General features: G+C 37.7%; 1 protein-coding gene across 1 annotated transcript; it reads right to left on the bottom strand.

Moving 5' to 3' along the window:
• Positions 1-1,847: 1,847 nt before the first annotated feature.
• Positions 1,848-114,696, bottom strand: FLT1 (fms related receptor tyrosine kinase 1). Its single transcript, XM_020997130.2, is given in 14 exon segments — positions 1,848-6,550; positions 15,372-15,480; positions 24,890-25,004; positions 49,247-49,406; positions 49,831-50,000; positions 53,856-53,973; positions 55,192-55,366; positions 59,340-59,476; positions 59,564-59,692; positions 59,695-59,728; positions 65,528-65,652; positions 86,603-86,829; positions 89,177-89,273; positions 114,190-114,696. Coding segments are annotated over 14 exon segments (2,064 nt in total). The 5' UTR covers positions 114,254-114,696; the 3' UTR covers positions 1,848-6,146.
• Between the last annotated feature and the right edge of the window lie 559 nt (positions 114,697-115,255).

Below are 115,255 nucleotides of genomic sequence, written 5' to 3'. Positions count from 1 at the left end.
TGACTTTCCAATTGTCAGGTTTGTTTTATAGTGGTTTGCTGATCATTGTTTGTAATCCAATAATCTAAAGTAGGGTACTATTTGAGTAGATTGTGGTAGAGTCATATTAAAGTTAAAACTGTAAGGTGCACCAGTAAATGTTTAACAACTAGCTTTCTGAATAAAAAAAAATTTGGATAGCACACTTTTAAGTTTACTCTGCTTTAACATTTTGTTTGTTTGTTTTTTTGGCTAGGCAATGGGCTTAAGTGACTTGCCCAGGGTCACACAGCTAGTAAGTATTATGTGTCTGAGGCCAGATTTGAACTGAGGTCCTCTGGAATCCTGGGCTGGTGCTCTATTCACTGTGCCACCCAGCTGCCCCTTGCATTAACTTTTTTTTCCTTATCACTTTTTTAAGTCCAAAATTCAGCAAAACCATCAATCAAGCCCTGATTTGTGGTGCTTGCTGATTTCCAATGTGTAAAAGCTCATACTGAAAAATTTAACAATCCAGTCTTGTGAGCCAGTATGAGCCGGCTCCAGCACACACCTGGTAACATGCTGTGTTGAGCTGAAGAACTGGTGTTGGCATTCCTTATTAACTGTTGAAATTACAACCTGAAGGAGAGCAAATAGCCTGGTGCGGGCAATTCAATTCCAAAAACTCTATCAGTTTGAGTTACTAATGCATCAGAATACAGGTTCTTAAACTTGATCTGTGAATAATTTCAGGGAGTCCACGAACTTGGATGGTAAAAAACATACATGTATGTTTCAGTATAACTGAATTTCAGTATAATCTTTGAACTCCTATCTATTTGACTTTATGCATTTAAAAACATGATTCTGAGAAGGGTGCCACATATGGACTTTATCAGACTGCCAGAGGGATCCTGATACAAAGAAGGTGAGGAGCCCTTGATCAAGGAGGAAGTAATGGAAAAATGACAGGGGAGAAAAGTCAATGGAAAATGGGAAAGAGGAAGGATGATTAAGGAGCCTCTTACCTGGCTCTTGCTGTATTTCATGGTTGTTTTTAAACCAGGTTATCTGTGGTTCTGGCACACCTTTTGCCTGACAGTCTAAAGTGGTGGAGTTGCTGATGGCCACTATCTGATCACTGAGGTTACGGAGGAGGTAGGGTGCTTCCTGATCTAGTAAATAAAGAAAGGGAGCTTTGGTTATTCATCAGTTTTCATCCGACTTGCATGTTCATGATCATCATTTTAACTATAAACTACAAACATCAAAGTGAATTGTGAAAGCATTCCACCCAAATTGATGTCCTCACACCATTATTTTGTTCTTCACAGTCAGTCTATGGTCAACAGATTCTTCCCTCTCCTGAGGCTACCACTAGAACACTAAATTAAAAACCAGGACACAGAGAGTATTAGCAAGGATTAATGGAAGGTTCCTATCAGATTTTATTTCAAAGATGTTGGCACACTACAATTACACTAATTCATTTTCCTCTCCTGAAGAGCACTAGTTCTAAAAACCAAGGATCCAGAACAATCGTTAAGAGACATGACTTAGCAACATGGTTTTATATAGGATTATGGTGGATTTGGGGACAGAAGATATAATTACACATGTATCTTTGTTGGAGTGTGTGTGTGTGTGTGTGTTGTGTGTAAGCCCCTCAAACATCAACTCCAGGAAGATCCAGTTTAAGGGTCCTATTTTCGAAAGGAGATGTCACAGACCTCAAAACCTGATAATATGCAAAAGGGCTAAATAAACAAAAACTTACTATTTATGTACATGGCAAGTATTGTGATTTTCTAGACGATAGTTTAAAATGGCTTCCCACTTAAGCTAACATCCCGGCATAACCTTCAAGGCAACAGACCAAACAGAGGTATTTTGTTAAGTGTGGCAGCTTTATTGATTATTTTCTCCCCACTTCTCCTCTCCTTCCCCAGTGCAGGAGAGTCCAAAGGACCAATTCAAGAGGCAGAGGCACAGGTCTGTAGTTTTTTGCACTATATAATAGTACAAATATTATATTTTATATTATCCATTTTATCTCTTAAAACTTACAAATATGATACAATACAATTTATTTTAATAAAATGCCAAACAATATAGTACAACAAAATGAATTCTAATACATAGGATGCAATACATTACAACATTAAAAATCCCACACAAGGACAGGAGTACCCCCAATGAATACAGTCTCTCTACAAAGGCAATATTAAGTCAGTCCTGCTGATATGTATACATTCTGTTTATGCTGGTGATAGATTGGCAGCCCAAGTTTCCAAAATGTAAGAAAACAATAGTGCCTAATGTCTTTCCCCCACCCACCCAAATCACCCTCTTCAGATCCTGAAACAGAAATGAAAACATCTTTGGCAAAACTTACACATGCTACATCAGTGGTTTCACTCATACAGTATCAGCTTTCTCTGACACTCGCTAACTGCTTTGTTTCCCTCTCTTAGTATAATGTAACAGTGAAGGCAGCTAAGGGGCTGCAAGGGGTGATACACTGAAATGATTTCATTAATTCTGAGGCCCCCTGCGGGATTCCAAAGACTCCCCAAATCCTTCTCTTTTTAATTCCTTCAGGCAAGTTCTGCATCACCACTAATTAATGCAATTTAGAAATTTTATGTGAAAAACACCGCCACATAACTTTTTAAAAATATTGCTGAAGCAGTATAACATGACAGGGTTACTATCTGTTAAGATAAACACTTTCCCATAAATTTAGATTTCCGTAGCTTATTAGTCCTTTGTCCTTTCGTAAAACACTAAGTCTGGAAGGCAAAGTACAGTATTGACTGGGGTAGAAGAAGGTGGTCTGATTTCCACAGCCTTCTTCAGACCAGGATGACTGCACTCATTCATCTGCCAGCCCAGGAGTTTTTGCCTCTAACTGGGCCCCATAGGCAGAAATATTATTATATTCCTTCTTTTGCATTCTGGGCAATGTCTGTCATGCAGCTTTTTTCATTTGAAAACACAGCTGCACATCAAAGGTTTCCATTTATGACACCATGCCCATGTTTTATCTTTACAAGCTTGACATGTTACCACAGCAAGACCCCAAACATGTCAAAGAGGCATGCCAAGATAATAAAGAATAGCCATATATTGCATCTACCACGTCTTGGACTGGTTAGAATTTTTTTTTATTTGAATTCATACATTGACCAGGGACTTTCATGGTGGGGACTAACTTCGAAGAATCCAGTTTAAGAATGAGGCCTAGTCCATCTATTTATGCCCCTTACCGCCTTGGACGTTTTCCCTTATCCTCATTCCAGGACATCACATCCCTCATGCTTTTTTTCTCTTTGATATTAAAGTGAAGTCTAAATTCTGTGTCCATATCATCACCATTATTTTCAAGGCTACAAACTATGAAAGCGTCGACATGAGATTTGAGCTTTCTTGCACCCAAGATAATCTCCTAATTAAAAAATAAATACCTTTAGGAGGAATTCCCCTCCCTGACTCCCTTCCCCTGGGGCCTAGCCCTCAGACAAGAAGAAACAGAATGGTTGCAAAATCAAATATGGGAATCTCAAATATGTTTCATGTTAGTGTAGGTGTGCTACAAACACACAGCAGAGTCGATTATTCCTCTGAACACGTTTCTAAAAAATGTTCTCCCAGGTGAAAAGCCTTTCTTTAGGCTAGTTTATGATGGGCAAACTTTGTTGCATGAGTCATCCAGGGAATTATGTTTTGTCAGTCCCCATTTTATAACACAACATATTATGATAGTTTCAACAACAAAGGCACGTGGAAACAGTAATTATTAGTTTAAGCTACTTGACTGAAGTAGATAAAAATTTCCAGAAGATGATAAGATGTGGCTGACGTTCAGTCCGAGATGAGGAGGTTCAGGAGTAACATGTTCTAGATGAATACCAGTCACTAGAGACAGTTCTTCTAAGTCATATGTTTCTAGGAATATTAATGAGTAGTTACTTTTGTTTACTTTTCATGGTGAGGGCCCCAAATTCTGCTCTGAGGATGCATTTTCACAACCATTTCGGAGGCCAGAGGACCAAAGAAACCATCCAGAACCATGTGGGCAGCATCGATTTTAGCAGTTTTCCACAAATACAAAGCGCTTGGCCTCCATATAGTCCAGGGACTAAGGAACCAGCCTCATATCCCTTGTCCATCTCTAGTGTTTCCTTTGCTCTTTCTTGTCACCTTCTTCCCCCCATCAAATTATATAATTTTTTTTTCTTTTATGAGGCTCCCTGGGCAAGAATCAATTACCCTGTGAACAAGAGTTACAATGGAATTCATAAAGTACAATGCCCACCTCTTATAATGCCCATCCCTTTATAATGCCCACCTCCCTGCTGGAAATCATTCTCTCCACAACCACCACCAAAGAGGGAGAGTGTTGCATGTCTCTTTTTTTTTTTCCAGGGGAGGAAAATGCTAAATACTGCTGGCCCAGTTTACCACATTTCAAAAGCAAGCCCCAATTCTTTCATTTACTTTTTTTTTTGCGTGAATTTAAGGCCCCCAAGTTCTGTGGTACAAAGGCATTGTTTTCTGAAGGCTAACACACTGACTTATAATGAACAAAAAAGCTAGGCCAGAGGGTTATAGGTAAAATTTCAAGATACAATTGATTATTCTTTCCTTTGGGCTGACAACTTCCAGGTTACTAATTGTTTTCCAAGCATATTAGGCTCCATAAAACTGGCATTCTGGGGAAATGCTATTGTTTACTCTTTCACACTTGACAAAAGCAATTCCCATGTGAAAGACAAGTTTAGCCGTGGGACAGAGCCGGTTACCTAAAGGAGGAAACCGTCTGCTGAGTTCCCAAGCACGAGAAGTTGTCATGTTGTCACCCCTTGTTTAGCTGCTCAGCTACTTTGTTTCCCTGCAGGGGCTATTTTGGTCACTATAGCTTGTTTTGCTATGGCTCATACCAGTACATATAATGATCAATCATAAATGAAATTAACATAATAAAGCATTACCAGACCTGTGGAAAACAGGCACTTTTTTCCCCTCAAGTGCAGATTTCTTTTTATTATTATAATAAGACACTAAAACCTCTCCTGCAAAAAAAAAAAAAAATCGACCACAACCGCCACCACCAACGCTAAAAACACTCGAGTGTTTGTGTATTTGAAAATGACCTTTAATGCTAATTCTTTAGTTTTGCCATTTCTTAATCCCCATAAAAAATCCTATTAACACTTGCATATGGGGAGAGCGGGACTTTTTTTCTTTTAAATTTAGAGTAACCAATAAACCTCCAGATATATAATAGCCTTTACCTCCTTGATAGACTGAGAGTAGTCAGTCTTTGAATGACATCATTTTAACATGACAAAATCCTTTAAAAGAACATACAGGAGACAAAAGCATAAGATTGGAGGCATAATCCACCTGTGGCCCAGGAACCCAGTCGAAGACTGGGAATCTGCACAAAATGGAACTGTCCATCAACTACCTGGATGTGCATCAGATGCAGACAATGGAGTCCATCCATCTGCACTTAATATTGGTTCATAGTTTTAATATCTCTGAGCTTTACCAACATTTTGCAGCTTTGGGGCCTCATTTAGAAGTTGCAGTACAGAAATAATGTGCTTAATGTAGAAAAGCATCTCAAATAAATAAGCATGGTAATGTGCTAATAAGCAGGTGATATTTACAAGACAAGATAGGATGAAAAAAAATGCAAAACCAAACTAGGCTGAGGTCCAGAGTCTCAAATTCAACCGTATACTCATTGTGAGCTGGAACATTAACTTATTCATGTCCATCTTTGGCAAAAACCATCGTTTGTTTAAATTATTCAGTTTATGCAGCTTTAACACTTTTTTTTTTTAAAAAAGAAGTTGGCATCAAAGTGGAAGCAAAAGGTCAGTCCCAAGTTGTTGCTTCTCAGTCAGGAGAAGACAGCAAAGAACAAAAACAACACAGAGAATGCAGGGCAGGGATCCTCCAAATCCAAACGTGCACCAAGTTGGTCCAAGAAAGCAGACCCATTAGAACTGAATTGGAAGCCCATGGGTTGTTATTTTGATGTCTCATTATTACTGGCATCGTCTCCAAACCCCTTTTGGGAGGAGCACCTCCTCAGAGCCTGAAAGGTAGCAACAGTGACAAGAAATCAAGCTGATATGAGACAACTGTTACTTTTTTAAAAAATGAGTCCTTTAATGTTTTACATTATTTTGTGTGGTACAATCATTCCTTGTGCTTTTAAATTTGGAGATCCGAGACAAAACAGCCTTTTTGTTGCAGTGCTCACCTCTAATTGTAACTTCTCTCTTCTGAAGAATTTCTTCCCCGGTATAAATGTTCCTGGCTCTGCAGGCATAGATGCCTGAATCTTCCAGGGAAACGTTCTTGATGGTGAGATTGAGGGCGATGGAATACTCCTTGGTGACCGCCATTTTTTGTTTACTGATGCTGTGGTGCATTGTTCGATTGTTCACCGTTCGCAGCAAGATCCAAGTAATGTCTCTGTATAGGAATTTGCTGACCATGCAAGACAGTTTCAAATCTTCTCCTTCGGCTGGCATTTTTTCCAAGTTAACATGAAATCCATTCGGCACATCTACAAATGAAAATAAAAGACGGTCAGTTTCCACGAGAATCAATGTCTTTATAAATGAGATGCTAGTAACTACTGTGTATTTCTCAGTTATTACAAGGATCTCCTGCTCTATTCTTGCCTGAAAATTTATAAGTATCCCAGAGAAGAGTGTTAAGTATCCTTTTTTTTTCCTATTCTTCAGCAATAAATAAAATGTGGCAGAGAGAAACTGAGCTGCCCAAGGTCTCACATAGTCAGTGATGAAGCAGGAAACAGAATCCAGAACAAAAAGCTCTCAAGTCTGCATTCATAAGCAAAATGATGACAATTTCCCCCTTAGGCCAAAGGGTATCTTCAAAGTTAATTTGTATTTTTAAACTTGGGTAGAGACCATTCTTGAAAACTTTCTCTAATACAATATTCACCACTGGCAACTGGGAAGCTGTCTATGTAGCTATTTACACAGAAAGCCAAATATATTTTCAATCAATCAATAAAAATGTATTTTAAGCTATAAATCACTGTGCTGGGCTCTGGGGATACAGAGAAAAAAACTAAATATTCAGAATGATCTAAAAGAGGTTATAAGTTTTAGAAGTCAATCAATCAACAAGTATTAATTGCCTACTACATGCCCAGGCACTGCACTAGGCACTTTGGATATAAGTACAAAGAATGCAACAAGGCAATGAGCTTACCTTCTAATGGAGGAGATAGGTACATATAATCTATATCTATATGTGTATATATATATATATATATATATATATATATATATATATATATAAAATAGCATAAGTATAAAGTTAATAAATACAAATATATAAAAAGTTGCTAAATACAAGATTGGGAGGGAGGGCACTAGATGTTGGAGGGACCAGAAAAGGCTTTATAAAGTATCTAGGTTAATCACTAGATGATTATATTCAAATCAGTTCCCATCTATCTGTGTTCATACTTCAGATAAAATCACACACATCTTTTATTTGATGGGCAGTCAGGATCCCAACACTGCCTCAAGCTGTTTCCACTTGCTTATGTTGCTATAGCTAACCAAAGAGAGGTAGAAGATCATTTTTATGAGAGCTATTCATTTAGCAGTTTTAGCCTGCTTGTCTCTCTCCATCACATAGAATTAGGAGAGACCTGAATGAGATTGAATCCCACCATGATGCTTCTTACTGTGTGACCTTGAGAAAATCACTTCACCCACTGAGCCTCAAGATCCTATCTGTAAAATTGAAGATACATTATCTGTGTTTAACTGTTAGTGTGTATTTGTTAATATTATGTATATATTATATATATGTGTGTTGTATGTATTTTTATGGGGCAGCTAGGTGGTGCAGTGGATAGAGCCCTGGGCTTGGCATCAGGAAGACTCATCTTCATGAGTTTGAATCCACACTCAGACATTTCCTAGCTATGTGACTCTGGGTAAGTCCCTTAACCCTGTTTGTCTCAATTTCCTCATCTATAAAATGAGCTGGAGAAGGAAATGGCAAACCACTTCATATCTTTTCCAAGAAAACTCCAAATAGATATGACTGAAACAACTCAACAATAACAAAATATATTTTATATGTATTTGGCTTCCCCATTAGAATGTAAGTTCCTTGTGCATAGGAATTGCTTCACTCTTTATACTTGTATCATCAGAGTGCTTGGCACACAATAGGCATATAATTAATACCTGTTGATTGTGGATTGATTGATTGGCAGTGCTTAACTCATAGGGTTGTTATATGGACCAAAGGATTCAGGGTGGGTAAAACACTTGGCAAATCTTTACAAGACTTTGCAAATACAAAAATCATTATATCTGACTTGTATATAATCCTTTAAGTACATAATCTCTTTTTATCCTTATAATAACACTGGAAAATAGATATTAAAGACATTGTTATTATCACTATTTTACAGATGAAGTAGCTGAGACTCAGAGAGGTTATTTGACCTGCCTATGGTCTGAGGCTGGATTTGAACCCAGGTCATTCCTAGACACCACATCCAGTGGGTCTTTCTGCTCCATTATTCTTCCATCTGATAATAGATATTATGCAGCACTGTTTTCTTACAGCAAAATACAATTATTGAATCTGAATCATTAGAGAGGAAACCACAAAGAATATCTTTCTCAAATCCCAAGGTTGTGAGATTCTATAAGAATGTTCTAGAACTTTTAAGTTCTTTCTAGATTTCTACTCTTTCAGAATTCTGAACTTCCATACTCCTTTCTCATCTGTTACACACAACAAATAGATGGGCAGCAGTGAGTGAATTGTGCAATGCTATATTTATTCTTTGATAAAGGAAACATTGGACAGTTTCTCTTTAGTCACTGAGAGTTAAAGGAATGGAAGACGGTGTGATTCTAGTGAAAAAGACAATATATTTGACATTAGAGATGTCAGGTCTGAATCGTAATTTATTACTTAAGTAATTTTATGCAAGTCATTAAACTTTCAGAATCTCAGTTTCCTAATCTGTAAAGTAAGGGGGGATGACTAGCTGTTCTGTGAAGTCTCTTCCTTCTCTAGACCTAGGATGCTATCTTGTAAAGAAAATGTTGGCTATCCACTCAGTTATGGAATGGAGGCCACAGAATGGGAAACAGTATTTTGGCCTGAAAATCAAAAGACATTTGTTGATCTAGGTCTTGATTTTGCTACTCTAATTTGCTGTGAAATCTTAGACTTGTTGCTTAATGTCTCTGAGTTTCTTCATCTTTAAAAATAGGGGTGTCTCCAAATTCCTCGACCAGTTTTTAGCATTCCGTGATTTTATGAAAATACCACAGATTTCTTCTGAAACAGTGACAACTAATCTGGAAAAATCTTTAGGGGAAAAAAGCTATTTTTAAAATCCAAATTTTCTAGTTAATAAATTAGCTTAATTGTGGTAACAATATCACCATTCCCTTGAGATATCTATGACCAGCTGTTAACTATCATAAATTCTTGCTTCTCCTGCTATATCTGGTGGTTTCACCTTCTTAATTCTGATTTTTCTATAGATTTCAACTTAAACCAATCATTGGACTTCTACAATAACAATCTATATTTACGGACCACTTTATGCTCAGAGTTTACATATATTATTTCATTTGGTCTTTACAACCAACAGGAGGTAAGGTAGGTAATGAAAATATAATTTATCCTCATGCTACTAATGACCCTGTTTGCCTCAGTTTCCTCATCTGTAAAATGAGTTGGAGAAGGAAATGGCAAACCACTCCAGCATCTTTACCAAGAAAACCCCAAATGGGTCACAGAGTTGAAAATGACTGAAACAATTAACAACAAACAACACTACTAACGAGGAAATGAATTTTCATAAGCATTGCCCAGGGTCCCACTGTCAGTAAGTGACAGAGGTCAGGGTTGTAATTCAGGCCTTTGCTTATAAGTCTGGTGCTCTGTCCATCCCACCACACTGTCAGTCCAGCATGCTGCATTAGGACATGCTAGAGAGTAATTAGTTAATGGTTCTGGCACCACCCACTGCTTGTTACCCGGCGGCTTGTCAGTATGTGAGGAGAAAATTTGGCCAGGCATTTTGCAAAGAGCTTTGAAGATGAAAAGCACTATGTAGTACTATTATTATTATTATTATCTTTTGCACACAAAGCTATAAAGAAACCTTTAAACCTTAAGGGGACAATAGTCCAAAATTAGATATTATATCAACTCTTTTCCTAAATCTCAGTTTGCTTGTTTTTCTGATTTTCTGGGTTTGGGCTTTATTATAAACTATCTGTCTGAAGAAATGCCAAAGTATTCATTTGAAACCTGGGAACATGTGGGTTGCTGGAGTTTATGAAGCTGTCAATGCTCACGGAGAGTGGAAACCAATGAAAGCTTTCATGCTTCTAAGAGAAGGATTGGAAAACAGACCAAAAGATGATAAAGAAGGAGACAGGCATTTTTTATCTTACAGACAATAAGATATTAGAATTTTATCTGCTGGAACACAGTGTCATTTTGTATTTGCTATATATCTCAGGCATGGTGGTATACAATTTCTACAAGGCATTAGGGCAGATGTGACATGGCCTTCCAATCAAGCTGTTGTTTGTTTTTTTTAATATCTCAAACCCTAAATGTTTTATGCCTCATCTCAGTGGTGAGAGCCCAAGTAAAGCTAAATAACACCACTGAGATCATGTAAAAGAGTTTCTATTTACTTTAGTGATTTGAAACTTCCTGTGGAAATAGCTCCCAGGTTTCCTGATGGAAGATTTTGTTTATCTTTGCCAAGCACCACCAGGAATCTCAAAATAAAATGCATTTAGTGACATTGGGAAACCAGGGAGATAAGGTAGTGCTGTTCCTGTTTCACCCTCAGTAATTGCAAACACACCCATAGTCATGCTGTGTGCCAGCAAAGACACACACACACACACACACACACACACACACACACACGGACAAATATGTTTTGTAGTTGGCTCATTTTGTAGTACTGTCACTACTGAAATTCAACTGTTTTAGGTTAGCCATCTGACTCTCAGAAGTAAACATCCTACAACTTTGCATAGTTCTCCAAATACATTTTGATGCATGGATAAGAAATAGGTTTAAAAAAAAAAGGTCCCAAAGTATCTGATGAACCTAGAGAGAATTTTTCCTTGATTCAAATTTTTACATAATAATAACAATGATGATGATGATGATAGCTAACACTTGCATATGGGGATTTTTTATAAGCTTCTCCCTCCCACATTAACAGGCCACCAGAGGATAAGGAGTTCCAGTGGTAGGCAAGTTATTCAGATAGAAAGAATAATATCTAATGATAATAGCTAATATTTATACAGAGCTTTAAGGCATCCAAAGCACTTATATATGTTCATTCATGTAATTCTCAAAACAATCCTATGAGGTAGAGGTTATTATTAGCCCTATTTTTCAGATGAGGAAAACTGAGATGTGGTGAGATTAAGTGGCTTGCCCAGTGTCACATAGCTAGTAAAGTATCTGAGGCTGGATTTGAACTTGTCTTCCTGACTCTATCTCCCATCTCTCAAAGAAAAAAACAAACTCCAAAAGATCAAAAGTGAATAACACAGCCATAACCTAACATTCATCCCACATCCATCCTGTCTGTGTAATATATGTATTATATGTCTATGTATTATATACTTCAAGGAGAGTTGCAGCAGGGAGAGAGGTAGGGATCCCTAATTCAAAGGAGTGAAGTTCCCACAGGAATCCCTGAGTTTAATTCACTAGTGGTAAGGACTTAGTTGTGTTGGACCAACCATTTAGCCTAAGTTCTGCTCAGTCTAGGAAGACATCAAGGGGAAGGATTAAGTTTTAGGGGGCAAAGAGATGCAGTTTGTCAGATAGAAGAAAGGAATTCCAGGCACTCAGGAACCTGGTAAAGGGCTCAAAGAAAGAAGACAAAGGTAAGGCTTTGTTAGCAGGTTGATACATACAAGCTGATCTACCAGAGTTAAGGGTATTTAAATAAGGTGGAAGGAGGTTGAACTGGTAGAGGATTCTGCTGGACTGTACAGGCAAAAGACCCTAAAACCTATGACAGAGAACATGGCAAAGAATACTAAACATAAGACCAGATGACCTATATTCAAGGACTGACTGGCATCAACTAGCTGTGTGATGATGGAAGTCACTTAACCTTCTTAATAAACCTCAGTCTCCTCAGCTGTAAAATAAAGGTCATATTACCAGAAACATCACTACCTTGTTGTGAGGAAGATGCTCTATACATATGAGCTATGATCAATCATTATGCTTTGATTTGGAAGGCAACTGTGAGTCAAACTGCGGTTTTAAGGAAGGGGGTAACAAAAACCAGATTTCACTGGTAAAAGAAAGTGAGACAAGAAAGGTGGCTGTACATTTCAAAAAGTCCTTTTACCCTAGTGTTCTTAAAATTCCTTTCAACAGGCAAGCCACTGGAGGTAGGAGATTTATCAATTCTTCCCATGGATCTTAACTAGGCAATACTATAAGGATTAGCATAGGAACTGGAGATATTTAACCTGGAAAAGGGAAGACTAAGAGACTGGTATGAGAGGTGTTTATGAGACAGGTATGAGAGGTGTCTACAAGACTTTATTTGAAAGACTATGATATGGAAGAAAGATTGGAATTATTTCATTTTCTCCCAGAGGATAGAAACAGGAAGAATGGATAAAAATTTCAGAGGCACAAATTGAGGTTTGATGGAAGGAAAAACTTCCTACCAGAAGTTGGGTTTTTTTGTTTTTGTTTTTGGTTGGGCAATAGGGGTTAAGTGACTTGCCCAGGATCACACAGCTAGTAAGTATTATGTATCTGAGGCTGGATTTGAACTCAGGTCCTCCTGACTTCAGGGCCGGTGCTCTATCCACTGCACTACTTAGCTGCTCCTCTACCAAAAGTTTAACAGAATAGAATGGGCTGTCTCAGGAATCTTCCCTCACTGGGGATCTTAGAGGTTAGATAAGTACATATCAGGTAAATTATAAGCAGGGTTCTTTTTCAGATTTGGGCTGGTCTAGATGAATGGCCCCTAATTTCTCTTCTAACTCTATGATTGATTCGGAGGTGAGACTGGAGGGAAGTGGGAAGAATTTTTCCTGAGCTTAAGTGAAGGTCAGTTTTTTTCTCAGCCTGGACTCTTCTTTGGGCAAAATAACAACTAAAAACTGGGTAGGACAGGCTTAATGCTAGTGTTTTCAGTATCTTGGAGACCTGACAACCCAGGCGCCTATTTGAAGAGTGAGGAAAAAGTAAAACATTCACACCCACAAAACTACAGCCTCTTGAAGGGCAGGGATATGCCACTCATTTGTCCTGTTGTCCCTGCTGTGTGGTGTCCAGCGCATAACAGGCTGGCCCTTATGGAAGTGATTTGTTTTGTTTTCAGGCAAAGGACCCGACAGAATCTTCAAGCTGCATCAGCCTAAGCCATATCAGGTTTATCCACAAAGGTATTTAGAAGGAACTTCATTCCTTCACTCACTTGGAATGAACACCATGCTCGTATTTTATTGACTAGAATGGCCAGAAAGTAGATGTATCTCAAACTTCTCTTCATTAACCAGAGAGGCTATAAACTGGGCTAGAATCCAGCTTTGTCTTTGACTCATGGCCGAGGCTTATCTTCGGGCCTCACTTTCCTAATCTGTAGAGTGAGGAGGGTGGACTTAAATCAGAGTTTCTTAATCTTTTTTGGGTTCTGGACCCGTTTGGCAATCTGGCAAAACCTATGGACCCTTTTTTAGAATCCCGTCTTTAAATGTATGCAATAAAATATGTTAAGATTACAAGGGGAACCAGCTACATTGAAATAGTTTCAAAATTTTAAAAGTCCACAAACTTCAGGTTAAGAACCCTTGGAGCAGTTGCTCTCTAAAGTACTTTTTAGGGTAGCTAGCTGGCATAGCAGATAGAGTGCCAAGCCTGGAGTCAGGAAGACTCATCTTCTTGAGTTCAAATACAGCACAAGACACTTACTAGCCATGTGACTCTGGTCAAGTCACTTAACCCTGTTTGCCTCAGTTCCTCATCTGTAAAATGAGCTGGAGAAGGAAATGGCACACTACTTCAGTATTTTTGCCAAGAAAACCTCAAATGGGGTCATGAAGAGTCAGACAGGACTGAAAAATGACTGAAAAAAAAAACAAAGTACCTTTTAAGCTCTAAAGTTCAATCCTCTTCTATTCTCTGATGTTTCCCATGAAGCAGCTTCTCTGATACTGAGTTAGCTTATGAGGTGGCCTCCCACACAACCTTACTACCTATGTATATCTGGAATAGGATCATTCTGGAGAAATTGAAGATACTCTGTTCATAACTTACTCTGCAGAGTAGGTACAGTGTGAGGTTTCCAGAAGGCTGGCACTCTGCCCAGACTTCCTCAGATTTTTCTTGGGAGGGATAGGGGGTGGAGTAGGGCAATTGTTTTTATACTCTGAGCTTCTTACATCCTTCCTGTGCCAGGAGGGTTGCACAGAGAGAGCGATTTATAGAACTTGGGCAATATAAAATTTGCAGAAACAATCACTTTTTTTTGATGAATACAAGATATCTCCTATAATTTGGAATACCCTAAAACACTTTTGATGTCTAAGATATAAAATCATATTTCATCCCTTTGAACCTGTGGATCAAATCTGATTTAGAAATACTAAATCCAGATGGATATTGATTCCACAAAATGTGGGGAAATAGTATCAGGAGCCAGAAGTCATTTATCTATAATAAATACCATTTGCATGTCACTTTAAGGTTTGTACTTTCCTTATAAGAGCCCTGTAAGGTAGGCAGTATTATTATCCCTATTTTATAGATGAGGACATTAAGGATTTGAGAGGTTAAGTGACTTTCTCACAATCACACATCTAAAAAATGTCTACAGTAGGACTTAAATCCAGGCCTCCTGTGTCCAAGTCCATTGCTCAAATCTAACACCTCTATTTACTGACGAAGGAACCATTAATTTCCTGATTAGAAGACCATGTCATTAAATGACTTATTACTGTTTTATATTGGGGAAGAGAATTCTAAGAAATAATTCTTCACTTGATTTCAGTCAAAGGACTCAGTGACATAATGATTCTTAGGGTAATCCAAAGCATAGGTAAAATCATATTCCAAAAATCACAATTTCCTAGACAGTTTAGGTTGAGCCCTTGGATGAAGCTACTCAGAATGTGACCATTCCTTTCCAAGTACGACAATTTATAAATGACATGACATGGCATTGGATCTCTTAAGTCCAATTTATATCCATGACTGAAGAAAGTACCTGCAGCAGAGTGAAGTGATCCTAAAAAAATGATGGAGGTTTGAAGGCCACTTTTGATGGTGGAGTAACTGCAGCTTACCTGTGACATAAAAGCTAATGTTTCTTTCCACATGTCCAACTTTATTGGAAGCCACACAGCTATAGATTCCAGAAGCTCTAGAGTCAGCCACGACCAGAGTGCTTGCAATCTGTAAAAGACACAGTCATTTTAGCTGGCGTTAGCACAAGAGGTTGTTGGAATACGCCCCAAGGGCTCCCTGACCACTAACACGATTCTGTTGTTCCATTCATTCAGTAAAAAGGTAGTGTGGTGGTGATTATCGGAAGGCCATCTCCTCGCAGAGCCCCAGAAATAATGGAAAAATAACAGGAAAACAGTTTCTCAGGAGACTCACAGCCTCTCCATCTGATCGAATGAGCAATTCATGCTTATTTGTCTCGTGCTGCTGGAGTCACAATTACACACCATTAAGCCTGAGGTGAGGGAATGCACGTCCCACTCTGGTAGAAGGATCAATGAGAGGAAGGGCAGCAGTGGATGTTTGTTTGGCTGACCCCGAGATCACATGATTGCTGAGAGCTTGCTCTGCTCATCAGGCTTGGTGTGGGTACACCAGGTGAGCCAAAGTTGGGGTGAACAATCTGCTAAACGGTTTTATTTATAATATGCTCAAAGGGGAGGATGACTTCGGGTGAACAATCTGCTAAACGGTTTTATTTATAATATGCTCAAAGGGGAGGATGACTTATCTCAAAGGGCTGTATCCCAGAATGAAAACAAAACAAAACAAAACTAGAGGGTGGGGAGTGCTAACGAAGTTAGAACTCACTACAAGATTGGAAGTTAGAACTCTGTGGTTTTTAGTAAAGGACAGCCTCTGACTCCTTGAGCTTCCTAATCTAGAAATGGAGATTCTAAGGTTTGGTTAAATTGACAGCAAAAATGAAATGGGCAATAACATTTCATGTGTTTTCACTCCAGCTGCTTGGGTTGGTGACAGGTTTGAAGAAATAAATATGAGAAGTCAGGAAACAGTTTACTTTTATGTATTTGGGAGCACTTTCTAAAACTGTATTTAAAAGAAAGGGAAGGGGTGTTAACAAAAGTCCTTAGTGTTTGAAGATTGGTATGAATACCTTCTTTCAGAAAAACCTTTATAACAGTGAAAGAATTATTTAGATAAACAAAGGTATTTATTGGTATTTCTAAAATACAATTCAGTACTGAGATTGAATGGGTGCTCAACACATACACACAAATACAAAAAGTCCAAAGCAAGATTATTTGGTTTTAGAATTACTGGAAGGAATGTTTATTGAAATTTTTCAACAAATTTTCAAGTTAAGACCAGTTTCTCCAAGTCATTGTAAGTTCAGTAAGCCTATAAGGCTACACTGATGGTCTCAGGGTATCAGGATACATACATATACATACGTATATGTATGTTTATGTGTGTATATGTGTTCGTTTACATATGTACGTACATGTATACATATGTGTATGTATATGTATGTATGTCTGTTTTAAATACAATTACAGAATTTTAGAGCCTACTGCCCTAATAGGCCAAATGTCTCAAAGTAGTTTCCCAAGCTGCTGAACCTATATAATCAGTAGGTGGTTCAAGCATTGAGAAAAAAAAGAATATGATGATCTACCCCCACTTTTCTGATTATTATTCATTAATGATAAAATATAAACAGTATTTTATAGTTTGTTCTACAAACTAAAGACAAAAGTGATCTATTCCTGGAATTTGCAGGGAGAAGAAAGGTTGGGAATGCATATATTTTTTGTTCTCAGTGCATCTTAATTTACCAAGAAACAGAATCAGGATAAAGCAACTGGGCAAAGGCCACAAGAAGGGGAGAATGTGAAGGAGGGCTCAAATGTTTCCCTTCTTCTGATTATTTATTTTTACCAGGTTATTTTCAAGAGGTGGGGAACAAAATAATAAAGAAAATCATTCCTAGTCTCCTCTCACAGTCTGCCATTATCTTGGGCTCCTTCTCAGTCAATGAGTAAGCCTAACAGAATGCTGAGTTTTAGAGACTTTCCCCTATATGGTGAGGTATACTTTAACTAAGTGACATCCCTTACCTCTTTCAAAGGAAAACCAAGAAAATGCAATTAATAAGGATATTCCCATCACCTCAAAAATAAGAATAATCCAACCAGATGCAGTTTACCCCTAAATTTAATAAAAGATATCCCCTATCACTATAATTTTAAAGTTCCATGATTCTTGTCATCAATATGGGAATATATTTGGCTATATTATGTGTATTTGCTGTGAGGGCATTTATTTTACTTTTAAGAATTGTTCAATGTAGGGGATAGTGGGAAAAAACTAATAAATGCTTGTAAGATTAATAATAAATAACTAATTATTAATAAATATATTTTTAAAAATAAGCCATAATTCTAATTAATGGACTGAAGTCAACCTGGGAGTAAAAATTATTGTTGTTCTCTCCTGTTCAACTCTTTGTGACTCCAGTTAGGGTTTTCTTGGCAAAGATACAGGAGTGGTTTGCCATGTCTTTCTCTAGCTCATTTTACAAAGAAACTGAGGCAAACAAGGTTAAGTGACTTGCCCCAGGTCACACTGCTGGTAAATGTCTGAAGCCAGATTTCAACTAAGGTCCTCCTGACTCCAGGGCCAGCACTCTATCCCACTGTGGCGTCTCACCATCTATCATGATACAAAATGAAGAGTTTGAAAGCATATAATCAAAAGTTGACCAAAGCTCCTGATAACCATTTTTAGGTGACTTTACCAAAGACAGGTTAGGATCCCAGTTTTTTAGCCAAGGAAAGTGAGATTCAGAAAAGTGAAATGAACCATGGTCAGATAAGGAGTCAACAAACTCTAAATTTAACTCAGTATGAACATCTAGCCTCTCTTACTTGTTCCTTTTTTAAAAAAATTTTTCCAGCAAAAGCCAAGGTTTATTAGAATGCCCACCATATTGGCCAGACTCTTAAGGAATCTGAACATTACTGAGCTATTGGCTAGATTATAAGAATCTGAGCACCTTAATAGAGACAAATGGACCTTATATACAGAAAGACTGCGGGAGGGATCCAGGAGTGGCCAAGTAGTGTGGGGTGACTGGAGGAGAGGCTTAAGGAGATTCTGGATGGGGATGGCCAGTAAGCTGGGGTGAGCAGAACACCAAGGACCTGGACTATGCGGCTGAGGGAGAATGGGGTCTAGATAGGATTAAGGGTGGGAAGTGGCTAGGGGCAACTGGGAGGTAACAGCACAGAATTGGGAGACTGGGAGTAGCCACAATGAAAGACCAGTTGATGGGATTGTGGCCTGAGGGGAACGCCAGAGACCTCCTTGATCAAGTGTGAGAATTCAAGGAGAATCTCTTAGACAAATGGGACCCAAATTCTTTTTGGGGTAAGGGACAAAGGTCTCCACTTGGACCTGTATCCCATCATTCCCCCCTCAAACAAATGGGACCAAATTCTTTTTGGGGTAAAAGGTGAAGGTGTCTGCTTCTGAAACTGCTTCCTACTGGCAAGGGGCCTAGAGTTGTCCCTGCCTTTCTGGGTCCTGTTCAAGGGATCAGACTTCAGGTCCAGTGAGCTAGAAAGCCTTGGACTCTGTCGGACGTTGGTAGCCTGTTGCTCCTTTTTTTTTGACCTGGGGTGTTCCTCCTACTCCTGAAGGTGCTACACTGCCTTCCCTACCTGTGCCATTGGCTGTCAGCCTCCACTTTGAAAGTATGAACCACTGGGATGCATCAAACAAATGAATTTATTACAGATTATTAGGAAGAGATTGGTAGGGGCTACAGCTTACAATTGATTTCACTGGTGGAGCATCCAGATAGAAAAAACGACTGAGTTATGAGATTCATCATAACAATCTCTATTGTTTATATCAATTCTTCCCTGATGAGTTAGTCCTTAATTAATGATGAAAAGCTACAAGGACTAAAGATTGTTGCACACAGAGACAATGGTTTCCTTCATTTTGTATTTATGCTACCACTTTCACTGGCAAAAAAAGTAAAAGCATTAATGAATATTTAATAAAAATTATAATAAAATTTAAGCACTTTGTTTAGTCAAAGTAATTCATTATTATATAACAATCTTTCTCCATGAATTTCTTATTTCTAGGAAACTACAATTTTTCACAAAAGTAAACATGTATAACTTTCCCCCTTAAAAGTATTTTCAATACATTCACAGCTAAAAACAAAAATTTACATAGTTAGACAAGAGAAACTCAAGTGTCAGTGTATAATTTTATCTTGTCTGAATTGGAAAGTGACTTGATAATAGTTACATAACTTTAGTTTCATTCTAGAATTGCATGTATGTCCTAAAGCAAGAGTCTTATGAATTAAATGGCCAATAGTCCTTTGATATTCAGACCTAAGACCTGCTGATATAAAAATTGAATAAAAATAATATCACAGTGGGAATATCAAAGGCAAAATTAATATTTTAAAGGAAAAATGTATAAAAGGGTTTATCCTACATAAATTTGAAATTATATTGCTCATTAATGTTTTTACAATGTGTCTGAAAAGAAAACACCAAGATTTCTTGTTTTATGTATTACTACTGCTAATTCTGTCATTATTTTTCTTCCATAACTGTGTAAAAAATCAGGTACCTATTGGAGAAAGGTAAACAGGAAGAGACAGAGGAGAATTACTCAAATAAAGCTAGAAGCCTAAATCTGTGGTGTTTCTAATCCAACCTACATTGCTATTCTTTGATTTCTACTAGATGCTTCCATTGCTTTGAGCATTATATAGAAAATGCCCTTACCCTCTAGTGCTAAAGCAGCATGACGTCCAGACAGCAGACATGCAAATAAATGAAAACAATATGAATCTATAGTGATTATTTTTTTTGCTAATTTGGTTGCTGAATATGTCACATACATGCTTTTGGCTGGAGTTTTTGGTATGATTCAATTTGAAGGCTCAGTAGATTTAGTTCTTAAAAAATCAGAATTCACATTTTGGCTTCCTAACCCATATTATGTTGTTACCTCAAGGGTACAGAAAAGTGACAAGCCCTTCAAGTTCATCTTTATGAGTTATTTTTTTAGGTTCAAGAAAAACTCATGAAAATTTCAGCCAGGTAGTGTGAAATGGGAATTAATTCACAGTCCTTCTTTCTTTTTTTCACTCCATGTTGATGAATTATACAATGTGGAATAGTCCTGATGGGACAGACTAGATGGGCCAATTCTCTAATTCAGCCTCACTTCCAGTAGTGGTTTAAAAATATCTATAAATAAAACAGTGATTTTAATCTTAGACTGCTACTAATATATTTTCCTTTTTAAGTGCTCAAGGGGAATAAAAGTAGACGTTCAAAGGTCAAGGAAGAATCTAAAATTAACATAGGGAGGCACATTTTTGTCAATTGATGGGAAAGTAGAACGTGAGAATTAAAGTTCTGTTGGGTGTGGGAACTGAGTCACCCAAGCAGTAACTTCGTGATTAAGTATTATTGCTTATGTCATGTATTTATTCCTTTGAAGTACTCAAATTTCTTGAAGGTGCCTTCGAAACAGTTTCAACGGAAATGTTGTTAAACATTGTAGTTGTCACAGTTTTGCCGTCTTGCAGAATTAATAACATAGAACACATTTCCTGTGTTCTTTTAACTCTCTGAACTCAGGATTCCTTCTCTTTCCTACTCTGTTCTACTTCTGCAAACCCAATAATCTGTCAGCGTCCAACCAATAGAGTCTGAAACTCCTGATGACTCACTTTTCACAAGTCTTGGCCAAATCCATTCAAGAATGAAATTGGATTTTATTACCCTGAAAACCCTTCCTTGCTTAGTTTTAAAAAAAAAAGAAAAAGAAAAGAAAGAAAGAAAGAAAAGAAAATCACTGAGACCTTTCAGGAATTCAGTGGGGTAGCTATGTCATTCAGCTGCTGTATAGCTGCTATGTGCTAATGGGCACGAATCTGCTTTTTCTTCCATACCATTATAGGTGATTGGACTGTGGGAGGACTGATTTGTAGTTATAGCATTCCTTATAGCCCGAGTTGGAATTCTTGAAGAATGGAAAACACACATACTAATTTTGAGAAGGACAAATTGGAACACATCAATCAGAAATGAATCTACCACTTCCAACTGTCATGAAAAACGTATACAGAGTAAACTAGATTTCACACGGATAAGAACTATATAAATAGAGTCCAACTGAATAAATCCAGGATGTGAACTAAGATTTTTCCTAAGTCATATCTATCAGAAGGCATAGATTATAAGGTAGGCCTGTTAAGGTATAGCTTTGTGCTTTGGCTAATTCACTGGGTTGCACAGTAGATAGAGCACTGTCCCTAGAGTCAGGTGGATCTGAGTTCAAATCTGGCCTTGGATACTTACTAGCTGTATGACTCTAGACAAATCACTTTACCTTGTTTGCCTCAGTTTTCTCACCTGTAAAATGAGCTGGAAAAGGAAATGGCAAACCACTCCTGTATCTTTGCCAAGAAAACACTAAATGTAGTCTCAAAGACTTGGATATACAATTATACAACTGAATGACTCACTAAACTCTCTGAATCTCTCCTTGGCAGCTACATGGCACCGTAGTGCACATAACAGTGGGCCTGGAGTCAGTAAGAACTGAGTTCAAATTCTACTTCAGACATTTATTAGCTGTGTGACCCTGGGCAAGTCACTCAACCACTGTCTGCCTCAGTTTCCTCAACTGTAAAATAGGGATCATAATAGCACCCTCCTCCCTGGGTTATTGTGAGGATCAAATGAGATGATATTTGTCAAGTGTCTAGTGTGGTGCTTAGAACTAGATGTTTAATAAATGCTCCTTTTTTTTTTCAAATCTATAAAATAGAGAGTTGCATGGTACAACCTGCTTTATAGGGCTTTTAGGAGGAAAGTGTGTTGTAAAGCTTAAAGTAATATAGAAATGTGAGTCCACATTATGTATCCACAGTATATGCTATGTAGATACTTGAGAGATGGCATGGCTTTGAAATCAAAACTCCTGGGTTCAAGTACACCTTACTAGCTAGGTAAATGTAGGCAAGTCACTGAATTTCTCTGATCCTCAGGAACTCTCCATGACTACTTGTGTCAACGGATCCTTACTTTAGGAGAGGGAATTCCTACCCTGATGAAAGCACTGACTCTTGACTTCGATATACACATACGTCTTCTTTAGAAATAACAGTCACTGAAGGAAAGCCACTGCTCTCAATTCATGTTTTAAAAATAGATGGCTGTCAACATATGCCACAATCAATTTTGGAAGATGACATCAGACTATCCTATCAATCAGTCAACATTTGTTTCCTTCCTTCCTTCCTTTCTCTTTCTTTCTTTCTCTCTTTCTTCCTTCCTTTCCCTCCCTCCCTCCTTCTCTTTCTTTCTTTCTTTCTTTCTTTCTTTCTTTCTTTCTTTCTTTCTTTCTTTCTTTCTTTCTTTCTTTCTTTCTTTCTTTCTTCCTTCCTTTCTTCCTTCCTTCCTTCCTTCCTTCCTTCCTTCCTTCCTTCCTTCCTTCCTTCCTTCCTTCCTTCCTTCCTTCCTTCCTTCCTTCCTTCCTTCCTTCCTTCCTTCCTTCCTTTCTGCCCGATGAGTGACTTGCACATAGCAGGGTGTTAGAGAGCAACATAACTGAAATTTGTTCATATGGTAAATGAATTACAAAACATAAGCCTGGAGCTCATTATTTGCTGCCACATCACCGGCTCCCTTAAATTTTGACAGCTATCTCATGAAATAGACTGTTAGGAACAAGAGTAAATGAGTGTGGTTGGGGATAGCAGGACATCACCATTTTAACCACTTTGAGAGTCAGCTAAGATGACTGTTAGAAAGTCTAGCACAAGAAGTATCAGTAGTTCCTTTGTCACTTTTAAATATAAAGGTTATAGATAAAGAGGCAATACAAATACTCTAATATTATAGGAACATGTATTTCTGTATAATTGTTGTTGCTGAGCCATTTCAGACTCTCTGTGATCCCATTTGGGGTTTTCTTGGCAAAGATACTGGAGTGGTTTGCCATTTCCTTCTCTGGTTCATTTTACAGATGAGGAAACTGAAGCAAACAGGGTTAAGTGACTTGCCCAGTGTCACACAGCTAGTAAGTGTCAAGTGTCCAAGGCCAGATTTGAATTCAGGTCCTCCTGACTCCAAGGCTGGCCCTCTTATCCACTGAACTTCTCAGCTACCCTTTCTATAGTTGCTACTCCAAATCAAAGTATAGTTTTATAAAGTGGATAGGGATAGGGTTTGGACCTGTGATTTCACTGGTATAGGAAACTACTAAGTGAGGAAAATCTCACCAATGCAAGTTGATACTCTCCCTATAATTTATAGCCTTGGAGATTTGGCTAGAACAGTGACAGGTTAAGTAATAACAGCTATAATAAGAATATCTAGGATTTTACACAACACTTGAAGGTTCATAAAATGCTTTCATGTGTTGTCTCACTGGACCTTAACAAAATCCCTGTGAGGCAGATGCTATTATTATTATCTCCATTTTGCAGATGAGTAAACTGAGGCAGGCAAAGGTTAAGTGACTTTCCCAGAGTCACACAGCTAGTGTGTGACTTATGTCTGAGGCCAGATTTGATCTCAGGTCTTCCTATGATCCAAGTTCAACTTCCAAGTCCAACAGTGAAGGTAGCTAGATGGTACAGAGTATTGGACTAGGACTCTGGAAAACACTTTGTAAACTTTATAAAGCATTATATAAATCCTAACTTCTATAATTATAACTACTGTTGTTATATCTCCTTTGCCATCTTGGCTGCCACACTGAAGGTTAAGTGACTCACTCAGAGTCACATACGTATCAGAGGCAATATTTGAACCCAGGACTTTTTTGGTTTTATCCACAATGGAACACTGTCTATCGAGTTTTTTTTTTAATAAATAAGAACTTTAAAAGGGATCATATATTTTTTCCCTTTTTAAAATTATCACCATTTCTATGCCGGTCAAAATTGGATATCTAACTAGTTCAGTCGTACATTCTGTCAGGAAAAGGCACTAGAGCTGAGATTCTGTGAGATTTTGCTTGGTTGAAGGGGCCTTAACCATTACCAGGCCATGATGGCAGTGATTTGCAGAGAGAGGTAGAATACAATTCTCTACTTAAATCAATCAGCCAGAGGCAGCTCATGGCTCTCAATCCAGTAAGTTCTTGACCATAGATGGAATGAAAATATTTTGGAGAAAAAGTCTTATTGAACCCAAATTTCGGTTTTATTCAAATAAATTCAGCAGAATCTCAATTACCTGGCCTACATTTCTTTGGAGGCTTTGTTTATATGTATCATTTTACTATGCGAGAGGACCTCTCCACTTTTCTTTATTTGAGTAATAAGCTTACTATTTTAGAATTATAAACATTTTTGAGAGTGTGTCAGCTACAGAGATTCCAGCAGGTCTCTTCACTGACTCAGACTTCACTAATGCTTTATCTAAAATATGTCCCTAGACTACATCAAGGTTTTTATATATTTGGAGTGTGCCTGACTCTCATAAATCAGAGACTCCAAGTTATTGTCTCACAAGCAATAAAACAGGATATAGTTCTTGCATTTTACAAACAATACCTTATTCTTTCCTTGTATTATGGCCATACGTTGAGTGATGGTCTGGATTCTATTTCCAATGTTGCTGTCAGTGTCCAAGTTGAAAGATCTGCCACTGCTAGAGCAAAAGTCATACCTGGAAGCACAAAAGGGCTGGTATTAAAATGCTGCTTTTTATAGTAGTATCAAGGCCATGGTAATGCTGGGGGAAGATTTCATGATTTCTTAAATATCAGTCCTGAGAGGGAATCAGTGAGTTTAAATAACTAAGATGCACATTTTATGTAGACCTTTTTTCTCTTCTGTGTATAGAAAACCAGCTACATTTGGACAGCTGTGTACATCTTTCACGTAAACTGAATATTCAACCAAAGATGCTTCAGCTGAATCTGTGATTTCATCACAGTAGGAAGTACTCCCAATGTGGAGTCCCATTTCCCACCAACACAAATCAGCAACTAATTTTCAATGGACAGTCTTGGAGATTAGCCTGTGTCACTGAAAGGTTTGATGAATCGCAATTAATATATACCAGAGGCAAAAATTTAATCCAAGTCTTATTGACCCCAAGATTGCTTTGCTATGTACCAACACCACACTTAGAATTACAACAAAGGATAAATTACATGGATAACTAGAAAGCTAAGACTCTTATATCTAATTAGACCCCAAGATGCTGATATGAAAATGTTTTTTAAAAAAGAACAAATAAACAAACAACTCAACAACTTTGAAGCTATGTTAATAAAGAAAAGATCACTTTGTATCTGAAAGGAATTGGCTTTATAACAGAAGACTGCATTCATTTTTTGTGGGTACATATCAAAAAAAGACTGTAGCACTTTCGTAAAATTCAGTTAAATTCTTCTGAACTTTTAGAGTATCTTAGCAAATCACTTCAGCTGACCCTTAGCCTCCTATCTATAAGATGAAGGGTTGGACCAGATGACCCTCAGAGATGCCATTCAGCCCCAATGTTCCATGGAATATTATTTGCTTTTTAAAAACTAGTATGTACAATTAATGAAACTATGGGGAAAGAGTAGGTAGGCTTTCATATATGATTTTCTACTACAGACCATATCTTCATAGACAACCAATTGATGAAGAAGCATAGGAAACAGAAGATCTCATTGCGTTCATTATTATTATTGATGACAAGAAAGCATTTGACTCAGTAAAACAAGACATAGCTTTGAATGTGCTCTTCCAACAAGGCATCTCTCATACATACATTAAGACTGTGCAAGATTCTTTGATAGATGTTGACAACTGAGATGCTCCATCGACCAATATTGTGGAAAACACCAAAAGAGCCATAAACTCATGAAAAGTTTTCTTTAGTACCATTTATAGGGGCCTGCACAAAGTCCCAAAAGAAATGATTCCCTAGAGATGACAGGCTTCCCTCAAAGCTACTGTTTGTGATGCTTGGAGGAATTATGTCCACAGCCTGAGAATTTGTTTTAGCAAGTAGTCATGTGGTCAAGAAAGAATCAGAAAAATAAGCCTGGGCTGAAAGAGGAGAAAAAATTCACAAATCTGGCATCATGCTAAAAATTATATAAGTAATGATAAAATGCTATTGAAATGTAGAAATGTAATGAAAAATATTCCAAGTCTAGCATGAAGGAAAAACAAATAATATAAATATTCTCAACCATTGATCAATTAATGGAACTATGAGTCAGCTAAACATAAAAATAATTATCTTCTATGTTAGTGAATGAGTAACACAGCTGAAGGACAAAGCCAAACTTTTAACAAAATGTTTTAATGAAAGAGTTTTATATCTATTATATGTCATTGTCCAAAAATAATTCTCAGACTCTGCACACAATTCCCAATTCTTCTTACATCACTAATACTTGCCAAAAACTATAATATTTCAGTAAGCTTTTAATTTACTTCCTCCTAAGCAGTAGGGCTATTTACTAAACGCTTTTCTTCCCCCCACCCCCCTGAAGCATTTAAAATAGTAATTAAAAAAAAGACACATAAAAATCACGTTGTTCTTTTTTTCTTAATATTAGTGTTCTCTCTCTTCTCGTAGCTGACTTCCTTAACTTGTACTTTTCTTTAACTTCAAAAATTTATTTTAAACATTTGAGGCTTACGTTTACAATGGCTGAAAAATTCTTGTGGTTGGAAGAAGAGACCTTTAATTTTTATTCTATTGCCCAGCACAATCTGAATGGTGTGGTTGTGGTCCAGGATGTTAATCTCAAACCCCCTGTCTTCAGGAAATGCAAATCTGCACACTAGGGTGAAATAAGACTGGGAGGTTCCCCAGCACAAAGGATGACAGGAGGCCTGCTGTCCAGATTCATATGGCTCAACTCAGGCCTGTTTGACCTCACATGCATTCCTTCCTTGCATTCCTTCAGTCAGTCATTCTGACACAGAAGCTCATTATTTCTATGGACTTTGGCAATGGAAGACTGTAGAAGGGTTTCACTTGAAAGCCCCAAATTCTATCAATAAGCCATAGAGTCCTGTAGTTGCTATTTTCTTTCCAGTTTTAATATATCTCTATTTGAGGAACTTTTTTTTTCTTTTTGGTAACTTGGAATCTCAACCTTAAAAATAGAATATCATCTTGGGCATTGGCTATATAACAGAACTTGAAAAGAGACTTAGGGGGGAAGGGAATTTGCCTGAACCTTAAGAATACATCAAGCTCTTAAGGAAGTATATTGTGCCATGTTTGAAGATGCAGAGATAATCACAGTGCTGGGAACCGTCTTGTAGAGAGGAGGAAGCTAAACAACAAGAGGAAAGCAGCATACGCTCCTGATTTCGCACAGGAAGCTCACTGCACCTCCTGCCAAAGTGAGATAAGGAAAATCCCATGGCCTATTCTGGACAAGGCCACTGTTATCAACTTTAGCTTTACACTGTCCTCTATATACTCCTCAGCTCTCTCCCTTTCCTAATGAGTTTTAGACCTCCTACCTACATTTGCATACAGCATGCCAAGTACAATAGCGTGGGGGTATTTATAACTATTGAAAGGAAAAAAATTTCCGGGGTAAGAGTGTACTACATGTTATCTCTGGAGAATGCCCTAGAGTTGAAACATGAATTAGTTTCAGGCTAAAGTCTGATATAAATAAATGAAAATAAGGAATAAAAGATGCATATAACCCATGAAGAGAACACCACATAAATAACATATCAGTCATGGAATTCCATTTTGGAGACCTCTAGTGGACTGTGTCATTCGGTTTGACTTAACACCAAAGTTTGTTTTCTGTACATAATGGGGAAAATGCTATCTTTCATAAACAGTACACTATTAACCTACCCTCAGGAGGAGAGGTACTTGGGATTGATTTGTTTTTCATTAGTGGTGGGAAATCTGATAATCCAAATAATTTTAAAAAACCAAATAAAAATAAAAAAACCAAACAAATAATCAATGCCTCTTTTGACTTATGATATGATGTGGTAGAAATAGTGCTAGACTTAGGGTCTGAATGCCTGATTTGGATTTCTTGCTTTGATGCTTACTAGATGTAAAAAGCCACTTAAATTCTCTAAGCATGAGTTCCACATCTATAAAAACAGGCAGAATATCACACTATCCATGTCACAGTTTGTTGGGAGGAAAAGTCTTGTAATTCTTCAAGCACTACAGAAATGGGAGCTATTATCTTTTTTTTTTAATTGAGAGGCAACTCGATGTAGTGGATAGAGCATCAACACATAGTACTCTGAGCAGAACCAGATTAAAATGTGATTGGGAAATATTTAACAAAATAAATAAAAGCACAATAAAACATAGATAACATTCCATTTTAAAATGAAGTCAGTACGCAGGCCACATCACTCCTTACGTACAGATTAGTGGCCTCCATTTCTACTTGAGTTTGATAGCGCTGCTCTAGGCAACTCTATGATTATCAGTTGTTGAGGAGGTGCCAACTTATGTTGGTAAAGAGTTTCTTTATCTGAGAATTCTTCATACCAATGAAAACACCTGTCTAGACCCTATTCCTTGTTATTATCATTATCATTAACAAGACATGCTGTTAAGGAGATAAGCCATCTGTGACCCATGGGGGACTCCACCACATCTGCTTATGGACATCCTCTTCCTTTAGGTTGATCTCAAGCAGCAATCTCATGATACCTTTCCTGATCCCTATCACTAGAAAGGAATCATTTCAACGTCCCAAGCCACTGTGCTTGACTTCTCCTATTCACTTAATTCCGTTCTAATTTTATCATAATAATTTCTGTAGTTGTCTCATCATGTAGGTTCCTTGAGCCAACCTAGTAATGAGCCCTTCCTAGTTTCCCTCAGCTCAGCTGCTTCCAGGTCAACAAATAAGACCTGGCAGAATTTGGCTGTCAAGAACCAAAGAACATTCATAACTTTTCTACTTAAGCATTTTTCCACTAAATTCTGACTACTGGTTTATTTGGGTTAGGGTAAAAGTGGGAATAATAAACTCTACTAAAGAAATCAGTCTACCTCATGTCCAAATGTGAACATGTGTTTACTGTAAGGGATGATAACTCACATCTATTTGGCACCTTAATATTTACAACATATTGTCTTTATAATAACCCTATGAGATATGTAGTGCAAGTATTATTGCTATGTTACAGATGAGAAAACTAAAAATCAAAACTGTTAAGAGACTTGTCCCTACTAACAACATAGCTAACAAATATCTGAGGTAAGATTCAAATCTAATTCTTCTAACTCCATGTCAAATAGTGCCTACTATGCTACTTTGCCTTCTACATAAATAAGACCAAATAATTCTATCTTATAACTAAATGCCAAATTTATCAGCATGTATATGCTTAAAAAAATCAACCTGCCTATTCTGGATTAGCATATTGATAGATAAAAGAATGAAATTAACATTCTTATATTTAAAACAAATGATTACTTTTCCAGTCTAGTAGACAAGGCCAATAGCTTTCCTATAATTTAACTACATGTTCAGGTAGGGAAAAGTATGGAAAGCTTTGTACTTGAGAATGATAAATAAGGTGTTAAAAGGGAGGCTGTCAATCATGGCCTCAGTGGCAACTATGAAAGGAAAGTAATTATATGAACAATTTTGTGGAGAGCAAGGAGAATCAGAAGCAGTGCATTCTTTTTTTTTTTTAAGTACTTAAGAAAGATAAAATGTTCGGCCTTTTTACTTAAGCCATACCATTTATGGGCTTATATTAAATGACTTAAAATAATATGTTGAATTTAAGTATCAAAGAACTAGTCACATTATTATCTCAGAATTTAAATAAATCTATTATTATATATACATATAATTATAAGTAACTTTATGTAGAATAGGCTATGCTAACATATGCCAACATATGAATAAAATCTTCAGAGCACAAGATTTAGGCTTGATTTAAGGAAACATTTCCTGACAATTAAAGTTGCCCAAGTACTGGCTATCTTAAGATGAAATTTGTTCTCCAGTGTAGAACTCCAACCAGAACCTAGATATACCAGGGATATTTTAGGGGCAATTCCTGTCTAGATACAGATTAGACTGGAAGGTCATTCCAACTCTAAAATATTGTGATTCTGTGATATCTATTTAAAATACTACGGCTGCAAATAATGAATAGGACAGAGCATGGTTATGATGAAAAGCCATTATCATGTCTATCTTGTGATGACCTTTGTTGGTACAACTCTGAATATGTTCTATATCTCCCATCAGAAAACCAACAACAAAATAAAGATGTGTCCTTTGGGTATTGGAGACCCCAGGACTTGAACAGAATATGATGGTAGCACCTTATATTTCATTCTAAATAATTATCTGTGGAAAGGTGCCAAGGACTGAATCTGGGGCCCATCGTGTTGGATCAACCATCTGGGGAGGATTTATGGGAGAACAGGAAGAAGAAGAATCACATTGAATGAAAAGGTACAGAAGGATTGCAACCTGTACTACTGTTTTGCAGGGGAGTACCCATACTGATGAGATTATAGATTTATCAAAGCAATTAAGGACCCTATTTCATTCTATCCCAAGCAGTGTTTTTCATTCCCAAAGGATCTAGATGTCATCCCTGAATATAAGTAAAAGTCACTTTCCTCACATGGCAAATGAGGAGGCTGGACCATGTGACTTCTCAGGTCCCTTTTGGCTCTAACTTTGTGAGCCTGTGTGACATGAGATGGACCCGTACAGCAAATATAGTTCCAGACATCTTTTGTATTCAATCTGGTCATAAGGTCTGACCTGAAAGACACTAGCACCCAACAAGGGACTGATGACCACTTGTTGGGCATGTCAAAGTGAGAATTCCTTTCAAGTATGGGTTGAATTAGATAACTGGAGCACGTCTCTTCCAGCTCTAAAGTTCTGTGATTCAGTGGGAAAAAATAGCCCTAAACAGTTCATTGCTATGCTTTAAGGAAAAGATACACTTTGGATAAAAGAGAACTCTTTAATAACCACAAACCTATAGATCCCAATGCCAAAGAATGTTCTTAATGAAAAAAACTACGCTAAAACTGTAGGAGTTTCTTACTACCTCCTGATGAACTTCATCATTTAGGGGAGGGGGAGCAACAGAACAGAAGGATCTTCCATTTGATTCCATCTTTTCTTTCTTTGGGGTCTTATGTTTCTTAAGTCTGCATTATTTCTAACATAGTTTGGGTAAAAATATCCTAGAATGAGGCTAACCTGTTTTATTCTCATCTTGAAGGCATTTCTACAAGAAACCTCTTTAAAGAAGGTCCAGAGAACATCCAGAAAGCCCCAAGATAGGGAACAATCTCTCTCTCTCTCTTTTTTTTTCTCCTTCGGATGCTGAAATCTGAGAGACTGTTTTGAGAACTCTGCTTATCTCCTGAATGGGATTTCACAGCACGCGCTAAAGTGATTAGAATCTGTTTGTAAGAATATTGAATCATTTCAAGTCAGGAAACAAAAGGTTACACCAGTAGTAAAGATCAAATCAAGGCTGTAAAATGTCCTTTTAAAAAAGGAGAAAGAACAAACTACCCACTGGAACCTTGCCAGGACAGACTGTGAGTGGCTCATAGGGCTAAAGCATGCTAGTCTATTGAAGACTCATGATATAAACAGTTCTTTGCTACTTTGAATACTGTGTCAGAAAGCCCAAGACAATGTATTGGAGCCACCAGATTAATAAAACTTACAAGAAAACTCTCTCTCCCCTCACATTCTTTAAAAACAAATAAAATAACGTATACTCTGTGTGCTGGGAGGTAATGGTGGAGAAGAGTTGAGGAAGCTGTGAAGGTGGAGAAAATTTAGGGAGGAGTGCTGGACTGGAATAGATCCTATTTCTTTTGCTCTAAGCTAAAGTTCTAGGACTTCAGGGTGATCAGTACAAGAACTGGGCTTGTACTGTAGAATTAGGAGTAGTGACTTCTGCCTGCAGTAAGGGAGGTCTTGTGATTCCTTGGGTCTCTTATAGAACTACAGTAAGTCTTCTCTGGACAAGGCAGGGGAGTTAAGGGTGTTTTGAAGGATCGACATTTTTGGTTCCGTTCTTTGGACAATGGTGGAGGTGACCGTGGGTCCTGACCCACCTCTGTTTAGATAAGAGCTTTCGTGTTCTTCTTGGCTACTTCTTGCACTACTTCCTGCTCCAGTCAACCTTCCCGCCCATTCAGACTCAGAATAAGATCCTGTCTTCCCCAACCCTTCCTTCCTTCCTCCTTTTTTTCCCCCTCTCTTCTGTTTGATTCTATCATAGTCTTCAACAGTCCTAAGGATTTACTTTTATACTCTCAAAATCTGAGTCATTGCCAGTGTGTCTTTCATCAAGTATGGGTGATGTTTAGACTGGAAGAGTGTAGGCCTGAATCTCAAAACACAAGGACCAATACATTCTTTCCCAGTGCTTTGGGGGAAAAAAAATTCCTGGATACAGGATCGGAAGACAAGTTCGGATTCTGAATCTGACACCTATTAGCTGTGAGATCAAGGACAAGTCACTTCACCCTATAAGTCTTAATTTCTTCATTTATAAAACAAAAATGATAATACTCACAATACCTACCTCACAGAGTTATTGTGAGGAACACATTTTGTGAGGCATAAAGCATTCTATAGATGTGATTTGTTATTGCTGTAACTTACAATGAGGTATTAGTGAATAAGGAAAAAACAGACTTCGATTCAGGAAAGATTAAGCTTTAGGGCAATTATAGGAGTGGCTGCAAGCACTCTCTATTACCACTTTAACACATTTGAGAAGGATTTTTAATATAAAACTTATTGTTATCACAGTGGATAGAGTACTGGACTTAGAATTAGGAAGACCTGAGTTTGAATCTTGCCAAATACTCTGCTCACCACTCAGCCTCAGTTTCCTCATCTGTAAAATGAGAATAGTAAGAACATTTACCTCTCTGAGTTGCTGGAGGATCTAGTAAAATAACCTATAGAAAGCCTATAAACTTTGGAGTACTACTTAAATGCTATTATGATTTTGATTAGGATGACTATATCCAAGTCCTAAACTATCTCTGAAGATAAAGAAAGTAGCTTATTGAACTATGGCATGGTAATAATGGAAAGCTAAATCATCTGAAAAGTAGAGCCCATGAACCCAGGATTAGACTATTTCCATGAAGCAGGCTGGACAAATTCCCATCACGGCATATTAGTATGGCATTGTTGTTTCTTCTCCTTATTCCATGAATAGTGCATAGCATAAAGGCTATTCTATAAGTCATTGGGAGAATGGCTGATTGTCCCTCCCCCTCCCCACCAAGGATGGTCCACAATTTTACCATTAGTATACAGATACTGCACAGAATTGTACAGAAAATGTCTTCACTAAACAAGATATAAGACCACCATTCTCCAGCTTAAGACTTCAGACTTAATTTGTCCACATGACTTCTAATGTTTTCTATTGAAATATAGTTACTGTTTTAGAGTAGAACTCATTACCACAAGAAGGGGAAAAAAATTAGCAAGTCAAGTACAAATGTTGCAGATGGTAGAATTTCCAAAAGTCCTAGGAAAGTGAGTGATGCAAGCTATGGTTTGATTCATGGTGAAAGGAGCAGTAGAACCCTTTGGTAACTCTCTCGAAACCTCAGAACCTCTCTCTTCCTAGTTCTTTTTACACAGAGCAAGTGTTCTAAATATTGCTTATGGCCAGCTTTGCCAGGTTACAATGAATCCTGAGCCTTCTTGCTGTGATGCAGAAATAAACAGGAGCTAATTGAATTCCAAGAAAGTAACCTCTGCATGGTGGAACATGAATGGCCTATAAGGGACAAAGAGAATGAATTATCCAGAAAGAAGGGAAGCAAGTTAGCTAGCTCCCTAGATATGGATATAACATTATCCTCCTGAAGGAAACCAGAATTCTTCATCATGGACAGTTTACGGGAAAAGGCAGTCACATATTCCTCCTGAGATACCTTCTGTCTTTAACTCTCTGGATGCCAGGTGTCAGCTTTGTAAGAAGATACAATCATTTATCTCAGACCTGCCAAAAGTTACGAATAAATGACCATTTGATAACCTCCCACCTATTCCACAAACAAAACGGTCATGACACTTCTATTAACATGACAGAAATTGATGAAAATAAAAGGACGTCTTATAGGTGTTTGGACAAACTTATCACAACAGTTTCTATTTGACAAAGTGATAAAATGGGGAATTTCAATACATGAACATATATATTTATATGTAGATATATACAGTGATGCTGGTATAGGGGAAATAGTTTTCTGTCTTGTTAGCAAGTTTTCTAATTGCCCAAGAAGAATGTCAAACATTAAACTCATGATCACCATAAGTGTTTCAATTCAATTCAACAAGTGTTCGCAGTCCACATATTACATAAGAATGAAAGTACAAGACATAATTCCTCCCTACAGCTTCATTGGAGAGATAAGTCATAGATTCACAGAAAAAATCAGAGTACAATACAAGAAAATAAATGTTTAGCTGTCTAATATAAACAATAAATGCAACAGGAAGTCACATTTTAAAAAAGAGAAATCATTGTGGGCCCAAGTAATTAGTTAATAAGGAAGGACTTGAAAGAAGTGGGATTTGAATATGCTCTCTTAGACATCAATCTGCTCCAGGGCCTGAAAAGTTCATTTTAATTACTCTGGCTGAAAATACAGCCTCTAGAAACCTCTCACTCGCTGTCAGAATACATATACGATACACGAGAGGGTTAACCTGCTAGGATAATTTTAGCGGACTAGTTTAGGTAGCTTGGAAAGGAGCCACAGGGCCTGAGGAGATAGGACATAGATCACGTTAGTTTCGACGGGGCTTTGAAGAGAGCATGGGATACTTCATTAGGAAGGCAAGCCTGAGAGAGCATTGAAGTAGCAACACCGGATATCTGGGAACAGAATGAAATTGAGGGCTGGGGGTGGGTGGGGATGGAGTGAGGTACATGAGAAAAGAGACTGTGGAATAGCAAAAATAAACTTCCCCTATGTCACAATTTTACCTATGGTCAGGTTGGATTTTTTGGATTATTGCAGCTATAGAAGAGGCTCTCTAAGATAAGAGTTGGTAATCCATTTTTTTTTTTGTCATGGACTCCTTTGGCAGTCAGGGGAAGCCTAGGGACCCCATCTCAGAAGAACGTCTTTAAATGCTTAAGGTAAAATACAAGGTTAGTGAAAATTAAAATGCAATCTTTTCCCCATTTATGTTCACAGACTTCCTGAACTCTATCCACCATGGATGTCTGTGGACTCCAGGTAAAGAATATCTACATAAGGACAGGTCTAACCGCTGAATGACTACTCCAGACACTCACTAGTTATATAAGACATGGATGATGGAGTGGCATTTAAAACCCCCAGGGAGCTTAGCATGAGACTCCTGGAGAATGAAAAGGCCTCAGGAATCTTCTCATCAATATCTCAGCAACCCTGGCCTAGCATGAACCCCCAGCTCCAAGTGGCAGGTTAACAAGGGAATGGATGACCCTCAAGCACGCCATCTATCAAGCATTACAACAGGACAAACTGATGCCAACATCAACAGGAAGGATTCAGCAAAATGATCACTTAGACATCAGTGAGTTAATTGCAGCAAAGGCCAATGATATGTTGTCAATAAACCTCTTGTTGTGGTCAAGGATCCAAAGAAAAGGTATGACCGTAGAAGCCTATGTTGCATTGTGCCTTGCACATAGTAAGCGTTTAACAAATGCCTGTTGAATTGAAATGTCAAACACATAGACCTGATGCTAGAATACAAAGAGATTATTATAGAACATTAAAGCAAAGACTTTTAAAGTAATATATAGGGCTGCAACTATGGGCAATTGGTGGTTATTGCTACATCTGAGGATTCCTGGACTCTATTTGGAAGTTCTTCCATTATTTATTTACAGATAATTTTTCTAGGTTTCATAACTATTTCTTCATCTTCATTATTACCAAATGCCTAAGTTTGGCCTTGGTACAAATCCAATACGTGCCATCACCACATCCCTGAAGAATGAAATTAATTCCATCCTCATTCTGGACAGGAAGGGAATTCCAAGATGAGAGCAAATGCTCATCTACTAGATGCCAAAAAGTTGACAACATGGCCTATGAACCATAGAGAATGAATGAATGAGCATTTACTTAAGAATTTACCATGTAACAGGCATGGTTTAGTTTTTAAGAAAGTCAAAAGAAGATGAAATATGAGAGAAGGCTGGAAAGACAGAGTGGTACTAGATTGGGAGTAGGGGTGGGTATTGAATGTTAAATTGAGGAGTCTGACCTGTATTTGGTAGATAACAGGAAGCCATAATTGGATTGTTTTGTATAAGGAAGGAGAATCCAGTAGTGGTGGGAAAGTAACAAGATGAAATTTAATAGGGGAAGTAATAGTGATAAAATCCAGGGAAACAATACTAGTCTGGGTCTGATATGACAGTGTAATGATTACTCACTCCATTCACACCATTACATTGTGTGTGTCTGGACTGGCACCAGCATGAGAACATCCCACATACCACAATCACTAAACAAAGGGAGGAGCTCCAGAGTCAAGTCTTTTCAATACTACATCTTGCTATATCTCCCTCTGCTTCCTTGCACTTACTCCATTTTTTCCCATGCCTCTGGCTAAATGTTCTCTCCACTCCATGGTCATGCCAAAAAAATGGATAGGCTTTACTTCTGGCAAATGTTATGCTTCTCTTCTCTGTAAATGCCCTCCTCAGATGATCCCAATGTACCTTCTAATTCAACTAAGAATAGGACCATCTCTGGGTCCCTCAAGGTACTCCATGCACCCAGTACCTCTGCTGATATTTTACAGAACTGAGGGTTTTCTGACCTCTGGTCCAGGACATTCATTCCTGGCAATAAATTGAGAGGATGAGGCTTTACTACAGGACATCAAACACACCCACACGCTGAAAAAATTACAAGGAGAAGACTGTACTGTTAGTTGAAAGTGTCAAAACAAGTCAGATTCAGTGTGTCCAACTACTTTTGACTTGGTGCATTCCGGAAACTTGTCTGGTTTCAGCCAAAATCCTTGGGTTTGGATTGGGTTTTATCCAGCCTGTATTTTCCCCACAGGTTCTATCTCAATAGTAATTTTGGGGGGCCACCCCAAACTTTCCTCAGCTCTGAAGATACTAAAGAGTCTGGGTCAATTTTAATGTCTTTTGCTTACTTCATTGCCCTGGGCATCCTGGACCAAAATGACCCAAATCACTGGAGAGGCCTCTAGAGTAGATGTCCTTTTCCTGAAGTTTTTCACTTCAGTTCAATCTGACAGACACTTATTATGCATCCTTTGAGGGATACAAAGGTGAAGAAAACAAAGTCCTCACCTTTAAGGAGCTTAAGTCTAGTTAGGGAGATGACAGGTGCAAAATAACCATAATGAAAATGAGAATAAAAGTGCATTAAGAGAGGTATAAATCAAGTGCTTTGAGATACCAGGGGATAGTACCATGGAGAAAATAACTCCTGCATTTGGATTTTCAAGATGGGTAGAATTTCAACACATTGGGATGAAGAGGGGAAACTTTTTTAATCTGAAAGGCCTTCCATGACAAAAATGAACTTGGTATGGACAAGGTCAGACCAGACCCCACTGAAATACAAAGCTATGCTACTCGTGACATTCAGCCCTCTGAACATGGAGACTGGCAAAGACCAACTCTGCCTGAAGTATCAAAAAAAGCCACCAATCAAAATAGCCACTTAATGAAATATTTAGCTGATTTATCACCTTCCATCCAATAAGGTGAAAGCAGGTTGTAGCTTTTGATCTGTTAATGCTCATGAATCTCCTGAAGTATGCTTATTTCAGTATTTTAAAGAGCTGTGATTTCATTGGTGTGGGCTCCTCCTCCACAACCCCAGTACACAGGAAATGACCTCTGAGAATTAACATTCAAATCCTTCCTTGGACATTTACTAATGCTATGACCCTAAGCAAGTCACTTAACTGCTGCCTGCCTCAGTTTCCTCATCTGTAAAATGGGGATAATAATAGAACCTACTTCCCAAGGTTGTTGTGAGCATCAAATAAGATGGTAAAGATCTTTGCAAACTTTAAACCACTATTCAAATGCTAGCTATTATTATTAGTTTGTATTACGTTTCCAAAATAATTCACCACTCTTTAACTAACCAAGTGATACGTCTCTGACCTTAACTAGGTTGGCCCTTGGGCAGCAGACATAACAGAACCTTACCTAGACATGCTTAAAGTCTTTCTGATTTCTCTGTTGGCATAGCCTTTGAGGTTACTTCCATGGAATACAGATAGTTTTCAATATTTAGATAGGAGATAGTATTCAATATTTTGGCCAAGATCAAGTTTAATTTATGGGGTGTCCCTGGGTTTTGCTTTTTGAATATGTGCTGCTTATTATATTGCACCTGACACTGTGCTTTTAAAACACTTATGGATACTTGGGCTCTTACACATTTCCTTATTAGTTTAGCACTTGATATGTTCTCTGTCTGAGATATAAATGGATGACACATTCTCCCCCCACTTAGTTTAGATGTAAACAATGGCACAACAAGGTCAGCTGTCATGATGGAGGCTGCCCGACAAGACGATAATTAGGCTTAACTATAACCCACAATTTCTTACTCCCTTTTCATCTTTCAAATGCATAAAACCCCCACTTCCTCCCCAAATAGGGTAGTGAAGTTATGTCAAAACTGAATCCTAAACACCATATTTCTGCCTTATTAGCTGCAGGGTTTTCTGTTTCATTTTATAAATCATGTCCCTCATGTGGTAAATACAGACATTGCCTAAATATCTTCTCCCAAGCAATTAGCTTACTGATTCAATACTAAGGCATTCACTCGACTCCTCCTCCTCTGAATAAAGTTTGATTTGGTGATATAGAGAATTCTAGTATCCTATCCCCCATCTCCAATGCATCTTCCCACATGTCGTTGTGTTTCAGTGTTCCCTGTCCTGAGAAGCTACATCATTCATGGCAGCAAGTTCACCATTCAACTCATACAAGATAGAATTTGCATGACTCAGACTTTTTTGTTGTTTTATTTAAAGGACACAATGAAATCTTTTATAGCAATTACAGGAGACAGTTAATTCATCAGGAATAATTGTTGACCAGACTCACTCTATCAATGTGAGGAGAGCTGAAAAGCAGGAAAGTGGCAAATCACACTTGGGCACAGAGAATTGGCAAAGAGGCATTGGCTAATGAGGTGGGGTTCTGTTCTCAGGGCTTTTATGAAATATTAATAAGGGTCCCTTTAGGGGACATTCACATTGCACTGCATGCACTTCCTCACCCAGTAATTATTTAATAGGCTGCAAGAAGTTCCTCATTAGTAAATGAACATCCACTTTTGGCTTGGGATGAAAGCCTACTGTATAAGATAGTCAGTTTTATTTGGTTGTATGCTCAACACAAAGTCCTGGTAAAGTGTTCTTTGGTGAAGTGGTCTTTAAAGTTCTCATTGACTTAAGGTTTTGTTTTGTTACAAATTAAAATTCTTTGCAGCATGCCTAGTCTGGGTCCACATTCTCATACTCAAACACATGCTATATATTATACATCAACAGCTCTGGGTGTGTTTGTATGCATGTGGGCCAAGGGATGCATTAAGAATGCTAAGACAGAGGCCATATTTGTCATCTTCCTAAAAAGTTTTCTTCAGTTATCTGTTTCCCTCTGGCATTTGACCTACTTTGACACCCAGGAAATTGTCACTTTTGGGGGGAAGCTTTTAAGCAGCTAGAACTCTCGCTTTGCAGATAGAAAATAGAACAGAAATTAAAACTGTCACGCAACAAAAATGGGACATCTCTGTTTAAAGAAAACCATATTTGGATTTTTCAGCACATTTCAAATTAGCTACAACGAACATTTAGTTTGTTTGTGTCTTGTTAATTTTCCTTACCCCCCTTGATGCTTACCATTATGTTAACCCCAAGCGATCCATTTCAACACATCACTAATGACTCTGGCTTTCCATTCTTTGTGAATTTGTTGGCATAGACAATGTAGAAAATGCAATTAGTCCAGCTTTGTACAAAGTCTCTGGATGTATTTGCCTTTCCTATATTTAGTCAGTGACAATGGCCAAAAAAAAAAAAAAGCAAACTGCAGTTTGTCAAAGAAAATGTTTTACTAGATTCTACATAAGCCCCTGTGTCACTTGGTTAGAGTGGACAAAGATTGCTCCAAAAAGGACTATTAGTATTTTCTACCATTCTCTATCTTCCTTTAAGCTCCTAAAGCATGCAGTTATTTCAAACTCCAAATCTGACCTTCTAGAAGAAAGCATCCTTGAGATTCCAACTACGTCAATTTTGTTTTCTTAGAAAATCTACCACTTTTGCTGAAAAAAAAAACTAATAAAAATGTTGTTAGCTAAGAATTCAACTGAATTCTTACTATCTGGATGCCCAGATTCATGAGCAAAAGATTAAAAGAGGCAGCCAGGAAAGGTTCTACAGATAGTCTGACAGGACCAAGGATGCTTTTATTCATGCAGATAAGACGGAAGATGTGATACAATGGCCAAAGGCCACTTGGGGTGATACATGAACCATAGAAAATTGGCAGTATTTTTCTCTCATCACTAAATTATTAAGGTTTTTTTTGTCTCTGAACTGTGTTAGTGTGTGTAGACACTGACAGTAAGAACATAGACATAAAGATATTCTACAATTTATTCTGGCACTGAACTACTTGGCCAAATTAAATTATTCATAGTCATAATTACAACACTTGACATTTGCATGGAGGTTTATTTTTATGAAGTGTTTTTATTTAGATAAACTTATTCACCCTCACAACAACCCCATGAGATAGGCAAGGCCATCTTCCATATGAAAATAACAGGCTAAACAGATTTAGCAACTAGACTAATGTGGTACAGTGGATAGATAGTTGGATTTGGAGGAAGGTACACCCAAGTTAAAATCTCACTCAGATCTTACTAGCCAGGTGACCCTGGACAAGTCCCTTAACCTCTCTCAGCCTTAGTGTCCTTATTTGTAAAATGAAAGTAATAATAGCACCTCACAGGGTTGTTGTGAGGACCAAATGTCTATAAATGCTATCACTAGTAGAGCTATTACTTGAACTATGTTCCTTTGGTTCTCATTCTAGTGCTATTTCCATTATATCAGATGCTTCCAGGTTTCAGTAAATATGGAAATTGTTAATGACAGTTGGTAGTTACATTAGCTTATATTTTTTTCACGCACTACATTGTTTTGTTAATGTTCATTTTATCTTTCTCCTCCTTCCAGCCTTTGTTGGTCTAGGGAAATTTCAGGAAATTAAAATTTTCTGATTTTTTAAAATTAGCTTATAATTTTAAAAAATAGGATAAATGTTAGTATTTGCCAAGTAGGAAAGCAGTCTTTAGACAAGTGATTATTTCAGGTTTTTCTAGAAGAAGAGTAGAATTCCATTGCAAGAGCTTTACACAAACTCACACACACACACACACACACACACGCACACACACACACACACACACACACACACACACACACACACACACACACACACACTTCATGAATAGTTGTATGGGTCATGGCCAAGAACCAGAATCAGAATGGCCATTTTACAGAAGGGAAATCTGAAGTATGGAGAGGTAAGTGACCTACTAGGAAGTAATCACTAGAAGTGACTAGGCCACATAGAAAAAATTGTTGGCTGTGCCCAAAATAGAATTTTGTCTTCTTAATTCTCTGCTCTCTATCCACCCAACCATATAATAATATTTAATAGCTATTAATTGTAGGGAAATAAACATGTTTGAGAAAGTAGTTTTCAATTTGACAGATTTTTAAATAATAATTTAGTATTAATTGATCACTAAAGATAATGAATTTAGAATAATAGAATGGTGGTGATGGTCACGGTGTTTATGGTGCAGTGGAAGAGTGCCAGGCCTGAAGTTAGGAAGATTCATCAGTTCAAATCTAGCCTCAGATATTTAACAGCTATGTGACCCTGGGCAAATCACTTAACCCTGTTTGCCTCTGTTCCCCATCTGTAAAAAGAGCTAGAGAAGGAAATTTTCGGCAAACTACTCAAGTATCTTTGCCAACAAAAAACTCCAAATGGGGTCATGAAAAGTTGGATATGACTGAAACTACTGAACAACAAAATAAGTAAACAGAGGGTAATAAACTCTCCTAACATTTTTAAAAAAAAATATCTAATGAAAAACCTACTAAAAATAACTTCTTAAAACTCAATTCTTTCTATCCCCATTAAAAGAATGTAATATATTATGTAATCGGTGCCAATATCTTAAAGGAATTATTTAACCAAAATATATCATGCTATCAAGAAGACATTTGCTTAGTACGTCTAACTGGTGATAGGATCTGGTAAAGTGGAAAAAAACACTGGAATTTTTAAACATGGGATTTCAGAGTTTAAAGGATCTCATCTGGTTCAACCCACACTCTGTCATGAATCCCATCTGTATCATTCTGGACATAGCATCACTATGATTATTAGGTTAAGATCTACTACAATATTTTGGTAGAAAAACAGGCTCGGGAGACAGAAGCAATAGAGAAAGACACTAGGATAGTAGCTGAGAATTAGCTTGTAGACCTTTTTGGACATATAATTTTCCAGTCATTGACTTGTGAGTCTATTTGGAGGACAAGGTAGTCTGAAAAAAAATGGACTTGCTTATTTAATCCATTTTTTCAACTCTTCAGATTCTTTCTCTGAAAATGTGGCTATTTTGAAAAATAAATTTATGTTGGGCACAGATTTCTTCTTCACTGATCTGTTCCCTACCTCTAAGCACCAGGTGAGCCAGCCCCCCAGAAATGTCCTCTCCATGAAGCAGTAGAGGAAGAGTTCCTTTATTCTTCCATTAGACTATCCTTGTCACAAGGGATGATGAGCTCCTTAAAAGCAAAGACCATGTCTAATCTGTAGCACCTTAACAAATGGCTCTTAGGCAAAGCCAGTGGGTGAGTAAGTGAGCAACTATTTACAAGGATGACTTAGGGGTCATTGTTCTTCTGCCTAACAGTAGAAAGATTAATGAGCTTCTCATAGGGAGCTGGGCAAAGTCAAAGGAATTGATGTGGGCTAAGACTTATTCCTACCAAGTGGGTAGGACTCACCCACAGGCCCACCTCCAGGCCACAACCTCCTGGCCATGGCCACTTCCTTCTCAGCACCCTTTACTGACAGTTTTTTTATGTGGGGAATAGAAATAAATAAATGGAAGTCAGAATAAATTGGAAAGTGACTCTAATCTCTGTCCCAACCAATTGTTTACCTCTTTTCTACTTGTTATTTCCGTAAATCTTCTAAAAATATCTACACATATATTTTAAAAATTGCATTTTCCTTCAATATACAATTTCCCCAACTCATTATATTCCTAATGTTGCTAGTATGCTGACATGATATGTATGGCAACTTGCCCTGCATCTCCCACAATTTATATTCTCAAAATTTTCTGTAAAACCTGCCCTCAAGAGAAGACAGTTTCTTTGATGAGATACTAAAAAGCTTAGCACCTTTAAAAAAGATGTTGACCTCTTCCTCTTCCCCCTTTCATCATCAAAACAATCTCATCATTGTATTAATTTACAAAGGTTCTGTACTCATAAATGGATTTCATTTTTCTCATTTGATATTGACAAGAAGACCATGGGGAAGTTGGTTCATATCTGATCTCTACTTTACATAGCAATTGCACTGATGTAGGGTCTTACGCAAGCCCCTAAAACCTTTAAGCAATCCACTTTCATTTATCCCCTTCAATTGTTACTTCCTTCCAAAGGTATCTTCCTTACCCATAGATCTGGTCATGTCACATCTTTGCTCCAAAATCTTCAATGCCTACTGAGTCAAGTTCAAAGTCACCTGCCTAGCATTTAAGGACTGCCACGTGATTTAGCATGACATGACATTTTCAGGGTTCTCTAACATTTATCTCTATACTCCAGTCTAATGAGGCTACTCTTTACCCTTCAAATACACACTGTGCTTTCCTTTGTTTGGAACACAGTTCAGGCTTATGCCCTCTTCCTTCCCCTGAATTCCTCACCCTTTAAAACCCAATTCGAAAGCCATATCCTATAGGAAACCTTCCCTGATTTCACCAGTCAGTCATGATTTGCCCTCAGCCCTTTCTTTGCACTTTGTTGCAGTATGTTGTAGAGGAAAGAACACTGCATTTGAAGGTAGTATAAGTCTGGATTATAATCCTGACTCTGACACTCACTAGCAGTGTGAACATGGGCGCCTTGCTTACCTGGAGGCTCAGTTTCCTCATCTGTAAAATGGAGATAATAATGGTCCCTATCTCATGGGGTTGTTCTATGTATCCAGTGAAATAATATGCGCAAAGTACTTTGCAAATCTTAAAAGTGTTATGTAAATGTCAGCTATTATTATTATAGCTGCATGTGTCGATGTCCTCTCCCTGCTAGACTATAAATTTCTTGAGGAAATAGGCTGGGTCTTATCTAAACCTTGTATATCACCTAGACTGAACATAGTGCCCTGCACACAGCAGACTATTAGCAAATGACTGTAATATATAATTATTCTCAAGCTAACAATGAGGAAGATGCTTAATTATGCTTTTAAAGAAGATTCTACTAATGGTTTAGGATGAGGAAAAGACTACCCTACTCAGTGATACATGAGGCACACATAATTATCCAATTAATTTCCACTGTCATAATTAACAATATTTGCCTTCTTTACTTTTAACCCAACAATCAGACCAATAGAAAATAAATTTTGTTGTATATTATCTCTCTTTGCTTATTTGCTCAGTGAGTTAAAATAAGGTTTTTCTCTTCCATTTTTAAAATATGCAGTTCTTCTAATGCCTTATAAAAACATAATATCTGGAGAAAGGAAAACCACAATAATATTAATTCAGCCAAAATAGAACTGAGTAAGATACTTTACTATACAAAAGAACGCAGAAATTTTTTTTTGCTGATTTGCTAATGCCACTTAATAGTCCACAAAGAAAAACTAGATGAGCAATATTAAGAAAATCTGAAATAAATTATTCCAATATTTACATGGCTTCATGAAACTATGCAAATAAGGTTAAACCTACGAATTTTTCTGATTATAATCTCAAAAACAGGTTGACCACATTCAATTAATCAAAATATTTACATTTCTGAAGAAGGCATTCAAGGTTCTGGTACAAATTGATATATTCAGAATGTTAAACTATTTGCCCATAAAAATGGAACCAAAATGTAAGAAACAACTAAGAACTACATTAAATGAGCAAAGAGAATATAAAAAATTGCATATCTACTATTTTTCTTCATGTTATTTTAATTAATATTTTAAAAATTAGTAGAAAAGCTCAGAAGGCATGGCAAGAAGGTGAAAATTTTATTTTCAGAAGTAATGCCTCATGCTGAAATGTCCAATTAAAATTTCTATATACAACTGAATTCAAGTGTAATTTTTTGCTATGAGCTTTCCATTGGATGTCCTCTCCACACTTCCAGTCAGCATAGGGCAGCAGCTGGTGAAGTTGGTTCTCCAAACTGCAGAGTATGTCACAAAAGAAAATTTGCAGAGAAAAAAAGCCACTCTTAAACACTTGAAAATGAACAAATTTCCCCTTTTGGAGTGTTTCAAGGATTCTTACTTTGATTTTTTTTCAAATTTATTGGGCAATTTTCTCACCAAAGTAGTGCCACATTTTGTCATATTTATAAAAAGGACAATCTAAAATGATGCAGGAGCAATGTTTTCTTTACAGCACATGGCAAAAGGCACATTTTCTTGCCTCTCAGGCCTTAAACCAATGAGAATATTTTGATAGCAATTTCAGTACCAATCTCAGAATCTCACCAAAACCAAGTGAGACACAGGAAAACTGTCAATGGCATTTTTCTCCTTTGGTAGATCTGGCCAACAACATGGAGCAGTCAGTTCCCCTTGCCCAGAACTTCACATCCTATTCTTCAGATTGCTTGTTCTGGAAAAATGTATGATCCTTGAACTAGACTCACCCACAAATAGTAGATAAAAATGGACTCTAAATTCATAAAATACCATACCAGCCAAACCAGCCAAGGACAAGATAAAAAGACTTAAGCACAATTCCCCATCAGGAAATCCTGACTTCTTGATGCCAAGTATTAACACACATCTTCCTCCTTAGGGATCTTTTCCTTTTCTAATAGAGACAGTTATAGTTTATAGAAAATCAAAACAGACACAAACATGCTTCTAAAGGAAAACTGCAAATAATAGCCTGTATTCATTACAAGTCCTGAAATAAATATTACATGTCTCTGTACTGTCCCCTTGACACCCTCCCACACATTTGCCACTATGTACAGCACTGGAGTATTAGTTTAGTAACGTTATTCTCTTCTCCCTCTTTACCTTTGCTCTACATCTCAAAACCACCCCACAGTTTCACCCATCCTCTCCTCTGTGAAGAAAAGGAGGCTATATTCCTTGTTAAAGCTAACCCCTTTTACTTGTGCCTTCAGGCTCACCTGCTCCCATATCTTCTGGGAGCCTGTCTCATCAATTATTTCCTCTTGTTCTCTCATTGTCAGTCTCTCCCCCTCTGTTGGCACTGCTATAAATATGCCTAGATCTCCCTATTTTTGAAAACAAAACAAAACAACACACAAGAAATCTTAAATGTGGCCAGGGCTTCGATCCTACATTTCTCCTCCCTTTTAGTATCTGCCTGCCCTCTAGAAAGAGCTGTCCACACTTAGCTCCCTTCAATTCCTTATCACTCACCTTTCTATTGAAATGGTTCTCTTCAAGATTACCAAGCATCTCTTAACCACTCTTTGCAGCTTTCCTCTCCATCATTGCCTTTTTTAAAAGTAGTGCTGTCTTTATTGTTATAACAGAAAGGGGAATCAAGAGGAGCTTTCACACAAAAGAACATAATGCTTTACAGTTTAAACAGTATTTTTATATCACCCACCCTGATTCCTGCCATGTACCCAACTCTTTATGAATTGAGGCTGGAACTTCATATCTTAGATTCTTGAAAAAGAAATTATCACTTTTCTCTATGATATTCTTCTGATCCCCTTCAACCATCCACAACATGCCAATTAACATAGAAGTTAGCATCAAACAAAAAAAGGACTCTGGATGTCATTTAACTGCCACAAAGCCTAGGCATTTGACTTGTTGGAGAGACAGGAGACACAGCCACACTTAGGCCAGACAATTCTACATAGGCAGCAAATTAGAAGCAGAAACATTCTTACAACAGTTAGAAGTGACAAAGAACAGTGAACAAACAGTAACGAAAGAATGGTCAGCATAAAAGCATAACAGTTTAGGACCGCGTGGAATGGAGATAAATAATGCTATATGCCTCAGGAGCCCCAGAGGGCAACACTGTGTTACAAAGCGATGCTATCATTGACGTCCATACTGAAGAACCCACATCACCAAAAAAAGGTTAAGTAATATTTAGCACATATCATCTTGGACATTAGGGAAGTGTGGGAAGATTCCCATCAGAAATTGTGGATGTGATGGCAAATTTCGTTATATTAAAAGTATAAGTTTTGGTTATTTGGAAAATTCATTCTTGTGGGACAGACACTCCATCCCCTGACAATGCCAGACAAATGAGACATCCCCAGCTTCACTTCCTAACACAGAAAATCACTGACTGCCAGAAAAGCTTAGTAAGAGACAATAGGAGCAAATCCATTGAATTCTAGGATAGGAGAGATTGCATATACCTAAACATTGCTTTTCACTGACTATATTTTAAGATAATTTGAAACAATGAAATATTTTTTCAAAATGTTAAAATCAGCAGGAAAACTGTAAACTTTTATATGTCTCCTCTGTGCCATAGGCAACGGTAGGATGGCAATAGTCATTCATATACTCAGACAGTATTTATCAGGTACCTAGTAGGCACAAAGCACTATGTGGGATAAAAGAATGAACGAGCTACAGGTCCTACCCTTGAGGAACTTGTAATCTGTTAGAAGGGAAAAGATGTATATGATCCAAGACAACTCCGAAGGACTTACAATGAAAAATGCTATCTATCCCCTGAGAAAGAGCTGGTGGTGTCTGAATACAGATTGAAGCATACCTTTTTTACTTTATTTTCCTTAATGTTGGGTTTGGGGTTTTTTTTTTTTGGTCTATGTTTTCTTTCACAATATGGCCATTATGGAAATGTTTTGCATGACTACACACGTATAACCTATATCAAATTGCTCGCCTTATCAGTGAAGGGAGGTGGGGAGGGAGGAAGGGAGAGAATTTGAAACTCAAAGTTTTAAACAATTTTTACACGTTAACTGGGGGAAAATAAAATACCAATTTTTTAAAAGATATATATATATATATATATATATATATATATATATATATATATAAAGATTTTTGAAAAATGATATTTTTCATTCTTTAAGCTTCATATCAAATGTGTCATTTTCTAATCATATTTTTGGGCATTTTTATCTTCATAATACTTTGTAACAACAATCAAAATCATACCTCACAGAAAAGGCCAACACATAGTTGTTACCTCTAAATAGCCTAGCTGTACAAAGATGTGGTTTTATCTTGAATTTAATTTTTAACACATCTCCCCACCCACAGAACACAGCCAAAGACAATAAAAGAAAAGGCCAAAAGATGGAAAGCAGAAGGTAAAAGGAGAAAGATTTATAAACTACATCATCTATGCCTGAACAACTTAGAGAGAGCTGCAGCAGCCACATTATTTTCCGCTACCTCTTATTTCACACCTAGCACAACAAACAAATGGCAGAAGCTTTATTTAAAATATAATGAAACATATAAAAATATGTGCATTTAAGAAATATATAATACCTTTGAGGAATTCCAATCCCAGGTGTTGGCAAGCCATTTAAAAATAAGGATGTAAATAAATGTCCTTACCTTGCTTTGGAATAGTTTTGGCTACAAGGATGCCAAATCCATTTAATTGTAGGTTGGGGAACACCATAAACAGTACAAGTCAGGCTCTGCTGGCTACCCAATGGGTAGAGATTAGGGTCTGGGAATGATGACACAGCTTTTTCATAAATTTGGGGTTTCACTGTAAAGGATGAAAAACAAGACAAGTTAACAATTCCTATAATCACGTTCCCCTGGGCCACAGGATAATAAGACCTAATGATAATATCGAACATGTATATAGTGCTTTAAGATTGCAAAGTGCTTTCCATATATTCTTTCACTTGATACGTGCTGATATGTGATCTCACTTGACCCCTCACAACCACAACACCTGTGAAGTACGTGTAACTATTAGGATTACCTGTAACATTCCCACTGGTTGCAAAATCAGGGAAAACAAGAACAACCACCTAACAATAAAACTCTTACACCTTCCAGATAATGTGTGGTAAAAGGAAGTCTGGGTAGGTTCAAGCAAGATTTTTATAAAGTATCAACACATTTAAATGTTTCTTTTGATTTGTTTCCAACCAGCTAATTAAAAAAAGCAATAGGAAACTTACCATTTACAATGAGAGTGGTTGTTAGATTTTGGAATATTTTTGCCATTTTTAGGCTCAGTAAAATTGTATAATCTCCTGCATCTTCTTCTGCCACATCCTTGATAATCAGTGAATAGCCATGGGCCACGTATCGAGCACATTTCTCAGTAGCAGGTAGCCCATTCTTTAACCTGTGATTCAGAGAGCTGTCATTAGTAAGGTCCCAGCTGACCCTATGACTTTAGTTCTGTAATACCAAAGGCTAAATTTGTTCATGAGCTCCATGATCAAGTGTGTCTCCATGTCTATACGCTCTGAGCCCTGGACAATGGACACATTGACCAAGAGTTGGTCAACTCAAAGCTTGTTAGGAGCCTCAAGGAAATTCAGTCAAGCTGCTTCTGCACAACATTCTCTTGCGGACCCTCATCACTCCTCTCTGTTGCTCGAAAGGTGGCACACTGAACATCAGAGACCAGCTTCAAGGCAATTGTACTCAACTATCCAGCCTTTTCTTCTGGAGCCCTTGTCTGAGTGAACACTTCTATGAGACATTAACCATTTTACTCTGTGATATTTAACCTGTTTCTGTTACATCATGCAAAGCATTTGACAGATGACAAAATAAAGGAATGGATCCTTCTTTTCTCTTCATTCAGCAATAAGTTCCACAACTATGTAAATGCCACTATGCTATTGAGGGGAGACACTTGTAGGATTCAGAAGTGAATAAGGTGAGATCTCTACCCTCAAGTTAGTAGGAGAAACAATATACCTGAGTAACCATGGTACACAGGGCTGGTCAGGATAAGTGTCCAAGAGAAGAGGGAGGTTTTAAAGGACAGGAGAGGTGGAGGCAGATTGTTGTGGCTGAGGTGTTGGGGGAAGAGTCTGAAAGAAGGTGGCTTTGAGTTTAGCTCTGAAATAGAAGATTCTGATAGATGGAAATGGGGGGAAAGCGCATTCCAGGCTGAGGGAATGGTGTAAGTGAAGCAGAAAAGGATAAAGTATGTATTGGGAGTGGAGAATAATCCAGTTTGAATGTGTAATAGGGTACGTGTAGGGAAATAACAGTAGGTGAGGCTAGAAAAGGTGATTAGGACAGATTGAGGACAAACATGAATTCTGGTCTGAAGAGTACATGCTTTAATTTCTCGAAATTGGAAGCCATTGAAGGTTTTTAAGTGGGGAAAAGATATAATTATAGCTATGTTTTAGAAGATTAAAAAAGACTAATTTGTGGTATAGTACACAGAGGGCTGGTTTTGAGTTAGGAAGAGCTGAGTCCAAGTCCCAGACACACATACCAGCCCACAACTCTGAGCAAGTCTCTCTGTCTCTGTCTCTTTCTCTCTTTGGCTCTTTCTTCTCCCTCACCTTCCTTTCTTTCTCCATTTTTCTCTCTCTTCCTCATCCTGTCGTCTCTCTCCCCTATCTATCCTCTTTCCTTCTTCCTCTCCCTCTTTCTTTTTTGTAAATGATTATCTCTCTAACCACATATTTTCATCATTTACAACTAAGTTTACTAGGTGTAAAGCAGCTGTAGATTTGTAGAGGCAGTTAGGTGGTTCAGTGGATAGAGCACAGGGACAGGTGTCTGGAAGACCTGAGTTCAAATGTGGCCTCAGAGCTGCTGTGAGAATCAACTGAGATAATATCTGTGTTGTACTTACCACAGTGACTTACACATAGTAGGCACTTAATAAATTTTTATTTCTTCCTTCTGATCTGAGCATTTGCAGTGGGAGTTTACTCACCAGGAGTATTCTACATCCATGAACACTCAGGTCAAGTAAAAAAAAAAAGAATACCAAGTGGTGGAATGTGAGATGAATTGGTGGAAAGAGAGACAATATAGTTGGGAAGCTACTATATAAAAGTAGACAATATGAATTCAAGTTTTCTCATTCAGTATTAATTGGTTTAAGAGACTGTTTTTACTAGTAACGTCAATGGCCATTTTAGCAGTACCCATTATTTATATATTTCTATAGTACACTACTATTTAGTTTTTACCCACATAGAGATAATTTGGTTGGGTCACATATTCCGAAGATGGTTGGGGAACAGCAGTGGCCAACAGTAAGGATAGAGTATATTTTTTAAATTCCTCATTTCAAATAAGGAGGCAACGCCCCCAGTGTAATTATCATGCATTGTAACGGAAAGAGCAGTGTACTAAAAGTTAGGAGACCAGAGTCCTGGTTTGGGTTTGGCAAATAAGTCTGTGGGTCTCTGCTTCCTTACCTATAAAATGAGAGAACTGGCCTGAGATGATCTCCAAGCACCTTTCAGATCTACAACGCTGTGATTCTACCAAAATGTTTAGTTCTACAACGCATTGTACATATGTCCTAGGATAGTCTGTCACTTTGGTGTCATGCGAAATGTCTTGTAACCCAGTATGTTAAGAATTTACTGCTCTGAATAACTTAGAATCCTGGAATATTTATCAATTCATAATTACCTTTTGTACATTACACAGATGGAAATAAATTCTTACAACTGAATGCCAGTACCGAAGTTATTAAAATTTATTAATCTCTATTTTATAGCTAGCCAAGTCCACTTAGTTGGACTATTAATTACCCCCTGTTGCTTACTAAAGCATATTGGAAGAGGCATTAATTTTTTCAAGTCACTAGGACACCATTTAGTTACTGTAGAAATGTAGCACTTGTATCCAAAAAGGCTTAAGGCACCTCCCACATTATTAGGTAGGGAAGAGGATAAACATTTATACTGCATCTACTACATGCTTGGCACTGTGCTAAGTGCTTTTTACAAATATGATCTCATTTGAATGAGACATGATTGAGGTTACTATCTAGGAGAAATTGAAAATAAGAGGAATTTGTTATTTAAACAGAGTAGCAAAACAAATTAACTTTGATTTAAAAAAGATACTGGGGAACAAATTAAACTTGGCTTCACTGAAACAATTAAGAAAACATATAATATTTTCAGTTTAATATTCCCTTTTAGCTTCCTGTATAAACTGCTGTAAATATAGCGGGGAGAGGATTTTTTAAAATTTAGAAGTCTACATTAATGTGATTTTTGAAGCAAAAATGGACTGAGGAGAACTAGCTCCTATTCATGTATTCATGCTTCCCTAATAGGTCTGGCAACAATTCCTTTGTCAAAATGTAATGGTTTGAGCCAAAGATATTGGCATCAAACATGATTTAACAAGATAACTTGAGAACATAAATAGATTACATTGTTTTATATAAAGGTGTTGGACTGAAGTTAAAAAAAAAACAAAACTAACACTGCTTCAGGGTTTCTGAATATTCTGTCTTTGAGCCAAAAAAATAACTAGTTTAAGTAGGGAATTCAGTCCTCCCTTGAAAATGAATTGCTCCAGCAATTCTACCAATGTTGGTTTTACTTTAAAATTAGGTAATTAACTCACATTTATACAGCACTCTAAGGTCTGCAAAGCACTTTACATATATAATCTCATCTGATCCTCACAGCAAATCTGTGAAGTAGGTGCTATCATTACCCTCCTTTTACAGATGAGGAAACAGGCTCAGAAGGATTAACTTCCTTGCTTAGTGTTCTACAAGCTGGTAAGTGTTTGAGTCTGGCTTTGAACCCAGGTCTTCCGACCTTCCAAGTTCAGGTCTCTATCTACTATAGGACGTTACTACTCCGGTTTAAATATTTGACTATGCCAAATATAAAATAGAGAAAAGTCTATTTTCTTCAGAATATGGGTTATGATAAAATCATTGATTAATACATACAGCACAAGATTTACAGATAAACAGAATGAAGCTAACAGGCTGAGTGAGCAGAAAACAAAACAAATGATGACTGAAGAAATATAACTAATCCTTTGACCCAGTCTTTATCCCACTTTCCTCTTTATCCTTCCCCTTCTATCTCTATGTAGAGTCCAGTTCCCAGCTTACTAAAGTTGCCTCGGAGTGACTTATCTTGGTTTTTTCCCCAGGAAGTTAAATCACTGAGCTTTGTGCATTCCCCTACCTACAAAATGGCTTTTAAACTGATACGAAGAATAATTGTGTTCCTACCATACAACCTCTGGCGAGGGAAATGCCTTCACTTTCATAGAAAGCCGATAGGACCGCTTGCCTGCAATTGTTTCAAGCGCCTGCTGTTTTCGATGTTTCACGGTGATAAATGGTTTTTCTTTAAAGAAGAAGTGATTGACATATTAGTAAAAGTTATATTTATTTCAAATAAGCTTAGTGTTTTCTTCAAGGAGGGTACAGAAAGGAATCAGCAAATAGATGCTGAGACGATGAATCAGCACAAATTCTTGTGGTCAATATTTGTAACAATGGCGATGTTATATGTATACAACCCCTTATTGCACTCTCACATACATTACCTCATTTAATCCTCATCACAAAGCAGTGGAGATTACTTATCAGGGAAACATCCGAGTTTCTTTTCCCTCTGTCTAGCAAAACGGATCTGATTTGTTCTTTTAAAAAAATTCATTTTATTTTCTATGCATGGAATAAGACAAGCATTTCTATAATAGTACAATAAAAAAGATGATCTGAGCATGAAACTGAAAAGCTACTATTTGTTCTATTTGTTCTTAATGGAAGAGGTCATTGGCTGTACAGAATTTAAATAACCTAAGGGCAGAAAGCAGCCATGGACAAAAAATAAGCGAAAATCTTGAACTACTGATACCATCACAGCAGAAAAGTTAGTAGACATTTCTGGGCAACAATTTAAAGGAGGCAAGGAAACAATTGTTCTGGGAATCTCTGGACAACTGATAGGAAATCAAGAGATTGGATGGAAGAGAAAGCTAAACTGAGAATTAAGGGATGGCTTTTCTGCTCTTCTCTTTTGAGTTCTTCCACCCATCAGCAGAAATAGAATGAGAAAAGAGAATGGATCTCTTTTGCAGGGTCCTAATTGTATTTAACTTGAAACTCTTCTATTTGGGGACTTAAAAAAATAAGATAAGATTTCTACAAAAAAACCCTTAAGTTGAAATGATTTAGTATTACTTTTAAGTAAAAACTCATTACTGTATCTTTTTAGTTTTGTGATAACTACAATATGGCCAAGGAAATCTTTGCATAAACAATATAGGACAAAACTGATATTTCCTTTTGTTTCATTTCGATGATTTCACAAATGATTAAAATATTTCGTGTGCATATTTTTAGCTGAATTTTTCATGTAGAATTAACAAAAGAAAAAAGTCATTCTGCTCAGTTCAAAGGTATCACATTTTCAAGAATGTTGAATGCTATTTTCATATGCTTTTACACTAGCAAGCTTGTATTTATTAACATCAGCATGATTCACTGCCAAAGGAAATATATACTAGTTCTATAGATAAGCAAAGATGTGTGGTGGCCTTTCTGAAACATCTCTTACCATATACATGTACCGTCGTATTAGCAGATTTGAAGGATGGTCCACTCTGCACCTGACACACATAAAGTCCTTTGTCTTTGCTTTGTACTTTGTCAATTATAAGAGTGCTGTAAAATACATTGGCTTGGGAATTACTTGGATCAAACCGTGGAGTTATAGAAGCTCTATTATTTGCCTAGAGAGACAAAGAGTGATTTAGATACAACAGTAGTATTTAATAATGTACAAATTAATAAACACATACTATTCAAGTATAGGATTAATTTCACTATGTTTTATTAGCTCTTTTTTTTTGCTTTGCCAATGGGTGACTTTATTTATTTATTTTTGTAACAAATAATAATTTATTTATTTTTAGTTTTCAATTATTAGCTCTTTTTTAAGGAGCACATTTAGGTGTTGAGGGAAATGAGGAACGTAAGGAAGTAAATTCAGTTAAGTCTAAATAATACTGTTAATAGAACTGATAACGTATGGTTATTATTGCTTTGCTCTGTGAATCTAACAGTTTCTTTCCAATCATATTCAATGGGTTTGGGAGGATTATGCAGCCATTCAGTAGGGTCCAATTGCCCTGGGCACACAACACTTGACTCTTTCTGAGGTCCAACTACTCAGACTCTGAGCAGGGCTGTTTTCTTCTCCTTTCTCAATCCCTGTCTTTTATATTCTTTTCCATATATATAATCTTTAAGATTCCACTTTACAAAAAGAAGAGGCCATTTTCCCTACTAATGGCCTCGCACTGAAAAATTTTAGGAAGTAGTCCAGCTGATTCTTTGGGCACCATCTTGTCCCCTTTCACACCCTTCAAGCTAGCTGTCCTTTTCACTCTCCACTGGAACAAAGACAAGGTTATCTTCAGGCTCTTTCATTCATTTTTCAGGACCTTTTCTCAGGACTGATCTGAGAAAAAAACAATCTTAACTCCAGCCACTAAAAGTCAGGACAGAACCTTCAAGACTCTAAAATGATGGGACTAAAGGCTAAGGAAAACCCCAAAGTTCTATTTTATGGTGCAAAAGAGGCATGTGGGTGGCATAGTTCATTCAGCCTAAAGTCAGGAAAACCTGAGTTCAAATCCAGCCTCAGACACTTACTAGCTGCATGACCTTTGGCAAGTCACTTAACCTCTCTGCCTCAGTTTCCCTATCTGAAAAATGGGGGTAATAATAGTGCCCACCTCCTAGGGCTGTTTTGAGAATTAAATGAGATATCTGTAAAGCACTCTGCAAACCTTAAAAAGCTATGTATATATGTTAGCTATTACCATTATAATCATTTTTATAAATGGCTTCTCTCCTCTTATTCTCCTTCCTCTAAATTTGTTTTATATTTATGTAGTTTAGTTTGTAGGCTTATTGGTAGAGGACTGTACTAATTCCATATTTTGGAAAACTGTTGGACTCAGTAAATACTTACTATTTTTATTACTTCCAATAGAAACACAAACAGGATATTTTTTTCTCTCCCTCCTCTCATCTTGGTGATGCAATCAGATGTACAGAGAACATTCAATAGAATGTTATTGATTACTCTACTAGCCTAAACTCCTAATTTTACATTAAAGGAAACTGAGGCTCTCAAGTGACTCACTCAAAGTCATAAAACAAGTTAATGGAAGTACCGGAAACATAACTCGGGCCCTTAGGATATATCCTGGGAAATATGCCATTCAATTTCTAAAAGTTAGTGACTCAGATGAAGGTATCAGGGTATGCCCAGCAAATTTGTGGATGGCACGAAGCTGGGAAGAATTACTCTGAACAACAGAAATGGGATGCCAAAAAATCCTAGTGGGCTAGAACAATGGGCCAAATCTAATAAAGATGGAATTGAACAGGGATAAATGTAAAGTCCTACACTAGGATTCAAAGATTCAACTGCAGAAGCACAGATTGGGGAAATGTCTTAGACAAGGGTTCACATAAAACAAGACTTAAGTAGACTAAAAGCTCAATATAACTCAACAATATAAGTCAATAATGGGGCATTTCCAGCAGAAACATGAATCTGATCTTCAGGTGAGTCAAAGTGTTTATACTGAGGGAGCTCATAGTATGTCTAGAGTATTATGTTTAGCATTCAGTAGCATGATTTAGGAAGAACACTGACATGCTGGGAGTTCATCCAGAGGAAGGTGATCAAGATAGTGAAGGGGCTGGAAGATGGAATGCTGAGCCAGGAGAAAAGAAGACTTAATGGAGACATGACAATGTTCTTCAAGTGTTCAAAGTGCTGTCATGAGGAAGAATGATGGAGACTTGTTTTGCTGGGCCCCAGATGACGGAATTAGGAGTAATGGGGAGATATCGCAGAGGCAAGTTTCTGATCCATATAAGGAAAAACTTAACAGTCAGAGCACTCCAGAAATTGAAAGGGGTTTCTTGCATAGTGAGTTCCTTATCACTGGAGAACTTCAAAAAGAGCCTACAAGACTCCTTATGAAAGGGATTCCTGTTCTGATATAGATTGGAAGGATCACCTCTGAGGTCCTTCCGTGATTCTATTTCACTCAACACTAGGAGAATACTCATATGAATTACAATCATTTTATTTAATTGAAATGATGACATTTCCTAGAAAACAACCAGTATTGTATCCTCTCCATTTTCTACTTTAAAGGGTGGATAAATTCCTAGTTTGAAAACTGCAGGGCATTTGTCATACTTTTTTGTTGCTAAGCTATTATGCTTTTATGGAGAGAAATATTGATGAAAGAATAGCAGTAACTAGAGGCTCATTCATGAATATTTCATAAAGAATGTAATCATAAGTGAATAAGCATCCGAGTGATGTAAAAAGTGGACATGCCTTGGATTATGACACCTAAATCTTCCTGCTGAGAAAATTGGTGGCTAGAAACCCTGAGTTTTTCTCATTGGCCTTCTTTGTTGCCATTGAGTTATTTTTCAGTCATGTCCAACTCTTCATGACCCCATTTGAGGTTTTCTGGCAAAGATACTGGAGTGGGTTCGCTATTTCCTTCTCCAGCTTATTTTATAGACGAGGAAACTGGGGCAAACAGGGTTAGGTGACTGGCCAGGGTCACAGAGCTCGTAAGTATCTGAGGCCAGATTTGAACTCATGAAGATGAATCTTCCTGACTCCAGGTCTGCTGCTCTATCCAGGCCACCTTGCTGTCCCAGTCCTCTTTGACTATCAACTAAATTGTCAATTTTTAAAAACTGATTTAACTTGGATTTCATATTAGTTATTATTTTAAATTACAATTATTTGCAAAGATTTCCCAAATCAGGAGCTAATAGAGAACACAATTCAAGATCATTCTTGACATTTTCTTTTTTTTTTTCAGCCAAAGACAAGGTTTATTAAAGATCTGCCACATTAGTCAGACTCTCAAGGAATCTTAGCCTTCATATCGCTAATGCAAACGGGCCAGATCTTAAGAATCTAAACCACCATTTTCTAAAGGAAAGCATTTTTTCTTGACACTTAACAAATGAGATCTTGGATTGCTGAATTGTAATATCTTTTCTAAACATGCTTCAGTCAGGTGCCTGACTGTCTGCCAGTCTTTTAAATGAATTTGCTGACAGAAACAACCTCCTGAAAACTTTTCTTTTTTGTTACTAAAGACATTCCCTGCTTGGCTTCTAGTGATAAATTTCCCTCTCATCTCTAAATCCTAGAGAACAGTTTCCAAAGAAAAAAGAATCCTTGCATCTACCCAGTGTCGTGCGGCAGGAATACCAGTCTGATTATCAAATTACGGCAAAGTTGAAAAAAAAAACCAATTCACAAATCTTGTTATATATCAAAAGAACATACGTATGAGTATTGCAATCAGGGAATGCCAAGCAAGGTAAAATAAGTTTCTTGAATGTTTATGACTGTTTTAGAAATCAATATATTTTAGTAAGTTACAAAGATCTTCCTTATTTCTTTTTTCTTTTATTTCCTCTCAATTTTTTAACATTCATTTTTTAAAATTTGAGTTCCAAATTCTTTCTCCCTCTCTCTCCCAGACCCTGTTCCTTTGGAAAGCAAACAATTTGATACAGATTATACGTATGAAGTCATGCAAAACATATTATCTTGTTTATTTCCTTAAAATGGTTTTTGTTTACAGATTTTAAAAAATATCGTAGAGGAGAAGAAATAGACAAATTATTAAGTTTACTCACTTCACCAGGATAATTCCAAGTCATCTGAACTCTGGTGTTCCAGGCAGCAGTCACAGTACAATTGAGGGCAAGAGTCTGACCTTTCAATAATTTGATTGGATTTGGTGTACTTAACTGGACATCAATGATTGTGTTGTCTGCAAATGTGTCAAAGAAAACAAGATAAATTATGTCGGAAAGCCACACATGGTGCTTTATTATCACGGCCATACAGCATCACTCACCTTGTCGATATGTTAGATAATTTGTGCTGTATAAATGGCCATTGACTGTTGTTTCACAGCTCAGAAGTCCTATAAATCTGTATGTTGGCTTGGGTATAATAAAACCCCTCTTATTGTCCCAGATTATTGTTTCCCATCAGGAATCAGGGTCTTCATATCAGGAATCTGAAACTGAAGAGATACACCCACAAAATTATATTTGGATATAGTGACAGTATTATTGTGTCAAGATTATTTTCATATAAAATTAAAGCATATAAAATGCTTTATTAGTTCTTTAGGATCCAATGAACTTGGTGCATGTGCCCATTGTGAACAAAGCAGTTATGTCAAAATTTCAGTTGATAGTCCAAAATCCTTTTGCTGATGGGAATATTCGCAAAAACTTGTCCTTGTAGAACAACTGAGAAACCAATTTGCATATTTTTTTTAAAATTGGGGCTGCCAGATTATCCTCATTCATCTTTACCACCTGGGGCTTTTTTAAGAAGTCATGATTTATCTTCACCACTGAAGTTCTTCCATTTTGGAGGTTTAGCTAAGTCCAAGTCTTAAAAAATCCATAACATTCCATTTGCAATCAATGGGTCAAACACTCTACAAATCACCTATAGCTCATAAGGAAAAATAGCAAAAAGCATCAACTGTGCACTTAAAGGGGAAACCAGTGAGCATAAAGAAAGCCAAGAGGAGATTTAAAAAATGAATGAAATTCATTATAAATGAAACTTTCTCCAAATTCCTTTTCAATACTCAGTTTATAATAAGCATAAATATCTGGTTTTGATCTGCCTAGCCCAAACCTAGCAATGAAAAAAATAAAAACTGTGACTCTCCCAACCCCACATATATAAACTTTAAGCAGCTTATTACTCATTTCATATTTTTACTTAATTTTTAAAAACTGATTTAGTTACTGGAATTGCTTTATTTTACTCCTAAGCCAGTGAACTTGAAAAAGTTGGTAGACCATGAAGTCATTCCCACAACTTTGGCATCTTCAAATGCTATTTCACAGGCACCCTACTGTCCTTGGCATTGTCATAAAGCTAGAAAGAATGAATCCAAAATATAGGAAAGCCCCTCCTACACCTGTTCAAATATGTGTTCATATTATCTACTCATACTACTTCCTGCTTTAAAAGAGAGTGTACATACAATAAAGGGTGTGAGTTTTTAAAAGCATAAGTAAAATAAAGATTCTGCCTTAAGGCTGGATCAGGATTATACCTTTATGAAGCAGGCTCAAAAAGTTCTTTATAAAGCCAGGCTACAAAACAGTTTTCGGTAACCACAGACAAAAGATACTACTTTTTCCCAGTGGGGGAAGGTTCTTCTTTTAAAAATCACACAACTCTATAGGTCACATAATTGCTGCCTAATGGCCATAAGATATAGTCTCTATCTGTTCGACTCCCTTTTAAAACAGATCCCTTAAAATGTCCCATGACATACTATAACAAGACATAAAGCTTAAACACAAGCAAATAAATAAGGATTTGTGGTTCTGTATGATGGGCTTCCCCCCCATCCCCCACCCCAAACTAATGTCCTTCTGAATTTTTTTTCTCTGCCATATTTACATACATTATAAAACTATGCTTGAAATTCCCCTCAATAAATATTTATTGAGAATTTATTCTATACAAAATATTGTGGAAAACACAACAAACTTATAGCCAGGAGAAGACAAATGTATTATACAAGTCACTACGCCAGGGGTAGGGAACCTGCAATAAGGGGATTTGTTTTGTGAAGTTTGGATTCAGTCAAAGGACTGCACTTGAGGATCTAGAAGGCCACATGTGGCCTCGAGGCCATAGGTTCCCCACCCCTGGTCTAGAGTATAAGGTAGAATATGTTAAGTGCTACAAGAAATATACAACATGCTGCAGCATATGTTCTGAGGTAAGAGAGTTCATATTTCACTATGGAGGTCAGGTGAGCCTTCTTGAAGGAAATGGCATTAAATGGATCTTGAAAAGTACAGCAAGATGTTGGTAAGCACAAATATAGGGAGAAGAGGATTTTATGTGGTAGGGAACAACACAAGCAGTATCTCAGAGGTGGGAAAGGTCAAGGCATGTTGGGGGAGTAGCGAGTAATTGAACTGGGCAGAAACTTGCATATAAACATGACTAACTACAGTTAGCATTTATCTAGAGCTTTAGGGTTTGCAAAGGGCTTTACCTCATTTTTATCCTCGCAACAATCCTGGAAGGTAGGTGCTATTATTATTCCCATTTTATAGATGAAGAAATTGAGGCAGATAGCTGCTAAGTGACTTACCCAGAGTCATACAGTTAGGAAGAGCCAAATTTGAACTCAGGTCTTCCACTGTGCCACCTAGCTGCTTTAAGGGAATGAATGAACCAGAACGAGGGAAAGTAAGTCTGGAAAGATATACTGGGGTCTTCTTCCCTGATCCCCCTCAGGTGAAGTTGATCTCTCCCTGCTCAGATTTTGTCATAGCACTTTGTCCAGATGGCTCCTTAGTCTTTATTACATTCACCCCCAGATTTTGTGTATTTATATACATATCTTTTGTCATACTTGCTTTATCTTTGGATAGTGTCTCCCTTAGTTTGCCTGTAAGCTGCTGAAGATTAGAAACCACTGTCACTTTTCATCCTTGTCACTTACATAGAAGAAGCACATAGTAAATGATGAATTGAAGAGAATATCATGGAGGTCCTTGAATGTCAGGCTAGAAGAGCAGGACCTTTGTCTTGTAGAATGTATTCCAGAGATTCATGTTATATGCCCTTCATTTTCCCTTTCACACTTGGGATTGTGCTGCAGTAAGCCTTCCTGTGACATGGAAAAGCCTCCTCTGCTCTCTAATGCCTTCTTTTCTATTTCCTTACACTTATACAGATCTGTATGCTCCACAATGTATTGTTCTAGCTAGATTATGGGTCCAAAGTAACCAGAGAATAAACTCTAGAGTGAGCGACTGGTTTTTGGCTTCCTTAACAACAAGATAGGACTCTCAGGAAAGGGAATGGCCATAAACATATTTATCTTATTATAGTGGAATTGGCATTTTATTATGTAAAAGTATGGTAATGAATCATGTATAGGGCAATGAGAAGTTATGGGAGATGTAGAGAGATTTGGAAGGAAGGAAGGAAAGAAGGGAGGGTTGGATGGAGGAGGAAAGAAGGAAGGAAAAAGGGAGGGAAAGAAGGAAGGGAAGAATGAAAGGAAGAGAGGGAAGAATGAAAGGAAGAGAGGGAAGAATGGAAGGGAGGGAGGGAGGGACAGAAGGAAGAGGACAGAAAGAAAGAGAAGGAAAGAAGAAAGGAAAGGAATGAAGAAAGAAGGGAAGGAGGGAAGAAATAAGGGAGGACAGGTGAAGAGGAAGGAAGAAAAGAAGGAAGGGAAAGAAAGAGGGAAGACAGGGAGGGAGGAGAGAGTAAAAGAAGGTAGGAAAGGAAGGGAGGAGAGAAGAGAGGGAGGGAAAAATATTTATGAAGTACCTACTATGTGCCAGACATTGTGCAAAGTACTTGACAAATATCATCTCATTTGATCCTCAGAACAACCTTGGGAAGTAAATGCTCATATTACCCCCATTTTGTGGTTGAGGAAACTGAGGCAGTCAGCAGTTAAGTGACTTGCCCAGGATCATATCACTAGTAAGTGGATGGGGCAGAATTTGAGTTGAAGTCTTCCTGACTCTAGGCCCAGTGCTCTAACCACTGGCTTCAAAACCAAGTATAGGGAAGGAAGTAAGATCCCCCCCCCCTTACTCTTGTCCTTATGGAGAAATCATTATAATTTCAATGGAAAGAGAACCCATAGCCAGGCACATCAGGTTCCAGCCATAACTTCTCTAAGGAGCTAGGTGATCTTGGGCAGGATACTTAACTTTTTCTGGGCCTCCACTTTGTCATCAATGAAATAAGGACTTTGCACTAGACGATCTCAAGTCCCCTCAATCTCTAAACTTCTAGAATTGTCTATTTCCTGATATCTCTCCATCTTTCTCTGTCCTGTCTCTATCTCTGTCTCTCTCCCCTACACCCTCAGCCTCTCTTCTCTGTCCCTTGAAAACGGAGCAAAAAACAATCTAAAACATACCATATTCAAGACTTAAAACAAAACATTCTCTTTTCTAGTATCTTTTTTTCCCCTTTTACATTTGGAACATTTATAAAAAGCTAATTTGAGAAAAGAGGCTGGAGACATCCTCACTGTATTTCAAGGTTTCGGGATGCAGGTCAACAGTACATGTACTTAAAAATCAAGTGAGCAACTTGCCTAAAGCCTTCTGCCATCATCACCAGAAAACCTTTATTAAGCACCAAATTTCACCATAATATTTTCTTATTTAATACTATTTCTCACTGCCTACACACAGGCTCCAATACATTACAAAGAATAAGCCTGCATTCATTTCCTCTCCTGAAGGTTATCTCTTTTTTTCCCCCTATAAATGTTCACCAACCTGGGTGCCAGGAGAAGGAAAAGTTCATCCACAAGAGTTAACTATTTGCGACTATCTATGTCTATGTCTGTCTTTACATATGTGTATGGATATGTGTATATGTATGTATACATATGTATATGTGTATATCTGACTATATACGGTATTTTGTGTGTATACAGTTATACATGTATATAGTTTACATATATAAAATCGTACACACACACACACATTAATCGTTATATATGTAAACACTCCTGGTACAAGAGAGACCTGACCATATATAGGAGAGTCAATTCAGTTGGTCATTCTTATCTGCCCTTGAGAAGCTAAAGTTCTACAATTTGTAGGACCCTGGAAGTCTCCCTCTCTGACATGTTACAGGTTATACAGGCTTTTATCACTGGTGGAGTTAAGTAATTTTATGAGTAGATGGAAAGATAAATTCAGTCATTCCAGTTCTACATTCATTTGGTTTACTCTTAACAACATCAACTTTGTAATTTCCTATCATAAATACACATGCATGTCATATTTTTATCCAAGAACTGGCAATATTTAACTCCTTTGCAATAGCATCTCTATAGGATAAAACACAGTCGACAGGGAATGTTAACTGGGGGAGGTGCATAGTGTCTTTATTAACACAGAGTTCCTGTTCTTTGGAGCTTACAGAGAGAGATCACAAAGCACTCACAGTGCAGACTTGTTGTATGGATGTTATGTTTTTTTGGTAAAATGCTTAGAGAATTCGTGATTTCACTGATGTGGGCACTACCCGTACTAATGCTAATTGCAATCCTTCTATAACTTACTAAAGGTTTCTGAGAGTTTGTACGGTTGAAAAAGTCATCACTGTACAGACAGTTAGGCTGGTTCCCAGGTGAAAGTCTATCACTGATTTGCCTTTAAAAATGTTTTAGTTTAGCAAACCCGCCAAAGCTTGTGCCCTGGGCATGCGCTTTGAGAAGGGGGGGGTGATACCAAGAAATTTAAAAACCAGAGAAAGGCTTGTGATTAGAATTAGAATAGAGGAGATTTAAAAGAGAAATTTTATAGGATAAATTTCACTGCTTCGCTAATACTGAATAGAAAAGTATTGGTGGTCTGAAGAATCAGAGAAAATGGGTATGTAGAAACCAATGGTCACTTCCACACTAGGAAGAAACATCAGAGCAGGACTTGAATGGAGAGTTATATGGCTATCACATAAAACATAAAAGCTACTTCATATGTTAATTTAAACTTCGGGCTTCATCATTACATGCTTCTATTTTCTCATCTGCAGATTTTGTGCTTGTTGCTGGATTAGTCAATTGAAACATACAATGTCTCTGGAAACCACCACCAGCACCACTACCATCTCCACCACCACCACCTCCACCACCACCACCACCACCACCACCACCTCCACCACCACCAGCACCACTACCAGTACCTCTAGGCTCTCCTTGTCATAGAAATAAAATAACTAGAATTCCATTCACATATTTATAGGGCCATGTGAGGAACCTGGCTTTGTTAAATAGTACCTTTTTCAATGTAACCATGATGTCTGGTGCTGAAACTCGACAGGGAATAATCATTTCCTGTCCTTCGGTCATATGTACAGTTTCAGGCATGGTGCTGTAAGGCTCTACAAATGGATGGCCTGTGTCTGAAACGTGAAAAACAAAAACAAAAACAAAATGAGAGTTCTTGAAATAAATATAAAGTATAGCAAATGAATGTGTAGGCTTAGGAAATGAGAATTATCAACGCAATGCCACTCCTGATTCCATACTTCTTTCCTTATGAGTATGCAATATATACATAAACACACATATATGTATATATATACATGTATCACACACACACACACACACACATACTTCATATTTCTGCTGCAAAAATACTTCCTTTACCAGATTTACCCCCTTATCCCATCCTTGTTTCCTTGGTGGGATAAATCAATGGGGAGGGGTTAAGGCAATGTAGAAATAAGTCTCAAAGTAAGGAGGGCTGTGAATGGGGGGCAGGGAAATTTCTGCATAAGTTCCTTGGTATAACAATGCTAAATGAGTCAGGAAATGCCATCCAGAGAGATTGTGAGAAGTCATAGGGGGTCAGGTAAAACAGGAAAGCCATCTTTGTCTGAAGCAAAGATGACAAGAGGCTGGGGGTGATCCTGAGGGATTTACCATTCTGAGTGAAGATTTTGAATTAAATGAGAGTCGAGAATATTTAAAAGAGAAGTTTTGTGGGCAAAATTCTACTGCTTGGTTCGTACTGAGTAAGAAGGTACTGGTGATCTGAGGGAAAACTGAATGAAAAAACCGAGTGGGCAGAAACCAATGACATATATCAACTTTTTATTTAGGATATTTTACCTATCCATGTATAGCAAACTGAGGCAGGGAAAGGAGAGCTGGCTTTAAATACTCAATGAAACACAATTCAAACAATATGGCATAGCTGGTGCCTTCTAGGAAACAACAGCAAAAGATCAACCAGCCTGTCATAGAGCAATGAGGAGAAGAATTAGAGAATATTAGGGCTGGAAGGAACCTCATAGACAAGCTAACCCAACCCCCTTGGTTTGCACATGCCAAAAGTGAGTCCAAGAGAGGTTGACTTGCCCAAGTTCATAAGGCAGTAAAATTGGCTTTGAACTTATTTTCTGATTCCAAATCCAGCGTCTTTTCCCCCCTCCCCATTACAACATAACCTTTGGGGTACTTGTTTTTGAGAAAAAGCATTACAAACCCAAGAGATAGAGCCTCCCCACCCCAAAAAGGAAATACGCAAAAACCAAAAGCTTAGATTTACATATAAAGTAGCTTTTGTGTTTCATGTGATAGCCATAGAACTTTCCTTTCGGGTCCTGCTCTGATGTTTCTTCCTAGTGTGGAAGTGACCAGTGATTTCTACCCACCTACTTTCTCTGGGTCTTCAGACCACTTTATGACAAATCAAAATAAAATTTTCACGTGTTCAGTGTGGAATTCAAATGCCAGATTATACTGTATGGACTACTGAAGGAGGTGAGCCAAGAGAAAGTCATAGAATGCCAGAATTTCAGAGTTGTAAGATAATGTAGAGGTCCTTGAATCCAACCCAAACCTTCACAAGAACCCCTCTACAATATCCCTAGCAAACAGCCATCTAGTGACAAGGAATGTGTGACCTCCCGAGGCAGCCCATTCCATTGGATAGCTCTAGTGGTCAGGAAGGTTTTCCTTAGCTCAAGCCTAAAGTTGAATATTTGCAACTCTGACTCATTACTCCCAGTTCTCCCCTGTGGGGTCAAGGAGAATAGTTTGTTTCCTTTTCTATAAAACAGGCCATCGGGTACTTGAAGACAGCACTTTTCCCTCCTTCCTCCCCTCACCCCACTTCAATCTTCTCAAGGCTAAGTATTCCCAGTTTCTTCAAGTGAGCTTCATTTAGCACTAACATCAGGCTTCCATTACCCTTTGCCTAGCAAGTAAATGCCTCCTAATCCACCTCCCTGCTTCCAGTGTCTCCTCTCTCTAAGTCATCCACCAGTAAGTTAATAAATTGATACTTCTAAAACTCAATCTGACCATGTCACTCACCTACTCAAAAAAACTTCAATGACTACATATTGCTTTTAGGTTAAAGTTAACTCCTAATCCTGGCAATTATGCTTCTATCTACATTTCTAGTGTTATTTCATTTAACTCTTCTCACAGACTTTATTCCAGTCAAACAGGTATACTAGCTATTCGTCATATACACTATTCCATACCTCATCTTTGTGCCTTGGCATAAGTGGTCCCAGGAATACACTTATCTCTGTTTCATGGAATCTCTACCTTCCTTCAAAGTACAGGTCTATCAAATCCGGCCTCAGATCAGACACTTGACACTTACTAGCTGTGTGACCCTGGGCAAGTTACTTAACCCTGATTGCCTCACCAAAAAGAAAAAAACAAGAAAAGAAAACAAAATTCAGGTTTACAAGGCCTTTCTTGATCCCCTTCTCCCTACCCATCATACTTTAAATTTCCTTTTTTTTCACTTTCCATGCATTTTTTTTATTTAATTGTATATAAGTTATATTCTTCCCACTCCCTTTGAGTAGAATATAAACTCATCTAATAGCCTTCTATTTAGACTCTTTACCTCAAGTTTCATTCCACTTCAATTCATCCTTCACACAGCTACTCAAACAATTTTCCTAAAGTTCAGCGTGACTGTATCCCTCTCCTCACTCAATAAATTCCAATGGCTCCCTGTTTCCTCTAGGATCAAACATATAAGCTCTTCTGCTTAGTTTTGAAAGTCCTTCTCTTGTACCCAGCATTGTTATGCCTTACTACTCATCCTACCAGACTGGCCTTTTTCTCACAAAGTACACTTTATCTCCTGCCTCCATGCCTTTGTATTTGCTGTTTCCCAGGTCTGGAATGATCTCCCTCCTCACCTTCACCTCTAAAACCCAGATCAAGTTCTGCCTTCTACACAAAGCCTTCCTTCACCTCTAAAACCCAGATCAAGTTCTGCCTTCTACACAAAGCCTTCCTTCATCTGTAAGATGGGTATGGTCATATTAGACTAGCTACCTTTCAGGGCTGCTGTTGTGAGGAAAGCATCTTATAAATTTTAAAATATAATAAATGTGACCAGCTAATAGTATTATTACCGTGCTGATGATTTCACATAAGCTACATATTTTAGTAAAGTTTAGTTTTGGGTGGCATGCCAGAAACTCATAAAATGCCATAGTTAATGAAGCTGTTTGCTTATTAAGAAAGTTTTGTGTGCTTGCTCATATATGCAGAGAAGATTTTTTTTTAACACTGAAGTAGGAGTCACTTATCAGCATTAAATTCCTTCTCTAAATAGATTTGCTGAGCCAGTCATTCAGGCAGTGACTATTGGGATTTGATCATTCCTTTCCTTCCTACTGTGAGTCTATATTTTTGTCTCCTTTGTAAATCCCAAGGTAAATGGAAATGTCAGGAAATGGTTTAATTCATTAAACTAAACTGTAAATCCTTCACTTATAATTGACTGTCTCCTTAAGTAATCATCCTCAACAAAGGCCACTGGCATAAGGAGTTCCTACAGGAAACAGTAAACATTTTTGTGGTTCTTACCAAACTGAGTGCCAGTCCCCAATGAAAATAAGGGAAGGTTGATTCAATGCCTCTTTAAATTTGTTTCCTTTTCTTTATCACTTAATGGGACTCTTTCAAAAATGTAAACCTTATTACATCTCACTTAGCCATACTTTAAAAAAAACAGCTATATAGTCCTAGCACCAGGGTCCTTGTAATTACAATGCCAGAACTTCAGATTTATATCCACTCCAACAAAAGTCCAAAAGACAACATTTAAAAGACATAGGCTAGTGTCATAATCCATTGTGTTGTTACATGAGCTTATGACTGCACATGTAACAAAAATACTCTGTGGACTTGTTAATGGTACATTTGCTTTGCAATTTGATTCAAGAAAAGACTAAGAATGAACCTGCCTGCCATGCTATAACACAAAACTTTTTTTTTGTTTGTTTTGCAAAGACCTTAGATATGGAAAAGGTCACTGCTCCTTTAATATCACCAGTGAACCCACTTACGGCTCCCTCAGGACTCATTTATCTTTGCCATGAAATTAAAAATGACTTCCAAAACCAGCCAGCAATACAGAGCGATTTCCTGAATCCACATCTCCTAACCATTTCAAGAGTGAGGAAGAGCTGCTCCAAAGACTACCGGTGTCCTGTTGGCTCAGACTCACTGTCACCAAAGGCCCATGCCAACAGAGATCTAGATGGGGACCATACTTACCATAACCTCTCTGAACTCTCCAAGCTGAAAGCAGGGACAGGAAACTGGCACCAAATGTTAAGATTTCTCACCCAGAAGTATCAATGCTGCCACTCACCCTTTAATCCACAGGCAGGCTCTGAAACAGGCAAAGATCAAACGGGTTCCTGCTCCTATGAATGGAATTAGGATCTATTTTTTAAAGACTTTTTTTTCTTTCTGAATCTGCAGTCACGGTGCCACTAGGTTAAAAGTATTCAGACATAAAGGGTACAGATACTACCTTCATTCCACATAGAATTCCCACTGACATCAGCTGGGAGTTCCGTTACTCTGCTCAGGGCGGTGGGTGGCACAAAGCATTTAGGACATTTTCCTGGTTTTGATTAAAGGGGATCCAACAATAAACATCTTATTTCCTAGCACATTTATGTTCTTACAGTTTTTGTAAGGCTTTCTCCTGATTCCCTTTGATTTCATTTTCCTTTCCTCTTCTTAGCAGGCATAAGGGCACCTAATGATTATTTTGAGGATGGGAGTTGGTTTCGTCTTTGAGGGTAAGGGGTAGAAATAAACGAACACCCTCCTAGAAGACAGAAGTACCCAGGTGGAAGAATTCTCAGAGCATAAACCCTCAAAGACTGGTCTATTGAATCCTACCTACATAATATCTAACACTATGTTGTCTGTACATAGATGCTAAATGAAGGATTTTAAATTGATTGAGGTAAAACTATTCTTTAAAATATGAGTTTAAAAAAACAAAAATATGCTACTTGCAACAGAATCATTACTATTTATTTTGAAAAGTCTGTTGGTTACAACTTGACTTATATAGATTATAAGACTCAATTCTACAATTATTCAAAATCATTTAAGTCAAGTATGATTCTGAGGTTGTGAACTTGAGTGCCTGGAAAAATGCTGGCACCCTTGACAGAAATAGAGATTCTAGGAAGAAGGCTGGGTTTAGGTAGGGGACAATGAGTTTTATTTGGACACAATGAACTTTAGATGCCTAGAGCTCATCCAGATGAAACTATTCAGTGGACAATTGGAAATGAGGATTTAAACTCAGGAGAGAGATGGGAGTTATTTGCATTGATAACTCACTCCAAAGTTGCTGATTAGATCACTAAGAAAGAACGTGGAGAGAAAAGAAAGAAGACTGGTAGAGAGCCATGGGTAATAACCAAATGTAGAGGAACAGACATGGACGATGACACAGCAAATGAGAGTGAGGAGGGGTGAAATGGGTAGAAGAAGAACCAGGACTGCGTAGTGTCATGAAAATCCAGGACCAGAAGAAGGTAGGCAGCAGTATCTAAAGTTGTAGGGAGGTCAAGAAGGATAAGGACTGAGGAAAAATCATTGGAATTAGCAATTAAGAACCATTGCTAACCTGGCAAAGGGCACTTTCATTTGGTGGGACTGGAAGCCAGATTGCCAAAGGTGTTAAAAACTGAGAGTGAGAAGTGGAATGGAAGCAAGGAGTGCAGGATAATTCTTCTAAATATTTGGCTTCCAAGGAAGGAGAGCTTTAGAACAATGGCTTATAGGGATGATAGGCAACAGGAAAGGATCCAGTGAATTAACATAGCCTGAAGACTGGAGAAGCAGGAAAGAGGATAGCATCAAGGGAAAAAATAGGAAGGTTGGCTTTGGCAAGAAGGGCCAACAGATTCATGAGAGAAAGATCTAAACCCTGTATAGTGGAGACAACATATAAACATACAAGATATTGTTGTTGTTCCGTCGTTTCAGTCATGTCTGACTTTTCATGACCCCATTTGGGGTTTTCTTGGCAAAGACACTAGAATGGTTTACCATTTCCTTCTCCAGTTCATTTCATAGATGAGGAAACTGAGGTAAACAGGGTTAAATGACTTGCCCAAGGTCACACAACTAGTAAGCATCTAAGGCCCAATTTGAACTCAGGAAGATGACTCCATGTCAGGAGGACCTGAAGGGAAGACTAGCTGTGTGATTCTGGGCAAGTCATTTAACCTCTGGTTGTCATAATCCACTGGAGAAGGAAATCAAAAGCCACTCCAGTATCTTTGCCAAGAAAATCTCATTGACAGTATGGTCTGCAGAGACATGAAAAGTCAGACGTGACTGAATGACTGAACAACAACGAAGAGCTTCCTAAACCTTTAGTGCTCACTGATAACACCTACTTGGATTATGAGAAGAGGAAAAGAAGAAATGCAAGAAAGAAGAACAAAAGAGAAAATCATCCTCTTCCTCTTTATCTTGTTTCCATTCATGGCTTCCTTTCTACTGTTGCTTATTTTTACCTTAAGATGTACTTCTCTTAATTTTGCTAAGTTGACTTTATAGTAACAATAATAATAACAAAACCAACAATCTCCATTTATGGAGAAACTGAAGATTTACCAAGTGCCTTGCTTGCAAAATCCCCAAGAGGGAGGTAGAATTATGCCCATTTTATAGATGAAGAAATGAAAACTCAGAGAGGCTAGATGACTTGCCTATTGTCACACAGTGAATAAGTAGTGAAGCCGGAAAAAACTCAGTTCCCCTGACTCCAGTTCAGTATTTTATACATTGTACCACTTTGCCTCTACTTATTGAGTGATGTAGAATGATCAGGTAATAAACAACATTGATTGGATACTTACTATGTGCCAGAACTATACTAACTGTTTTGGAGAATATGAAGAAGGATAAGAGGTCCCTGTCAGGTTAGATGGGGCAACAGATTAATGTGTGTCAATCAGAGAGAAGTGGAGTGCTAAATTGGGTAGGAAGACTCCAATACCAATAGGACTCCGAAAAAAGAGAGACCAGTATGTTCACAAGTGGTTGAAGGCTTTAAGAAGAAGGTGGGACCGGGTAGGTTTTGAGAAGCTTGGGTATTCCAAGAGAAGGGGACATGAACAAGGGCCTACAGAACACTGTTGGTGAAAACGTTAGAAATGAGACTAGCCTTGATGGAATAGACGGCACATATTAAGAGGTAGAAGGTATTTGGCAAGTTAGGGTGGCATCAGAAAACAGAAAACAGTCGCCACTATACAGGGTTTAGAGCTTTTTCTCAAGAATCTTTGAAGAGATGCCCTTCTTGCCAAAGCCCCCTTGATGCTATCCTCTTCCCTGCTCCTTCAGTCTTCAGGCTATATTAATTAACTGGCTCCTTTCCTATTAACTACAAACATGCCCTATTCTTCCCTACCCTTAAAAATGAATTTTTTCTGGCTTCACTACTTATTAGATGTGTGACAACAGCCAGACAAAACCAGGCAGAGAGGTGGGAAATGAGAAATGATGAATCATTTTAGTTTATGGAAGAAAGGAAAAGAGAAAGGAAGGAAGGAAGATAGGAAGGAAGAAAGAAAGAGAAGGAAGGAAAGAGGGAAAGAGGAAGGGAGGGAAGAAGGGAGGGAGGAAGGATGAAAGAAAGAAGAGTGGGGAAGGTAGGACTAACACCAAAATAAAAGCAAACCCCTCCATTTCCCCCTTGCATCTTTTTTCCTCTATCTTTATCCCAACCCTGATGAAGTACATGGTGCATCTGTGTTGCTACTGTGCTAATATCAACTAGTTGCTGAAGTAGAAGTGACTCATAATTTCATTGAGGAAAACATGGAGACCTTTGGGCCAGATTCTATTACAGTTTGATGTATTGGTAGCTGGTTGAATGACTGGGCTCAAAGGATCTAATGTTTTGGTATCAACACAGAAGGGAAGAGCTGCCTCACATGGCATGGCACACTCAACTTTGCTGTGTTCAATTTGTTTCATCAGCAACGTGGATGAAAATAGGCAGAGCACACTGATGAAAGTTGCAGATTCCCTTGACAAGAGAAACAGGACTAAAAAGTTCTCAGCAGGCTGTGTGCTTTAACTAAGAAAATAAAGTGTAATAAGGCAAATATAAAATCTCATGTTTAAGTTGAAACAAGTGAACTGTGTAAGTGTGGCGCAGGGGAGAAATGACTAGAAAGCAATCTTTATGAAAAAGACACAGACATTTTCACTGACTTGCAAGCTCCTTGATAGTGTGAGGGAGATGCCAAAAAGACTAATGCAATCTTGGGTTGTATTTATAAAAATATGTGTTGGGAACAAAGGAGGTAATATTTCCATTGCACTCAGGACTGGTCAGACCACATCTGAAGCATTGTGTTCCATTCTGGGCGCCACAGTTTAAAATTATATTAACAAGTTTGAACACATCAAGTAGAGGGTGACTAGAATGGGGAGGAATCTAGAACACCCAAGGCAGCAGGATATGATGGAAAGCGTATTATTGGCTTTTGAGTCAGAGGACCAGCAGCTGACTCCTGGTCAACTATTTAACCTTGGATAAGACATTTCTCTTCTCTCAGTTACATTTCTATGCTAGTAAAATGAGCAGAATGACATTTGCATACTTACTTCATAGAGTTGTTGCAAAGACCAAGTTAGAATCTCTGCAAAAGTGTTTTTGTAAACACCAGAGGTGTTTACACAAGATGTGCCAAAAGTCTTTGTACAGTTTTAAGCTTTAATAGCAAATATTAAGTACATAAATATTAGCTTTAATTAAATACTTGGACTTTAGTTGCTTAAAACTCCATGAAAACTTTTGGAATACCCTGTTTAAATACTAGCTGTTTATTGTATCATTGGAGGCATAGTTAATGTTAAAGCTAGTCCCATAGAGTGAAAGCTCTGGCAAGTCTTACTGAACTGGTGGGGTTATGGTAAGAATTCCACCTTGATAAGGTGGTCTATACTCTTTAATTAGAACTAAGCTTTCCCAGTTGGGTGGAGTCCCACCCAAGAGGGAACCCAATCTCATCATCAGCTCTGTCCTTCAGAGCTATCTTGACCTAGTAACTAAATGAGGAAATAGAAGGGGGGAAAACCCAGATTTCCCCTTCCCCATTAGTAAGTGGTTATTAATAATTATTTCTCTCACTTAGGACTCCTAACTCTAGAGTTAATGTTTATAGTGGTGCCACTGCAGAAGAACAAGTTCCAAAATAATAGCATGGATGCTTGGGGACACCTCTTTGGACTGCATGATTATTTTCATTAGCATCACTTATGAGTCATGTTCTTCGTATGACCTAGGGAGATGGCAATGAAGAGTGAATGCAGCCAGGGTACTCTAGTGAAGCAATATTTTCCACAGTCCACAGTCGCAGGGATTTGAACACAAACTTAGCACAGATGACAGGAAGACAACCCAGAAACCACATGACAATGGATGCATCTAGGACTAGACCAAGGAAACACTGCAGAAGGACATAATAGGGCACAATTTTAAGTTTCATACAAAGTCATAATATAGAGACTGGCAGCAAAAACAATGGCAGAGTGACCTGCCCTGTGGCCAAGTCCTGCATAGTCAATATGAATTGTGTCTACCAGAAAGCATTAGGCTCATGTCTAAAAGGGCACAGCACTTAGAATGGAGAACTTCACTGACCCAACCCCATCATTTTCCAGATGAGAAAGTGAGACTCAGGGAGATTAAGAGACTTGCCTAAGGTCATAAAGGTAGCAGTGGAACCAAAATTTGAACCCAGATCTTTTAGCTTCAGTTTAGAACAGACATAGGACAAATTAGGGAAACAGAGTTGCCAGCGAACAGAATATAGTCTACATATATGCAATGGAAAGACTGAAGGCCTATTACACCTACATTTTAAAAGCAATGCTACAGTATTTTTATTTTCGTATATAAAAGAAAACACAATATAAACATGTATATTTGTATAAGTAGACAAATATATCAATACATATGTTCTTTTATACAATTTCTTAAATTTGTCACTTCTTTTCTAATCCCAATATCAACATCCTACTTCAGGTCCTTATCATCACATGCTATCATGCAGTACTTACAATGCTATATTAACATCCCATATGCTTTCACTATATCACTCCTTTGGTCAAGAAGCTATAATGGATTCCTATTTCCTGCTACAATAGTCCCCCATTTTCTGCTACATCAGTTCTTCTGCCTCTCTGTTTAGATTTCAGGTTTTTCCAAAATTTGCCCCTCCCCTTAATTTCCTAGTCATACCTCTTACTCCTCCCCTACATGGACCCTGTGTTATAGGCAAACTGGAATACTCACTGTCTCCTGAACATACACTGTTTAACTGCCTCCATTCCTTTCTCACATCTTTCCCTCTGCTTAGATTGCCGTTCCCCAATATTAACCTGTAAAAATCCTTCAAGGCCAAATTCAAATACAGCCTTCGTGGTGAAATTTTTACTGATCAGTCTTGGTCTTACTTAAACCTCTTCTATTATTCAAATCTCAGTATGGCCATTTGCTATGTGGGAAAATCACTTCACTTCTCTGGAACTCAGTTTCCTCAGCTGTATCAGAAACTTATAGCATTATTCTAAATTTTAAAGCATTTCTCTTTCCTTCTCTGTTTTGGACAAATTTCCTATTTATTTTACTCATAAACATTTCAAGACATTTTTGTACTTCAGACTTTTAAAAGTATTTTGTATCAATAGTTTTCACATTTCCCATCTGACATCATCTTACGTAGGGGGAAAAAGATAATATGCTTAATTTTCCTTCATCCAGACTTTACCCCTATGTTCAGAATTCAAAGATTAGACCTCAATCCCCTATAAACAATCTTTCCAGGTTTTACTTTGTATGATTATTTCAGCACTATGTTTCTTTTATTTAGTATCAGCATTTATATGAGGTCCATTAAGAAGCATGTGGCATGGATTATCAATCAACCTTGTCAGGTTGGCATACTCAAAATGGGCAGAAGGGAGCCCTTAATGGAGTGCCATTAAGTCCTTTCCCTCTATTAGGGCGAGGTCAAAAGATCCAGCAGGTATTAAAAAAATACTTAACAATGAAATTCTAGGAATGAGCTCTGTGAACACAAAAGTCCGAAGTAGGGACTGAAGAGAAGCACTTGCCAAGGCTCTTGACTTCCAGCCAGTCTACCCCAAAATAACTGATTTCTGACTTGTTCTCATTTTAGCCTCTTCCCCAGTTCTGCTATTCTGTGTGGCCTCAGTCTGTTCACTTCACCTCTCTGGGACTCAGTTTCCTCAGCTATAAAAAGAGAAACTTGGACTTGATCGTTGGATCATAAATGGGAAATGGAAGGGACCTTCAAAGTTACCTCATCCATCTTCTTCATTTTACAGTTGCAAAAACTGAAACTTAGAGGTACTAAATGACTTAGTCAAAGTTACACAGGTAGTGATAGCCAGGAGCTGAACCCAGGCTCTCTGCCGTGAAATTCAGGACTCCTTTCACTGTCCCACACTGCCAACCTCTAAGGTCTTCATGAGCTATAAATTAATTATCTTATAAACCTACAGTCAAAGTTTCTCTAGCAGACAAGATTCAAAGAGGTCTGTCATAAAATGCACCTGAACTAAGAGAGCTTGAAAAAATTGAAGCTGTATTTCATGTCACTGAAAAAGAGAAAGTTAGACAGTCACACTTTTCTCCATGTTCTGGCCATTCTGTCTGGATTGTTGGGGGCCCATCCAACACTGGAATCTCTTTCTCAGCAAAGCAAATCTGTCAGTGGCAAGACTACAGATGACACCACATGACAGACAGAGAGAAAGAAAAGAGAGAGACAGAGACAGAGAGAGTGACAATGAGAGAAACAGAGGCAGTCAGAACAAAAGCAGGAGGGTGTCCAGAGCAGGGAAGGAAAGGGCTGGGTTGTTCAAAAAGCTCCACTGTGAAAAGAAATTTTGGAGGTCTCAGTAACAATTTGGCGACCATATATTCTGAGCCTTAGAAAGAAATATTTTGTTTCTCTGTTTTCTGAAGAATGGTACAAAAATGGATAGAAATTAAACATATCTTTCTAATAATATTCTTGACAAAGAATATGGAAAAGCCTTAACCTATCTCTATTAAAAATAACTGAGGATTATTTAGTTAACCACCCCTGGAAGATTATATACCATATGCAGCAATGCTCTGATTGGACCTGCCTATTTCTCGGTACTTAATTGGACCTCACTATCCTCTCGGCACCCGATTGGACTTCCCTTGGCATTCCTCAGCATTTGATTGGACCTCATTCACCGCTTAGGATCATAATTTGGAGAAGGTAGGAAAGTTGTAGCTGTCTAGTGCCTATTCCCTTAATTAAGCAGTGGTGACATGACTTATCTTGTCGAAGGTAGCCACTGTCAGAACCATAATTTAAAATGAGGTCTTCTGATCCCCAATTTAGAGCTTCTTGTCCTGCTTCTCCTATACTTGGGTCCAACTGGACCTCCCTACCTCTTGGCACTTGATTAAACTTCCCAATTGCTTGATATTGTCCTGCTGGATGAAGGAAACTGACCAGACTGCTCTCAGAAAACAGTAAAACTTCTGAGGAGCAAACATGCATTTGTTTCTTTTCTGTGTCTAGATAAAGTTGTGTACAATGCAAGACCAGAAAATTCCCAGCTCTCGGGCTACAGGAGGCAGAATCTTGCATGCAGAATTTTGATTCGTTCCATCTACCGCTGCCATTTAAAACATGGTCTATCACATACCCTGTGCCTCTAAGCTGAAAGTTGGCAGAGGCCAACCTTCACAACTTTACATTTAGAGAAGAGAAACTTAGCAAATATTTTCCCAAACAGCTTCACCTTCTTTCTCATCCATAGGTAAATTAATTAATCTATTTTCTTATTCAGTCTAGTGGTTAGTAGAGGGGGTGATCTTGGACAATTCCATAGCTGACAACTTTGGAAATTTGTTCTCACTGGAAGACACAAAGTTGAGAGAAAAATGTTGTAGAAGGCAGGAAAAGAAGAGCAAAGAGTGAGGGAAATAGCTCAAAAGAAAAATTAGGAACTACTATGAGAAGGAGACTGAGCAAGAGAAAGAAAATGAGTATATGAAAACACTGTGTTTTGTTTTGTTTTTTAATGGGTAAACTTTGGGAATTGACTGCACAGAGGAAACAATGAGGCCATTAAAGCCTCATAACTAGAGAATTATGAGGTAACCCAATTACAAGAAATTCATCTAACCACTGCAAGGGTTAGTTTGGAGGGTGTGTGTGTGTGTGTGTGTGTGTGTGTGTGTGTGTGTGTCTTAATTTTTTCTTCCCACAAAATGTAAACTTTTTCAGCCTGTTTTTCCTTCTAAGGAATTTCCCATGAATAAAACCAATGTTTTCACTTCAAAGTTTCTCTTCACAAAACAATGACACCGTTGAAAATTTCTAGAGGCTTTGGAAGTCCTTTCAGTCATGCAAAGTTCTCCCTGCCCATCTGCATTAATAACATTGCATAAATGCAGTGTGTCTGACAGGTCAGCCAAACAAGCCAAAAACCCTAACACCTCCTTTTCAGTTCTGAATGAATGGTTCTGATCCTGTGCATATTTCCATATGATAAGTGTCCTTCAACTCACTAAAGGGGAAAAGAATATTAAAGCCACAAGGCTTCTCACAGTAAATGTGCAGATTTGCTTATTTTCATTTCTTATCTATAATCTTAATGCTCTGAGAAATCAATCAATAAATCAAGTACTTAAAGAGCGGACAATGTCTACTGCTCTACAGGCGAAATTCAGTTTTTTGTGGGCAAAACAGATGCTTTTGAGGTGGGAGTCTAAACCTGTGATTTTATTGGTGTGGAATACTCCCGGCGTGGAACACACACACACACACACACACACACACACACACACTGGCAACTGCGTAATTTTTCATTGTACTGAGTTGCCTGAAGCACTGAGAGCTTAAGTGATTTACCCTTGGTCACTCTGCTAGTATGTGTTCAAGACAGGACTTGAACTCAGATCTTGAGAACAGCCCTTTATCCACCAAGCTAAGCTGACTCTCATGAGAAATATAAGGTACTGTTAACTGTCAATTCACCTTTCAAGTTCCACAGGAGAAAATGTATTGATGCCATAATACGGTCCTATAAAATGCTGAGTTTCTACAATCATTACTTTGCAATGCTGTATTCATATCACAAAACTCACTTGAGCTAAACTCTCTTAATTTGTAGTAGGCATGCATTTAATGGGTACCTCAGGCAGCAATGATAGATAGATAGATAGATAGATAGATAGACAGACAGACATATAGATATATAGATACACACATATACTTATATATGTGTGTGAATATATGTATATATGTATATATATATACAACATAAATATATGTGTGCATATATGCATTTATATAGATGTGGGTGTAAGCCATCCATTAAATCTGTAAATTTTCACATCCTCATAAAAGTCATTAAATACAGTCTTTCCTTATAGTTAGAATTCTACAACTCTCAGAACTCTTTTAAGCTTCATTATTAGGCTCTATAATAATGCTGCTCTAGCACATTGCCTTGCACAAAGCAGAGGCACAGCAAACATTTACTGATTGATTTATTGATGGATTGATTTTGTGATGTCACAAACTGAAGAGAATACAACAGACTAGACTTCACTTGTGTTTTTCCTTAGGCTAAACCTACTTTGAGGAAAGCACATCTTTGGGAAATACGTGGGTGTGTTTCAGAAAGCCACAAAACAGCTAAAGCTACATATACATCCTGGTAGGTAAGGAATACTTTCCATTCCCACCTAATCCCAAATAAAGCCATGCAAATGAACTCTGAGCATCCTTCCACAGGGGGTTTGCTAGTTAAATACCCTCAGTTGGTGGTATTTTCCTATATAAAGACCAACAACTATCTACTTGCTGTATAAATAGAGTACCAACTATTCCTTCATTTGTGACAATCTCCAACAGAGGAAAGAGGCACACAGCTTATCTATGTGGAACTAATGGGAGTTGACTTAAAACAAAAGATAACATGAAGTTTTCCACTTCTTGTATTTGTTACCCCTGCCAAAACTAGAAAGTAAAAAAAAAATTGGCAAACATACTTTTTACAAAATAAAAGAACAATTTCATCTTATTTATGAAAAGAAAAAAATATTTGAGATGTTTTAAAACTCAACACCAATACAATCCATGGTCTCTTAGAGAAAAACATGTACTCATCTGTAGTTAAAGCCAGATATTCTTAATGATTAGGATTGCCTTTCGTATTTGCTGACTGTGAAATTTTCCCTTATTTTTCTGTAGTTTCTGGCTATAGTCTTAGTGCATCCAGTACCATTTCAACCTTAAATTAAGCTGCTATATAAATATCATCAGATTTATACATGTGGGAGACACAATGCAGAGAAATCTAGCCTGCTGTGAAAATGCTTTGATATATTCACATTCATAAACTCAGAGACAAAGCAATTTAAGGGAAGAGCAACAAAGAATGATATTACTTAAGCAAAAGAAAACAGACAAGCTTCCTATGTAGCTTTAAAAAAATACATACTTAATAACAACCCATAAGATTAATTTTCCTTTTCAAAAATTTTTTCCAGGAGAGGAAATAATCTAAATGCAATGGCAAATCAATCAGGTATTTATTGAGAAGACAGTGTGCACTGTATTGTAGGAGAAAAGAACATTGCTGGCAGAAGGACCCAAACCTGTGATCTGACTGACATTGCTTGCTGCTGCTCAAGTGGCACCGACGAAGCCTAGGAAACCAACCTGGAAACCGTAACGCAGGAACTACATTCAGAAATAGCTCCCTGCTTCCTTCCTGAAGAGGTTTTTTAATTCATAAGAAATACTGAAATTAGAAATTAGGAATTTAAAAAGCTCTCTAAAACACTGGATTCATACGGTTCAAGTATAAAATAATCACACGTTTACATGTGGCATATTGATCCCTTAGAATGGCTTTGTACTTGAATGGATAGCAAGCCAACTCGGGGGGTCATAGGATCATATATTTAGAGCTGAAGGGCCCTTACAGGCCTTGAAGTTCAACCTCGTTGTTTTATAGTTGAGGAAACTGAGGAATGGAGAGGTGAGGTGCCCTGGCCTGGGTCATACTGCCAGGAAGTGCCTGAGGCAGGACTTGAAAACAGGCTTCCCTTATGCCAATATCAATATTCTATCCACTGGACCCAGCTGGATCCCAGTCTCAGCACTAGCACAGATTCACTGTGTGATGGAAAACAAGTTGCAATGCCTCTGGGCCTCATTTCCTCACCTGTCAAATGAGGGGACAAGTTTGAAATTAAAGTCCCTTCCAGCTCTGAAATTCTGAGATGTTACAGTCACACCGCTTATTTCCAGGCTCATTTCAGTGAAACCCTGAAATGCACAGGACATACTCACTGCTGTATGGCAGTTAATTCATGATCATAGGCTTAGAAACGGAAGGGGCCTCAGAGTTCGTCTAATCAACTTCTTCATTTAACAGGTGGGGAAACTGAGGCAGACAGAGGCTAAGGGACTTGCGCAGGAACACACAACTAGTATCTGAGTGAGGATACAAACCCAGATCTTTATTATTCTCAGCCCACTGCTCTTTTTTTTTTTTTTTACTATATCACACTTCTTTGTTATTCAGTTATGTCAGACTCTTCATGATCCTATTTGGGATTTTCTTGGCAGAAATACTGTAGTGTTTTGCCATTTCCTTCTCCAGTGGATTAAAACAAATAGAGGTTAAATTACTTGTCCAGGGTCACATAGCTAACAAGTGTCTGAGGTCAGATTTGATCTAAGTCTTCCTGGCTCTAGGCCTGGTGCCATTGCGCCACCTAATTGGCCAGAACTTACTCATTCAAAAAAGTGTTCTGTAGAAAATTCATTCCAATAATGCTACCATCACTGAAAAACAACAGTTAGCAACTCATTTATAAAGTTTTATTTTTAAAATTTATCTTATTACTATATAATGTTCCTCATTTAATATTTTCTCCAGGTTGCTTCTATTGCACGCCATAATCATTATATATTTCATAATAGTATAGTAGTGAATACTATGGGCAACTAGGTGGTGCAGTGGATACAGCACCAGGCCTGGAGTCAGGAAGAGTCATCTTTGTGAGTTCAAATTTGGCTTTATATACTTACTAGCTATGTGACCCTGGGCAAGACTCTTGACCCTGTTTGCCTCGTTTTCCTCATCCATAAAATAATCTGGGGAAGGAAATGGCAAACCAGTCCAATGTCTCTGCCAATAAAACCCAAATGGAGTCATGAAGTGTTGGACACAGTTGAAATGAGCGAACAACAGTGTTGGGAACACTTTAGTTTCCCGGTCTCTACCACACCTGTAGAACCATTTAACAAGTGCCTACTGCGTGCCAAAGGTGGCAAAGCGGATAGAGTGCTGGGCCTGGAGTCAGGAAGACCTGAGTTCAAATCTGGCCTCAGACACTTACTAGCTGTGTGACCCTGGGCAAATCATGAAGAGCTGGACAAAACTGAAACAACTCAACAAGAATTTGACCACTACGAATACAGTCAATAGTAACCATCAATTGATACAGCACTTTAAATTTGCAAAGCATTTCACGTACATTAGCTCATTTGAGCTTCATAGCATTTGAAAGGTCAGCATTATATGTATAGATACATATATATATATATATTATTATTATTATTATTATTACTAACCCCATTTTGTTGATGTCAAAACTGAGGCTCAGAGTGGTTAAATGACTTACCCCAGGTCACATAGTAAGTGTTGGAGGCAGTATAAGAATCCAGATCTTCCTGACTCCTAGTCCAATATTATGCTACAGATTTGCTATCTTCTAATCCTAATGTTCCATTAATGTGAATGGTAAACTATCTTGCATGATATGACAAAATCTTACACTTCTGAAATTTCACTTTGAGTTTCAAAGATCGTATTATGTTGTGGTTGGTGAAGAAATTATTACTCGGGTGGGGGAGGGGTTATACAAGATGCCAGCCATTCATTTTATTGAGACTGCTACTTTGGGATCCTCTCTAATTGTAGTCATGGAGTACATGCAATTCAAAATGCTGTGATGCAAATACAAGTTAAGTATGTAAAGTACTAGAAAAAAATTTTAAGTAACTGGCATTTATATAGCACTTTAAGGTTTACAATGTTTTACATGTCATTTTCCAAGCAGGGCGAATGAAAGAAAAGTCATTTACATTCATTTCACTTCTCCAGTCTACATGTTAGACTGTGGCAGAGTTGTAGGCAGGAATGATCACATATGTAACATACAAATGTGAGTAACTGGAGAGATGGAGGAAAGAACTTCTGGCTATAGTCGGGGTGTGTCCAAATGGGACAATACCCTTGCCCATCCTTTCTACATTTAGAAGGAAGTTCTCTGGAGTTTGTTTTAGAGAAAGAATTTTTCTGCTCTTCTCATATAAGGGAAATAGGGGAAGGGCTTCCTGCTTCAGCAACCCCGGAGGGTAGGTTTTGTAACACGACAAGGAGAATAGGGCTGAATATAAAATATGGTATGACTTTCCCTAATCCACTAATGGTTCTTATTCTCTTTTTTTCTGAATTATTCATCTCCTCCTCTTGATAATGTCTTTTCTCTTTATCTTGAACCTTCTTCTCCACCTGTCAAATACCTTTTCTTCCACACCTCTTTTCCTCTGACAAGGACATAGTGACTGCTATCAACTGTAGAACTTCTCCATCTATTTTCCTACTCCTGGATTTCAGCTTCATCATGTAGGATTTGTCAATCACCATAAAAAAAGGCTGAGTATTTCCTCATGACGCCATACCACGAGATAGAGCTTCAAGTCAAAGTTGGCCATTGATGATAGCCCCATTGGAAAAATGCACAAAGTACAAGCTACTTAGCAAATGCCTAAGTGGCCATTAAGATAGCTGAAGCATGTGCATGTAGGAAGCAGGGAGAAAAATGACTGAAGAAGAGTATGAGTAGCTGTAGTGGAAATTAGAGCAACAGGAGAGAAATAATAGCAGCCATTTTTGAGTGGAAAGATCTGTGAACTTGGTGTCTATAGGCTTTGGTTTGGATCCTGGCTTTGAAACTTACTAGTATGTGACCACGATAACTTCTCTGATCTGTAATTCTGGCCTCTTAGAGAATAGAGATAGTAAAACTTAAACTACCTACCTCACAGGGTTAGAATGGGGAAAATGTTTTGTAAACCATAAAGTGCTATAAAATGTGAGTGTTATTATGGTTATTATAAAATTGTATCAGTCATTTTTCAATCATGTCTGATTCTTCACAACCCCATTTGGGGTTTTCTTGGCAAGGATACTGGAGTGGTTTGCCATTTCCTTTTCCAGGTCATTTTACAAATGAGGAAACTGAGGCAAACAGGGGTGAGTGACTTGCCCGGGGTCACACAGCTAGTAAGTGTCTGAAGCCAGATTTGAACTCATGAAGATGAGGCTTCCTAACTCCAGACCTGGCATTCTATCCACTATACCACCTAGTTACCCTTACCACAAAATTATTGCCCCGCCAAACTTCTTTTGTTTTTAACTCTTCCACAAAAGAGCTTCCTACATAGCATCAATCACAGCAATCTTGTTTTCATCCATTTATATCCCTAGTCCATTTATCTCTCTTCTAAATTCCTAAAATTTCCTTCAACCAAACCCTTTGCTACTGAATGGCTTCCACCTTATTCCTCACAGATCTCCATGTCTTTCAAATCCCTTGTGAAAATCAGCTTTTCACTGAAGTTTTCCACTTTAGGCTAGCCCTTAAATCAATGTCCACTCTTAATTTTCTTTTTAAAGAGTGCAAAGAAAAGAGGAACAAATCCAGGACAACAAATATGCTCATTATAAATATAATTGTCAAGGAACTGAAGTAGGAACCCCCTCCTGCCTCATAGGGAGGATAGGAAGGCTAGAAGGGCCACACAAAGAAAGGAGCTCTGGAAGATGCTGACAGAACCTGGAACCAGATATACTAATGGTTAAAGGGGGTGCATTCCCTTGTAGGCGAGTCACTTTTCAGTGAGTCAGTGGGAATCCCATCAAAGGTACAAATTCTTTTTGTATTTTGTCAGGCCCCACTGACTCCTCAGTGCAACTCCAAAGCTAGCTTACAAGGGAAAGGATTCCCATGGTACCACCAATGCAGATGGCCGTTTTTGGCTACTTTCTATACCTGAGATCTCCACTAGAAGGTCACTAAGGACTTAGTATTTTATGTAATATGACCTAAAGCTCTGAGAATATCAGTGACACCCCTCCCCACCCCCTGCCAAGTAAGTAATTATGAAATTACAGCTGCTCAGTTTCCTTACTCTTTCTGCAAAACAAGACCCCTCCCCAAACTTTTCAATTTGTACTTCTTCAGGCTCAACAAAGTTGATATACTAATTTGTTTGATTTTTCTCTCTATCACGTAATTAAATTTACCCACTGTCAATAGCAATAAAATCTAAGAAAATGGGAACAACAAAAAGTGATCCTCTTTGTCTTTTCGTTTGTTATCTAGAAAGGTACTTCCTGTGATTATTCAGTAATAAATACTTAGCGATGAACAAGAAACAGTGACATTGTCAGAATATATTTTGTAACGTGCCAGAAAATTGAAGATCATTGTTAAATTAAGGGCAAACACCACCATATATTGGATTTTCCAAAATAAAAACAGTAATAAAGTTGTTAGGGAAACATTCATACAGGTAACGGGCTGGCATTACAACATCTGAATAATTGTTTTGGGGTCAAACACAGGAATGAACATGTATAGGAGGTTATTGTAGCTCTAAATGACAAGTTTTATTTTCTATGTGGGCCTCAAGAAAATCATGTAAAATGATCATTTAGCCCTTTAAAATACCTATGGAAATGGATAAAACTCGATCCCGTCATTCCTTAATGCTTTCATGAATTCTCTTTTCAATAATATTCAGTGTTTCAATGAACCTTATTCACATCAAATAGAAATATCCCCATTTCTAAAGACATATGCTTAATTTGTGGCCAGTTGGAATGCAATGCCAAATAACACTTAGAAAGAGGCACTCTTACCATTAATAAATACATAGATTGTAGATTCTGTTCTCTTTTTCTTTGAAACAGGTGTCGACAAGTATCGGCAGCTATAGTAGCCCGTGTGATTGGCCTGTGCCCTGCCCAGGGTCAGAGTGCTGCAGAACTGTTTACCATTCCTCCCACAGACAGATGTGGTGACTCTTAGTCTTTTGCTTTCTTTACTCACAGTCTTAGGCAAAGACCATGAATGGGCCACTTCCCCCCTGCAATCAAAGATAAGGAAACAAAAAACAATTACATCTGGGTATTGTGGCACAGCCTCAGTTCCCAACCATTCATTTTATTCCCACCGCTATTTTGGGGTCCTCTCTAATTGTAGCAATCTTCCTCTTCACACAAAAGCAACACTTTTTTTTTAAAAAAAAGTTTTAAAACAATGATTAAAATAAAGAGTCAAAGAGATTTGGGGGCTGATTTCTTCTTAGTCCATGTTATTTTTTTTAAACCTGACAAACCAAAGCCTTGTCATTCCATAGCCCCTACACCTCCCCTTTTCTCTCCCTTTCAGTATAGGATCTTGACTCATACTTTATATCAAAGTAATAAACACCATCTGGTTACTCCTTCATGCTTCCAATTCTCCAGCTCAAATCCATGCAAACCATCCCCTATTCTCTTCTTCGTTTCTCCACTTACAGAGAAAGAGTTAAACTCTTCTCCTTGGCAAAGCTAGCCTTTCTACTTGGATCCTTGATTTTTCCCCCCACCTATATTTCCTATGAATTTGCCCCTGGAATTATTCTCTACCTTTCTGATCTTAGATCTCTCTTTCCTGGTTCTTTCCCTGCTGCCTACGAACATGCCCAGATCTCCCCATACTCAAATAATCTTCCTTTAAGCCTGCTATCCCCTCAAGCTGTTATCTTAAATCTCTCTTCTCTTTCATAGCCAAACTCCTAAAGAAGCCATCCATACTCATCTAAATTCCATTTCCTCATCTTCCAATCCTTAACACCTTGAAGTCTGGTTTCCATATTATATTTCGTTGAAACTGCTCTATTCAAGGTTACCAATTACTTCCTAATTGCTAGATCCAACGACCTGTCCTCAGACCTCATTCTTAATCATGCCCTCTTCCCTGGCCTCCTTCCCTCCATGGGTTTTCATGATATAGATGTCTCTTGGTTCTCCTCTTAACTGTCTGAATGCTTTTCAGTCTCTTTTCTGGATTATCATCCATGTCTGGATCATCATCTATGTGTGGGTATGTCCTGGGCTCTCTTTTGATCTTCCTGGCTCTCTTATAAACTCCCAAAGGTACTGTTTTCAACATATTAAGTCCTTCATCGTGAGCTCCAATCCTACATCACAAACTGCCTATTGATTATCTCCCTCCACTGGATGGCCTATAAATATTTCAAGTTCAACAAAGTCCAAAAGAGAGACCATTATCATTTTCCCCAAACCAATCCCTCTTTCTAGCTTCCTCACTTTTGTCAAGGGTACTCCCATACCCCTAGTCAACCAGATTCACAACCTTGGAGTTACTCTCGATTCTTTATTGTCCTTAATCCTTCATATTCAATCAGTCGCCTATATGTCAATTCTATTTCCGTAACTCTTGAAGCTGTCCACTTCTCTTTTACAGCTATCATAATCAATGAAGCTACCATGACTTCCTACCTGGACTACTGCAACAGCCTCCTGATTGGCCTTCTTGCCTCTGGCCTCCCTCCTTGCCAATCCAACTTTTCTACGCCTAGCTGCCAAATCAGTATTCTTAAAACACAAGTCTGACCATGTCACTCCCCTCCTTAAAAAGCATTAGTGACCCCTATTGCTTCCAGGTGAAAATAAAGACCTCATTTGACATTTATAGTCCATTGCAATGTAATTCAAACTTATCTTTTTAGCCTGATTTCACATCATTTTTCCTCATGCATGGTACATTCTAGCCTGACTTCTCTTATTGCTGCTCTTCATAAACAAACACCTATATCTTTGCTCCATACCTTGTACAGACAACCCTATGACTGAAATATTTTTCCTCCTTAGCTCTGCCTCTGGAGATCCCTAGCTCTCCTTAAGATTTACCTCAGGTGTTACCTCCTCCATGAGGCCTTTCTTGGTCCTTTGAAATTTAATTTGCATGCATGTATATGGATATATCTATGTATATGTATAGTTTTTATATAATTACATATATTCATATTTACCAAATATATATATGTACATACACATATCCATACATGTGTGTGTGTATACACAATGGAGTATTTCCTCACTACGTTATTTCTTCCTAGAGATTATAAACTCTTTGAGGTCAGAGACTATTTCATTTTCATCTTTGTATCTCACTCAGCACAGTGCCTTCCTTGCATGTAGTAGGCATTTAATGCATACTTATTAAATTGGACCGAACTGAATTAAACTGAATTGGTGTTCTTGAAGCAACATTCATCTTTCTTGGACACTGGGAGATCACTTAACACACTACGCCTCCCCAAGAGACTAGTTCAAAATGGTACCAAGGAATGACTAGACATGGAGAAGAAAGACTGGAACTGATGTGTACTTAAATCAGTGTCCCAAACCAACCCCATCACTCACCTGCATTTAAGATATAACGTCTGGTCAGCTTGAACGACATATTGTGTGCCTTTTAAACTTAGTTCAGGTCCTTTCAATTTTGACCCTGAGCTGGATCCTGGAAAAAAATTTAAAAAAAAATTATTTGTAAGTTGCCCCCACCTTTTTCTTCTTTCAATTATACCTTCATTCTAAAGAACAAATTTTCATCTTGAGTTTCCCTCGTCTTTCTCTAAGATAAGAGTCTCCCGTTATGTTGATCAAATAGCCAGTAGTAGCAATAATTAATAGGGCTGAGAGCATTCTTGAATTTTACTCTCTTGGTATGATTTATTTCCACAACAGAAAAGTTCTTTGTTTACCACCTGACACCATATACTCTAGAAGCAAAAAGGCTTAATTGTTCTGGTCTTTACAAAACAGCAGATAGAGTCAGAATGCTATGCTGAGGGCAGAGTAGAGAGCAGCTCTCTCAGAAGGTTGCCTTGAATTCAGTCTTTGCCATTTATGTCCAAATGAGAAGGAACAGCATGGCATCCTGGCTAGGGGATGCTTGGGGTCAGGAAGACTGGGATTCAAATTCTGCCTTTGACACCTACTAGCTATGTGACCATAGTGAAGCTTGGTATAGCAGGAAATTATCTAAGATTACAAAATCATGGAATTTCCCCAGCAGAAACTCTCTATACCAATGGAATTACAGGCCTACATACTTTTAAAAAAAACTAAATATTCACATATATGTATAATTATAATAATACGTTTGAATAATGTTTTACATACAGTCACAAAACACTTTCCTTGAGAATGCTATCAAAACTTTCTGCCTCCACTTCCTTTTCTTGTACTCACTTCTGGACTCTGCACCCTGGCTTCTGAATTCATCAGTTAACCGAAACTGTCCTCTCAAAAGTTACCAGTGATCCTCTAATTGCCAAATCAAGTGGCCTTTTCTCAATCCTCATCTTTCTTAGCTTCTCTGCAGTCTTTGATACTGTCAATCCCCTTCTCCTCCTGGAATCTTTCTCCTCTCTGGGCTCTTGTGACACCACACTCTTCTGAAACTTTTCCTATTTGTATGGTCTCTCTTTCTCAGCATCCTTTGCTGGTTCTTTCTCCATGTCATGCCCAGGGTATATTTTCTCCTTTCACTCTATACTGACACTTGTTGATCTCATCAGTTCCCCCGGGTTCAATTATCAGCCCTTTGAAAATCTATTCTAGTCCTAACTTTTTTCTTGAATTCCAGTCTCACATCACCAACTGCTTCTTGGACATCTCAAATGCAATATTCCATAGGCATCTGAAACTCGACACATCCAATACATAACTCATTACCTTTCTCCTCTTTTAAAAATTCCCTATATTCAAGGACACCATCGTCTGTCTCAGGTATCAAGGACTGCAGCCTCAGGAGTATCCTAGACTCCTCAGTCTTACTCACCTTGTTTATCCAATCTATTGCCACACCCTGTTATTTTGCCTTCACAATATAGTTTCTTTTGTCTCTACTCATACAACCACCACTATGAATCAGGACCTCATCACCTTGCATCTAGAGTTATTGCCATAGCCTTCCATTTGGTTGCCCTGTCTCAAGTATTCTCCCCCCCCCCAACAATCCGTTCTTCACTCAGCTGCCAAGGTGATTTTCTAAAGCCTAGGTCTGACCATGTCACCTCCCTCCACCCTCAACTCAGTAAACTCCAGTATTTCCCTACTGAAGTCCTGTGTTTTTTCTTTAAGGTTCTGCATAACCTGGCCTCTTCCTATCTTCAAAGTGTTCTTATACTTCACTTCCCTCCACACGTTATATGGTCCGGCTCCCTTGGCCTAGTTTCTCATATAAAACTACATCTCTCATCTCCAAGCTGTTGCACTGAATGTCCCCCAATCCTTGAGTGTTCTCCCTTCACCTCTTAGCTTCAGTGGCTTCTTTCAACACTCAACCAATCACCTGCAGGAGTGTTTCCTGGTTTACCTATTGCTGATGTCTTCTTCTCTAAGACTATCTTCCAGCTACTCCAAATATTTCTTGTATGTACCTAGTTATTTACATGTTGTCTTCCCCATTAAATTATTTCACTTTTCTCTTTGTATCCCTAGCCTCTAGCACACTACCTGCCACATTGTGAGTGTTTAATAAATGCTTGTCAACTGACGTCTTGACAGATATAATTTGATTCACACAACTTTAAATATTAACCCATTTTTACAAATGAGAAAACTGAAGTGGTTTCTATTCCTCAGTAGCTATATATCCTAAAAATAAAGGCAGCGTGGGAAAGAAAATCTTCTCTATATATTGACCCCAATTTTTTACCCAAAGTTTTTTACCTTAATACGTCAACTCATACACCATGATAGCTGGAAGAGTAGTTTATCAAGTTTAAATACTGGATTATAAGTTTATAAGACAAAAATGTGTATGGTTACCTCCTTATTTTCTACTCTTTATTTTATCTATAGGCATTACAAAGTTATTAATTCTCTGAATGCCATAATCTCCCTATCTACAGATTGTAATGATGAGGCTATTTCCATATGTCATGGGAATATTTTAATAGTTAAGTTTATTCTTAAGGTATTTAGTTGCTACCTTCTCCTAAAGTTCTACACCAGCACCTCGTCACAATATGGAGATAACTTTATGTTCTCTGTGGAATGCAACTTTTTCAAGGTCCTACTAAGCTGGAGAAACTCTGAATATGGCCCAGAAAAGATAGGCCTAGCGATAGACTACTGTCTGAGAACCTGATTAGCTAAATTTTGAGATGCTCATTGCCAGAATGTTGGCCACAGCAACTCATAAAAGTTAGTTAATCAGCCTTTACTCATTTGTTCTGCTCTACCAGGCCTACCTTCTAGCCAAACTATGTTACTAGCAGCTTCCCAAACTGAACACTCCATCTTCTGCTTGCATACAGTCACACAGAACTTCCGTCATGTTTAGAATGTCCTTCCTCCTTATCTTCCTCTCACAGAAAAAGCCTTCTTTTGAAGTCCAGCTTACTCACCCCTTCCTCTGTGAAACCTTCTATGGTTCCCAACATCCCAGTTGTCGGTGTTTTTTTCCATCTCGATTTTCCTCATGCCATATATATTTACATTTTGTTGCCTCATTTCCATGCAAGCTTCCTAAAAGCTGATCCTGTCTTATTCTTCTATATGTATCTCTAGCACTTTGCGCACAGGAAGCACTTAATGTTCATTCATTCATTCATTCATTCATTCATTCATTCATTCATTCATGTAAAACAACAGCTATATTCTGTCTTTGAATCTCCTGTGCCTAACACAGGGCCTTACACACAGTAAACACTTAATAAATCTTTGCTGAATTAAACTGAAGCTCCGAAATAGGGATATGCCTTGGATTAGGATTCACACAACCTTCTATTCAACCTAATTTTTTTCTTCACTCACTGAATCCCATTGCTTTACTGTTACATTATCAGGAGGTGATTTCCAAGAGTAAATCTCATGTGAAGCTTAAGAGGCAATTACCCCACTGTGGAGCTCTAAGGGAGATTGGAATTTTCCACTCCTCTACTTCAGCAGCCTGAGTTCTGAATAAAAAGAATTACTTCCTCTCCTCCCCCTCCCATAAAATAGTCTGTCTGGAAACTATTGTTTTCATTACTATTAAAAAAAGCCACCAAAACCATACTGGGTCATAATAATGGCTCTGGGAATCTTAAAAATAAAATTAATCTTTTTCACCTTATAGATGAGGAAACTGAGACCCAGAGACTTGCCCCAGGTCAGACAGGTAGTAAACAGTAAATTCAGCATTGGAATCCCAGGTCTTTTGACTCCTAATCCAATTGTGTTTACTTTATACCATACTGCATTCTGTGAAGTTCAGTTTTCCAAGTGGCAAAAGACAGAAAATAATTTTGCTCTTCAGTCGTCTATGAAGACACCAAGTATTCTATGTTCTCTATACTTTTTGGTCAATTGCTTTTTGTTTGTTTGTGTTAAAGGTGTCATTGCATGTATTTTTCAGAAAATGTTTATGGAGTTGAAGATTGCCTGACCAATTTTTTTCTCCTTTTAAAAATATTTATTTTTAATTCCACATTCTCTCTCCTTCCAACCTTCCCCTACCATTGAGAAGGCAAGAAAAATGATACCCATTGTACATATGAAGGCATGCAAAACATATTTCTGTATTAGCCATCTTTGGGAAAGGGGCAAGAAAAAAAAAAGAAAAATCTCTTTCATAAGTCCATTAGTTCTCTCTATATAGGTCAATAGCATTTTTTTTGTCATGAGTGATAATGGATCATTGTAATGATCAGAGTTACTAAGTCTTTCACAGTTGATTATTTTTTCAATATTACTGTTAATGGGTACATTATTCTCCTGGTTCTGCTCACATCACTTTGTACTTGTTCATTTAAGGTTCCTAGGTTTTTCTGAAACCATCCCCCTCATCATTTCTCACAGCACAATAGTATTCTATCACATTCATTCCATCACCATAACTTGTTCAGCCATTCCTCAGTTGATTAATATCCCCTCAGTTTCCAATTGGCTGTTACCACAAAAAAAGCTGATAAAATATTTTTGTAAATATGGGTCCTTTTCTTTTCCTTTGATCTCCTTGGGCATAGATCTAGTAGCAATAATGCTAGTTCAAAGGGTATGCACAGTTTCATAACCCTTTGGGCATAGTAACAAATTGTTCTCCAGAATGACTGGACTAGTTCACAGCTCCATCAACAATGCATTAATGTTTCTATTTTTCCACATGCTTTCCAGCATTTGTTTCCTTTTTTGTTATCTTAGTCAATCTGATGGGTGAAAGGTAGTACCTCAGAGTTATTTTAATGTGCATTTATCTAGCAATTAGTGATTTAGAGCATTTTTTCATACAATTATTGATAGCATTGGTTTCTTCTCATGGAAACTTCCTGCTTATATCCTTTGACCATTTATCAATTTGGGAATGCCCTTTATTTTTATAAATTTGGGTCAGTTCCCTATATAACTGAGAAACAGGACTTTTATCAAAGAAACTTACTATAAAATTGTTTCCCAGTTTCCTATTTTCCTTTTAATTTTGAATGCATTGTGTTGTTTGTCCAAAAACTTTTTAATTTTATGTAATCAAAATTATCCATTTTACCTCCTGTGAACCTCTCTCTCTCCTGTTTTGTTATGAAATCTTCCCTTCTCCATAGACCTGACAGGTCATTTTTTCCCCATGCTCTTCTAATTTGACTATGACATCACTCTTTATGTCTAAACCATTCTTAGCTTATCTTGGTATATGGGTGAGATGTTGGTCTATGCCTAGTTTCTGCAAGACTACTCTCCAATTTTCCCATCAGTTTTTCTCAAACAGTGAGTTCGTGCCCCAACATCTGGGATCATTTGGGTTTATCAAACACACTAGGTTATTGTGCTCGTTTGCTTTTCTATATTGTGTACCTAATCTATTCCATTGATCAACCACTCTATTTCTTCTCCAATATCAAACTGTTTCGCTATTGGTGAGAGAGAATTACCCAGGGCATTCCTTAGTAAATTTATGACATTATGCTTCACTTGCCAAATCACAGATTTAAAAAAAAAAACTTTATCCAGAAATTACTTTGAGCTTCTACCTCTCATTTCTCTTTTTCCCTCCAAGCCATGCATTAAATAAAACTGAATAGCTCATTTGACTTCAATGGATGCAGCTAGTGATGTCCAAGAGGTGTCTGAACTTATGTTTACAATTAAACAAAATGTAACCAAAATAATTAATGTCCATTCTAAGGTCCTTCCAGGCTAACAGGATACTTAAATGCCTCAGCGAATCTATGCCACTGTGGCACAGTGAATAGAGTGTTGGATTTGAATCGTCTGTCAAATACTTGTTAGCTCTGTGACCACGGTCAAATCAGTTAAACTCTTAGAGCCCCAGTTTCCTCAATCGTAAAACTGGGTATAATAATATTTCCACTACCACCCTTACCCAATCGTTGTGAGAAAAGTACTTTGAAAACTTCAAAATGCTCTGCAAATATGAGTTATTATTTCCTCCATCAGTGCAGAGCACGAGCCACTCATGTTTTATGCTCCTGTGAGATTCTTGTCTATGCTCTACCATACTTCCTCCGTAGAGAATCAACCCAGTGTACTGGAGAACCTCCTCTAGGTCATTTTATTTGGCTAACTATAACTGTGAAAAAATGTAGCTCCTGCTAGGCTCCATTAAGAATTTCGTACCCTTCTTTACCTAAAATTGTGTAAAAGCTTTCACTTCAGTGGAAAATAAAGAAGTAAATTCCAAAAAAATGTAAGGAAGAGATAATCTACAAATACAAATTCTGAAACATAAGCTACATCTTTCTTTATTTGATTTTGAGTAATATGGCCTGAGTTTAAGTCCTCACTCTATCATTAAGTAGGCCTGTAGATTTAATGATAGCTAGCATTTAGGGGGTTCTTTAAGGTTTGGAAAGCACTTTAAAAATAATGTCTCATTTGGTCCTCACAATAATCCTGTGAATAGGTGCTATTATTATCCCCATTTTACCAATGAGGAAATTGAGGCTGAGAGAAGTTAAGTCAATTATGAAGTCACACTGCTTAGTAAGTGTCTGAAGTTAGGCCTTCTTGACTCCATAACTATCTACTATACCAAGCAGACATGTCACTTAACATTTTGGAGCTCATTTTCTTTTTCAAATCAATGTTTCCCAATTTTTTTTTTGTTTTATGAGCCATTTCAACCATAAGAACCAGAACAAAACCTGATATGAGTCCCCAGGGTTTTTTAATATACTATTCATAACATTCTTTTAGATTTATTCATTAAATACTTACAGTAACTACAGTAATAACTTTTGCCCTCCAAAGCTCCAAAGAAAAATTTACATTACATAATTACAAAATATAAAATTTCATCTTACCTTAAAGAATTAAAACTCTAAATATAAAATTACAAAAGTTTAATTATGAAATTATTATTAGTTTTTTATATGGGACATTCTGTAAGAATTGAAAGAAGTAATCCAGCAAGACCTGATATGCTTCCTGTTATTTGTAAGCCTTCATATGAAATTTCTTTATTTTATAATTATTTTTGTTGAATACAAATAACATTTTATTTTTAATAGTATTTTATTTTTTCCAATGACATGTAAAGACAATTTTCAACATTCATTTCTTGAAAGATTTTGAGTTCCAAATTTTTCTCTCTCCCTCCTTCACCTCCTTCCTCCCAAAGATAGCAAGCAATCTGATATAGGTTATACATGTACAATAATGTAAAACATCAAATAACATTTAAATGAAAGATAAGTTATATCTTAGAAAATGTTCAACATAAAAACTTAATTTCAATGTTGGACTTCTTATCTGAACAAGAGTTTCTAATATTTCACAGTCTTAAACCTGGTTCCAAATCAAATGTGTTTCTGTATTTTGATCTAAAACAACAGTAAAGTGAAAATACTCACATAAATATATGGTGGGAAATGATAGTAAAGTTTTATAAGCTGGGGGTTTTTTTGAGATGGGAATTCATTTAAAAAAATTTAGCCACCTAATTGACTTAGTGAATAGCTAGGTATGATATAAAATATTTATTTTCTTACTGACTAATAATAAACACTATATTAAATGATAAATGTACTTAAAGTTTAATTGGCTATATCACTTCTACATATAAATTAATTTTTGTAAGGAAATCTTCAGATGTGACAGTCTTTTCTTCTACACTGGTACGCTAGCAATACTCTCACAGAAACTCTACTGAACAATTAACCACTATTGCCAACCAGTTCATTTAAAAATCAGTCAATAGAAAAATAATGGAAATGGAAAAGAAGTTAAACTGGAAAACAGCCTTAATGAGAGGCAATATAAGATTTGGTTCTGTAGAACATTTATGATGGTTTGTGATAGTTTCAAAATGACTTATAATGTGCATGCCTAGTAATCATGATTTTGAATCAGCTTGACATTTGTACTGCAAGAATGCAGACATTTGTAATATCTTCATCTTGTGCATGTAGCTGATGGGACATGATTACAGAGTAACAGAGAAGATGACGGAATTGTAGTATGCAGAACACAAATGTGGGTATGTGCATGTATCTTATGTTGGGAATCTAATGTCAAATCGTTGTGGCATTTTGTGAACAATTTGATGACATGTTGAGAAATTACAAAAATACAATGCACTTAGAAGCAGAGTTCAATATAATTGCTGCACAAACATCAAAATTGTTGCATACTTGATTTTGATAGTTTTGAATTACTGTAGAAACAACAAACATATTTCTAATACGTACATAGCTTATTGTCACAGAAGAATATATATGTGTGTGTGTGTGTGTATATATATATATATATATATACACACACACACACATATGTAACATAAATTGGGCAGTTATTTACTATTAAAGGCACCATTAGAGAATTTCTAGTTTGAACTCCTTGGAACATTGTCTCAAACACCCAAGCGTTCACAAATAACTAAATGGGAACCAATTACATAGATAATTGCCAAATCTCCTTTACAGTTCTTACATTTCATTATTCTATGGTTAATTTAATGAGTTTTTTAAAATAGAAATCAAGCTTCAAAAACATTTATGAATAAAGCTGGGCCATAAAGGTTGTTGGATTATATGGCTTATTTTAAAGGTTCAAGTATATATTGATCTGCCTATACAATGTATATGATTATCCAGACTCAAGATGTTGGTTTTTTTTTTAAAGTTGAAGTTAAGGAAATTATTTCTTCTTCATTTTTAATTTCACTGGGCAAACTTACAAAGAGTATTTCTAAGGTATGTAATTGGGACAAGTATTCTATTTTCCATTTTCAAGGACTCAAAGTGGGTTGAAAGGTTCATTTTCTGTTTTTCTTAAAGACTAACTAGCAGATGTCAAAGCCACAGAAATTTGAATGGTACTAGCACAACTTGAGTCTTTCTTAAAGCACTTAAAGTGGTTCATGAAAACAACTATGATGTTAACAAAAAAAATTTAATTTTTCTGTTTCTAAAACTTTTGGTTTCATTGCAAGAGGTTACAGAAGAGATAAAGATTGTGTGTGTGTGTATTTGTATACACAATTTTGTTTCTCTGAAAACTTCAAAACTATTTTTTTAAACAACAGAATTAGATTTTTCATCACATTTTTCTTTCAGCTAGGGCAGAGTGTGAAGAAAGTTCTTGCTATGCCAAAATTGAGAAATCACCCCATGCATTAAGATAGCATGAAGCTCTGACTCAGTGCTAACTAATCTCTTGTGCAGATAAGGTTATTTGCAACTTTGAGACAGCAAACTTAGATTGTAGACTATCTGAGATTAGACTAGGTAATTGATCTTCATTCCTATCCAACCAGCAGAGCAGAAATATTAAAGCAGCTGTCCAGCACAGGAATTCAGACTTGAAATGTGTATTGGTACATTTAATATTGTATCTAATCCCAAAGGGCTTTTATTTTATTATACATCTGCTTACTATATTGGAGTCATTACTTTACAGTTGGAAGACATTTAATTCTAGCTCTTATTCTAGCCCTTATTGTTTACTTGTTTTAACAAGTCTATCACAAAAAGTCCCAAGATCATTATATCCAGAATATACTACCAGTTCTAAACATATTAAAGGGATTTCAGCAACTATTGTGCAGAATTCAGACTTGAGAATTTAGAAGTCACTCACTTCTTAAAGTATTTCTAACCAGCAATTAACCATGAGCACTTAACCACAAAATATTTCAATAATTCCATTGTAATTTTATTATTTTTAAATGACTGGAAATAAACCTCAGATTTTCGATTACATTCAACAAAAGCCAAACGTGGAACCTACGATAGCATTCAAAGTGCGTAGTACCAAGAACAGAGGACTGTCTCAACATCACAAGGAACTCTGCATGGAAAAAGCTAAAACTTTTATATGACATGCATTTATTGGGTCATTACCTTAATTCATTTTTCTTTAACTTTACAAAAGTAATTTAAAGGAAATTTCTATATAGTCTGAATAGTTACCAGGAAAAATAAGACAACAGAGAAATTCCTACTGTCAATATTTATAAGAGGACTACATCTTCAGGGGGCCTCTCTATGCTGCATTTTACTTGACACTAGCTTCTCCAAGGGGTCATAGTTTAACAGGGCACATTCATTTATCATTATGCCTGTCACCAGGCAACCTTAAGGAGCCTACCCTTACAATGACCTACACCCATGTGCAGCTTCTTTTCCGGTGACAACCTCAGTTAATTAAGGTTGGTCAGTGAGAAATCTCCTGCCGACAAGGTGTTGTTACCTTCCCCTAAAAATGTCCTACTCCTAATACCCCAGACCTCTTTATTGGAGAGATAAAAAGAAATAACACCCTCCTCAGAACTGTTTAATAACATATCATTTCACTTTACCATACAATATTCCAAGTCATTTGACTTGCCTGACAGTCAAAGAACTGATTGACAGGACATGCAAAATACAATTTACAAAGTGTTTAGTGCAGAAATCTGGCATACTCTTCAGCTAGTTATTTATAAGGAGATGAGCAAAAAGTGATCATTACTCCCATGAAAATTCTTAAAGGAAGCTTTGTCTCTAGAGGAGCTAATTCTGTACTTTCTCTGTTAATTAGGAAAAATTAGTAATATTGGCCAGTATATTAAAACTGTTAATATTGCTGTACTGAAGTGCCATTTCCCACTGTGTGAGAATCTGACTGATAACTGCCAATCGTATTATACTGTTATTCAAATGGATGCATGAATCATTTTCAAGTTATGCTTTATTCATGTCTATTGAACTCTGTTACAAGAAAACCTGAAAACTGGCTGCCTCATAAAACAAAGATAACATTTCAGTAAATATCAATATCTAGAGAGTGGCAAAGTTGTATATACAGCATTTGGGAGTTATATACATGACTTACTCAAAGTGTATTTTTCAAAAAATGAATCAATTTTTCTAGTGCAGGGGTTGTTAACCCCTTTTTTTGCATGTCATAATAGACTCATTTGGCAGTCTGATGAAGGCTATGAATCCCTTAAATATCAATATCTAGAGAGTGGCAAAGTTGTATATACAGCATTTGGGAGTTATATACATGACTTACTCAAAGTGTATTTTTCAAAAAATGAATCAATTTTTCTAGTGCAGGGGTTGTTAACCCCTTTTTTTGCATGTCATAATAGACTCATTTGGCAGTCTGATGAAGGCTATGAATCCCTTCTCAGAAGAATATTTTAAATTACAAAATAAAATGTATAGCATTACAAAAGAATCTAACTATATTCAAGTAAAGATGTAATTTTTTTTCCCACTTAAGTTCATGAACTCCTTGAAATCTATCTATGGACCCCTGAGGAAGTGGTCCCATAGGACCCAGTTAAGAATCTCTTTTCTAGTCCTTATCTCTCTTTCAATATCTGAGTTAGCCACTTATAAATCAGTCAGTAAGTCAGAAGCAGCTTGGTCAGAAAGAACATTGCATTAGGAGTCAGAAACCTCCTGGCCTTGGTCCTGGTTCCACCACTCCCAAGTCCTATGACTTCAGGCTAATCACCTAATCTGTCTAAGCCTTGATTTCCTTATCTGGAAAAATGAGGATGATAATAACTGTCCTGACTGCCTAAAGCATTCATTTGAGGCTCCTCATTTGAATATCTAACGAGAATATTTATGTGAGAGCACCTTAGAAACTGTAAGGTACCATATGAATGTATTTATTATTGAGATATAGTACAGATAAAATAGTTTGACTGCTTTGTTATTAGATTTTAAATTCCTAGATTACTTAGAATGACAAATTTTGGTTCTGTCACGGGAACTCTATCAAGTGTTTTCCTGATGTAATTTTGTGTTTTAATACATGTTAGAGTATGAATGTTTTCTGGGCAAAGGTTATCAGTCTCAGGGTTTTAACCCTATGCAGCAAATCTTAGAGCATTCATTATAAGGACAGGGCTTGGTCAGGACACTATCATTGCCCCTGTTTTCTTTCTCACAATGTTTTCATGGTGCTATTCCCTTCTTTGTGAAAAGTGATAGCACACTCATGAAACTTTATGAATACGTTTTATACATCCCTCATGGGCTCCCTTGGGAAGGAAAATAGAATGAAGGAAAGGAAAATATCTCATTAGTGCTTTCTTTCCCCAGTGGACCTATTCAGAAAGTATGGTGCTGGGACTGAAAAACCTGAATTCTAATCCAAGCCTTATCAGCTTGGTCCCTTAGCCAATCTTTAATCTTCACTTAAAATTTCTTTGCCTCAGTTTTTTCTTCCTGGGCTGTGATGCTTTTTAGTAACTAGCAAAAAAATTTCTTCACAACTGTTTAACACATTCTAAATACAAAATAGTGGTGAGATATATATATCTATATTATATATAGATATATATACACATATACATATATATACACACACATATATATATACACATATATACACACACACACACACATATATATGTGTGTGTGTGTGTGTGTGCGTGTGTGTGCGCGCGCGCATGAAATACATTGGCACTACTACCATCCATGTGTGGTGGAGAAGAAAGTTTTATCTTTGCCATTTCACATCTTAGTTCTCACCTAATTCTTCAGTTAAAAGTTTTTTTTTAAATAAGCTATCCCATAATGCCAAGATGAGGTTTTATTTTGGTTTTAGAAAAGAAGTCATATTAGAGATCTTTACTAGGTACCTGAGAATCATAAAGTTCTTGTTTTTCATTTGTTCTTTCTCCTTTATTTATTTGTTAAATCTACCAAGAAGAGATCTTTCTGCAGCACTTGAGCCTATCCATTGGAGATGTCTTTAATCCAGATACTAATGAAGGTAAATTAAGAAAGACCTGACTATCTTTGCCACAAATAACATATTCAAAGCCTCTGACCTTTGGGCTTTAGGTTGCCAACACTCAGCAATAAAGCTATCCATCACAGGCAATCCTTTCCTGAATGCTGTGTTTGCATACATTTTAAGGCTCATTAAACACTACTGGACCATTGTATTTTCTATTGTCAAATTAAATTTTGTTCTAAACTTAACAGGCTGAAATGCAATTGATTTTCCTTGCACATAATATAATAATCCTCCTTAAGCAGAGGAATATGCCTGTTGACCAAACAGGTCTTCTCCATATTAGATTCCTATGATTTTAATACGTTCTCTAGGCTCCCTTGAGTAGTAAATATTTTAATTGAGGCGCCTTTCTAAAATTTTACAAGCATTCTTCTGCTTATATCCATTGGAGGAATTATATTTCCATCATAAATGCTATTTTCTAGAAGAGTGATATGCTTAATTATTGTAGTCAGTATATTTTATCATATAATGATAGGTCTTTCCTAAAAAAAATGTCTAAGACCATTTGAAATCATTAATAGCCTGGAAGTATGAATACTCCCAAACAATTAACCTATTCAGTGCCTTTGGTCTGAACTTTTAACATTTTTTCTTATCAACTTCAATTATCCTGTTTAGGAAAGAAGATTTTCAGAAACTATAAAACACCATAAAATGATTAATTAGAAATGGATTAAGATCTGCTCCAAAATATGGCCGTTAAAGCAAACATAACTTCATAGAACTCTTGTCTCTTATTTACCTTTTTTGGCTACTTTTCCTTGTTCCCAACCAGCTCTTGCTTCTGCTTTCTACCATGTTCTCTAATGGTCCACAATCCCTTTCTTTTGCCCTTCATTTTCTTTCCTTTTTCTCTCTAGAACTTTAGATTTCCTTCTACTCCTTCATCTATCTGCTCATGGCTTTAAATTCTTTATTCTCCTTTTCCATGCCTTTTTCAACATTTTTGCCTTTATCTTATTTTTTTCTTTTATACCTGCCTAATAACTCCTCCTGATTTTCTGAGATTTCTTTCCTTTCATCTCTACGCTTTAAAATAAGAAAAAAGCTACGTTAGTTTTTTCTTCTACTCAAACCTTTTGGTTTACAAGCTACTTATAAAGAGAAAAGCACTCCCGGGCATACTCATATCATTCACTTTCAGTTACCTCTGGGAGGGAAAAACCCAAAGTAAGCAAAAAACCCAACCTTCCTAAGCCTCCTGGATACCTGACCCTAGTTATTTTGTGCTTTTGTGTAGAAACATCATGGAAGATGGAGGTAGAGGTGGGCAATTCAGACTTCTGGTGAAGAATTGAATAAAAGAATTAGAGAAAGGACACAAAACCTTGTTACCAGATGAGTTATCTTTTAGAAGACTGTTCCCATCTCTCCTCTGCCCACTTCCTCCCTGCCTTTACCCACTCTTTGCCCCCACCTTCTTCAATCATCACTTCTTAGCCAAGAAGAGAATGGCTAGTTGTGAACTTCATCCAGACTCTAGCACCTTGTGAAGGCTCTAGGCTACCTTGAGGGCACTGTTTCAGGAACAAGAATGAATAAATATGTCAGACCCTTTGATATGATGTTTTAAGATTCATGAAGCACTTTCCTCATCATTATCCTTTGAGGTGGGCAGTGCCAGCCAGTTATTATCACCATTTTATGAGACTGGAAAAGTTGTAATTTGTCATAGCTGTTAATAAATGTCAGAATCAAAACTAGCCATCAGTAATTCCTATCAGATTGGCCTTATTTTTTGGCCTAGATGTGATTTAATCACAATAGGGAATGCCCTGGACAAAAGCTCCCTCTGCCAATGGAGAGCAATAACCATTCTACAACTAGAGTTTCAGTTGCCTGTGGCATTTTATTATCACAATGACAGAGGCAGGTTTTGAACCCAGGTCTTCCTGACAAGACCAGCTCTCTAGGACTATGCCATGCTGCATCTCATCAGATTGAATATCAGTAAAATATTGACCCATCACTATTTTATACATTTGATGTACTAATTTTCAAATAAGTATTTTCATTAGAATTAGTGGTAGTAGAAAAGATTTAGCTGCTGAAGAGTCAGAGGCAGTGCAGTATAACAGAAAGAATGATTGATTTTGATTCAGAAGGGTCTGAGTTCAACTCTCAGCTCTGTCACTGTGTACCTGGGCAAATCAACTTCTCTGAGCTTCAGGTTCCACATCTGTAAAATGAGGGGTTTGGACTTCATGATCCCCAAAGTCCCTTCTAGCTCTAAATTCTATGACTCACAGACTAATATTTTGCTCTGTGCCTAGCATCGAGTTAACGGTTCAGCAGAACAGGGCCAAGATTGCCCGTGGTGAAGAGTGCCCAGTGGGAAACCTAAAGGAGAAAAGAAGGTACATCCTGGGGTTTATTGCTGCCACCCAGGCTCCTCCTGGGTATCTCCCCTTCTCTATAAGTATTGATTCTTATAAAGTTATTCTAGGATCAAGGTGGGGCTCTAATATCCCTCACAAGAATCCCTGAGACCCCAGAGTCCTTCTAAACTCTAAAGGCTCAGCACATTCTACACTATTCACGTTTTATAGGGAACCAGTGAGGTGTAAGTAGGCAGTGGATTTGCCAAGCAACACAGAAGTGAAACTTGAGGGAACACACTAAGATTTTTTCTTCTAAACTAAATGAAAATTAGTCAGTTATCAGTTCTTGGCCAATTTATATTAGCCAGAGTGAATTTCACACAAGAGAAAAAATAGGACATCAGATGACTGCCATACCAGAAATCTATATATGGCAGACTAAAAAGTGTTAAATATTTAAGATTCTCTCAAGGGAAAATATTAAAGGGATTAGTAATAGAACAGCTATATGCTTGAATTGGCCTTTTAGAAACCACCCCAAGAAGATTAGGTTCAATATGCTATATTTTTATCAATGTGAAATTACAGTAGGGATATACAGTATTCTAAAATAATTTAATCAAAGCTATTTCTTAAGAGAAATCTCTCCTACTAAGGTTATACTTAGGCTATTAATTCACATTGTTAACTAAAGCTACTAACTGATTCAGTCCCACCAGTATATCATTTTAAATTGAAGAGGAAATGCATATTAAAAACAAAAAACTGAAAACAAATAAACAAAAAATCTTTTCATCTTGAGTCCTAGCAATTCACCCCTAGAATAATTTGTAAGTAGATATAGATTAATTGAATTTCAGACTAGCCTACAAAAAGGTAATATCCCTCCTAAATGCTGCCATCTGTATTTACTATATCCTGAAATTTTCAAAGCTTTTTAAATATTCCCTTATATGTCAGACATTTTGCATAGGATCTTTTTCATCTAAGGCTTTAGGGATATATGAGACAATTAGGTATCTAAACAAAGTAATTTTCAGATTCAATCAAGTTGTGACTTGATTCATGACTTAAAACTCAGATACGGCTGACACAAACTTTAAATCCCCACATAGTTTTCCTAATTTCTAATTAAATTAAAATTCCCAATGGATAGTCTATTAAACTATAGAAGTTTCCAAAGAATTATAAAGAACAAAAAAATCTGATCCAGTGTGAGCCTTTAGTTGGGAAAAAGAGTTAACCACATCTCCCAAGTAGAAAACAATAAAATTCATCGTGGATGAATTTGTTTGTTTGTAATCCTCTCAAATATATCCCTCTCTTTCCAACTGTTCATGTACAGTTATAATTACTCTGTCAATTTAGAAAAAAGAAAATAGCTGAAAAAAATTAAAGAGTATTAATATTTCCAATTCCAGATAATCTCCTCCATGCAAGTGGTCCATTTAACACTACAACAAAGAGAATTTTATTCTCTAGATGTTTCTTAGAGACATAGGATGAAACTGCTTTACAGGTAGCATATTACGTATCTTCCATGAATTCTAATAAATGTGACCATGTTTTAGTTTTGAAAAGTACCCCATTGCAAATGGCAGAAAAAGCAGGTTAGAAGTTAGATACCAATTTAGTCTTTTCTAAAGTTCACATGTAATAAAAGAAATTTTTGAAGTAAGACCATACCCATGGGAAGATTGGTGCTAAGCAAAGATTTATTTTTGATGATTACAATGATGACGATGATATCTGTTGTCATCAATCACAAAATGGAATGGAAGCCTATTGCTATCCTATGCTGAAAAGAGACATCTTTTTAGTGCTTAAATACACTTACCTCTTTCATTTTGGGAAACAGTAAAGCTTCCAATCAGAATAAAAATTCCCATTTTGCCTAGAACAAGGGTTCTTAACCTTTTTTGTGTAGTAGGTTACCTTTAAGGTGAAGTTTATGGACCCCATCTCAGAATAATATTCTTAAATGTGTAAAATACATAGGATTATAAGGGAAACCAATTATATTCAAATACAGTTATGGACATATATGTATGTATGTGTACATATACACATATAGATATATAAATACACATAAATATAAATATACGTACATATATACACATACAAATGTGTATGTCTGTATCTATCTATATCCAACTAGCTATCTATCCCATGTTAATGGACTTCAGGTTAAGAATCCTTAGTGAAAAGCAGGCCATTGTTTCACCTTCCTTCTCTGCTTTTCTCTCCGAATGCATTCCACTGTCTCTTCCTCATTCAAGATCTCCTTGATACACATTTCCTCCCTTTCTCTTCCTTGGAGATGTATTTTAGTAGTCTGCTGATTCACAGAGTTACCACCTGCATTCAGGGTCAGAAAAGTCTCAAGATCCTCCTTCACCAGCTCCTGCTCTTGCCCCATTAATGAACAGCTGCAAAGAACTATGGATCCTTAGGGGCTCCTAAGATCTGAAAACTCCTTAAAGAAGAGGAAACAGGATTCTGAAAAGGAACCTGATGGAAGGAAGTATGAGTTATTTCAAAGCCCATGGCTTGAATACTCTGTTTAGAATTTTTGTCTCACATTGTCCTTCTCACCCTCTTTAGGCAACCAAGTCAAGTTATGTGAGAGATGGCCAGAGGGCTATGTAAATACTAAAAATGTAAATCTGAAGGGTACCTTCAAGATTACCTAGCCTAACACTATCATCTTTTAAAAATTATTAATATCTTTTTTTTATCATTTACATTTCCCAATATATCCCTCTTACCTAATCCTGCCAGAAAGACCAACCTTATAACAAAGCAAACCAAAATATTGAAACAGATCTCTGATAGCTTCAGTTCAGGAATTCACTCCAATGATACAGATTGCAACCTGTCCATGTCTGCCCCTCCTGTTCAATGTCCTCCCAAAAGTTTTCTACAAGGTCTCCCTCATTGTGCTGAGGACCTTCTCCCAACATCTTGAGGGTCCCAGTAGAGCATTCTGGCTTTCCATTCCTCACTCTTACGACATAAAAATTCATCTTTTCTGTCTGTCAAAAAATTCATTGATAGTATCCATTATTCTTGTTCTTCAGAAATTCCTCTTCGGCTTTAGTCTGTGGCCTGTTCACACCTGCTACATACCTTCCCATGCTCATCTTGAGATCTTCAGAGGCAGTGTTGTTCCAAGTCTTGCTGCCTCACAGCAAAATTAGTAAAATGTTTGTATTAAAAAGATGAGCATTTATTGTTATGGAAATCTTGGGATGAGTAAAAGTACAACCCATAATGAAGAATAAAAGAGGAAAAACAGTTCAAGAAAACTAACAAAAACATCAACTGAGGGGCAGCTAGGTGGCGAAGTGGATAGAGCACTAACCCTGGAGTCAGGAGGACCTGAGTTCAAATCTAGCCTCAGACCAGACACTTGACACTTAGCTTCGTGACCCTGGGCAAGTCACTTAACCCCAATTGCCTTGCCAAAAAAACAAAACAAAAAAATACCAACTGAATCTGACATTCTATGCAATATTCCATACCCATATTGCTTCTCTGCAAAGTAGAGAAGGGAAGTGCATTCTCATATTTCTCCACTGGGGTCGAGGTTGCCCATTAAAATTTCATTGCATTTAGTTTTGATTGTTTTCCACCTCTATAATTTTACAAATGAGGTTAAGGGTCCCCTTTTTTTTTTCTTCTAGAAAAGTCACCCATGGAGTAAGACTCAGAGCTTGGAATTAGAATTCAGGTCTTTCAAATCCAAATCTATTACTCTTTCTGCTAAGCCATGTTATCTCTCTGACTTAGTGGATCTACACTAGCCTCCAGTTTCTAGGATTTTGTGATGATCATTATCCCACCTGCTAAACTGATTTACCAGAGACATAGGTAGCACCTATTATATGCAATAGAGCACTTCTTCAGTACAGCCTTAGGAAAGAAAAGGGTCAATGGCTTCCCCATTCCTTGCTAGTAGCAAAGTTCAGGGCTGTAATGTAAGTAAAGGAAAAGCTAGTTCAACTCTACCCTCTTTTATTTACCTACTCCTTTCTCCTTAGAAAAGCTAAGGGGACATAATTTAGTTCTTTCTGAATAAGTTTCTAAAGAGGAGATTCCCGATCAGAGATCCCATGGCACAATCCTGGAGAAAGCATAGAGCTGGCCACCCTTTCAACTTTGGGTTCCTACTGTCAGCATTGGGAAATAGGATTGTTTTATGATCTACCCCTGTCTACTCAAGAAGTTAGTTGGCACAAGGTGCCTAAAGCTTTTGTTATTGAGTCATTCTTCAGTCACGTCTGACTCTCCGTGACCCCATTTGGGGTTTTCTTGGCAGTGGTTTGCCATTTCCTTCTCCTGATTATTTTAGAGATGAGGAACTGAGGCAATCAGGGTTAATTGACTTGTCCAGCATCACACAGCTGGAAAGTGTCTGAGGCCAAATCTGAACTCAGGAAGATGAGTCTTCCTGACTACAGGCCTAGCATTCTATCCACTTTGCCATCTAGCTCCCTACATGCTGAAGGCAGAGGTGCCCTGATATTGAGATTATTATTCATAAGAAACTCTTTCACCATGCCTGTTGTCTTACATATTGATTTCTTGTAGAAATGCTAATTGTTATTTTCCTGAATCAGTTGGTCTTTTTTTAAAAGTTGTTAATAAGACATTTAAACAAGAGCTGTCATTCAAAGGTTCTTTCTTAACTGTGTCAGCTTGGGTAAGTCACAGCCTCTCTGGGCATCAACTTTCAGCTATAAATTAAGGCTTTTGGATATCTAAGAATCTTTCTTTCCAGGTTTTAGGATTCCATGATTATATTTTCTTTGCATGAGCAGTGTTCTCTTAGGAAGATGACAGCCTACCTCTAAAACTCTGGTTGGCAAAAAATTCCTTCATTGAAACTACGTGTTCTAAAGGTCCCAACAGCAATGGAGGAATCAAAAAGTGAGCTTAATGGAGGGCTCATCTTATTTTTGGCCCTTGGAAACTAGGGACAGTACTTTCTTCTGTGACAATCATAGCATTCTTATGACAACCAAAGCTATTCAAAAGGATTATATTTTTAGAGCTGGAAGGGACCCTAATTCAAACCTCTTCTGTCCTTTCTCATTTTACACGTCAGGGAACTGAGGCACAGAGAGATTAAAATAACAAAGCTGGAATTTGAATCCAGGTCTCGTATCTCCGAATCCGGTGTTCTTTCCACTATAAATGCCCTAAAAATGTTTCACCCTAAAAATGTTTATCCCCGACCATACTTTTCTATATGTGTTAAGTAACTACAAGTTAGGAATTCTTACTACTTCATAAAGTCTTACTTTTCCTGGAAGAAAAATGCCCAGATCTATGGGGGAACTTTAGCATCCACTGTGGCAACAGAGGAGATGGCTCTGTGAGAAGAAATGGCCTTTAGGTTGTCAGGTTTCCTAAACCCAGTGGGAAAGCCCCAGGCAGTCTTGCTGTATCCCCTCTTCCTGCTCCCAGTTGTGATGCAGGAAATCTAACCCACTATCTCTAGCAGACTCAATGGAACCATTTCCTTAATGAAACCCCACTGCAGTCCCACAAGCTGAGCCAGAGCCCTTCCTTTCAAGTCCTTCCTCAATTACCCCATCCCTCTTATTTCCTTTCACTCTCTCAGCCTGGCATAAAATCCAGTAATTTAATCATCAGCAGCTTGCAGTTTCCAAGCCACCCAAGAGTGTGAGGAGTGAACAATTGTTCTGGAAAGCAGCAGGCATGATATATTGTCCTTCCCACACAGCCTTCCCCAAAACATTATAACCACTGAACAGATTATTCTGTCCTTTGAAGCATCTAAACCACACTCAGAGTATCAAAAAATATCCAGTAGTCATGAATATTTTTTCTAAATTGAAATTAAAAATCCGATTGAATCTTAGTTGATCTTCTAATGACAAATGCACTGAAAAACCACAATTTTAAGAAATATTCAAACAACATGGGTATTTTTCATTAATATTATTGAATTACATTTTGAATTCCATGACCAAGAGTCATTTTCTATCCATCTCTATCCTCATTCCATATACGTACAAAGCATATCAATGTGAACAATTTACTTTGCCATATGCTATATTAACCCTTAGGATTAAAATTTTACTTTTTCAAATATAAAATGTCCAAACCAAAGTAAACAATAAAAATGGATAAAAAAAATCGGTTTTTAGGTAACAGTGCTTTAGAATGCTTTTCCTTGATGACATTGATTTAGCCTTTTCTTAGTTCATTTAAAAAGCATTTTTCCAACATGTCGTTTTCAACACTCATAATAGTGTCCCCAAAATAAATGAAGTCATGTCTTGACAGTTTCCTTACTACTGTAAGGTAGAACAAAGTACTTTCTTTTTAAAAATAAGATAAGCCATACAATGTAGGCTAAACTTGGCATTAGAGGCTCAGTCCCCCACCCCACTCTGAAGAAACTCTAACTAGAAAGTTATTTCCAGATCAAATATGTGAACTATCATGATATTACACTCCCTTCTCCTCCCCCAAGTTGAAGCACATACAGAAAGAGAAAGGCAGACAGACACCGAATGAGTCTATACTTAGGAAAATGCTACTTTTCTACATGCTAGAGGAGAAATTTGACTGCTATTATTAATATTAGACTTTATAACAATAAAAGTTGCAGTCACTTTTGCATGGCAATTATTTGGAATCATCACAAAAGTGAAGCACAGAGTAAGATCTGCCCACATTCTGTACAGCAAGGCAGGATAAGCATGACTTATAGATTAATGGTATCAGACACAAGTCTTAAAATATAGATCTCAAATGAGCAATTAATAAGAACAGGGCATTTAAATACATTTCCCAGGGCTTTCTTTTTTGGGGATGGATTAATGACATTGTGAAATGCATTAGTTAAAGCATAAATAAACTTCTAGGAGAGAGATGCCTTTATGAAACACCTGTAAAGAATGTAAGTTACAAGATACTGAACTGTTGAGCGCAGTTTTTGGAGTTCAACTCAAATTTTAGGAATCTCCTTTTTGCTGCCGTGAGTATAAGGGACAGTAAATGACAGCAAACATACAAAACAGAGCAAAAATTACTCCTACCTTAAAATTTATTTAAGCAAAAATTATTCCAACTCTTCCAATTTGGGAAATCATGGTTCATTTTAATCCAGCATTTAATTTACTTGAACATTCATTATAGTTTCCCACATTGATTTCACCTAGTTCTCAATGCTAGTAGTATCTGACATTCAGTATCAACTAAATACATAGTCTTAAATCTATAAACATCTCAAGGACCTTTCTTCTTAAAAATGATAAAAGGTTAACTTTAAGATAAAAATAAAATATTTCCATATTTAGTTACCAGGTGTAGTATCTGAAAGGTTAGGAAATAAACATTTAGCTTATAGAAAGAAAAAAAGAAAGACAGACAGACAGACAGAAAAGTTCTAATTTTTTAAAAGAAAAAAACATCAAAAAAGACTTGTTTGTGTACAAGGTTGCAATATACTAGGATTTTAGAGATTTTCTATTCTTTTATTAGAGGTATTCTATTCTTTTCTAATTTTTGTTGTTTTCCAGTGTATTAGAAGAAGATAATGAGAAATCAAGGCTGATATTTATACCATAAGATGCAAAGCCAACTAGAGAAACTTTGGAGCATGCTGTACCAGGTATGATGACCAGAGGTTAGATGGCAAAAGTTTCTAAAAGTAAGAAATAACATAGCCCCTCACCACCACAACCTTTTGTTCCAAATACTTCTCACTGAATCTTATTTTTTAAAGACATGAAAACGAAGCAATATTTGTGGCTACCTAAAGTCAAACTAGTGAAATTTAAAAGGGGATGCTTCCCAGCATCTATACAAATCATAAAGATCAACTCCTTCTAAGTGATTAATTAATGAGTGCAAATGATGTCCATGTAACAGACAACTTTTTGAAAAGAAAAAAAAATGTTGCTAGGAGTGAAAACAGAATGTTCAATTTACTACAGTTATTTTGGGAATGTCTCCAACCTTACGGCACTTTTAGACCCTACAAACCATTCCTGGCTCCAAGTTTAATAGTTTAACCAGTCTAATTGGAATTATTGTTTGTTACTCAGATCTGACAGTCTAATTGGTCTTCCCACTGAGAATATTCAACTGTTACTGCCTTCTAGCTGGGTCTAAGGTGAATGAGCATTTCCCCTGCCTCTCTTTTGCTGTATTGACATCTCTCCCTATGAAGTTTCATGTTGATTTTTACCATTTCTTCTTGCCAAGCAAAGGACTCTCTTAGAGGTGAGCCCCTTACCTTCCCCAAGAAGCCAGAGAATCCCTTCATCATTTAGATGATGGAAAGAGAAAAATAAAGCACAAAGACCCCAAACCTGTTTTAACCTTTCTTGAGAGCTTGGAACTTTTCATTCATTGCATTAACTGTCATTTACATTCTTGACCAAGTTGTCTGGCCACCTGACTTCTTTAATTCCTTAGAAGTACTGACTTTGGAGATGCATTTGATTTCCATCTTGTCCATCTAATTTCTAAGAAGGTGTCTGCCCATTTACTGAATCCTATTCATTCCTTCCGCCACTAAAATCCTACTTCTATTCCTCTTGCCTAAAAAGACACAATGAGAGGTGACCCTGGGATTCTTGAAGTCTATGCCGGCAGAATATAAGTGCTGGAATATAAATTCATCCAAGCTGAAGAAGACTGAGTATAGTTGGGGACAGACTGTCCGCCAAGGACCAGCCTACTTAAATTTGGAGAATGTCATCATCAATCGCTCGGCTACCAAGAGATAATTTCATTTTTCCCTTTGGCAAATACAGTTTGCTAAGGTATTGCTGGGTTGCACTGGTATGGGATCTCTGAAATATTAAAGCAAGCATATGTCTCCTAGTTCAGTGAAAAATCTAAGAGGCTGGGCCTGTAATACTGAAGAGTAACCACGTTTGCAAGGGACTTTTCGTTTCTGACTAGGATGAGAATTGAATCGCTCTCTTTAACAGCAGTTGGGAAAGAACTGGCCAGTCCGTCTGAGCCAAGATAACGGGTTGAAGTCTCCAAGCGCTGGGGTCTGTTTGCAAAGAGAAACTCAGCTGCTGCTCATTGATGACATGACTAATAGTTTCGGTAAAAGTTCCCGGGGCCAGTCAGCTCTGTTAACAGATACCACGAAGATCTTTTGCCTTCTTTGATCCAATTTTAAGTCTGAGGTCTTCGGAAAGTTTGGATATTCTGGAAAATTATTTGGGTCTCCTCAGGTAATACGAGTCTGGCAAACTAAACTACTCTTCCTTCCCTCTGCTGGTCCAGATCCATACGTGGTCCCAACTTCAACCCAGCCTAATTTATCTCAGAGAGAATTTCTGGATTAGCTCGACTGGATCCAGAGATAACCCGTAACCCAGTACTACGTGCTCGCTCTATGCCTGTTTTGGACTCCACGCTGCAGCGCTCCCCTCGGGGCTGAGAAAAAAGCCAAGTGGAGAATAGAGAGAGGCGGAGCAGGGATACCGGGGTTTGGAGTGGTGGGAGACGGGCCACTGAGATTGAGTACTCAGCTCTTGAGAGCGGGAGGTCCCCAGAGCCAATTACCCTTGATTCATGACTTGCACCAACTCCCAGCTCGACAGATAACTAGGAGAGAAGACCAAGGAGCAAGTTCAGTAGTTTTGAGACGGAGAAGGCGTCCCCTGCGTCACTGCCCAGTCTACCTGCCTGCCTGCTCTCTACTCGCGGTCTCTCAGATTTCCACACCTGCCACCCCAATATATCCCAGCAACCTCTTCTCTTGGAAATGGGGTTGGAACCCATTATTCTTCCTCATTTCAGTTCCTTTACTGCCCTTGGCACGCCAGACGGCGGCAGGCCGGGAACTCTTACCTGTGAGAAGCAGACAGCCCAATAGGACGGAGAACGCGGCCCCGGTGACCACCCAGCTGAACATGGTAAGGGACGCTGCGAGGCAGATAGATGTCTGTCCCTTCTTTTCCCAGAGACGCCAATAAATAAAGCCGGATGGGCCCCCTTGCGCTGCGGCTCAACTCCGCCAGCGCCTTCGGTTCCTGGTCCCCAAAGTTTCTCTGTCGCGCTAGGCAGCGTGGCTGCTCGGCTCGGAGAAAAGCGTAACCATCCACTTCTTAATCCTCAAACCCGCGCCTGCCTCCAGTCGGCTGGTGAGTGTCCCGGGAGCCCGCTGCGGCGTCTCCCGGACGCGTGCTGCTCTCCTCTGCCGCTGCAGCCGCGGCAGTCTTTGCTGTTGCTGCTGCTGCTGCTGCTGCCGCCTCCGCCGCGGCCAAGGAGGAAAAGAGGGAGTGTCCACGGGGTGCGCTCCTTTTAGCCTCCTGCGGACATCAATTCGGAGCCGAGCAGCGGGCGGGGGCGATTTATAACCTTTCCCCTATCCGATCTCCCTCCTCCCTTGGGCACCTCCTTCCCGTGACGTCAAGGGGTCCCCCACCCCCTTTTATCCGCCTCCAGGACACCCCCCACCCACCCCTTTTTTCCTCTTGGGACCTGCAGCGACGCACCCACTTCCCGGCCTTTCTGCTGCTCGCTGAGGTCCGGGAGAGGAAAGCAGACTAGAGGACCGGAGAAAAGGGGAGAGGGAGGAGGGTTGGGCACTCGGTGGCTGCGTTCCCAACACTCAACCAGCCCAAGGAGCCAGCACACAGGTCTTTCCTTCCCCCGCCCTCCATATCCATCTCATCCCGTCCGGTCCAGTCCGGTCACACCCCGAGCAGGAGATTTCATACAGCCTCCCCCTAACTACAACTTACTAGGAACCTTGTGCTGACCAAAGTTGTAAAGAGGAAATGGCAAAGATGAAGCCCGATTCAAACTTGTTTTTTTGGGACCCCCTTCATCACTCTTCTTCACTCTTCCCCCCCACCTGTGTTTGGAAAATCCAAACTGCCCTATTCCCAGCCTTCAGCTTCCCAGCAGTGAC

The sequence above is a fragment of the Phascolarctos cinereus genome, unplaced genomic scaffold (assembly GCF_003287225.1).
Source record: "Phascolarctos cinereus isolate Bilbo 61053 unplaced genomic scaffold, phaCin_HiC Scaffold_726;HRSCAF=1367, whole genome shotgun sequence".
Taxonomy (NCBI): domain Eukaryota; kingdom Metazoa; phylum Chordata; class Mammalia; order Diprotodontia; family Phascolarctidae; genus Phascolarctos; species Phascolarctos cinereus.
Note: the sequence above shows the minus strand (reverse complement) of the source record. Positions and strands in the feature narration are given on the sequence as shown.